Below are 121,896 nucleotides of genomic sequence, written 5' to 3'. Positions count from 1 at the left end.
GCCTTTTACCTTCCCGCTGCAGTGGTACCTATTTATCTACTTGCACTGGCGTGCTTTAGAGCTGATAGGTTGGCAGGAGTTGGGACAGAGCAACGGGAGCTCACCCCGATGCAGGGATTCGAACCACTGACCTTTCTATCAGCAAGCCCAAGAAGCTCAGTGGTTTAGACCACACACTACCCACATCCCTTATATTCTAGTACCAAAAGCCAGATCTTAAGCAGCAGTGCCAAGGCACTTCTCTGACAGGGAAGAAAAAATCCAGAGCCACAGTTTGAGATGCAAATTGGTTTACTTTATCTTTGACATGAAGTGTTTACTTTTGTTCAGTGGTCAAGAAGCTTGAAAGATAACAGATCACCATAAATTCTATGAGGCATAGGTAAGTCCTAGTCAACACCAGCTAAAGACGTCCTGGGCTAAAACTAGATGCTAACCAGCTGTTTGCTGTTAACGTCTAGATTAGTGTTTCCCAGACTTGGGTCTCCAGCTGTTTTCAGACTACAACTCCCATCATCCCCAGCTAGCAGGACCAGTGGTCAGGGGTGATGGGAATTGTAGTCCCAAAACAGCTGGAAGCCCAAGCTTGGGAAACACTGGTCTAGATGCATCCTTTTCTAGATATTAATGCAAGCAGGAGAAGTGACCCTGAACCAGTCCTTAGTCAGGTAGCATCCATTCATTTGTGCCCTGTTGAGATTGGTTTCATGCTTTGCTGGAAAACTGCATTGAGCAGCCTCTGTAGAGGTCAGCTTGGCACCGCCATAGGAGATGGGCCAAACTGTTTCGGAGGTACAGTTTTTGTCACCTGCAAGCTGCTAAGAGAACTGCACTGCTTCACATTTTAGTTAGCAAGTTCTGCAACAACAAGAGGCCTCAACAACATTGAGCACTGCTGAGCTCTGTGTAACTGGGAAAAACTGAAGCATCTTGGCCACGGATTGCAGGTTAGGCTTGATCGTTCAAAGCACTGGATCCAGGCACTTCCATCCTTTGCACATCTACCTCCGATTCCTTCACAGATGGAGCCACCTCTGCTGCTTGGGATTCGGCCAAAGGTTCAGGAGGAGAGGCCTCTTCTGGGGAGAAGGGCCCCACAATCCAGTTCAGAGGAGTGGACTGCATCACGTACTCCAGGACCTCGTCCCCAGCCTGCCAGATTTTGCCCATTGTTTCCTGGCGCTGCATCAAAAGGCCACTCGGAAACTCCTGGAATGACTTGGCACTGGAAAAAGCAGCCTGTAGCTCCTCCATGTAGCTGTAAGCTTGCTGCACCTTTTCTTGGAGGGCTGCAGGGAGACCCCGCATGTTGGCCAGGAGGCTCTGGCAGGCAGCCTGAATCTGCTGGGCAATGTTGCGGGACATGCCTAGAGCCTGGGATTCCATCTGCTGGAGAGAAAGAGGTGTTAGTAATAATAATAGTAGGAGTTGTTATGTACTGAAGTTCTCACCCTGGGCCAGCAGGGGGATACTGTAGATAGTTCAAGTCCACATATGCAAATAAGGGATCGAAAGTGACGTTCAGTGATTGGATAGTTACAGAAAGTTGTTACAATTATGTTGTTCTGGAGCTCTATATAAGCAGGCTGGCTGAACCCTTCAGTTCAGTTCTGTCCTGGCCTGTGAATAAACAAGAGCTGTTTGAAGAATCGCTGTGTCGTCTGATATGTTCACCCACAACTTAACAGTAGTAGCAACAAAACAACGAAGAAGAAGAAGAAGAAGAAGAAGAAGAAGAAGAAGAAGAAGAAGAAGAAGAATTTATACCCCGCCCATCTGGCTAAGTTTCCCCAGCCACCCTGGGTGGCTCCCAACAGAATATTAAAAACACGATAAAACATCAAACATTAAAAACACCCCTAAACAGGGTTGCCTTCAGATGTCTTCTAAACATCAGGCAGTTGTTTATTTCCTTGACATCTGGTGGGAGGGCATTCCACAGGGCAGGTGCCACCACCGAGAAGGTCCTCTGCCTGGTTCCCTGTAACCTCAATCTTGCAAAGAGGGAACTGTCAGAAGGCCCTTGGAGCTGGACCTCAGTGTCCAGGCTGAGTAAGGGGGTGGAGACGCTCCTTCAGGTATATTGGGCTGAGGCCGCTTAGGGCTTTAAAGGTCAGCACCAACACTTTGAATTGTACTCGGAAGCGTACTGGGAGCCAATTTAGGTCTTTCAGGACCAGCGTTATATGGCCACATTCTGGATTAATTGTAGTTAGGACAGGGATGGCAAACTTTCAGCAGATGCACCAGGCAATGGGGTTTGGATATGGCACAGAGCAGAGCTTGGTCAGCTGAGAGCACTGCAATGAAAGTCTTCAGTTCTTGTCGTTTTCTGAACTTCACTTACGTTTTTTCCCATCCACACAAATCATAAAGTAAGCAAAAACTTTAACTTCCATTTAAAACTGGTGCTGATACAGTGGTGCCCCGCAAGACGAATGCCTCGCAAGACGGAAAACTCGCTAGACAAAAGAATTTTCCGTGTTGGAGGTGCTTCGCAAAACGAATTTCCTATGGGCTTGCTTCGCAAGATGACAATGTCTTGCGAGTTCCTGCTGGTTTTTTTCCCTCCCCCCCATTTTTCTAAGCCGCTAAGCCGCTTATCAGCTGATCCGATCAGCAGATAAGCCGCTAAAAGCCGCTAATAGTGCTAATCCGCTAATCCTTCAATGGGCTTGCTTCGCAAGATGAAAAAACCGCTAGACGAAGAGAATCACAGAACGGATTCTTTTCGTGTTGCAAGGCACCACTGTAGTTTGATTATCCTCCGTTCAGACCATATTGTATTTTTGTGTTTTATTTTTGCGGCTCTTGCCCTACCTGTGATTCAGGCACGCTCTCCAAAACCCAAACAATATGAGAATATTGTTATTCATCCTGATCTCCCTTTAGCTAACACATAGCTGTCAACCGTCCCTTATTTGGCGGGACAGTCCCTTATCCCAGCGCTGTGTCCCACTGCTGTCCCTTAAATTTCCCAGGTTTCAAAGTAAGCAGCTCCTCTCCCTCCCTCCCTGCCGGCCAGGGAGGAGGGAGGCTCCAACTGTGTTGCTTGGCTGTGTTGCTCACCCAATAAGGAGTCTAAGAACGACTGGGGGATGGAGCTTGCATGCCTTGTGCCGATCAAATCGGCCGCGTTGCCTGGAGACTCGCCTTTGCTCAGCGCTTCCCAGCGGAGAGGTGACGGTGGTTTTCCTTGCTGCATCCCCTTTGCTGGGTTGCTGCGCTGTGGGAACCACCGCTTGAGGCTTCGTTTGGCTGCTGACTGGGCTTTCTGCCTTTGGCTCGCAGAAGCTGAACATACCTGTGCCTGGAAAAACCCTTATTTTGGCTGCTGATCCCTTACTTTCGAGGCTGCTGGTCCCTTATTTTCAAATCTGTAAGTTGACAGCTATGCTACCATGATTTACTTAGCAGGGGCGCCCCATCCAGGCTATGGTCTGCTGAGCTTTGTCACAAGAGCAAGCCATCCTGTGTCCCCATGGGCCCTTTTCTGGGAAATACTTTGAGGAAGCCAAGAACACAACATACCTCTGCTGTGTTCTCTCCAGTGGAATCGCTCTGTCTCAACTGGTTCTTACTCCACTCCAACCACTTCTGCCGCAGTTCCTCCTGCCCGCCTTGATCTTTCTGGTCTGTGTGTCTGGCAAATGCAATCTAGGAAATTAGCAGCGAGAACATTAAGAACATTTAGAAAAGAGAGATACTTCCAAGCGAAGCAGTAAAAAGCAGAAAGTCTCTCAAATGAAGCTAAATGGGACTGACTCTCCCAAAGACAATCACATCTCACATTTTGGGAGGTACTTTTGCCACACAAATAAAATGAACCAGTCTGCTTAGGCAACAGAACATGGCGTACCTTGCTGATCAGGCAACTGACACCCAGGGTGGATTTGCACACATGGTTTTTAACATTAAGGAGGGGTTAGGGAAGGGATGGCGCTGTGGGTTAAGCCACAGAGCCTAGGACTTGCCGATCAGAAGGTCGGCAGTTCGAATCCCCACAACAGGGTGAGCTCCCGTTGCTCGGTCCCTGCTCCTGCCAACCTAGCAGCTCAAAAGCACGGCAAAGTGCAAGTAGATAAATAGGTACCGCTCCAGCGGGAAGGTAAACAGCGTTTCCGTGCGCTGCTCTGATTCGCCAGAAGCGGCTTAGTCATGCTGGCCACATGACCCGGAAGCTCTACACCGGCTCCCTCGGCCAATAAAGCGAGATGAGCGCCGCAACCCCAGAGTCGGCCACGACTGGACCTAATGGTCAGGGGTCCCTTTACCTTTACCTAGGGAAGGACTGTGGTAATGCAAGTGGACATCAGATGTACCGCATTTAATGTTCTTTATGCATTATTAAAATGTGACACCAGAGGGTGCTGCTGATCTACCAGCAGCGTTTTGACCGGGGGGGGGGGGGGACAAGGTAAGAAAACCGCTTTAATTTACAAGTATGCCCTGTGACGTTTGAGAATGATATATCTAATATCGTTCTAATAATGTTAAACAGGTCAGTGTAGATCAAGCCCCTCTGGAAAGCTCAAGAGCAGGACCTGAAAGTTGCCACCCTTCACCCATTATGTCCCACAACATTGGTGTTCAGGGGCACCACATCTGGACAGACAGACCCACCCCCTTCAGCTTCAATGGTCAGTTAGTGATTTAAGTATATTCAGGGAAGTTTTTAATGTGTGACATTTTAATGTACTTTTAATCTTTGTTGGGAGCTGCCCAGAGTGGCTGGGGAAGCCCAGCCAGATGGACAGGGTACAAATAATAAATTATCATTATTAAACTATTATTATTAAAGTTGCAGTGTCCTCTTTTAAGTTATCAAGGCTGGTGGACATCACATCTGGAATTGACAACCCTGAGCTAAAGGTATGTGCATTGTGCAACTGAACCCAGCACATTTTTCCAAAAAAACTCCAATAACCCCAGAGGGCCAGAGTTGCCTTTGTCAACCTGGGGCTGTTTTGGACTACAACTCCCATCAACCAGCACAACCAGCAGCCTATGTATCATGCAGCCATGCCAGGTGGCTCTGGTGGGAGTTGCGGTCTGCAACAGCAGAGGTTAGAGAAGGTTGACCTAGAGCAAGCACTACCAGAGACTAGAAAAGTGCTTATACCAAGTCCATTGCTTGCTGGAGCTGGGACAGAGTCTCCTGCATCTTCTGCTTGGTTTGGCGCAGCTTGCCCAGAGTGTGCTGGTAGGCTCTCTGGCGCACCCTGTTGGAGAGGGAACCCAGGCGCACATAGTAACTCCGCTGCTGCCTTTGCTTCTCAATGGAAGAAGAGGTCTCTGGCTCCTCCACAGCAGCTGCAAGAGTAGCTGAAAGGAAGGCATTACACACTTTAGAACTTAGCAAGCCCTGGAAATATGCAGAACACCCTAAATATCGTCGGTGCAAATACAGTGGTGCCTCGCAAGACGAAATTAATCCGTTCCGCGAGTCTCTTCGTCTTGCGGTTTTTTCGTCTTGCGAAGCACGGCTATTAGCGGCTTAGCGGCTTTAAGAAAAAGAAAACAAACTTGCAAGAACTCGCAAGACGTTTCGTCTTGCGAAGCAAGCCCATAGGGAAATTCGTCTTGCGGAACGACTCAAAAAACGGAAAACTCTTTCGTCTTGCGTGTTTTTCGTCTTGCAAGGCATTCGTCTTGCGAGATACCACTGTATACATATGCATCCTGGAATTCCTGCATTCCAAGATCCAAGTTCGGGGCAAGTACTTTTGGGTGGGAGAACCCCAGCAGAGATATAAAGTCACAAAATATGCAGCAAGGTAAAGAAATCTAGACTGTTAAAGCTTTAAAATATGTCCTTCAAAGCAAGTTCCAATATGCCTGTTAGAAGCTTCTTTCCAAAGTTTCCCTCTTCCCCCAGCACAGGGACAGACCGCACATTTGGCAAGTTAAAAATGGCTTACTTACAAACTCTCGAAAGGTCAGATTCAGGTGCTTTTGAATAGTTGCACATGCAGCAAAACTTAGTTTACTTACAAAGTGGTAAAAGTTCCTAGATTGTTGGTATAGGAATTCTAGAGTGGCTGGTGAGAGCCATGCGGTATGAGCAGGAGCAACTAGCTCAAACCTCTTCACATACTGAACTTTTCAGATAGACTGAGATTACAAGAATGAGCTTGATTACCCATTTCCTCCTAAGGCAAGGCCTATTGACATTTGCTACCACGCCTCCCTCTGGCTTCCAAAGAGCTCTCCCACCCACGAATTAAGCAAAGCTGGAGAACAGCAGGAAAGTCACAGAACAATACACACATTTGCTCAGTTCTGTTTTAGTGCAGAATGTGGATTGCACGGATGGAGAATTTTAGTTTTCAGATTGTGGGGGACCTTGCAATAGGAATCGGCACAGCAGTGGACATTGTGTGGCTAATTCAGCGTAGTTCTTCTACAACTGTGCTTAAAGGTAAAGGGACCCCTGACCATTAGGTCCCGTTGTGGCCGACTCTGGGGTTGCGGTGCTCATCTCGCTGTATTGGCTGAGGAAGCCGGTGTACAGCTTCTGGGTCATGTGGCCGGCATGACTAAGCCGCTTCTGGCGAACCAGAGCAGCGCACGGAAACGCCGTTTACTTTCCCGCCAGAGTGGTACCTATTTATCTACTTGTACTTTGACATGCTTTCGAACTGCTAGGTGGGCAGGAGCAGGGACCGAGCAACGGGAGCTCACTCCGTCGCGGGGATTCGAACCGCCGACCTTCTGATCAGCAAGCCCTAGGCTCTGTGGTTTAACCCACAGCGCCACCCACGTCCCTTCTACAACTGTGCTCAGAAAAGACTAAATAACACTGATGTACATGCATGAGCACGGCACAGACCACCGGGCACTCGTGCGCAGGTAGAGGCAGCTAACAGACAAGCGTCGACTGACCTAGCTCCTCATCAGACATTGGGAGGTAGTGGTCCACCATCTCCTCAGACTTCCCCATCACAGCCTCAACGGCACTGGAGGCCATCTGGCTTATGCTGGAGCCCATCACAGTGTTCATGCCGCTGGTTAGCGCAGACGTGGTCATCTCAACACTCCCTCGGACAGCTTCTTTAACCAGGTCCAGCATGCCGGGGGAAACGTCCTTTGTTTCGGCAACTGTTTGGCAAACCGCTGCTGCTGGAACTGTCTCCGTAGATGACACCGTCTCCTTTTTATCTGGGCTCCCCTAGGGAGGGAGAGAAGCAATCAGCATTGGGGCAACCTAGCAAAACTTGTTCACGAAAGTAGCTCTTAAAACTTTCAGTATTCGTCTGCTGCCCACAGATAAGCCTTCAATGATGGACCACGTTGCATGCATCCTACATCCGAGCAGGAAGGTATTTGGGGAAAGTGTTACAGGATTCAGTTTTCTGGCAGAGAATACATAGGAGACTTCGAGTAAAAAGGTAAAGGGACCCCTGACCGTTAGGTTCAGTCGTGGCCAACTCTGGGGTTGTGGCGCTCATCTCGCTTTATTGGCCGAGGGAGCTGGTGTACAGCTTCCTGGTCATGTGGCCAGCAGGACTATGCCGCTTCTGGCGGACCAGAGCAGCGCATGGAAACACCGTTTACCTTCCCGCCGGAGTGGTACCTATTTATCTACTTGCACTTTGAAGTGCTTTTGAACTGCTAGGTTGGCAGGAGCAGGGACCAAGCAACGGGAGCTCACCCCGTCGTGGGGATTCGAACCGCCGACCTTCTGATCGGCAAGCCCTAGGCTCAGTGGTTTAGACCACAATGCCACCCGCGTCCTGGTGCACATCTGTAAATAAACATCAGGCACCCAGAGCCCAGTAGAAACAGATGGACATCTACATCAGATTCCTAGAAGCAAGGTGAAGCCTAAAGCCTCTCCACTGAGTCCTGCTTAACTTACAGCTCTTGTCCTCCAGCCTGAGGTTGATTAACAACAACTCCTCCTGACTCAGGGATGGGGAACCTAAGGCACTGCCAGGCACTGCTAAATTCCAGCACACATCAGCCCCAGCCAATATAGCCAATGGACCGGGATTATGGGATCTGTAGCACAGCCAACCTCTGGAGACCCATAGGTTCTTATGCTGGCTGAAGGTCATCACCTAGTGAGAGTCTTCCAGCCTCCAAAGACTATTCATGTTCTTTTGTTAACCTCCTAGCCATCAGGACCACCCCATTATCAGATGGACAAATTCATAATAGGGACCAGGTGAAGTCTGGACAGTGGTTACCTGATCAGCTGGTCCTTGAACTATCAATTCCTTTTCCTCCACTTTGTCCAGATCTCGGCTGTTCTGCACATCTGCTGCTGTATTTTAAAAAAAATAGATAATAAATAGTTGTCGTTGGCACAGTGCAATTTTAGACAGTTGCACCAACAATAGATGCTCTTATTACGTCTTATATGTTATGTACAGTTATTGTTTTATTGTATTTGGACTTAGATCTTTGTGTGAACTGCTTTGAGCATGTTTCCCTGTGGAAAATGTGCTATATATACTGACAATGACATTTGTTTTGTGATGTTTCACTGAGCGTTTAATATTGTTCTGCAACAGAAGGTAAAATTTCATGTGGTCATTAGATTTTTGTAAGCTAATTTCCTCTCCTTTTCTCTCTGTGGAACTTACTACCACCACCATGAACTTATGGGGACACTGGAAAACACTCCACAAAGGGTAGGGATAGGTGAATATATTCATTTTGGGTTTTTTGCAGTTTCACATTTTTTTTTTCAATCTTAAGTTCAATTCCCTACATTTCCACATCAGTTTTTTATCTTATTTTTTAAAAGTTCTCATAAAAAATCCATCAGCATCACTGGGCAAATTTCTCCTATTACTTTTGCCTAACATACACATGGTTGCAAAGCAATTTCTCTATATTTTGGAATTTCGCTCGCACTAATATATGCATTTATATGCATGCTTTACCACAAAATATACACTTTTGGACACACATCTTGGGGGCTTGCAAAATTTGGATATGCCGCAATTTTGAAAGACGGTTGTGTCTCAGTTCAGGTATTGTTTCGGAAAATGCAAAAAATTGTTAGTTTGCCTTTAAATGGGAACAGAATTGAATTTCTCTCCCCATCCCAAAGAGCCGGCCATTTACTCACTCTGGGGCTTGCTGAAAAGAGGCTGCACCCTGCTGACTGTGGCCGAAGCAATTGTCCTCATCCCCGTCTCGGCCGCATCACAGAAAGATTTGAAGACCGGAATGTTCTCTTTGATCGAAGAGTATGTGGTGGAGACCATTTCGCAAGCAGCACTCAGGGAAACCGAGGCCACTCTGCTCACCAGGTTCTAGATGCAAAGGAACGTGTCAGCAACCCAAGGCCAGGGGGCAGTCAACAAAGACTCCATTTGAAACCAACCCCTCTCTTGATATGTGACTGACCAGCGGAATTGGGTGTACATGGGTTTAAGGGAACGAAACTCTGTAGATTAGGAATGAAGAAGCCTTGGTCCTCTAGATGTTGTTGCTAAGGCAGAATCTAGCCAGTTCTTGTCTGACTCATCTGTGTTAAGTATAATTGCTTTAATTCACACAGAAATGAAAGATGTATGTGTATTAATGAAGATTTAAAATGGAAAATGGCTAACATTGGGGTTTCTCCCCAGTTGTTTTCAAAAGGACACTGAACTCCTCAATGGGTTGATGAATATTTGTTGATTGTCTTCTGTTACTCTAAACCAGGCTTCCTCAAACTCGGCCCTCCAGATGTTTTTAGACTACAATTCCCATCATCCCTGACCACTGGTCCTGCTAGCTAGGGATCATGGGAGTTGTAGGCCAAAAACATCTGGAGGGCTGAGTTTGAGGAAGCCTGCTCTAAACTACTGTAACCTTAGATCAGGTGCAAAGGTGTTGAATTGCAAATCTGCCATCTTCAAAGGGTGGTGGCTGATATTGTTTCTCTGATCCCAACAGAGAACGGAAGATGTAAATGAAGCTCTCAAGGAAAACAGCACCAGGGAATTGGATGCTGTTAACGAGAGACCTTTGTTTATAGGTCTGTTTGGATTACAGTGGTACCTTGGTTCCCGAACTTAATCCGTTCCACTTCCGAAATGGTTCAAAACCAAGGCATGGCTTCCGATTGGCTACAGGAACTTCCTGCACTCAAGCTGAAGCTGCATCGGACATCCGGCTTCCGAAAAACGTTCGCAAACCGGAACACTTACTTCCAGGTTTGCAGTGTTCAAGAGCCAAAACATACGAGTCCCAAGGCGTTCAAGAACCAAGGTACGACTATATTCCATATTTTCTAAGATGCTGAGCCTGCGCTGGAAAGCACAAGGTATTGTATGGATATTTGGAAGGGTATCTTTAATGCTTATGTTCTGTTTTTTAAAGAGTTATGCTAGTAAAGATTGGATAATATTTTTATGGGCCTGGACAATGACTCCTTCCAAAAGGAGTCACTTTTATTTTTCCAGCCGCTTCAAACTGCACAATATTAAGATGTGCAACAACTTGTGCTGTGTTGCTGTTGCTACTCCACTCAGCAGACTGAAGGCAAAAGCCTTCCTAAGGCAGAGGGAGGAGTGTCCTATGTACTGCAGAATGACATGTCTGCTTTGGAGCTCAACTCGGAGCATCAATGGTTTCTCCCATCAAATGACCATCACCAAGATCTACTCACCTGCTGATCTTCATTGTTCTTGGAGTCAGAAGCAGCTGCTGCCATGTCTTTGTTTTCTGATGCCATGGCATAAACTAGATTGCTCTGGAAAGAACAAGCAAGACCAACATTACCTATCCTCTCTTAGACCGGGTGTGTCCATACCATATATTGAAAGCACACCATTTCCTCCAAATATTTCCTGAAAACCAGTGCTTTTTTCTAAAAAAAAGATGTTTGGGGCACTCTCATTTTGATTCAAGAAAATCACCATTTTATAGTTCAAATCGGGGGAAATAAATACAGTAAATGAACAAAAGTGCAAAGATTCACAAAATGTTTAGGGGTACGCATACCCCTGCACACCCCCCCAGAAAAAAGCACTGCTGAAAACTATGGTTTCTTAAGGGTGCTGTGAAACTACAGCTCCCAAAATTTAAACGCAGCTTTAAGTGTATTGTGCATAAGCTGTATCGGGTGGGACTCCCGAAGCAATTAAAAGATATACGCCATGCAAAATAATTTCCCATAAAGCAGTACCTATAAAGCATGCAAGAGTTCTAAAAAAGAAAGAAGAACTACAACAGCTCCCTTTGTTTTATTTCCAGAAGAGTTAACTGCCCTTAACTCTCTTTCTCCAAATCTTCTGTAGGAGAAAAGAATTGCTTGGGCTTTGCTGGACGAAGGACCCCACAACTGGCGCACTGTGACTGAGAAGGAAGTCTTCATAGCTCAGTCGGTAGAGCAGGAGACTCTGAATCTCAGGGCTGTGGGTTCAAACCCCACGTTGGGCAAAAGTTTCCTGCATTACAACGCGTTGGACTAGATGACCCTTGTGGTCCTCTCCGATTCTATGATTCCCTACTTTCACAGTTGTAACGGAGAACCCACAATTTAAACTCCAGGCACGTTTAGCCTGGAGAAGAGGAGGTTAAGGGGTGATATGATAGCCATGTTCAAATATATAAAAGGATGTCACATAGAGGAGGGAGAAAGGTTGTTTTCTGCTGCTCCAGAGAAGCGGACACGGAGCAATGGATCCAAACTACAAGAAAGAAGATTCCACCTAAACATTAGGAAGAACTTCCTGACAGTAAGAGCTGTTTGACAGTGGAATTTGCTGCCAAGGAGTGTGGTGGAGTCTCCTTCTTTGGAGGTCTTTAAGCAGAGGCTTGACAACCATATGTCAGGAGTGCTCTGATGGTGTTTCCTGCTTGGCAGGGGGTTGGACTCGGTGGCCCTTGTGGTCTCTTCCAACTCTAGGATTCTAAACTCACCTTTGCTGCTTTTCATAGACAAGGCCTGTGTGGTGCCATTCAAGACAAAAGACACAAAGCTGGGTAGCCTTGTGGTCTTCCCACAACTTTGTTACTTAGTCTGAGTGTGGGGTGTTTGGAACTTCTTACTGCAGGAGTTGGGGAGAGTTTGATTTTGAATGGAAGAATGAATGAATGAATGAATCCTTATTTACGTCAGCCATCGGCCATAGCAATAAAACAAGAATAGAAATAACAAGTCAATTATATAAAATACATTTTAGGGTTTTGAATCAATAGTCCAACAGTGGATCTTATTCTGATTGCCCCAGCTAAAAACCTTGCAACCTTTGCTGTCACCTGCTCATCTTGGTCTGCCAAGAGAAAGGACACTGTGGCAGTGGTTGGGTGACCCAGAATGGACAATAAAAGAGGGGTGATAATCTCATTCCTCAAGTCTTTATAAAGTATGGATTCGGTACTGCCATCTCCATAGGGACATAATCGTTTTTCGTGTGCAATCCGTTGGAATCGTCCCTTATATACAACCGAGGGCAATACATTCAATCTTGCGAGAGTAAAAACACATCTAGGGTTTGGGGTTTTTTTTCCCCCAGCTCAAATTTGTTGAATTTTTATCCCATCTTTAAATTAAAGGCAAGATGGCTTTAATTAAATACCTACTCAAAATATGAGCACAAACACAGTACTTGAAACTTTTTTTCCCCTGCAAAAAAAGTTAGTAAAGCCTAGCTCAGAGATATTTTGGCTTGCAGAGGGTTGGACTAGATGACCCTTGGGGTCCCTTCCGATTCTATGTTGTTGTTTTTTTAAAAATATGCCATATTGCATAAAGCAGAGGCAAACCTAGGATTTGCTGCAGTTCCCCTAAGTGTACACCTGGTGGCACTCAAAGCTTCCTGGCCATGGTAGCGTTATGCATATGCTTGTCACAGACCCTTAAAAAATAAAAAATTCCTTCCAGTAGCACCTTAAAGACCAGCCAAGTTAGTTCTTGGTATGAGCTTTCGTGTGCATGCACACTTCTTCAGATAGCATGCACACGAAAGTTCATACCAAGAACTAACTTAGTTGGTCTTTAAGGTGCTACTGGAAGGAATTTTTTATTTTGACTATGGCAGACCAACACGGCTACCTATCTGTAACTGGAACCCTTAAAAAAGTTAGTACAGTGGTACCTTGGGTTACAGACGCTTCAGGTTACAGACACTTCAGGTTACAGACTCCGCTAACCCAGAAATATTACCTCAGGTTAAGAACTTTGCTTCAGGATGAGAACAGAAATCGTGCAGCGGCAGCGGGAGGTCCCATTAGCTAAAGTGGTGCTTCAGGTTAAGCACAGTTTCAGGTTAAGAACGGACCTCCAGAACGAATTAAGTACTTAACCTGAGGTACCACTGTATAAGCAGCCATATGGGCCTATAAAAAAGGAGAGCAGGCGGGAAGTGGGGAGAGGCTCCAAAACCCACAGCTGAGCAATGCCTTTATTTGGGGTCAACTAAAGCCTTGCAAAATGGCAAGCAAGCAAAATGGGTGGAGTATTGAGCTCCTAGCTAAGTGTGACAAGTGGCGTTTCCTCTCTGCCCAGAGGTCTCAAAAAAGGTTGCCAGCTTTTCAGACGACTCCTGTAGCTGTACTTTATATGAGCAGGGCCGGATTTAGGTTTGATGAGGCCCTAAGCTACTGAAGGCAATGGGGCCCTTTATATGGCCAGCTGTCCTTTCTCAACAACAAATTGTCACTGTTTTTTGTGTTGAATATATAATTTATGGACCTAATAGGTATCTAAAGCCATTTGCACATGCAGAATGTAGGCACCCTATATATAGAAATGAGCAAACCAGTGATAGTTTAGGGAGCAGGCTAGCAGGCGGGGTCCATTACTTACATCATAGGAGCTTACACAGCACAAAACACGGTTGCTGTATGTAGGTTTTATTTTATTTGTTGTTTATCTTATATTCTGGAAATGAACATCCAGGTGTTTTTTTCTTTAATTTTTTGGGGGGCCCCGAACTACAGCTTGTTTAGCTTATATGCAAATCTGGCACTACATATGAGCAGGCTGAAATGCAGGAATTAACAAACAAGGTTTCCATAGCATGGGGAAAACACAGTCACCTGTTAATTGCTGCAGAGGGGATGAATGGAAAGTGGAGAGGCACGGCCTCAAGGCTAAACCAAGTCATTGCCTGCAGTGTTTAATATTGTACACATAAAGGTTGCCACACCCTATATCTTGCTTCCCTAGCCATCCAGCCCCAGGGTGTGGCATTTTAACTTCTATAGAATTAATGCCATTTTAGCAGCCAGCCTTAAACATGTATTCAATTAAAACAACAACAACCTGGTTTTCCCTGCTGCAGAATCACCAAAGCACACAGAGAACTAGCTAAGGACTCCAAAAGACAACATACAAACATGTTAACTTACCACAAAATACCCAAGACCCACCTTCCAAACATTCTCTTGCAGAGCTCTTCTTTATATACCTGTGATGATGTCATCCAAAAGCAGACCACGCTTGAGTGACAGCTCAAGAAAGCAATCAGAAATGCCCCACCACAGCAAATATGGGGTTGTGTAGATCAGTGGCTGTTCTTGAGAAGGAGGGTGGGTTGACTCTGTGATGGGTCATTTTCTACCTGGCAACTGATGACTCAGAAATTTGACACTGTCTCGCACTACACTTTGCATCCATTGGGCACCGATGAAGGGAAAGCTCAGTCCTATGCACTGTTTACTCAGAAGTAACACTGAGTTCAGTGGAACTTACTGCCAAGTAAATGTGCAGCCCAATTCTATGGATTGTTTACTCAGAAGTAAATTCATTGGTGCTTAAAGGTAAAGGGACCCCTGACCATTAGGTCCAGTCATGACCGACTCTGGGGTTGCGGCGCTCATCTCGCTTTATTGGCCGAGGGAGCCAGCGTACAGCTTCTGGGTCATGTGGCCAGCATGACTAAGCCGCTTCTGGCGAACCAGAGCAGCGCACGGAAACGCCGTTTACCTTCCCGCCAGAGTGGTACCTATTTATCTACTTGCACTTTGATATGCTTTCGAACTGCTAGGTTGGCAGGAGCAGGGACCGAGCAACAGGAGCTCACCCCGTCGCGGGGATTCAAACCACCAACCTTATGATTGGCAAGTCCTAGGCTCTGTGGTTTAACCCACAGTGCCACCCGCGTCCACAGCGCCACCCGCGTGCTTACTCATTGGTGCTTACTCCCAAGTAAATATCTCCCATCAAACAAGGAGTTGAAACTGGCAGCAGGAAAAGGGTTAACCACCCCTTCCCACCTGCTTTCTATCTATGCCTGATTGCAGCAACATTAGCTCCCCCCCCCCCACTCTTAAAGGGAGATGGGAAGTTATACAGAACTCCATTTAACTTATAGCTCAGTCCCATACCCTCCAAGTGTCCAATTTTCCAAGGACAGTCCCAGAGTTACAGAAGCCATCCCAGTTTCTGATTTGATCCCGAAATGTCCCAGTTATCCTTTTTCCTCACCTCCACACCTGGGAGAAAAATTAAAAGCGGTGTGTGTACATGTTCAAAAATAGAGTCCTGTTTATACTGAAAATAAAATTCCCGCACCGAATGCAGGAAATGGCGCAACTGGTATATGAAGCCTTTTCTAGGAAGGTTAAAGGCTTGTCTTTGTAAAAAAAAAAAAGTAATAAAAATAAAGCTAAGTGTTTGCGGTACCTGCTGAGGAGCACCAGCAAAAACATACCCCATACTAGAACAACTAAAAGTAAAGGTAAAGGGACCCCTGACCATTAGGTCCAGTTGTGGACGACTCTGGGGTTGCAGCGCTCATCTGGCTTTATTGGCCGAGGGAGCCGGCGTACAGCTTCCGGGTCATGTGGCCAGCATGACTAAGCCACTTCTGGCAGACCAGAGCAACGCACGGAAACGCCATTTACCTTCCCACTAGAGTGGTACCTATTTATCTACTTGCACTTTGACATGCTTTCGAACTACTAGATTGGCAGGAGCAGGTACCGAGCAACGGGAGCTCACACCGTCGCGGGGATTCGAACCGCCAACCTTCTGATCGGCAAGCCCTAGGCTCTGTGGTTTAACCCACAGCGCCACCCGTGTCCCACTAGAACAACTACTGCTCATGAAATAACATCTCTCTCATCTTTGTCACATTTAAACAAGCAGTATTTATTTGCGCGAAAGTATTTTAGTTTTTGCAATGTTCAAATTGTCAATATTTCTGTATCCTCATTTTGAATTACAAAGTTTGACCAGCAAGAAAAGTTGAAACCGGATGATTTCCAGACATATATGGGCATCAGGTTTACTGAGCCGTGGCCTTTCTGATGTCTAGATACAGTAACTATGATCTCATTGGTGTGTGCTGTGACATCACCAGTGTGACCACATGTGAATTTTGAAGATGCAGCTGTAGTACATTTTCCACTGGGGAAGGATGGACATATCAAAGGCCTTTTGTCTACAGTTCCAGCAGTTCGATTCATCTATGCCAAAAATCACCCAGAGACGGGTTTCACTGGAGACCTACCAATGAAATAGCAGAAAAATGCCGGAAACATGATGAAAGACAGCAAATGAGGTACTATTCAGATATCTTCCACATCATACAGGCATAAAAACATCTGGGCTAGCAGTTCTCCAGACCATCTCAAATAACAAGCTCAAGTTCAGGGGATGAATGGTTAGAGCTCAATAGCAGAGTTTTTCCTTGGCAAGCAGAAGGTCCCAGATTTGATCGCTGGAGTCTCTTCAGTTAAGAGGGTCTCAGGTTGCAGAACTGGAAGTAGACCGGCAGCCAATCTTAGTACATAGACTCATCCTGATGGGCCAATGTTCTGATATAGTATTAGGAAGTTGTATATGAGGAATGTGGCAGTGCAGTCTCAGTGAGGTTCATTTCAGTCCCGTTGCATCTGTAGTGGGGGAAATTAGCAACGCATTTGTAGGAGAGGACCCTCATTTTGGCTTCCTGAGTGCTGAAAGGCTGGGGTTATTTAGAAGAGTGTATGACAGCAGCCACCTTGTCCTGGCTTTGTTGGAAACCCTAAAATCTAAAAGAAAACAAGGCATCAGTGCTTAATTTCTAATATGCTGCCTAATATCCTTTCTCCTTCAAGGCACGGACACCAGGTGGAACACGCTTCATTAACGTGGTTGCCACTTCAAAAAACACCCAGTACAGTGGTACCTCGGGTTAAGTACTTAATTCGTTCTGGAGGTCCATACTTAACCTGAAACTGTTCTTAACCTGAAGCACCACTTTAGCTAATGGGGCCTGCTGCTGCTGCTGCGCCGCCGGAGCCCAATTTCTGTTCTCATCCTGAAGCAAAGTTCTTAACCTGAAGCACTATTTCTGGGTTAGCGGAGTCTGTAACCTGAAGCGTATGTAACCCGAGGTACCACTGTATACTGGCTTCACCTGTGGGACGAACCAAGCATCCACACACACACACAAACACACACACACTGCTGTTACACCAGGGGTCAGTAACCTTTTCCAGCTATGGACCAGTCCACCGTCCCTCAGACCATGTGGTGGGCTGGACTATATTTTTTTGGGGGGGGGGATGAACAAATTCCTATGCCCCACAAATAACCCCAGAGATGCAATTTTAAATAAAAAGACACATTCTACTCATGTAAAAACACGCTGATTCCCGGACTGTCTGTGGGCTGGATTGCGAAGGCGATTGGGTCGCATCCAGCCCATGGGCCGTAGGTTGCCTACCCCCAGTTTACACACTTGTGAGAATGCAATATTTCCTAACCTGAACATTTCATAGATGACCCATATCACTGCAGTGCCCATATCTGCCAGTAGAGAGCAAGAAAGACGGTGAAATTTGATCCTAAGGCGCTTGTGGAGTTTTGAGATTTTGCTAGTAAATGTCAGAATTTGCTTACACTTCTTACTGGCATCCTAAAACAATAGCAAGTATTGATAAACGGCAACTATATTCCTAATATTTACTGTAATGTGTATAAATCTGTAGCAGCCCAACTAGAGTCTACCTGTTACTGTTGCGTTGGTGAAATGATGATAGTCAGTGGTTCTCTGCTGTTGTCTCTCTCTCGTTCGGACCACGAGAAGGTGGCAAAAACAGACGAGGGTTGGATTCGTGTGGTGGTGGTCCATAAAGAGCATCCCTATCCATGTCCTGAATCCTGCAGTCGAATCACAATGAGGGAGAAATTCAGTTGATTAATTTAGCTATTAAGCTGATGAAATCATGCAGCCTTCATTGTGGGCTTTCCCTTGCCCTTTGAGTTTGCTCGCTTGCTTCTTTTCTGAAAGCCAGAGATGTTTGAGAACCTTCCAGCCTTATGGCCCGAGAGAGAGAGGGAGAGAGAGAGGGAGAGAGAGAGGGAGAGAGAGAGAGAGAGAGAGAGAGAGAGAGAGAGAGAGAGAGAGAGAGAGGAGCCCAGGCCTTACCCAGGTCAGCTGCTTCATAGCCTTTGGGCATGATTGTCCTGTCTATCCGAGCAATCAGCCAAGCTCCCACGATGACGCTGCACAGCAGACGGAACAGGCAGGCCCCCAGGCCCAGCACCACGTTGTAGAAGAACAAGAAGTAGTTGAAATTGTGGAAAGCTTTCCTGGAAATAAGGACAAATCGCCACAGGAGAGTCACAATAGCAGACGCACTCAAGGAGGCAGCATCAAGCATAAAATGAATCAAACTGCTTCTAGCTTTCAGGCTTCCAGCTAAAGGTACGTGTGGGAATCAAAAGCAAGTCACAAGATTGTACGGATGGGCTCCGGGTCTAGTCATACTCAGAGTAAGCCCATTGGAATTAATGGACATGACTACCTTTAGTCCATTACTTTCAGTTGCTCCGCTCTGAGGGGAGGTTAGCTGGACACAGGGCCAGACTTTGGCCTTTCAAATTTCAGCAGCACCCTGTGCGAGGCCAAAATTGGACACTCCCTTACACCTCACCTTCGGTTCTTCCCAATTCACTACGTCATACTTGTGGCACCATGTTTGCTTTCTAGACCTTCTCTTGTGCAAGCTCCCTTGTGAGGATGGCACTATTATAAAGTATAAGGGACACGGGTGGCGCTGTGGTCTAAAGCAATGAGCCTCTTGGTCGACGGTTCAAATCCCCACTACGGGGTGAGCTCCCAGCTCCTGCCAACCTAGCAGTTCGAAAGCACGCCAGTGCAAGTAGATAAATAGGTACCATTTTGGCGGGAAGGTAAACAGCATTTCTGTGCGCTCTGGTTTCCGTCACAGTGTTCTGTTGCACCAGAAGCGGTTTAGTCATGCTGGCCACATGACCCGGAAAGCTGTCTGTGGACAAACGCTGACTCCCTCAGCCTGAAAGCAAGATGAGCGCCACACTCCGTAGTTGACTTTGACTGGACTTAACCGTCCAGGGGACCTTTACCTTTTTTACCTATTAGAAAGTTTAACCACTAGGTAGCACCAGACTTAACGTCACAGGACTTTCCTGTTACTGTTGTGTTCTTGTTCAAGACAGACAACAATGTCCTTGCGAGAATCCTGACTAGTATGTTCTCCCGGCAAACACTATGGTTACACTTTTCCTCCATCAGACAGAGGCAGCAAACATTTCTTGCCTTGCACAGCTTCGACTGGAACAGATTTTTCTATCATGAACTTGAACAATGGGAAGTAGAAAGGCCCTCCCCTGGTCAAAAAACAAACCCCGTTGGCAACCCAACTTCCTTGCACTGACCTGTTATCAAGAGCCAAAGGCTTTTCCTTGTCAGTCAGCAAAATCTTCGGCTGAAGAAAGAAGGCAGTAGCTGTTGCAATCTGCAGTTGCATGAGCCCTATGACAACGGCAAGTGTGAGGCTGAGGCAGAAAAGGCAGAGAGAAGTGACAGCTTTATGAGATTGTAACACAAATATAAGGAGCTGAATGCTAAGGTAAGGTCAGTTATGCATCAGTACATTTCTTTCCCAGCTATCACTGACAACAGACCGCTAGTAATAATTGAAAGACTGATTTAAAAAACCAGCAAAGTCAAGAAACGCCATGGATCTACAAGGGTTATTAAGGGGAATCTGTGCAGAGCTGCAAATGGCCTCTCCTACAACTGCTGTTGGTCCATAAAGAAGGCTGATCGCTGAAGAATCGATGCTTTTGAATTCTGGTGCTGGAGGAGACTCTTGAGAGTCCCATGGACTGCAAGAAGATCCAACCTCTCCATTCTGAAGGAAATCAGCCCTGAGTACTCACTGGAAGGGCAGATCCTGAAGCTGAGGCTCCAATACTTTGGCCACCTCATGAGAAGAGAAGACTCCCTGGAAAAGACCCTGATGTTGGGAAAGATGGAGGGCACAAGGAGAAGGGGACGACAGAGGACGAGATGGTTGGATAGTGTTCTCGAAGCTACCAGCATGAGTTTGACCAAACTGCGGAAGGCAGTGGAAGACAGGAGTGCCTGGCATGCTCTGGTCCAGGGGGTCACGAAGAGTCAGACATGACTAAACAACTAAACAACAACAACACAACAACTGCTATGCCACACCCACTGGGGTGGCTGGAAAATACCAGAATGAACACATAGGAAATCGGCAATACAGTGGTACCTCGGGTTAAGAACTTTATTCGTTCTGGAGGTCCATTCTTAACCTGAAACTGTTCTTAACCTGAAGCACCACTTTAGCTAATGGGGCCTCCTGCTGCTGCCGCCGCACCACCAGATCACAATTTCTGTTCTCATCCTGAAGCAAAGTTCTTAACCCGAGATACTATTTCTGGGTTAGCGGAGTCTGTAACCTGAAGCATCTGTAACCCGAGGTACCACTGTATTCCCCATAGGAGGGAGAGTCAATTGCAATTCCACTTGTTGTAACTTGCAATCTTTGGGCAAATGCACACCTAGGGTCCTTTGTGTTAAGGACCCTAGGTGTGCATTTCATATGTGGGTGAACATATCAGACGACACAGCGATTCTTCAAACAGCTCTTGTTTATTCACTGGTCAGAACAGAACTGAACTGAAGGGTTTAGCCAGCCTGCTTATATAGAGCTCCACTAGAACGCAACAGTAACCATTTTCTGTAACTATCCAATCACTGAACGTCACTTCCAATCCCTTATTTGCATTTGTGGACCTGAGTGAAAACTATCTACAGTATCCCCCTGCTGGCCCAGAGTGAAAACTTCAGTACATAACACTTTGCACCCCTGGCAAGGAGTTGTGTTGGAGCCCACCCACCCTCTGAAAAAAATCAACTTTGTTCCATGGTGTAAGAAGGATAGGAAACGTCTCCCATGTTTGATCTCACCATGACAGCAGCAGCAGCACATCATCGCGCACATAAGCACCATATACTTCATAGTCTGGCAGCTGATATTTACGCCCTTCTCGGGCCTGTGCCCCCAGAGGGAGCCAGTTTCAGCAACCTCTGTGTTTGGGTAGCAGTAGGAGTCACCCGAAGGACGCGGATGGCGCTGTGGGTTAAACCACAGAGATTAGGACTTGCTGATCAGAATGTCAGTGGTTTGAATCCCCGCAACGGGGTGAGCTCCCGTTGCTCGGTCCCTGCCCCTGCCAACCTAGCAGTTCGAAAGCACGTCAAAGTGCAAGTAGATAAATAGGTACCGCTCTGGCGGGAAGGTAAACGGCGTTTCCGTGTGCTGCTCTGGTTAGCCAGAAGAGGCTTAGTCATGCTGGCCACATGACCCGGAAGCTGTCTGCAAACAAACGCCGGCTCCCTCGGCCAATAAAGCGAGATGAGCACTGCAACCCCAGAGTCGGTCATGACTGGACTTAATGGTCAGGGTCCCTTTACCTATACCTAGGAGTCACCCACCTAGAAGCAGCTCAGCCAGATGGGGAAATGGTAAATGTCTGGATTGCGAGGATCATAAGGTTGAAAACCAAATGTTTCACCCCCAAAAATCAGAGTCATCAGGTTCACAAGCACAGCTTGCAAAGGGCACTTCTAGTTATGTTTTCTTTGATAAAGCACAAGGAGCACCTGAGAACAAAATTACCGTATTTTTCACCCTATAAGACGCAATTTCCCCCCTCCAAAAATGAAGGGGAAATGTGTGTGAGTCCTATGGGGCGAATGCAGGCTTTCGCTGAAGCCTGGAGAGCGAGGGGGGTCGGTGCGCACCGACCCCTCTCGCTCTCCAGGCTTCAGGAAGACATCCGCTAGCTGTGGGAGACCCAGCTCTCCCAGGGCTAGCGGAGAGCTTGCCTGCACCCAGAAGCTTGGGGCGCGCTGAGCTCCGCACGCCCCAAGCTTTGGGATTAGCGCAGCACACCTGGGGGGGGAAATAATTTTTTCGCCCTTTATTTCCCCCCAAAAAAACTAGGTGCGTCCTATGGGCCGGTGCGTCCTATGGGGCGAAAAATACGGTAATGTTTCGTGAATGTAGGAAGCGCTGGGCAAAACTGAGAGATCATCACTCGCCCAGGACTACCCAGGGAATGCCTGCCTGACCAATGTCCTGGCTCACAACCTCCTTCTCAGTCAGTACCCTAGTAGACCGTACAAAAAATGCAGGGCACTTACATCCCAGTTCCCAGACTTTTTAGCATTTCGATCCCCTGACCATGCTTGATGGGCAAAACGAAGCCATACATGAACATCACCCCAAAGAGGCACTGAACTGTGTGGATGATCAGGTACCCTAGAGGGGAAAAGCACAAATGAACAATTAACCAGGGAAGAAAGGGGCAACTGCAATCATCAGTTCACAACAAAGACAGTCACGTACCCCATAATATGTATGCAATTTGCCAACCAGAGTATCTTGCTATTGCGGCCTGTTAATGTTAAAATAAAATAAAAAATGGAGAGACGTTTATATACAATAAACTCTCAAATGTATAATAGAAAATAAGAATATACACATGGCCTGATATATAATAAATCTCCACTAGGACTTCTACTATGGACCATCTTCCTTGCTGAAGCCATTGATACCAAAGCTAAGCAGTGATAAAAGACTAACATTTGGGACCAGTCATAAACATTCTGTCTCATTCTCCCAACATTCCATGTGACCAAGAAACTGACCCCAGCATGCCATTATTTTTTGTATGTATGTATGTGGCACTGTGGGTTAAACCACAGAGCCTAGGACTTGCCGATCAGAAGGTCGGTGGTTCGAATCCCCGCGACGGGGTGAGCTCCCATTGCTCAGTCCCTGCTCCTGCCAACCTAGCAGTTCAAAAGCACGTCAAAGTGCAAGTAGATAAATAGGTACCGCTCCAGTGGGAAGGTAAACGGCGTTTCCGTGTGCTGCTCTGGTTCGCCAGAAGAGGCTTAGTCATGCTGGCCACATGACCCGGAAGCTGTACGCCAGCTCCCTCGGCCAGTAAAGCTAGATGAGCGCCGCAACCCCAGAGTTGGCCACGACTGGACCTAATGGTCAGGGGTCCCTTTACCTTTACCTATGTATGTATGTATGTATGTATGTATGTATGTATGTGTTTGGTTGGTTGGTTGGTTGGTTGGTTGGTTAGTTATGGGATCTGTATTCCAGCCTTCATCATGCAATGGTAACAGAGCAACAAATCAACTACAGAAAATCAACACATCAAAATTGAATTAAAAACCTATTCACATATTCCTTCATTTGCCACAATAGCCATCTTAAAACAGACTAAACTTCAAAAGACTGGGCAAAAACATATTTTTTCCTGGCACCAAATGTTCCTCAGTGCCAGCACCTGCCTAATCTCTACAGGATGAGTGTTTTACAATTAGGGTGCAGCCACTGAGAAGACCCTGTTCTGAATTCTGACCATCCAGCTTTCACTAGGCAATGGTACAGCCAAATGGGACTCACCAGCAGATCTCAATTCATAGGCGGGATAGGACAAGGGGAGGTACTCCATTATATAACTGGGACCCAGACTATTTAGGGCTGTATAAATCAACACTTGCATCTTGAATTGGGCTGAATATGGAATGAGCAGCCAGGGCAGAGCTTTCCAGACAACGTCTGGATTCCCGAGACCCGAGATTCGGGTTTTTGCAAGATAGGTTACTGCTGCGGGTAGACTTGAAGGGGAAGAGAAGTGAGAACTCACCACATTTTGAGAAGATGACAGCCTGACAAACACCAACGGAAGGAATTGCTTCTGGCCAGCCCACAGCCGTTTCATGTGCTTTCTAGGAAAATAGGGTAGTCGAGTTTATTTATATGCTGCCAGAGTCAGCTGTGCCCCAAAATACAAATACAATTTGGACTAGACTTGACTTTGCCAGGACTTGAATTGATTGCCTAGATCCGCTTGGACAAGCTGCTCTTTCTTTTCCTCCACTTCCCCCCGGGATCCCAAAATCCTCGCAGAATAAGATACAAGGCAGGAAGCATCTCCATACCTGTAGCAGGCCAGGATGTGGAACACGTAGCTGACACTGGTGAGGCAGGCAGTGACGGTGGTGAAAAGCCAAACACCTGTGGGACAAAGAACCGTCACCTGTGTGACCTCATCCTCTCTGTGAGGTCGTATCCTCAGTCAACACAACCTCAAAACTGCTCTGCTTTCACAGGCATGGAAGGTACCAAGACGCTTGCAAGCTTCAGAACTGTTTCTCACCACCCTCTTTTTACTTGTGAGTCAGTGTATGGGAAATGCATCCGGAAAACAAAATGTATCAGGAGTTAGTGGTCTGACACAGAGCCCTTCCTGCCTCTGTTCCTTCCCCCTCCCTCGCTCTTGTTAAGTTTTTTGATGGTGTGAGAACAGTCTTTGATGTCCTGAGAAGATTGGGAGGCGGTGAAGCGCCCCACACAGCTGCCTTAATCCGTTTGGGAGGATAGTGCTGGGTACCTTCTTTCATGTTGGACATTGTTTTGAGAAAGTGAGGCATTGGGAGGGGGCGGCTGATGGATTAGCTGCACGTAGCCAGTCTGGAAAGTTAAACAGGTTATCTATAAAATCGGACGGTATGGGCAAAGCTTCTTTGAAGCTCATGCACGGACTGATTGGCCCCAGGGCCGTGCAAACTGAGGCTACCTGGGGGCAGTGCCAGATTTAGGTAAAGATAAAGGGACCCCTGACCATTAGGTCCAGTTGTGGCCGACTCTGGGGCTGCGGCACTCATCTCGCTTTATTGGCCAAGGGAGCCAGCATACAGCTTCCGGGTCATGTGGCCAGCATGACTAAGCCGCTTCTGGCGAACCAGAGCAGCACACAGAAATGCCATTTACCTTCCCGCTGGTGCAGTACCTATTTATCTACTTGCACTTTGACGTGCTTTCGAACTGCTAGGTTGGCAGGAGCAGGGACCGAGTAACGGGAGCTCACCCCGTCATGGGGATTCGAACCGCCAACCTTCTGATCAGCAAGTCCTAGGCTCTGTGGTTTAACCCACAGCGCCACCCACGTCCCTTCAGTAGCTTAGGGCCTCATCAAACCTAAATCCAGCCTTGCCTGGGGGAGTCGCTTTGCTGTTTCATGGGGGCTTGCAAGTGGCAGATTGAAGTGCTTTGCTGTTTCAGAATAAAATCTTTAATCTTCTCACTCATTTGTGCATTTTGTATTGCTTCTGAATCTCCGTTTAAAAGAACCACCTTGCCTTTGGCAAGACAGTTGATTTTCCGAATTGGAGGTGAAACTGAAGACATGCAAGGGAATATGAAAGCAGGCTCCTCTGCCAGGCTCACATACCCTGCGTGTGTCTCTCAGCACATACACATTCCTGGCAGTCATTCATGCTGCTTTCTCAGCAGGAAGGGATTCCTGCCTCCTGACAAACATAGTAGCTCTAAGGGAAGAGTAGCCAGCCTGAGTATCTGAAATATACCCAGAGTCGAGAGTAGATTTCATGCTCTTTATTCAGCTCATAGTGGTGAGGAGGAATGCAAGTTTCCCCAAAATATCTGCTTTATATACATTATTTACACAATGGGCTGCACGTGACTGGCTAATTCCAGAATTCTCCTGTAGGCCAATCAGGTTGTGGATTCACTTCCATCTCTAGCTGGATTGGGTGGCTCCTGCAGACCAATCATAATGCTGCATTGTTCTAGGACCAATCAGACTGCTGCATTCTGAATCCTATTGTTCTAGGACCAATGAGACTGCTGCATTTTGGATCCTATTCAGCTCAGTACATAACAGTATCTCTAGATGTTGCCTCCCTCTCTCTCATCCACAGCTATTAGCCACATCAGCTGGGGCTGAAGGCAGTTGGAGTCCAAGAAACATCTAGACTCTAGGGCCACCTGTGTTCTAAAAGAAAAGTAAAAGTGTTTTGGGGTGGGATGAAGATCTCTCCAGCTACATAATGAGTGATGCCCTTGGAAGAAGCCTCAGCCTGAACCCAACATCAAGAGGACTGAGAGGCAGCAAGAAACATCATAACTAGACACTGGAAAGACCCAACAGGAGTAAACATAGATCACTGTAGCAAAATATAAATATAAATTTGTTTGTTTTGGAACACAAGAAAATCTTTGATTAAAAAAAAACTAATTGGAAAAAAGAGGACTGATAGATCTCCTGACGACAGGAACTTGCCCATTATAATCCAGAATCTGATAAGTGCCCCCAAAAAACCGTCACCCCAAAGAATAGTTTGGGTCCTCCTGATTGGTGTGTGAAGGTGTGTGAAGGTGTTGAATTCCAGATCCGATCCCCACTCCCATCTCACCACTGCAATGGGTTGTTTGCATTTAATCACTCTGAGAGTTTCCATCTAATCGGCATCCCCCATGCTGTCTGTGGAAGAGAGCCCAGTTTAAATTGAAGGTACATTATAGTCCGTGCAACGTCCATATTTGAACAGCAGACATGGGCTGCCTAAGATATGGATGTCAGCATCAGCAGATGTGAAAAGCTGGTGAAACACAACCACCAACATCATTTTGTCGTCAACACACACATACAAAATAAGTCACAGACTGTGCCCATACCTTCTGTGACGTCAATAAAGTCTTTCAAATGCTCAACCTGGGCAACTACTTCTGTGGTATTGCTGGAAACAATGACCACATCAAAGGTGGACTTCAGAGCTTGCAGCGCTTGTGAGACCATCTTGAAGACATAAAACTCATTCACAACAAACTGGAGGAGAGAAATGGATAAAAAGGAACAGTTAACTTGCAGCAGTTATTCCCAGACAATATTTCCTGCTGCTAATCTTCACTAGTGAACTCCTTTAAAGATCTGCAGCCCAAATATGAACAATTAAAGCATCAATGTTCATTAATGTGAGTCATTCTGGACTCACAGCTGTCCATGGAGGCACAGGTCAATTCTGTGTCCAGGGCAGCTGTCAACCAGCTCCATCTGGTACGCAGGCAGAGACCCTACCTGCCCACAGACTGTCTTGCCAGAGTGGTGCATGCTCTGGTTATCTCCCGCTTGGACTACTGCAATACGCTGTACATGGGGCTACATTTGAAGGTGACCCAGAAACTACACTTAATCCAGAATGCAGCAGCTAGACTGGTGACTGGGAGTGGCCACATAACACCAGTCCTGAAAGACCTACATTGGCTCCCAGTACATTTCTGAGCACAGTTCAAAGTGTTGGTGCTGACCTTTAAAGCCTTAAACAGCCTCAGCCCAGTATACCTGAAGGAGTGTCTCCACCCCCATCATTCAGCCCGGACACTGAGGACCAGCTCCGAGAGCCTTCTGGCAGTTCCCTCACTGCAAGAAGTGACGCTACAGGGAACCAGGCAGAGGGCCTTCTCAGTAGTGGTGCCCACCCTGTGGAACACCCTCCCATCATATGTCAAGGAAATAAACAACTATCTGAAGGCAGCCTTGTTTTTAATGTTTGACGTTTTATCATGTTTTTAATATTCAATATTCTGTTGGGAGCACCCAGAGTGGCTGGGGAAACCTAGCCAGATGGGTGGGGTATAAATTATTATTATTATTATTATTATTATTATTATTATTATTATTACTACTACTACTACTACTACTACTACAGATACCCCCATGAACAAAGGGCCGTTCCTGTGAGAAGAGGAAGCTGGATCTTACACACACACACACACACAGAGAGAGAGAGAGAGAGAGAGAGAGAGATTAATACATCTGCCCCATTGGAAAACAATAAATTGAGCTGCTCTTACCTACTCCGGAAAGCCAAGTTGTTACTCCAAAACATCTCTCCACCCACCCAGAAAGAAACAGGGAATATTTTATTCACCATGTAGAGGCAGATGAGGGCAAGCACAGCCATGGTGATCATCCTGCTGGGGAACTGAAAATAAGGGTCCCATTCATACACATTCCGCCGGATCCAGGATTTCTGAGGCTGCCTGTTGGCGGGAAAGAACGTGTAAAGAGCATGAAGTGACAAGGGAAGGTGGGCTGTGTGTGAAAACTGCTAAGCTGCTTCTGGCGAACCAGAGCAGCACACGGAAACGCCGTTTACCTTCCCGCCAGAGTGGTACCTATTTATCTACTTGCACTTTGATGTGTTTTCAAACTGCTAGGTTGGCAGGAGCAGGGACCAAGCAACGGGAGCTCACCCTGTCATGGGGATTCGAACAACCGACCTTCCGATCGGCAAGTCCTAAGCTCTGTGGTTTAACCCACAGTGCCACCCACATCCCTATCCATGTATAAGACGCCCCCTAACTTTTGACATTATTTTTTAGGGGGGGAACCTAGTGGTATACATGGAAAAATACGGTAGGGTTGTGTGTGTGTGTGTGATGGTGAGGGGCACTACAAGAGTGGAATAATGATTGATTGACAGAAAGTCATATAAACCCCATGCAAACAAATCAGGAAACAGGTTCCCAGGAAGAGACCTCGGTCAACAGATGCTATTTTCTCCTGGCCAGGGATGGTGGGTAAGGCATCAGCTAGCCTAGGAAAGGCAAGGGGGAAGACTGAAAATAGGAGCTGTCCCTAGCAGGGGCAGCTGGAGCTTATAAAAACCTCCATGCAGATTCCACTGTTATTATTTTTCTAGACTAAAAAGGCAAATGCCCCTGGGACAGAATGACCCTGCTCACATCAGTGGAGGCTTCCTCATGAGCTGCTGGACATATTGAGCCTGGTGTACTTCCATGATGGAGGCCTTCTCCTCCTGCAGGGAGAAGAAAAGAGATGCTTCGTTATTCCAGCAAGCACATCTTTCAGCTGGAAGAGTCCAAAGGAGAGCACACCTTGAAATTAAGAACACGCTAAAGTGTGTTGCAGGTGGCGCTGTGGTCTAAACCCCTGAGCCTAGGACTTGCCGATCAGAAGGTCAGCGGTTCAAATCCCCGCGACAGGGTGAGCTCCCGTTGCTCAGTCCCTGCTTCTGCCCACCTATCAGTTCAAAAGCACGTCAATGTGCAAGTAGATAAATAGGTACCGCTCCAGCGGGAAGGTAACCGTCGTTTCCATGCGCTGCTCTGGTTCGCCAGAAGCGGCTTAGTCATGCTGGCCACATGACCCAGAAGCTGTACGCTGGCTCCCTCGGCCAATAAAGCGAGATGAGCGCCGCAACCCCAGAGTCGGCCACGACTGGACCTAATGATCAGGGGTCCCTTTACCTTTTTACAGTGTCTGGGTTCTAATCACATCTTTACAAAATTATTGTTTCTTATTTATTAAATTGCTGGCAACTGACTGGCAACTTCTGCGTTCCTGTGGACTATTTCGGCTGAAAAAACCTACTGAAAAATCTCCTGGAAACCTTGTTGCTGAAGAAGCCCAATGGGCGAAACAAGGATGTATCCTGAGAACTAATCTATCATCAGCTGCCTGATTGTTACTATGTAGTTTTGTTTGTTACACTCTCAAGACATAGGACTCTGCACAAGGCAAGTTCGTTTGTTACACTTTTAAGACATAGGATGATGCAGAAGGAAGATGTCAGTATGAAATGGCATTGCAAGTTGTAATCGTTGGACTTGACAATCTTTGGACTTGACTAGCAGCCACGAAATTAAAAGACGCCTGCTTCTTTGGAGAAAAGCAATGACAAACCTAGACAGCATCTTAAAAAGCAGAGACATCACCTTGCCGACAAAGCTATGGTTTTCCCAGTAGTGATGTATGGAAGTGAGAGCTGGACCATAAAGAAGGCTGATCGCAGAAGAATTGATGCTTTTGAATTATGTTGCTGGAGGAGACTCTTGAGAGTCCCATGGACTGCAAGAAGATCAAACCTCTCCATTCTGAAGGAAATCAGCCCTGAGTGCTCACTGGAAGGACAGATCATGAAGCTGAGGCTCCAATAATTTGGCCACCTCATGAGAAGAGAAGACTCCCTGGAAAAGACCCTGATGCTGGGAAAGATGGAGGGCACAAGGAGAAGGGGTCAACAGAGGACGAGATGGTTGGATAGTGTTCTCGAAGCTACCAGCATGAGTTTGACCAAACTGTGGGAGGCAGTGGAAGACAGGAGTGCCTGGCGTGCTCTGGTCCAGGGGGTCACGAAGAGCCGGACATGATTAAATGACTAAACAAATCCTTGGATTTTACGACAATAAAAACATAGTAATATGATATGTTGTTGCCATCAGAAACAGTGCTTTGCAATTTTTTGATATGATGATTAGATTACAATTTTATTATATATAATGTTATGTTACTTTACAGCCAGTTACATGTGTGTTGTGGTATTCATTATTCCAGGGAACACATCTTTCAGCTGAAAGAGTCCAAAAGAGAGCACACCTTGAAATTAAGAACACGCAAAAGTGTCTGGGGACTAATCACATCTTTACAAAATTATTGTTTCTTATTTATTAAATTTGCATACCACCCTATATGCATATAGCATCTGGGGGTGGCTCACAACACAAAGTTACAATGTGTAAAACACAAAATACGTAATTAAAATAATCAAAACAAAATACATGATAAAATACATAATAAAAATAATAAAATGCATAATAAAAATAATAAAATAAAATAATAAAATAAATAAATAATAATGGAAATAATCAACAATCGTAACACACTAATAAACAATACACTCCCACTGAAAGCCCCTAAACAATACTCCAGCTCACAAAGACATACAAAAATCCAATTTAGCATATATCATTTAAAAACAATTGTTTTTGCTATTTATTTTGCATTTTTGCGGCTTTTTGTTGCTGTTTTTTGTGACTGTGTGGAACCCAGTTCAGCTACTGATTGGTTGATTGTGTGACTGCAGTACACTGTTTATTCCTTTCATTTTATGGATCAATGGTCTCATTAGACAGTAAAATTCCAGAGTTCATTATATAAGTGAAAAGGATAAAAAGGGAGAAATTGGAGGGTTCCCTTTGATGCTGAAATACTCACAGTTAGAGGAGGCAGCCGGAGTCGGTCCCGTGACGCTTTCACAAACATATGAACAAATCTGCCTAGCAGGAAAACCTGACAGAGCACGGAGGGCCAGTAAAAAATAATATTTTCATATTCCCCAATGATCTGCACAGAAAAAAAAATGTGGATTAAAAGGGTTATCCGTTGGTGCTGCAAATATTCAGTTGTATGCCCCAAGTAGAGTCCCAAATATTCCCCACTCAGACCTTAAAACCACAATGCCATGGTGGTCTGTTTTCAACGGTGTCCAACAAAGAACTGAGTGTGCTTTAATGTGTTAGGCTACCAGCTCACAGAGCCAATGAGAAGCTACAAGAGTGTCACCATGCCTGGCATTCTGCCCACACTAAGCCTCCCAGTTGGCCAGCGGCGTTGGTTTGTCTGATAAAAAACACTATGATTGTGCAACCTGAATTTGCCAGTATATAACTGAATCCCACCGGGTGGGAAGGTAAGAATCTGTACTCTAGAAGCACCCTCATTCGTGGTATATGATTAAACTCCTGCAAAGGGCTAAAAACAATGTCCCTGATAAGTATTTGTGATGTCAAACATCTTAGTATTACTGCCTAACCCGAGACTCACTTGTCCATGTGGGCACTGCACAATGTTCATGGCTATGATGGCAAACCTGTAAAATAAAATTAAAAAGGAGAGACACGATGGCATTTGTCGGTCTCCCCCAACTGTTGCAAGTAAGTAAGGAATACCTGTTGCCCACTCAAAATGTGTCCAAGAATCGACAGGCGCAGCAGTGGAGAACAAGAAGGCAAAGTTTATTGCTGAGCAATAAAGACCCAGTGGAATCGTTTCCAGAGCCGAAGCCCCTGTGCATTGGGTTTTTATACCTGATTTCAAACAGCATAAAACATGATATATTCGTATGTTGCAGCAAAAATCAAACCAATGAGCGCACACAGGTTTTTCCTCTGACCATGTAAAGAATACTTCTGCTTTTCTTAGATGGTGCGTCAATTGGCCCTTTAACCTAATTTTCAGCAATGAAGAGGAAAAGAAACCTATTTGGCCACTGAAACCTGAAGAACCCCCACCATCTGTTATCGACTTAGAAGATTGCATTATGGCTGACTGCTTTTCCAGTTCCCCAACTGAGCCCCATCTCATGAGCCTGAAAAGTTGTCTGGAGTAGGTTCCCTATAGAAAAATGCCAACACGTCAGATTTATTGCTTCCTTCCAGCACAAAAGCAAGGCAGGGAGAGAAATAAAATCCAAAACTTTTGGATTTTAAGATTTTAGCACTTTTAGCTCTGCTGAAGCCTTAGCGATTCAAACATCATTAGGATACATGGATATATAAAAATCATCACTAGCATATATGGTTATATATGATACATGATCACTAGGATACATGGTTTTATATGGATATATTATTATATCGAGATCATGAAGGTAAAATTCTTCCAGGTGGTCTTGCCACACAACTTTGTGCTTTGTGGATCATAGACTCATAGAATCCTAGAGTTGGAAGAGACCACAAGGGCCATTGAGTCCAACCCCCTGCCAAGCAGGAAACACCATCAGAGCACTCCTGACATATGGTTGTCAAGCCTCTGCTTAAAGACCTCCAAAGGAGGAGACTCCACCACACTCCTTGGCAGCAAATTCCACTGTCAAACAGCTCTTACTGTCAGGAAGTTCTTCCTAATGTTTAGGTGGAATATTCTTTCTTGTAGTTTGGATCCACTGCTCCATGTCCGCTTCTCTGGAGCAGCAGAAAACAACCTTTCTCCCTCCTCTATGTGACATCCTTTTATATATTTGAACATGGCTATCATATCGCCCCTTCACCTCCTCTTCTCCAGGCTAAACATGCCCAGCTCCCTTAGCCGTTCCTCATAAGGCATCGTTAGAGGATTTAGAGGAGATATTAACTGAGACATTTCTCAGGTGTCACAGGAGAAACAAAGGTGTCTGTGGGCACTGCATTGGCAACCCTGGACGCAGGCAGAACATGATATGATGCTTCTCTCATTACCTCCAGCTTCCCCACATGCCCATCGCACCCACAAGTGCCATTCTGGCCAGTTATCTCATGTTGCTCACCAACTTCCTGTGTAAAGGAATCCAAGCGTGGCCCCGGTGATCGAGAATTGTGTGGACAGGCAAGCAAAGAAAGGATAGGAGGAAAGGCCCACTTCCAGGGCCCCAGTGAGAAGAACAAAGGCTGTAAGAAGATGAAAACAGATCATTCGAACCTAATATTAGGAAAGTCCAGTAGGGGTAAACAAATGATGATTATTTTATCATTTATTAAATATGTATACCGCCCTATACCCGCAGGTCTCTGGGCTATTCACACATAAAATCCCAATCTAAAAACACAAAATACATACCGTATTTTTTGCTCTATAAGACTCACTTTTTCCCTCCTAAAAAGTAAGGGGAAATGTGTGTGTGTCTTATGGAGTGAATGCAGGCTGCGCGGCTGTCCCAGAAGCCAGGGGATACACACTGCTTTCGCTGTGCAGTGATCCCTCTTGCTGTTCTGGCTTCTGAGATTCAGAATATTTTTTTTCTTGTTTTTCTCCTCCAAAAACTAGGTGCGTCTTGTGGTCTGGTGCGTCTTATAGAGCGAAAAATACGGTAATAAAAATTAGAACAAGAACAACCTAATAATCCCCCCCACACACACACACACCCTTCCACAATACATTTTTAAAAGGCATTAGATGTCAATCAGCCTGGTTAAAGAGGAACATTTTTGCCTGCTGCCTAAAGGTAATATAATATAAACACAGGCAACTGGGAAACTTTGCAGCGTGTTATCTCTCTGTCTGTATCTGTCACGGCTTTTGGCGGTGGTCAACAAAAGAGGTTTAAAGACTGTCTCGAGGCAAATCTAAAATAAATGTAGTATATACACTGACAACTGGGAAACACTGGCCTGCGAGCGCTCCAATTGGAGAACAGCCTTTACCAAAGGTGTCATGGGCTTTGAAGACTCTCGAATGCAGGAGGAAAGGGAGAAACGTGCTAAGAGGAAGGCATGTTTGGCAAATCCACACCGTGATCAGCTCCTGTCCAGAAACCAATGTCCCCACTGTGGAAGAATGTGTGGATCCAGAATTTGCCTCCACAGTCACTTACGGACTCACTGTTAAGACTGTGTTCACGGAAGACAATCTTACTCGGCTACGAGTGATCGCCAAAGAAGAAGAAAGTTGCATAATGAAGGCACCAGCCAAAGCTCGCTGGGGAGAGCATTCCACAAACAGGGAGCCACTGCAGAAAAGGCCTGTCCTTGTGTTGTCACCCTCTGAAGGAGTTTCATATTAGGGAGGTTCATTGCTTGGTGGTGGAGCACAGATGGAAGCTGTAATCTAGGGTCAGCAACCTAAGGCCCATGGGCCAGAAGCGGCCCACGAAGGTCATTTGACCAGCCCACGAGACACCACTAAACCGAGTGGCCTGCTCACATGCTGCGCTAAACCTGTGAGGCGCAGGGACTCGCTTCTGCGGCGCTGAAAATCGTGTCTGTGCAGACACTGAAAATCGTGGGCAGGCGCGCTCATGCACAATCCGGCCCACAGAGGGATCTCCATGGGACCAATCCAGCCCAGGCAAGATAAAGCTTGCTGACCCCTGCTTTAGTCCAACATATCTGAAGGGCAGCAGCTTGGGGACACACAGCTTCCTCAACCAGGGACTCGATGAAGACCCCTAACTGATTTATGCAGCAGGCTGACATTTCTCAGCAGGGGCCTCTTACCTTTTGCCCATCTGAACTCGCTGGGCAGTGGGAGGTAGTTTTCCGAAAACAGAATCATGACTTTGTTGGCTGTAGCTCCAAAGGCGAAGCCCAGGGACCACCGATTGCTGAACGCCCCCGTAAAATCCAAGGGTCTGTGAACAAAAAGACGTTCATGCTCCATGGGAAAGTAACAGCAACCCGCTAGCATGTGGATGGTCTCTTCAGGGTGGTTAAAATAACAAACAACTATTATTATGGTTATCTTTACTTCAGCTACAATGTATTTCCATTTACAGTCATGCCTCGGTTCTTGAATGCCTTGGCACAGTGGACGCTGGGGTTGCGAACATGATTCGTGTGGGATGCACCTTCACAACCTGCAGCGTTCGCAACCCACAGCGGCGCATCTACACACGCGCGGGTTGTGATTCGGTGCCTCTGCACATGCGCAAAGTGCGATTTAGCGCTTCTGCGCATGCGCGGCTGCTGAAACCCAGAAGTAACCCGTTCCGGTACTTCCAGGTTTCGGCGGTCCGTAAACCGAAAAAACACAACCTGAAGTGTCTGTAACCCAAGGTATGACTGTACTTGCACGTTTTGGCTCTCGAATGCCACAAACCCGGAAGTAAGTGTCCCGGTTTGCAGAGGGCCTTCTCAGTAGTGGCGCCCGCCCTGTGGAACACCCTCCCATCAGATGTCAAAGAAATAAACACCTATCTGACTTTTAGAAGACATCTGAAGGCAGCCCTGTTTAGGGAAGTTTTTAATGTTTGATGTTTTATCGCTTTACAGTGGTACCTCGGGTCAAGTACTTAATTCGTTCCGGAGGTCCGTTCTTAACCTGAAAATGTTCTTAACCTGAAGCACCGCTTTAGCTAATGGGGCCTCCTGCTGCCGCTGTGCCACTGGAGCATGATTTCTGTTATTATCCTGAAGCAAAGTTCTTAACCTGAAGCATTATTTCTGGGTTAGTGGAGTGTGTAACCTGAAGCATATGTAACCTGAAGCGTATGTTACCCGAGGTACCACTGTATTATTATTAATAATAATATTCTGTTGGGAGCCACCCAGAGTGGCTGAGGAAACCCAGGCAGATGGGTGGGGTATAAATAAATATTACTATTATTATTATTATTATTAGCAATACAACTAGTGTTGGTAAAAGAATTAACCAGTGGGAAATAAAGCAATTATACAGGACACACACACACACACACACACACACACACACACCAGTTCTTCTGCCAAGTTTTCTGCACTCCTCTTTCTCCAGCCTAAACCCTTTTGCTGTGAACCAGTGTCCAAAGGTGCTCTGAGGCAATGGTCTCATTGTGACCGGTTTACGGTTACCGCAGCAAAGTGCCTTTCAGGGAGACTCACATGACTATTCCGCATCTCCTGTTGAGAAGAGGCCATTTTTCATCTAGCCGGCTTCTCCTAGCTCTTTTTTCAAGGCAGGACAGCACCACAATGATGGCAATCTACAAAAAGGGGGGAAATGAATGCAGACATGTCAAGGGACAGACTACCATCCGATTGCGAGTTGGCAGTCAGATTCCTCAACTTACCGATGGAAGAAGTGAACAATGCAGGAAGAGTTCCATGTCCACTGAACTTGTGCAGGTTCCATTTTTCAATGGCCTGCTCAGGAAACACAAATGTAGATTTAAAAAATTATCTGAAAGCTAGATGAAGATTCCATTTCCCTTAAAGTTGTTTCATAAGCTCTGGAGCCGGAAAAAATCTCAACAATGGCTAAGCTACATCTGCCATGAACAATGAGCTTATGCTTTTGGAAAGAAATTGCTCGAGGAGCATTTTCAGGGGCAACAAATAGGCAATAGATCTAGCGTATTTTTCGCTCTATAGGATGCACTGGACCATAGGAGGGGGAGAACAGGGGAAAAAAATTCTCCCCCTCTCTGCTCAGCGCCCCTTCAGCGAAGCGGTAGGAGAAACAGAGCCCCTTCCATTTCTCCTCCCACTTCGCTAAAGGGGCGCTGAGCAGGGAGGGAAAATTGTGCAGCGCCTCTCCAGCAAAGCAAAGCCTGGAAAGCAAGAGGGATCGGTGTGCACCAACCTCTCTCGCTCTCCAGGCTTCAGGCAGCTATCCGCAAGCCTTCGGAGCGCAGCGGGAACTCCTGCTGCTTTCCGAAGGCTTGCGGATAGCTGCCTGAAGCCCCTGGAGCGCAGCCTTTGAAGCCTCCGCAGAACAGCAGGGTGCCTTCACCCCGCTGCCCTGCGGAGGCTTTGCGCAGCTAACCCCAAGCTAGAACAGCAAGACGGAGCGCTATGCAGCACTCCCTCTCCCTGTTCTGGCTTTGGGCTTAGTCGCACGGCCTGCATTCACTCTATAGGACACGCACTCATTTCCCCTTAATTTTTGGAGGGGGAAAAGTGCGTCCTATAGAGCGAAAAATACGGTAGATTGTATGTGGACTACATAGAAAAAATGAGAATAGCAGGTGAAGCTACTTGGCTGTCAAAAGATAGGTAATGCACAGATGTCTCCAATCTGCATGGGTGGGTTTGAGTAATACAGCGTGTAATAAACGAAGATCTGCCCCTATTCCCTTATGGGGGACACAAGAGCCCTCATAGAGTCCTTTGTAGGTTCTCCATCGGTCGGAGATAAGAACAGAGACCAACCAGAGAATATTGAGAAGCAAAGCAGCTAGTAAGCCTGATCTTTATTGAACTGTTGAAACAGGGTGCCCCCTTCATACGCAGGAGAAGGAGGAGGACCCAGAACCCAGGTGTGTCTGCCCTTATATAGGCATTTTAAATTGCCCACCTTGGACTCCAAGACCACCCCCAGAAACATCATACCTATATCACAGAAGGGTGGACTACAGCAGAAATCCGAGTGGGTTGTTTACCTCCTAATCTGAGTGGGTTGTTTACCTCCTGTCTGGCAAGTTACCTGTTAATGTTTACTTGATTGGATACCCTGGGGCAGTGTTTCCCAAACGTTTTTGGGCAACGGCACACCTGTTTACCGGAAAAAAATCTCGCGGCACACCACCATTAAAGCCCCGCCCCGTGACGTCAGCGCGCAGCGTCACGCCGGGAGGGACGCACAAAAGTGAAAGTTTTTTCCCTTCCCCTTGCCGGGGTGGGAGGAGGCAGCAGAGCGAGGGACTGAGGGACGGCGGCAGCTGAGGCGGCCACCCCTCGACGCCGTCCCAAAAGCCGCCAAAAAGCCCTAAAAAAAGAGGAGCAGCACAAAAAACACACCACACACGGGGGGCGTGTTCTAATTTGCTTCTAACTCCGGGTTAGAGCGCAGCACGTGGAGGATGGGTGGGGAAAGAGAGAGGAGGCGCACTGATAGAACGCCAGGCACAGGGGCCGCCAGGGAGAGCCAGCGCGCGCCCCACCCCGGACGCTCGCAGCCACCGCCATCCCTCCCTCCCAGGGAAGGCGGGATTAGAGCAAGCGCCCGGGCAGCAAGAAGCGCGCGCGCGCCGGCCCTGCCCTGGATCCCTCAGAACCGCCAGTCTCTGGGAAAGTGGGCGTGGCTTCAGAACTCTCAGGCAGCAGCACCCGCCGCCCGGCAAGGCTTCCCATTGGGAGGCGCGAATGCTTTAGTGGGCGGGGATTGGTGCAAATATAGGCAGGGCGGGCTGAGAGGAGGAGCCGCCGCCGAGGAGCAGCGGCACCAGCAGCGTTTCCTCTCCCCCCTCCCCTCCCGTGTCAACAAGCGGGGCGCCTGCGCCGGGGGTTTGCGCGTCAGGCAGGCAGCCAGACAGGCAGACGGCGAGAGCCCCGCGCTGGGCGGCCGCTGCTCGCCGCCGCCGCCCCGCGTCTCGCCGCCCGACTCGCCCGCCTCCCTCCCACGGCACACCAGCCGGTGTCTCACGGCACACTAGTGTGCCGCGGAACACCGGTTGGGAAACACTGCCCTGGGGAGCCTGGCCAGTCTTTTGTAATGATAAATACTTAGTTCCTGAGCCAGGTCATAGACTCACCCTATTCATACACAGACATACCCTTAAGACAGGATTTGTTAAGGAAAAGACAATGGGGAGGCTTTTCCATTTGACTTTGCAGAGCAAACATTTGGTCAGTTTGGGAGTCAAAAATATTTACAGAGCTGTTTTTCCTGTGCTGCTTCAGACATGTGGTTTATATATTTATGTATGTGTTTGCTTGGTACATTTATTATATATATAAAGGTCTGTATAGTTAAAGCGATGGTTTTCCCAGTAGTGATGTATGGAAGTGAGAGCTGGACCATCAAGAAGGCTGATCGCCGAAGAATTGATGCCTTTGAATTATGGCGCTGGAGGAGACTCTTGAGAGTCCCATGGACTGTAAGAAGATCAAACCTCTCCATTCTGAAGGAAATCAGCCCTGAGTGCTCACTGGAAGGACAGATCCTGAAGCTGAGGCTCCAATACTTTGGCCACCTCATCAGAAGAGAAGACTCTCTGGAAAAGACCCTGATGTTGGGAAAGATGGAGGGCACAAGGAGAAGGGGATGACAGAGGATGAGATCGTGGGACAGTGTTCTCGAAGCTACCAGCATGAGTTTGACCAAACTGCGGGAGGCAGTGGAAGACAGGAGTGCCTGGCGTGCTCTGGTCCAGGGGGTCACGAAGAGCCGGACTAAACGACTAAACAACAACAAATAAGGCCTTAATTTTTTTATTTCAAGGGATTGAGGGACACTGAGGGGTTTTTGTTTTCATTTAACAAGGAGAAATAGCACAGATGGGTACAACACAGCAGCTAACACCGACATGCTGACATAACAGGGCTTTTCCCAACTCCCGTCTCACTGTATTCAAACTTCCACGCCCCCTCAGTGTCTCTCCATCCCTGCTTTACTCAAACCTCTGCTGTTGTTGAAAAACGCTGCTTTTCTCTCAGCTTCTCTCCCTCCTCACTGCAGTTGTGCAACCTGCCTTCTCTTTTCCTCCCCTCCCCTCCCCTGACTTCATGAAAATCCAGGATTGTGATGCAGCACTAAAAATCAGGGGGGGGTGTGTGGAAGAAGCTGTACAATGACAGCTTTGCCTTTTTATGTATATATGAAGAAACATCTTTCCCCTTTCTGCTATAAACAGCCATTCCTAATTCTCTTTCTGTTTCTACTGACAGGAGAAAACAGGAGTTAAACATCTGCAAAGTGCCATTGAGAGACAGGCAAAGGTCAAGATAATGAGACGCTAATCTTATTGACAGTGTTCGGAGGAACCTGGTACTATTTTTTCGTTTTCTCCAGTCAGAACCCTCTTCAAAGCTCTGTAAACCAGCCAGAGCCATTTCAACTTGGTATTATGATGAGCAGCATTGCAGGGCTGGCAAAGAAGGAAGAAATAACGCTCCCAAACATGAATGACGATAATAATAATAATAATAATAATAATAATAATAATAATAATAATAATAATAATTTATTTATTTATATCCCACCCTCCCTGGCCAGAGCCGGGATCAGGACGGCTAACACCAGTAAAATTACAATAAAAAAAAATTAAAATACAGGTTAAAATATAATTTAAAATGCAGCCTCATTTTATTAGTAGCCCATAGATCAAAACCATAAGGGGAGGGAAACATAAGGGTCAGACTGAGTCCAAACCAAAGGCTAGGTGGAACAGCTCTGTCTTGCAGGCCCTGCGGAAAGATGTCAAGTCCCGCAGGGCCCTAGTCTCTTGTGACAGAGCGTTCCACCAAGTCGGGGCCACTACTGAAAAGGCCCTGGCCCTAGTTGAGACCAATCTAACCACCTTGCAACTTGGGACCTCTAAGGACCTTAAGGTCCTCCGCGGGGCATGCAGGCAGTCCCATGTGAAGAATAACCCATCGAAGACCATGCAGCTCCACAGTTACAAAGTAGGAGATTTCAAGGGAAGAAATTGCGTGTCGCCAGCAAACAAGCAAACCACCACCAAAAGCACACAGTACTTTTCCCAACGAACCACACAATTTGATGCTGCCCCGCCCAACAAACCAGGAGACAGATTTGACCATGAAGTGGCGGCGGCCCTTCTTCTGATAGGAAATGCTCTGTGGTGAGGGGGGACGGCAACAAAAAATGGGGGGTCAAATAGAGGGTCAGTTGCTGGATGTAGTAGTAGATAGGTAGCCGTGTTGGTCTGCCATAGTCAAAATAAAAAAATTCCTTCCAGTAGCACCTTAAAGACCAACTAAGTTAGTTCTTGGTATGAGCTTTCGTGTGCATGCACACTTCTTGCTGGATGTATGTGTGTGAAAAATGTCCCTATTTTCATCTGAGGAATGTTGGAGGGTATGCAATCTATTTCTCCCCTGCAAATGCTCTCCAGGAATTAGCCAGACTGGGGGAGAAATAGATGAGTTGGGGGCATTTGTTAGGACGAATCAGTGGATGAGTTTAAACAGTTACCTCCCACTGTTGATTGTAACAGGGAGAGCTGGAGGCAGGTTTGAGAGTCCCTGCTTTTCGAAGCAACGCTCTCCGTCCCTCCTGTCCTCTTCTTATTTAAAGGTAAAGGTAAAGGGACCCCTGACCATTAGGTCCAGTTGTGGCCGACTGGGGTTGCGACGCTCATCTCGCTTTATTGGCTGAGGGAGCCGGTGTACAGCTTCCGGGTCATGTGGCCAGCATGATTAAGCCAGAGCAAACCAGAGCAGCACACGGAAACGGATTTGTAAAAATGTTACATGAAAAAAAGAATACGAGGCACTACACTTCTGTAAAACAAGAAAATCCTGAATACATAAAAAATAAAAAAAAGAAATTCATATAGACATGTGAGCTCAGCTACTCAGCAGCCCCTCTGCCTGAGTGATAATCCCTGGCATCCTGATACCTGAGTGCCAGACAGGTAGCCATTCCAGAAATAACAAACAGAGATGAAAACAAAAGGGCGCTATTAACTTGGCTGGGAAACAGGGAACTATAAATATCCTTTTTGTTACACTTGATGGGTATTTGGTGGAGGGCAAGGAGAACCATGGGGCAGGGTCCAGGATGCTCAGATTACTGCCACCAGACCTCCCCTTTCATGATGTAACCGTGATGTAGTTTGGGGGGGTAACATGGGGATTAGCAGCTAATAAAAGTTTGGGGGCTCTTTTGTTCGGGGCTTCCATCTTGTTCCACCTTGTGGCAGGTGGGAGTCCTATCGCGACAGTCTTCAATAAAGACTAAGCCTACCGGCTGCTGTTTTGCTCTAGTATTCCTGGCTCCTTTTTGTCCAAAGGAGCCCTCAGATTTCTCTGTGAACAGCATTAACAGGCAACCATGAAGCAAAGGATCCTATTCTTATTTGGGAATGCATAGCTCTGTCTTCTCATGAGTTGCGGTTGATTCAATACTGGAGTTATCTAGAACCCAGAATTACTAAGGGCAGGACAATGGACCTCAAGCAGATACTTCCCCGCTCAAACTTACCATGCCTCAGCGGCCATGCTGAGCAATTCTGCACTCAATTCCAGAGGCACATCTAAGCACAACTATTCACGTGCCAGGGATCCGGGTATGTTTCTCTCTGCCTTCCTTCTCTTCCAGCAGGAATTGTGCAGTGCAGTCTTCCCTGGTATTTTCCCTGGGATTCTGAAGGGAAGCCTGTGTCAGTTTGCAACACCCACTGAGCTTGCCATGGACAGAAAGCAAACATCGGGTTAAATATTTACTTCATATGAGCATAAAGAAAATGTTGCATATCCTGCAGCCTGCCTGTTGAGAAGTTTCCTGAATTACTGACACCGTTGCAGCAATTAACAGAAGTGATCATGCAGCCCACTCGAAGAGTGTCAACAAAATGACAATGTACAACAATGAAGGTAATGTCATGATATACAAGGCATGTCATTACATGTCCACAATGTCATGATAGACAAGGCATGTCATGACACACATTATGTGTCTTATGTTGTGACATGCCTTGTGCGTCATGACAGGACATAACAATCATGTCATGACATGCTTTTGTGTGTGTCAAGACATGCTCTGTGTGTCAAGACAAGACAGTTTGAGGGCAGTGCAGAAAGCAATTTATGCTGCACAAAATGGCACCAAATAGCACTCCACATTGGCAATTGGACAAGGTTGGGTTTGGGGGTATCCCTATGGACCCCAGTTTGAGTTTCAAATGCTCAGTTTGGGGGACTGTACAGTTGGGTTTGTTGCACAAAATGGCACAAAACCAGTGCACCACTTTGGCATTGGTTCGGAGTCAATAGAACAAGGTTGGGTTTGGGTCAGATTTTTGCATCAGATTTTTTTTTGGGGGGTGGATCCGGAATTTTGGAGCCACACATTAATGAAGCCTGATAGTCACAAATGCAAAGGAGCCTGGCTAGACATCCGAAATAGGGAAAAGGCCAGGCAGAAGAGAAAAAGGTGCTACAGACATGTGTTTTGGAGTGTTGCCTTCTCTGGATTGGAACAGAGAAATAAATGCTTTTATAGAGATCGCAAAGCAGCAGCATCCATTGCCAAAATCCAGGCTGTTCTCCATATTGCCCTCTTCACATGCAAGAGAAGATCCATTATGTAGGCCCAGTGTTAAGTAGCAAAGTCCAAACGGCTTGCATCATGGTTGCAGCATGATCGTCACACCTCGCTCCTATCCTGTTTTTTTGTTCTTAGCCTGTGTAGGAAGAAAGGTCCACACAAACGTATCCTTTCTGATATGCGGTCGCTAAGCAGCTGCAAAGGACATTTTGGCTGGGTATCAAGGTTACTGATAGTATAAATGAAGCTTTGAAGTTGTTTTAAGTTTTCAGTCTATCTGAGATTTTAATCCATGATACTTTATGCTATAATAGCTTTCTGAAGTGCTTTCAGGTGCAACAATACTTTTTCGTTGTCCCTCTCCACAAACCCCAAAACAAATTGGAGGCACACTTCCCTTTTACACCTAAAATGTCCAGCCCAAATTGCCAAGACAGGTATTCACTGGTGTTGCATCTGCATCCATATATCATAGGATCAGGGTGGTGCTGTGGTCTAATCCACCGAGCCTCTTGGGCTTGCCGATCAGAAGGTCGGCGGTTTGAATCCCCGTGATGGGGTGAGCTTCTGTTGCTCTGTCCCTGCTCCTGCCAACCTAGCAGTTCAAAAGCACACCAGTGCAAGTAGATAAATAGGTACTGGTGTGGCGGGAAGGTAAACGGCGTTCCTGTGTGCTCTGGCTTCCGTCACGGCATTCGGTGCACCAGAAGTGGTTTAGTCATGCTGGCCACATGACCTGGAAAGCTGTCTGTGGTCAAACGCTGGCTCCCTCGGCCCGAAAGCGAGATGACCACCGCAACCCCATAGTCTTTACATTTACCATATATCATGGCTATCAATAACATGTGTGCTGCAGGAAACATGTGTAACACTCCTGTTTCCCCTTCCTCCAAAAGGCTGGGTCGTCCTCTTATATACCTGCTGGGATTGACAAGGCATCTGACCCTCACCTGAATCTCATAGCTCACCAATTAACCAACTCATAGCCAACTCATAGCCAAACCAATTAACAAACTAGAAGGATTACTGTTAATAGCACCAGTTTTCCTATAACTTGATATTGCCGGATAGTTTTGATGAACTGCAAATGCATGTTTAGTTTGCTTTCTGTTGCCACCCTGGAACTTTTCTTTATTAGTGCCACTTTGTTTTGTACGATTCCTTGCAAATGAAGGAAAACAACTTTTCTGAGAGCCAGTGTGGTGTAGTGGTTAAGAGCAGTAGTCACGTAATCTGGGGAACCGGGTTCGTGTCCCCGCTCCTCCACATGCAGCTGCTGGGTGACCTTGGGCTAGTCACACGTCTTTGAAGTCTCACAGCCCCACTCACCTCACAGAGTGTTTGTTGTGGGGGAGGAAGGGAAAGGAGAATGTTAGCCGCTTTGAGACTCCTTAAAGGGAGTGAAAGGCGGGATATCAAATCCAAACTCCTCTTCTTCTTCTTCTTCTTCTTCTTCTTCTTCTTCTTCTTCTTGTATATGTTGATAATATAATTTTGGTTACTGAGGACTAACAAGATTCTACAAAAACAAGGTTGGGTGCAGGCCTGGTCAGGACATAGGCATCTTGACTGTAACAAAGGTGACCTGTGTGCTTGCTTGCTTGATTAACAACTGTTGGGAACTTCAAGGTCCCTGCTCTCCCTTCTTATGGTCTTTATACTGGACCTGGAGACTCCAATAGAGAGCATTCCATGTCAAGAAGAAGGGCAAGTGGGCACTCTATCAAATGACAGGGCAGGAGCTACACGGAACAGGGCCTTTTCACTGGTGGTGCCCATTGTATGCCTCACTCTTCCCAGACCTCTTGGCCTGCATTTTGGAGCTTTATAATTTAGGAAGACTTTGGAAGAACAAGTCTTATCAGTTGCTGACATATGAGCGGATTTTATTTGCTTCTATTCTGTGCTTCTGGTGCACTAGGGTTTACACCAGCGTAAATGAGTTGACCAGGATGAGAGAAGGGAGATGTCAGGGATGATTCGGAGAAGCAATGGACAGAAGAGGTGGAACAGGGGTTCAGAGATGCTGCAACCACTCAGAAGCTCAGGAAGGAAGCTCAGACTCAGGAAGGGAGGGGGCTTTCAAATCAGCACAGACAAGGAGGGAAATGAAACGTAAGGATTAAAGATGTCTCACACAATTCCCACTCCTAGTTTGTTGGCACAGGAATCGTGGGAAGCCACTCCCTGAATCTGACTCAACGGGTTCGGGCGCATAATTATGAAGTGTAACTGTTTTTTGTATATATGTAATAAAGACTGTAAATACTAATGTTGACTGTGCCGGAGTGTTAATGCAAAAGGGAAACGCCACCTTTACAGGATACAGTTTACAAGCTTTCTCCATTACCTGCACAGCAGGGGATGTTCAGTCAACAGTGCAAAGGCTGAGCTGAAGCATTCCCTGCTGGTTACCTGCTTTCAGCAATAGGGGTCACTGTTTGGTAGTACCCAATTGGTTAGCTGTCAGATTCTAGAGCTTCCTATTGGTGGCTCTTAGGTAATTCACAAAATACAGAGTCCATTCATAAAACACAGTATTCATTCATAAAGCAGTAACATAAATCTGCATTGCTACATATTGGGTGTATATTTCAGCGGTTGAACGTACAAGTTTATGGCCATGATGTAGTGTAGTGCTTATGCGACTGTGAATAAAAGGTGGCTGGGCTCATTGTCTCAGGGTTTGGGGGGGGGGAAGAGGTGACAAAACTGATTTCCAATAAGTGCCCCCTTTATTTCCATAAAAAGTCCTTGAGTCTGTACTCTGAATGGTGATACCAGGGACCTAGAGGGTGCAGGGCTTGTCAGTCCAACCCCTGCACAGTCTCATCAGGGCTGACCTTAAGGCAATTGGAGCAACTGGGCCAAATTGGGCCCCACGGGCCGCTCCTAAGGGGGGCCCTGCACTAGAGCAATCTAGATGGATTTTATTTATATCTATAAGATTTTGCAGACTTTGGCTGTGAACTGGGGCCCTACAAAAAAAAAAAATTCAAGTTGCGCCCCACTGCTTCAAATTGGGCCTTACTGGCTAGCCCTGAGTCTCATAGTTGCTGGGCCTGAGTTGCCCTGCCCTTGCATGAAGTCTTGGGTTTGCAATTTTGGGAGAGGGGAGACTACGGCACTGGGGAGCGGGCGGGCTGGCGAGGCCCCCTAGATTTAGAGGCCCAAGTAGTCCTGCCCTCACATGAAGTCTTGGGTTTGCAATTTGGGGAGGAGGAGACTGCCCGCTGGGCACTGGGGAGCGGGAGGGCTGGTGAGGCCCCCTAGATTTAGAGGCCCTAGGCTTCAGCCTACTTAGCCTATACATAAATCCAGCACTAGCTGTGGACCATGAGTTCCCCTACCTTACATAAGAATAATACACTGGTAAAAGTGCATACATGTGATGTGAAGGGTGGGAAACCTCTGCCCCCTATAGGTGTTGTTAGACTCCATTTCCCATCAGCCCCAGCCAGAATGGCTGGTGGTCAGGGCTATGGGAGTTGTAGTCCAACAACATCGAGAACGCAGAATAAGAAAGTCCTAATGGAACATCCCAAATTATTTCCCCACCTGTCAGCAGTAAGCATAGCAACGTGAACTCAAAATCAATTTCAATGGAAGACACAGCAAGAAAAGGCAAGGTTTTCATTATGTAGGCTCAGCTACACCAGTAAGTGTACAGTACAACCAGCTTTGGAAGCAGCTGCTTAATAATAATAATAATAATAATAATAATAATAATAATTTTATTATTTATACCCAGCCCATCTGGCTGGGTTTCCCCAGTCACTCTCGGCAGCTTACAACACATATAAAAACATAGTAAAACGTCAAACATTTTTAAAGAAAACTTTCAGCGAGTAGAACTAATGAAGGAACCTTGAGAACAAATAATCTGAAAGCAGTTTTGGAATCATGCACACACCAGCTCAAGTCACTGGTTTGGAAACTCAGGATTCCAGTTTGGCAACTTGGAAAAAAACAAAAACTCGTTGTTATTAAACCAGTGTCACTGACTCTACCTTGATTTCCCACCTCAAATGTGCTTTCATTCTAGATCCCCTGGTCTGCGCAGCGCAGGGCAGAACAGAGCGAGGAGCTGGGACGGGGAGTAATTGGCACAGGCCTATGATTCTGAGGAGGCCGACTTTGAGTATTTGCTCTGTTCTGTTACTTGTTGGCACTGTGGGTTAAACCACAGAGCCTGGGACTTGCCGATCAGAAGGTTGGCGGTTCGAATCCCCGCAACGGAGTGAGCTCCCGTTCCTCGGTCCCAGCTCCTGCCAACCTAGCAGTTCGAAAGCACATCAAAGTGCAAGTAGATAAATAGGTACCGCTCGGGTGGGAAGGTAAACGGCATTTCCGTGCGCTGCTCTGGTTCTCCAGAAGCGGCTTAGTCATGCTGGCCACATGACCCGGAAGCTGTCTGCGGACAAACGCCGGCTCCCATGGCCTATAGAGCAAGATGAGCGCCGCAACCCCAGAGTTGGTCACGACTGGACCTAATGGTCAGGGGTCGCTTTACCTTTACCTTTTTTATGCACGACACGAGCAGTTTCAAATGGGGTCTACATTTTCTGTCCAGCCTGGGCCCATTACCAGCTTTGCACAGCCCTGGGTCTAGCCAGGGGGGGAAGTGTCAAATAACTGTAGGGACAGCACACACAAAAAGTGTATGCTTGTGTGGTCTTCAAAGAGATTACCTAAATCTTCCTAGAGAATGGCTTGTATATAGTTTATGAACAATTGCAGCAGGCAGGCAAACCAGGCGTTCATGTGGAGGGAAGGCATGACACATAATGTGGTGGAAATACAACAGGTTATCTTTTTAGAAAGCACTATGGAACAAGCTGTCAATAAATGCAACTCTCAGCAAGTATAACTTGCGCCGCTTTTGTTGTTGCATCATCAGGAACGGCATCTCTACAGTCCACGTAGAGTCCACATATTAAACATGCTGATCCCAACGCACCAATTGGTCTGTCGAATGATCGCCTGGAGGGACAGCACAGGGCTGTGGAAAATCCACAGGAATAGATCCTAGTCTTCGCTTCCGGAATTGCAGGAGACTTGGGTTATTCAAAAGCGTGTAAAGCAACAGCCATCTTTTCCTGGCTCTGCCTGATACCCTGGGAGCTAAAAACAAGACTGACAATTAAATTTTCAAACATCAGCAACATGCATGCACCACAACCTCTATACCTTATTTATAAGGCTTCCATTTTGTTTCCAGGTAATAATAATAATAATTTGTACCCCACCCATCTGGCTGGGTTTCCCCAGCCACTCTGGGCAGCTTCCAGAGAGACCAAAAAGACACTAAAATGTCACACATTAAAAACTTCCCTGAACAGGGCCGCCTTAAGATGTATTCTGAATGTCAGGTTGTTGTTTATCGCTTTGACATCTGCTGGGAGGGCGTTCCACAGGGCAGGCGCCACCACCGAGAAGGCCCTCTGCCTGGTTCCCTGTAGCTTTGCAGCTGTAGGTACAACTCTAGGTGCTCACGTTAGTGTTTAAAGCTCAAAGTAACTTAGGCCCCAAATATCTGCAAGACCACCTCCTTCCCTCCAGACCATCGTGGAGGTCAAAATCAGTGGAGGGGACCCTCCTGGTAGTTCCATCACTCTCAGCTGTTTATGGGATGGCAGCCCTAGAGAAGGCATTCACTGTAGCAGCCCCAAAGTTGTAGAATTCCCTTCCCACAGATGCGTGTCTGGCACTTTCATTAAGCCACTCTCATCAGAGGCTGAAAACGCACCTCTTTACCCTGGCCTTTGATACCTGAAATACATATCTTAGAACCAACCCTATTCACTTGAATGCTAATCCTTTTTAAAAATTAGGCTTCTAATTGCCGTAACCCACCCTGGGGGAGACTAATGACTGTTCTGAAAGACCTTTCCTTTTGTTCCTTTCCCTTGGAGCACTCAGAAGTCGCTTTCAAAGAGTCAATTGACTGCAGTAAAATAATTATTTATTTTGCCATGACAAGAATGGTACAGACAAGCTCATGCTCATTGCCTGCCCCCCTTCTCTGGGCTTGCCAGCCTTTTTTATACCCTCTGGGACGGATGATCATTTGATTTCCCAGAAAACACGTGATTTGCGGGAAATGGTATAGAATTTAGCTTTATTTCCAGTCCCTCCTTCCTCCTGTTTCAGCCTCCCTCCCTCTGGGGTTACAATAACATCCATTCAACCTTGCTCTTTATCTCTGCCAGACATTCCTGAGAGAGGCCTATTTTCACTGTAACATCTAAACAACAAGAAAAAGCCTTGTCCTTCTGGCTGGTGTAACAACCTCCCCCCCCCTTAAAGGTAGGGGTTTGGGGATAACACATGAGAGAGGAGGAAATGTTTTTGGGATCATATAGAGAACAACATTTTAATGGCCCTTCAGTACAACCACAAAAGACATTTGAAATTGGTGTCAGGTAGGTCGGACCTAGGGTTGGCTCCTGAAGCAAACCACAAAATGGTGCCTCCCTCCCCATCAGGGAACAAGAGGTGACTGGAGATCTACATCAGGAACAAGGGAAGAATAATTGGGATCTGCTGCCTCATGGATGGGTTGGCCCTGGTTGGACCAACTAGCCAACCTGTCAACCTCAATCACATACAGTACTTATAACATTCAGTGTTTGGACAGCGAATTGTACAGCTGCGAAAGCAGAGACTTTAAAAACAAAACAAAACCCTAGAATGGAATTTGAACAGTGCTGCTGTGAGTGAATGGAGTTTTCAAAGAATATGTAGTGTTGCCAACTGGCCGGGGGTGAGGTTGGAGTGGAACTCACCAGCTCTTATGCACTTAAAGGCAGCTTGCTCAGCAGAAATCAGTAGCGGTAGCTTTTCATGGCACAGACACTGATAATGTCCTCATATCCAACTGCTGTTACAAGGCCCAGGAACAGTGGGCTGATGAAACGTTGGCAATCTAAGAATAAGTGGGGCACATGTCTTTTTTGTTTGTCCTTTGCTAGGTAAAGGTAAAGGGACCCCTGACCATAAGGTCCAGTCGTGGCCGACTCTGGGGTTGTGGTGCTCATCTTGTTTTACTGGCTGAGGAAGCCGGCATACAGCTTCCGGGCCATGTGGCCAGCATGGCTAAGCCGCTTCTGGCGAACCAGAGCAGCACATGGAAACGCTGTTTACCTTCCTGCCAGAGCGGTACCTATTTATCTACTTGCACTTTGAGGTGCTTTTGAACTGCTAGGTTGGCAGGAGCAGGGACCGAGCAATGGGAGCTCACCCCGTTGCGGGGATTCAAACTGCCAATCTTCTGATCAGCAAGTCCTAGGCTCTGTGGTTTAACCCACAGCGCCACCCGTGTCCCATTGGCCCTTGCTAGCCCAGAACAAATTTTGAGTTTCTGAACTTCCTGTTCTTGGGAAGAAGGGATTGGGTTTTTAAGAATTAGAAAACATCCAGGACAGACAGTTTTTAATGTGTACGTTTTTTCAGTTCCTTGGTGGTAGCGATATTTGGAGCCATCCTCACAACTGCAGAGTTACGATTTGCGAAACATATCTTTAGGTACCAGGCAAAAGCATTCCTCATCTCCCAGGCCTTTGGCTAATTAATCAATGGCCTTTTAAACTATGGAGTGTGTGTGTGTGTGTGTGTGTGTGTGTGTGTGTGTGTTATTGTTTTGCTTGTTACTATGTTACATATTTTTAATACAGTCAAACCTTGGTCGTCAAATGTAATCTGTCCCGGAAGGCCGTTCGACTTCCGAAATGTTTGACAACCAAAAACTGAAAGCGGAAGCCTCGATACAATAGGGAAACTCAAAATGGAAGCTGTGTAGCACATTCGACTTCCGAAAATCATTTGAAAACCAGAACATTTACTTCCGGGGTTTTGGCATTCGGGAGCCGAAACATAGAATAACAGAGGCGTTCGGGAACCAAGGTTTGACTGTACTGTAAATCGCCCTGTCATCCTTGGGTGAAGGGCAGTATATCAAAGAAAGAAAGAAAGAAAGAAAGAAAGAAAGAAAGAAAGAAAGAAAGAAAGAAAGAAGGAAACAGCTAGAGACACAAACATACAGTGGTGCCCCGCAAGACGAAATTAATTCGTTCCGCAAGTTTTGTCGTCTAGCGAATTTTTCGTCTTGCGAATCACGAAATCCCATAGGTATGCATTGAAATTCAATTAATGCGTTCCTATGGTCAAAAAAAGTCCAAACAAAGCCAAATTTGGTACAACAACAGTTTATTAACTGCTCTTTAAAGTCAGACATACTGTAAAGAGCAGTTCAAAAATTGAAGGGAAAATAAATTAACTTTATAAACAAAACATGTCTTTGTTTTTAGACAAAGGAAACAAAGTCGCGAGACGTTTTCGGCTTGCGAAGCAAGCCCATAGGGAAATTCGTCTTGCGAGGCAAATCGAAAACGGAAAAACCTTTCGTCTAGCGAGTTTTTTGTCTTGCGAGGCATTCGTCTTGCGAGGTACCACTGTATAAGCTTTGTTAAATAGACTCCCAGCATTTCTGATAGTTTACCTATTTCCCGCATGTCCGTGTTTTCGGTGGGTCCATTGACTTTTTGCCATTGCCTCTGTCTGATTTTGGTATCCAGGATGTGGCAGAAGCAGACAAGGATGGGGTTCGAGTGGTAGTGGTCCATCAAGATCATTGCAACCCAGGACTTGTGTGCTACAGTGAAATAAACACCATTCACCTGTTGATGCCAAACGCACCCTTCCATCCCCACAATGAAGCCACGATGCATTGGAAATGTAGATCGGTTCCGTATTTTGAGAACTTCCCAGTATCCACAGCATCCGTCTCTCGGGGTGCTTACCTTTATCACAGCCTTCAAAGCCCTTTGGCATCACTGGCCTGTCCAATCGTCCAATCAGGAAGGCTCCCAGGACAGTGCTGCGTAACACTCTCATGAGGCAGGAAAACAAGCCCACCACCACCGAGTGGAAGAATAAAAAGTAGCTGAAGTTTACAAAGGCTTTCCTGAAAAGGAAGAGAAGTCTCAGCTGAGCAGTTCCACAGTCGTCACCCCCCCACAGAAAAAAACTGGAGGCAGGACCAGGTGTATTTGCTTTCGAACTACAGCAAACATAGCTCAGACCAAAGCATAAATATTCTCCAAGTCTGAATTTGAAGGCAGATGCGGTTGCACTGAGCTTGCTACAATATTCAGAAATGCTTAGTGATTGTTCCTGCGCGTAGCTTAAGGAAATAAAGGTCATATAGTACTATATAATTAAAGTTGTTGAATTTGAATAACTGTACTTGTTGAACGGTTGAAAAAGCTTTACTGCATTAACCCTGGACAAAAAGAAGGTGTCAGAAAGAGCTTGTTGCTTCCAAGAAAATACAGATATACAAATGCATGTAAATAAGGGGAAATAGACATAAGTGATTTCACCCCATTAATCACCTCTCTTGGAATACAAGAGGGTAGCACTTTGACTTGAATTACACAAGCAGCGCCATTGCTATTCCCTTTGTTTGCAGCAGAGGGAGTCAAAGTAGACATTATTGGACTAGCAACTCCCATCAGCCTCAGTCAGCATAGTCAGTGGTCAGAGATGATGGGAATTGTAGTACAACAGTATCTGAAGAGCACTAAGTTCATTATGCCTGGTTTATTGGTTTTTAATAAGGAATATAGGCAGACCAGAATATGAAAAGACAAGCAGAGACAGGAAACAGGGAGGAGACAGAGAGTCATATATGATTAAAGGTGGGCGCCATTTTGCAACATGGGTTTAAAGGTAAATTCTGGTTCTGAAAAAGACTATGGACTGCGGGTGTCATAGAAGGTTTGTTTAGGGACTCGAAGGAGTTGCAACTTGGAGCTGATTGACATGTTCAGAAGAATCTTGTGGCAGAGGGAACATTTCAGATTGCGGGAAGGGAGAAAGCAAGAGTTTCATCACCATTAAAAAAAATGAATGAAGAAACAGATAATCAGTGGTGGCCTTTTTATAAATATAACATGCTGCAGGGATAGCTCATAGAATTGTAGAGTTGGAAGGGACCCAGGGGTCATCTAGTCCAACCCACTGCAGTGCAGGAATCTCAAAAAAAAAAGCATCCATGATGACCATAAAATCTCTGATTAAAACCCTCCAAGGAAGGAAAGTCCACAACCTCCTGAGGGAGACTTCCCATCTCCCCATCATGCGTGATTTTCCTAGATGCCCTAATGGAATACCTTTATTCAAGGAATTGAAGACCAGGAATAGTCTCACTCCCTGATACCAACCTGTTGTCAAGTGCCAGAGGTCTCTGATCGTCTTTTGGTGAAATCTTCGGCTGAAGAAAGACTCGAGAACCTGCAAACAACTCCAGCCTCCTCAAAAGCATGACGAGGACAAATGAAAGACTGTGAGGCAGAAAAGGAAGATAAAACTATTTTAAGAAAATTATAACCACTGCAAGGAAGTGGAGATAAAGAGTTGTTTTCAGGTAAGTTCTACTCAGACCAACTGACATGAATGTAAAAGGACCCTCTAGACAGTTAAGTCCAGTCAAAGGCGACTCTGGGGTTGCGGCGCTAATCTCGCTTTTCAGGCCGAGGGAGCCAGCGTTTGTCCACAGATAGCTTTCCGGGTCATGTGGCCATCATGACTAAACTGCTTCTGGCGCAATGGGACACCGTGATGAAAACCAGAGCACACAGAACACCATTTACCTTCCCGCCGCAGTGGTACCTATTTATCTACTTGCACTGGCATGCTTTAGAACTGCTAGATTGGCAGGAGCTGGGACAGGGCAACAGGAGCTCACTCCGTCGCAGATTTGAACTGCCGACCTTCTGATTGGCAAGGCCAAGAGGCTCAGTGGTTTAGACCACAGCTCCATCTGCTCCCTACTTGAAATGAATGAACCTAAGACAGTGGTGTACAAACTTTTTTCAAAGAGGGCCAGATTTGATGAAGTGAAGGGCCGTGAGGGCCAACCAAAGAGTCAACGAGGGTTGTTGACCTTTTTTGCTAAGGTTTTTTTAGGATTTTACCCCTGGAAGTAAACTGCCACAGGGGGTGGATTTAACCAACCAGCGGGCTGGATTAGGCCCCTGAGATGGACTTTGGACCTGCCTGACCTAAGATAAAAAGGTAAAGGTACCCCTGCCCATATGGGCCAGTCTTGACAGACTCTAGGGTTGTGCGCCCATCTCACTCAAGAGGCCGGGGGCCAGCGCTGTCCGTAGACACTTCCGGGTCACGTGGCCAGCGTGACAAGCTGCATCTGGTGAGCCAGCACAGCACACGGAAATGCCGTTTACCTTCCCACTAGTAAGCTGTCCCTATTTATCTACTTGCACCCGGGGGTGCTTTCGAACTGCTAGGTTGGCAGGCGCTGGGGCTGAGCAACGGGAGCGCACCCCGCCGCGGGGATTCGAACCGCCGACCTTTCAATCGGCAAGCCCTAGGCGCTGAGGCTTTTACCCACAGCGCCACCCGCGTCCTGACCTAAGATAAGCATGCCCATTAACTTCAATGGGCCTGCTCCATGCCCCCCCCCAAATAATCACAAGACGCAACACATGCCCATCAACTTTAAGGGGACCTGACTCCCTCAAATATTTTATGTGGGGGAGCAAAGGGACCTCAGGCCCTAGGAACTGGCTCCTATGCCACAGAACAATCACTCCAATCCTCAATCTCTCATCAGTGAATTAAAAAAAATAAATCTTTATTTGTTTAGTGGAATCTGTACAGTGCTTAGCTGTTAAAACCTTCAAGTGCTTTATATAAAATACAGTCGTACCTCAGAAGTCGAACGGAATCTGTTCTGGAAGTCCATTCGACTTCCAAAACATTCAAAAACCAAATTGTGGCTTCTGATTGGCTGCAGGAACCCACAGAACCCGCGTCAGACGTTCGGGTTCCAAAGAACGTTCGCAAACCAGAACACTCACTTCCGGGTTTGCGGCATTCAGGCGCCAAAACATTCGACTCACAAGGTGTTCAACTTCCGAGGTATGACTGTAATATATACTATAAAGTAATCATTAACAAAAGAAGTTAGCCCTTTTCTTTTTTTCGTTTACAAATTATAAAAAGCCGTTATTATTTTTAAGAAAAGAGAGCTATTCTTCTGAAAACTGACACTTACATCACGGTTCCCCACTTGTCCAGAAGTTTGGCCCATTCACCATGTACCATGGGCAAAATAATCACATACACAAGAATCATCCCAGCTACAAACTGCATCAGATGCATGATCAGGTAACCTGGATGGAAGATAAAAGTTGTCAACATGGAATTGGGGGAGAGGGATGGTAACACCAGCCCCCTATGAACTTATGCCAAAGGCCCGAGAGACAAGTTATCACATACCCCATATTATGTATGCGATTTGGTAAGCGGTGAATCTTCCCAGTGCTAGCTGTTGATGTAAAGACAAAAAGAAAGGACGATTCGTTTATGCAGGCATGCCACAAACACAATTTGGAAGCAAAAAATATAAATATAACTATTGTGTTTCCAAGCACAATTCCAAGTGTTGGTGCTGACCCTTAAAGCCCTATACCTGAAGGAGTGTCTCCACCCCCATCGTTCAGCCTACACACTGAGGTCCAGCTCTGAGGGCCTTCTGGTGATTCTCTCATTGTGGTAAGTGAGGTTACAGGGAACCAGGCAGAGGGCCTTCTCGTTGGTGGCACCTGCCCTGTGGAATGCCCTCCCATCAGATGTCAAGGAAATAAACAACTATCTGATGATTAGAAGACACCTGAAGGCAGTCCTGTTTAGGGAAGTTTTAAATGACTGATGTTTTAATGTATTTTTAATCTCTGGTTGGAAGCCGCCCAGAGTGGGCGGGGTATAAGTAATAAATTATTATTATTATTATTATTATTATTATTATTATTATTATTATTATTTCAGATGATGATGTGGTTGCTTGAGAGTAAACAGGCAAGACTCCGACCTGTCTTTTCCAGGCTTTATTCTAGGTGCAAACTATTTACAGTGAAGAGCGTCATAAGTTCATGTCTGGCTCAATTGCTAGCAGAATCTGGGAGTGGTTGGTTTTTGTACCTCCCCCAGCATAAAAGTTGCGTCACCCCCAACCTTTTCCGTCCCTCCCTGCGCTGAAGCCTACTGCGCAGAATGGGTGCTGGCAGGGGCATACTTCCCGCCTCTCCGGCTTGCTCAGGGTCGGTGTTGAGGCTCTCCCTAGCATCCCCTGGCCCCTGGTGGGGCTTTCCTCCTCGCAGGAAGAGGAACTGCTTCGCAAGATTTTTGGAAGCTCCCTATAACACAATTGCCTTTCCATCTCTCACCTCTGAGCTGATGGCAGTTCCCTGACATATTATTATTATTATTATTATTATTATTATTATTATTATTATACCTCGCCCATCTGGCTAGGTTTCCCCAGCCACTCTGGGCAGCCTACAGCACATTAAAATTGTAAAACATCAAACATTAAAAGCTTCCCTAAACAGGGCTGCCTTCAGATGTCTTCTAAAAGTCTGGTAATTGTTTTTCTCTTCGACATCTGGTGGGAGGGCCTTTCACAGGTTGGGTGCCACTACTGAGAAGGCCCTCTGCCTGGTTCCCTGTAACCTCACAGTGAGGGAACCACCAGAAGGCCCTCGGAGCTGGACCTCAGTGTCCGGGCTGAACGGGGGTGGAGACGCTCCTTCAGGTATAGGAATGAAAACTCCTATATAGGGGTGGAAATAGGAGGTTAGGAGTAAAAACTCACCACACATTGAGTAGATGGCACAGTTTCCGATTCCGATTCCGTCAGAAAGTAGCACTTTTTGCCTGCCCGCAGTTTCTTTATGTGTTTTCTAGTGAGGAAAGCATTTTTTTTAAATGTTTGAAGGCATTGCTCTAGTAGGTAACATCTGGATCTTTTGAAAGGCAGGTCCCATCATCCCCAGCCAGCATGTCCAATGGCCAGGGGTGATAGGAATTGTAGTCCGACAACATGTGGAAGCAACCAGGTTAGGGAAGGCTACCTTCACACCTCCTCTAACATCTGTATGACACAAGAAGGGGAAAGTCTCGATTTTAGCATCAGTAGCCAGATACCTAAAATCAGGAGCAGCGTGGTGCCCTCCTGATATTGTTAGACTACAATACCCATCATCCCTGACCATTGGACATGCTGGTTTAGACTGATGGGAATTGTAGTCCCACGGCATCTGTAGGGCACCACATTAGCTACTTCTCTACTAAGAATCTATCACACGCGTAGAAGAAGGAAATTTGTGTGTCGCCACCACCAGCCAGAAGTGCCAACTTGCCCCTGCAACCGTGAGTGCCGGAGGCCATGAGAAGAGAAGAGTTTGGATTTGATATCCCGCTTTATCACTACCCTAAGGAGTCTCAAAGAGACTAACATTCTCCTTTCCCTTCCTCCCCCACAACAAACACTCTGTGAGGTGAGTGGGGCTGAGAGGCTTCAGAGAAGTGTGACTGGCCCAAGGTCACCCAGCAGCTGCATGTGGAGGAGCGGAGACGCGAACCCAGTTCACCAGAATACGAGACTACTGCCCTTAACCACTACACCACACTGGCGTGCATGGCCCTGGCACCAAAATTTGTGGGTGCCTAGCCCCTTCATGGGCAATTTTGTGGGTGCTCGGGCACCTAGGATCCCAGGGAGTTGGCATATATGCCACCACCACAAGAGAAGCTCAGTTGCAGACTCCCCAGGAATAATCAGTTCTCTCTTGCCTAGGACAAGTTCACCTTAAAAAAAAGTTATTTATTGTTTCATATAAAAACCCTCCACAGTTTCCATCCAACTTCATCGGCTTATGACAGTACCATGAAGTCCTGCTGCTTTGTCAGGGAAATAGTTGGACCAGTTTCACTGGAAGACCAAATGAAAAAGCATTCTCCATTTGTGGATCTAGCAAGGGTCTTGGCCCACAGGGTTGCAGAAAACACCCGGTTTCACTGAGTGATGAAGCAGCAGTGCCACAGATGACTAACTTCGGTTAGTATTATGTCTCCACTGGCTTTTTCGACAGTTTGCCCAGACCACAGTATAGCAAGCTCACTATTACCCCACACTGTCAACCGTGGTTTGTCGCCGGTGAAAATGCCCATATGAAAACCAGGCTAACCACAGTTATCATCAAACCTGAAAGGGAAGAGGGAATGCCCGTGCGAGTGGGCAAGCCCAGTGGACGTTCCCAAATCCTGATAAGGCAATTGCCAGTATTACTTTTGCCCTAGGATATCCACAGCATATCCATACCTGTAGCAGGCTAACATTAACAGTACGTAAGCAACACTCATGACAGAGGAAGTAACGGTTGTGCAAATCCAAACACCTGTGAAACAAGCAAAAAGACACAATCCATACAATATTCTTTGAACACATTGGAAAATATGAACTGACTTAGCCATGCCAGGAACACTTTCAGTTTGAAAACAAACAATGCAAAACATGTGCTTATCACTGATCTTCTAAACATCTGTACTGTACTGAAACTCTGATGTGCTACAACACCTGCCTTTTAATCATATTGGGATAAACATGTATCCTTGCTTTAAACCTCTTCTTCGTTCTTCGCTTGTGAACTGCTCAGGGTAGATTTGGAAGGGCAAGAACTTAAATGGATACACCACATGAAAACTTTTTACGTTGAGATCTGGCCATGCTAAAGCGCCAGGGTTCGTCAACATCCAGAGAAGAAACCTGAACTTCTGAACATGGAACACCCCTCCCAGAGCAGAGCACCACGATGCTCATGAGCAGAGATGAGAAACTCAGAGCCATGAGCCAAATCATGGCTGAGGTTATTACCCCTCTACTATTGTCCATGCTGGGTCGCTCAGCTACTATGACCTTTTTTTTTTAGCAGATCAAGATGATCAGGCAACAGCAAAAACTGCAAGGTTTTTAGCAGGGTCAATTAGAATAAGATATATTATTTGGTTATTGATTGAAACCTCCAAAATGTACTGTATTTTTTGCTCTATAAGACTCACTTTTCCCCTCCTAAAAAGTAAGGGGAAATGTGTGTGCGTCTTATGGAGCGAATGCAGGCTGCGCAGCTATCTCAGAAGCCAGAACAACAAGAGGGATTGCTGCTTTCGCTGCGCAGCAATCCCTCTTGCTATTCTGGCTTCTGAGATTCAGAATATATTTTTTTCTTGTTTTCCTCCTCCAAAAACTAGGTGCGTCTTGTGGTCTGGTGCGTCTTATAGAGCGAAAAATACGGTATTTTGTATAGTTAAGTTTTTGCCTTTATCTTCAGTCCATTTTGTTTTGTTTTGTTTTGTTTTGTTTTGTTTTGTTGTTATGGCTAGTGGCTGATGCAAATATAGATTCTTTGGATTCATATAATACCCTCTGTCTGTCTAGCCCCAGCAGGTCCTCCTCCAAATAATACAATAGTTAGATTTAGGATGCAAAACTTTCCCCCTACCTTCTACAACGGTATTGAATTCTCCAAAAGACTTGGAAAAGGCCATGGTTTCTTCTAATTCGCCAGGAGAAGATTGAAGCAGGTGGTCTAGCAATGTTTTAAGATTTTTTAGCATGTCGAAAAAAAACTTGGATACAATAAATTCACCTACAACAAACTGGAGGATACACAGAAGATGAAGACAACAACAGTGGCTATCTCCAAAGAAAAATGATAGGATAAAACAACGTATTATGCTTTTCTGAAATAAAAATAATACAGTGGTACCTCGGGTTAAGAACTTAATTCGTTCTGGAGGTCCATTCTTAACCTGAAACTGTTCTTAACCTGAAGCACCACTTTAGCTAATGGGGCCTCCTGCTGCCACTGCTGCACAATTTCTGTTCTCATCCTGAAGCAAAGTTCTTAACCCGAGGTACTATTTCTGGGTTAGCGGAGTCTGTAACCTGAAGTGTCTGTAACCCAAGGTACCACTGTAACTGGTTATTAATATACAGTCATACCTTGCATCCAGAACTCCTTGTGAGTTGAACGTTTTGGCTCCCTAACACAGCAAACCCGGAAGTGAGTGTTCTGGTTTGTGAACATTCTTTGGAAGCCAAACATCCGTCGGGGCTTCCGCAGCTTCCGACTGGCTGCAGGAGCTTCCTGCAGCCAATCAGAAGCCATGCTTTGGTTTCCGAACGTTTTGGAAGTCAAATGGACTTCCAGAACGGATTCCGTTCAACTTCCAAGGTACAACTGTACCTAGAAATGACAAAGGACCAAGAAACTATTCAGAAATCGTTATGTCTCTCTGCTGAATGATATAAAGGAAGATATAGGGTGGTCTTTAACTTGTGCAATTAATGTCACTAGGGACTCAGCTACATTAGTGAAGAAAATAGGGAGGGAAAGGTGTTTTAAATGCATTATAATACTGACACCAGATGGCATCCTTCAACATTTTTTGATGTGTCTAGATCCAGCCTAGGACTGTGATTTAGTGCTTCTCGACTGATTTGAGAAGGAAAGGAAATGGAGCTATTAAAACAATGATTTATTTATTTTGGAAGCACCTACTGCATTTGCTTATAATGTCAAACTATGCTTTAGTGCTACATGGACACATTCCCACAACTTGTTTCAAAACAGGCCAGCTTCAAACTATGGAATTACACAGCTGGTTTGTTTAACAAACCAGAGCCTGTTTCAAGCCAGGATCCCTGGTTGGTACATCACAACAGACTGATATTCTTTGAAAGTGAAGCAAAATACTGCAGAAGTCTTCCACCCATCCAAATGCGAGGAGGACAGGGTGGGAGGAGCATGCAAGCCCAACACTTTGCTCAGAATCACTGCAGCCCAGCCACACAGCACTAAAAACCATGGCTTCTGGTTATGTGCAGATGCAGCCATTGTAAGGAATATAGAATAAGTTGAAGACTAGGCTGGCACCAGGCACACACCCCTGCCCTTAGAATTGACCCACCCTTTTCTTCTCATTGGGACGCAGGTGGCGCTGTGGGTTAAACCACAGAGCCTAGGGCTTGCCAATCAGAAGGTCGGTGGTTTGAATCCCCGCAATGGGGTGAGCTCCCGTTGCTCGGTCCCTGCTCCTGCCAACCTAGCAGTTCGAAAGCATGTCAAGTGCAAGTAGATAAATAGGTACCGCTCCGGCAGGGAGGTAAACGGTGTTTCCGTGCACTGCTCTGGTTCGCCAGAAGCGGCTTAGTCATGCTGGCCACATGACCCGGAAGCTGTACGCCGGCTCCCTCGGCCAATAAAGCGAGATGAGCGCCACAACCCCAGAGTCGGCCACAACTGGACCTAATGGTCAGGGGTCCCTTTACCTTTTACCTTTCTTCTCATATGCAACAATTGAATACAGCACTGTCTTTTCAGTAGTTTCTTGAGGGGGGGTTAGCCCTTCTCTGAATCTGTTTTAATTTTTCTAACTTCACATATATTTTTATTCACAATATCCATCATTTTTATTGTATTCTGTATGTTTTTATGCCAATCAACTTTATTTTTTAAAAAAGACTAGACTGGCACCAAGCACATCGCCGCCGCCACCCTTAGCTTCAGTGCCAGATTTACGTATAAGCTAAACAAGCTATAGCTTAAAAGGACCCCTAACTATTAGGTCTAGTCGTGACTGATTCTGGGGTTGCGGCGCTCATCTCGCCTTACTGGCCGAGGGAGCCAGTGTACAGCTTCCAGGTCATGTGGCCAGCAGGACTAAGCTGCTTCTGGAGAACCAGAGCAGCACACGGAAACACCGTTTACCTTCCCGCTGGAGCAGTACCTATTTATCTACTTGCACTTTGACATGCTTTCGAACTGCTAGGTTGGCAGGAGCAGGGACCGAGCAACGGGAGCTCACCCCATTGCGAGGATTCGAACCGCCGACCTTCTGATCGGCAAGTCCTAGGCTCTGTGGTTTAACCCACAGCACCACCCATGTCCCCCTTAAACAAGCTATAGCTTAGGGCCTCCCAAAAAATTAAAGGGAAAAAAACCTGGATGTACATTTCCAGAATATAAGATAAAAAAAACCAAATAAAATAAAACCCACATACAGCAGCAGTGTTTTGTGTTGTGTAGGCTCCTATTTTTTGTGCAAATGGCTTGAGATACCTATTAGGCCCATAAATTACCATATAGCATATATTCAACACAAAAAAACAGTGACGATTTGTTGTAGACAAAATACAGCTGGACATATAAAGGGCCCCATTACCTTCAGTAGCTTAGGGCCTCATCAAACCTACCGTATTTTTTGCTCTATAAGACTCACTTTTCCCCTCCTAAAAAGTAAGGGGAAATGTGTGTGCATCTTATGGAGCGAATGCAGGCTGCGCAGCTATCCCAGAAGCCAGAACAGCAAGAGGGATTGCTGCTTTCACTGCGCAGCGATCCCTCTTGCTGTTCTGGCTTCTGAGATTCAGAATATTTTTTTTTCTTGTTTTCCTCCTTCAAAAACTAGGTGCGTCTTGTGGTCTGGTGCGTCTTATAGAGCGAAAAATACGGTGAATCCGGCCCTGCAGACATCCATTATTTAATCTGGTCTCCAACACACGGAGACTAGGCTCTAGCACAGCTACTGAAGAATTTAAGAGAAGCAGCTACGCTTTGCCAGCTCAGGGAATGAGGTCATGCAGCTCCTTTACTTACTGTATAAAGGGAGACAAAGAGAAGGACAGCGGTGGCAATCATTCTGCTTGGGAATCGAAAGTAAGGGTCCCATTGATACATCTTCCTCCTAATCCAGGATTTCTGAGTTGGCCTGTCAGTACACAAAATGCAGATGTGGCCAGTGAGGAGGAGCAGAGGTGAACACACACACACACACACCCTGACAACACTGCTGTGTACCAGAAGTGCGAGGGACAAGGTTTGTGCTGGGCAGGGAAATTTGCAGGGTTGCTAGAATGGGTTCACTGGTGTGTTCGGACCAAACTGCCCACCATGGCCCCCTTGTTGGAGTTTGGTAAACTTACTGCAGAAATTAGTAGCCTGGCAAGACTGCTGGTTGGAAGAGTAAGGAAAATGTATGGTTTATTACTCACGGCAAACAAAATGGTTGTATGTACAGTGGTACCTCGGTTTTTGAACGTCTCAGAAGTCAAACGTTTCAGTTTTCAAACGCCAAAAACCCAGAAGTAACTGCTTCAGTTTTCGAATGCTTTTCGGAAGTCGAATGTGCCACGCGGCTTCCGTATTGAGTTTTCCATAAGTAAATGCTTCCAGAAGTAGCCGCTTTGGTTTTCGAACATTTTGGAAGTCGAACGGTATTCCGGAATGGATTACGTTCGAAAACCGAGGGACCACTGTATTTGTTTTCCATGGAGCCAAGAAGAAAACATGCATGCTAGCTCATACTTATATTGAACTTGGAGAAGAAGCAGGAAGCAGTGTACTTTACCAACAAGCAGTTACTAAAAGGACACTCCTCAGTGAGGGGAAAGAGGCTTTCCTTGTTGTCTATCGCCACCCCCCACCCCTGGTTTGCATAACGTATTTCAAGCATTGTAGCTTTACTCCCCAAACCTCTCTCTCTGTCTGTCTGGTACATGATCACTGCCAGGAAGCCAGAGGCACACAGACACCCTGCTGACAAATCCTTACTGCATATACATTGTATGAACTGAGTGATGACTTAGAAAAGGCAAAAGGGTGATCGATAGCCTCCTCTGCCTTGCAGAATGTTCTGAATGCTAGTGGGAGTCCCTTTCCTCTCTTAGTGTCAGGCGGCTTACTCAGCGACTCCCGGCTGGTTGCCAGGAATGTACAAAGACAAGGGAATGTTGGTGTGATGGCCTGGGATTCGGACTCGGAGGCTGAACCTGAGGGATCCCAGCCTGCACAGGAGTCCCTGCCTCCAGAACCAGCTGAGCCGGGGCTGGGGCATGAGCCTGAAGGGTCCTCACCTGTGCTGGATCCTCAGGTGCAGGCACCAGCTGAGTCTTCTCTGGCCCCTGAAGTGATGGAGGACCCATTGCCTGCAGGTGCTCCACTCTCAGCCCCGTCAGGGGAAGCTGAGGTTGCTTCTGGGTCCGGTAACCCTCCAGCCTCTCCTGAGCTGCAGAGGCTCAGGGCAGAGAGGCGGAGGGAACTAAGTTCCCGCAGGAGGAGTGCTCGCCTCCAGGCCAGGAGAGCCAAGGCACCAGAGGATCGGGGCCGCCCTATGCCTCGGGGCAGATAAAAGCCAGCCAGCCCCAGTCCCAGGTTATGGGAGCAACATTGTTGGTTGCTAGCTCCTGCCTGAACCCTGTCCTGCTTTCCTGCCTGAGCTCCTGCCCTGCCCTGGCTTTCTGCTTGCATGCCTGTTCCTGACTTCACCCAACTCCCTGCCCTGTACCAAGCTTCAGCTACTACGGACTGCCTCCACATTGCACCTTTGACCATGGACCAGACTTGGACCTCACCTCTCGGGTAACCCACGGGATCAGCACAGTTTCTTACCATCCTCTTTTTATTCAATATTTAGAGAGAGAGGCTATAGAACCCAGCCTCTTGAATAATGGCATTGTCCCGAGTGACTCTCCATCCCCTGTCTCTCCCACCTCCTCATTGGTCACTTCTATATGTGCTGCTATGTGTCCTCTGCTTTTGAGCTCTTTGCTCTCCTACTTTCAAGGCTCGCCGGGTTCTAGGAGGGGGGGTCTGGAATGCTTTCTAAAGACACTGTGTCAACTGTTGCCCCCTCCCCTATGGCTTCCTCCTCCTCCTGTCCCATTATTTCCCAACTTTCCCCCTCATCTGCCTCTGAGCCGTAACGTCCTTCAAGCCCCTGTTGTAATTCTGAACTGTATTCCTCTCCCTCCTCCCTGGAAGGGTCAGGGTGGGGAAGCCATGGGGGAGGGGGCAACACTCCTCCTCTGCCCAGTCCCTGACACTTAGCAAAAGTTCAAATGCCCAGAGGAAGACTCTCATCCATATGTTTTTTCAGGGTGTGATCTGGGCCTTACTGGTGTCTCCTGTACAGTGGTGCCCCGCAAGACGAATGCCTCGCAAGACGGAAAACTCGCTAGACGAAAGAGTTTTCCGTTTTGGGAGTGCATTGCAAAACAAATTTCCTATGGGCTTGCTTCGCAAGACGAAAAGGTCTTGCGAGTTCCTGTGGGGTTTTTTTCCTCCCCCCCTTTTTCTAAGCCGCTAAACCGCTTATCAGCTGATCCGATAAGCTAATAAGCCGCTAAAAGCCGCTAATAGCGCTAATCCGCTAATCCGTCAATGGGCTTGCTTCGCAAGACGAAAAAAACGCTAGATGAAGAGAATCACAGAACGGATTCTTTTCGTCTTGCGAGGCACCACTGTATAGGTACCGTATTTTTCGCCCTATAGGACGCACTTTTTCCCCTCCAAAAATGAAGGGGAAATGTGTGTGCGTCCTATGGGGCGAATGCAGGCTTTCGCTGAAGCCTGGAGAGCGAGAGGGGTTGGTGCGCACCGACTCCTCTCACTCTCCAGGCTTCAGGAAGCTATGCGCAAGCCGTGGAAGAGCTGCGCGACTTCGCCTGCACCCAGAAGCTTGGGGCGCACTGAGCTCAGCACACCCCAGGCTTCGGGCTTCGCGCAGCTCTCCGCAAGCCATGGGAGAGCTGCACAAAGTCACGCAGCTCTCCCACAGCTTGCGGAGAGCTGCCTGCACCCAGAAGCCTGGGGGCGCTGAGCTCAGCACACCCCAGGGTTCGGGCTTGCGGATAGCAGCCTGTTCTGGGGGCTGGGGTCGGGGGAAGCTCAGGCTTCCCCCACCCCAGCCCTGCGCCTGGGGGGAAAATAATTTTTTTTTCTTTATTCCCCCCCAAAAAAACTAGGTGCGCCCTATGGGGCGAAAAATACGGTAGGTGGCAGATATAAGGGTAGCTGTAAGTCAGCAAACATAAATCTGAGAATGACGGATAGTGAGAGTGGCACGGGGAAACAATAGGTTTGAGCTTGTTTCTCCCAAGCTTTTCCTGCATTGCTTCTTCAGAGCATGTGGAACTGGCCCGTTATTGAAAAGCCATGGCAGCTCCTTCACTCAACTTCTTAATTTTTGAAGGAGTTTGATCACTCCTCCCAGCTGGAGAGAGAGTTTGCTCAGATGGGGATTATCATCAAATCTGGCATGAACATTTGTCTTTAGTTCAAAAGGGGGAATGACCCCAAAACAGAACGATTCCTCACTCCGGTAGCGGTTTCCTCAGCAATTGCTGGACATACAGTATCTGATGCGCTTCCACAAAAGAAGTCTCCTCCTGGGTAGGAAGAAGAAGGAAAGAATTATGTACGATTCCAAAAATTTCATTTAAGAGTTGCGGGATTCTGTAATTACAGATGTGCTATTCTTGGGCTGAATCCGATACAGCAGGTGTGCCAGAGCTCTGGCCCACCAAAGGTTGCCTTGTGGCCATGTTTGTGGCAATGTTTGCTAGGGCTTATGGGTATTGCAATTTAGCAATACCAATTATTATGTATTCAGTGGTCTTTGTTTGCCTGAGCTTGAGTGTGGACTAAGGATTCTGAGCTCCTGTGTTCTGATTCGATGCATGATATCCAATCACAGAACATTTCAGGATTTGGGCCTCTGCCATTGGCCCTTAAACTCTGAGTTATGATTCGCAGCTTGTAAGTTTAGACAGCCAATCATGGTGGGAGTGGCCCAGACCTTCAGAAATGTATACAGTGGTACCTCGGGTTACAAACACCTTGGGTTACAAACACTTCGGGTTACAGACTCCACTAACCCAGAAGTAGTACCTCGGGTTAAGAAGTTTACCTCAGGTTGAGAACAGAAATCGCTTGCTGGCGGTGCGGTGGAAGCAGGAGGCCCCATTAGCTAAAGTGGTACCTCAGGTTAAGAATGGTTTCAGGTTAAGAACGGACCTCCGGAACGAATTAAGTTCGTAACCAGAGGTACCACTGTATAAGCAGTTGCTTTGCCCCTGTTGTCCAGTTCTGTTAGTTCAATAAAAGTTCTTGCTGTTATCACCGTGTTTTGCCTCGTGGGAACCCACCTACACCCCACCAATGGTCCCCATAGTTGTAATACATACATAGGAATGTTTAAGCCTATTTATTTGATGTGTTAATCTGTGTTTACTTTGGAGGGGGGGACCAAACTATGTGAGGACATCCTATGTCCACAGGGCAAGCACATAGGGCGCATCCCACCCGGCTTGTTGTGCAGGAACAGAGCAGGCACTGCAATATGTCTGGGGTGTTTTCTTGCTCAGAGCCCAAGAATCTGGCCCAAAAGAAGCAAAAGCCAGCCAAATGAGGATTCATCAGGATTCCACACTTTGCAAACAAGGAAGCAACAAATGGATCCACCTCTTTATAAGCGATAGCTACAAAATGGTAGCCGTTTTAGTTCACTGTGTAATTAGGAAGGCTGTGGAGAACTAAGAGACCACAGAGGGGTTTACGACTGGAGAGGTAGGGTTGGTGACACAGGATTTCAAGAGCTGACTGACAAGTCTCCCCAAAATATTTGGAACGTTACAGTTTTGCTCCTAAAAAACAGTCCAGATGGGTCCAGCACAGTAATCTTCATCAGAGGCCATTCTCTGTGTGCTTCATTGGAGGGAGGTGCGGAGGGTTGTGACAAGGACCAAGGCCCCCCATCTGAGGAATGTTGCCTGGCGAGTTCCCGCCTCCCTCCTCCGAAATAAATAAAATTCGGGTTAGTGGGTCGAATTAGGCCACAACTTTACAAGGAAGTTGGGGCATGGGTGGAGCAACTCCGGCTTCTTGGGCTGCCAGCTGAGGCAAGCCTGCGAAGGAAAACCCCCAAGTAATTTCAGCTCTTTTTATTTAGCCTCAGAAATGGAAGCCTTTGCCACCAGCTGCTGCCTACTGAGGTGAAGCCCAGGAGCGACGAGACTGTGCGGCGGCGATCGCAGCTTTCGGACAGCAGGTCCAACGTGCAAGGCTAGCAAGGACACCCGAACAGCCACGATCTAATGCCGAAAATCCTCAAGAAATCCAAAGAAAAAGGTTCCAGGGAGAATGCAGAGGATCCGAAAAAACCTGTCTGGCTGCAGCATAGCAAAGAGGGGGTTTCTCGGCCGTGCCGGACCTACCGTATTTTTCGTCCCATAGGACGCTCCGTCCCATAGGACGCCCCTAGTTTTTTGGGGGGGAAATAAAGGGGGGGAATTCCTTTATTTCCCCCCCAAAAGCAGGTCGGGGAAACCGAACCAGGTCGAGGAACAGCGGGATGGCGGCGCTGCGCCTCCCTGCTGTTCCCCGAGCTTGTGGAGCTGGCATGTCTGCCCGGCGCGAGGGGTGCTCTGCTTCAGGGTGTCCCTCACGCTGGGCAGCAGGCTGCTATCCGCAGTGTGGGGAGCTTTGCGGGGAACTCCTGCAAGGCTACCCACGCTGCGGATGTCTGCCGGGCGCGGGGGGCCCTCTGCTTCAGGGCGCCCCTCACGCTGGGCGGCAGGCTGCTATCCGCAGTGTGGGAAGCCTTGCGGGGAACTCCTGCAAGGCTCCCCACGCTGCGGATGTCTGCCCGACGCGAGGGGCGCTCTGCTATCCGCAGCCTAGACATCCCTGCGGGACCTCCCGCAGGGCTGCCTAGGCTGCGGATGTGTTCCCGAAGCGCCGGGCACTCTGCTTTCAGGACGCCCAATGCTCCGGGTGCGCACCAACCCCTCTCGCTCTCCAAGCTTCAGCAAAAGCCTGCATTCGCCCCATAGGACGCACCCAGATTTCCCCTTCATTTTTGGAGGGGAAAAAGTGCGTCCTATAGGGCGAAAAATACGGTAAATGCAGCTGCTAGGCCATGCACGAGTGTGGGGAAGGAGTGTGAAGCCCGCAACCCTACCTCCTCCCTAGCTCGGAAGTGGCTTTTTCTCCAAGGAAGCATGCCTGCGACCATCATTATCCATTTTTAAGATGCTAAGCTAAGATCTTTTTATTCACTCAGGCCTTTGGGGACTAAGCTGGCCTCCATGATGATGCTCATCTATTGGGGTGGGGCTAGGATTTGTCATTACAGTTGTAACTTGGAAGTCGAATAGCCTAGTTCTCGAACGTTTTGGCTCCTGAACGATCAAAACCCGGAAGTGACTATTCTGGTTTTTGAACACTGTTTTGGAAGTCGGACATCCGACGGGGCTTCCATGGTTTCCGATTGGCTGCAGGAGCTTCCTGCAGCCAATTGGAAGCCGTGCTTTGGTTTTCGAACGTTTTGGAAGTCAAACAGACTTCAGGAATGGATTCCATTCGACTTCCAAGGTACGGCTGTATTATTATGATGTTATTGGATGAGCATTTTTGGTATTTTATATTATACATTGTTTTAGTTTTCTTGTTTAGTGTTGTGTTTTTTTAGCTGTTGTGTTCTATCTTGTTAAGTCACTTTTGAGGCCTTCTTTGTAAAAAACAAAAAAAAACTACTAAGAAATGTCAATAATAATACAGTAGTACCTTGGGTTAAGAACTTAATTCGTTCCAGAGGTCCGTTCTTAACCTGAAACTGTTCTTAACCTGAGGCGTGCTTTCGCTAATGGGGCCTCCTGCTGCCGCTAGCACGTGATTTCCATTCTTATCCTGGAGCAAGTTCTTAACCTGGAGCAACCACTTCCTGCTTAACAGAGTTTGTAACCCAAAGTGTCTGTAACCTGAAGTGTCTGTAACCCGAGTTAGGTAAAGGTAAAGGGACCCCTGACCATTAGGTCCAGTCGTGACCGACTCTGGGGTTGCGGCGCTCATCTCGCTTTATTGGCCGAGGGAGCCAGCGTACAGCTTCCGGGTCATGTAAACCGAGTTACCATTGTACTAATAATGCTGAATTTAAACAGAGAATGGTCAAAATAAGCAAATGAAAAATGTAAAGCATTGATAGAGCTGTACTTATTTCATGGAACAGTTAACTGCCATTTTCAGCAATGTACAGAATTCAGAAGGCAGGAGAAATGTTTTTGTTTTCAAAATAATTGCAATAGGAAAATGTGATTATCACAAAATACTCACATTTACGGAGTCACGCCGACAACGGACTATTATGGCTTTCACAAAAATGCGAACAAATTGGCCTAGAAGGAAAAGATAGCACAGCAAGGAAGGCCAGCCCTTTATGAGGTTGTCATATTCACCCAAAAACTAGGCAAAAAAAAAAAGAAGCAGAATTACCAAAGGCAAACATTACACCACCTGTCATATACCCTGAAAGCTCAGCTTAAGTTATTAAGCCTGTCTTGTCCTGAAGGGCAGAATCAAGATCATAACTAAGATCAACGCACTCTGCCATTTGGGTTGACTTCCTAAATACTGGAGCCTGTGTGTGTGTGTGTGTGTGTGTGTGTGTGTGTGTGTGTCGCTTTATTGTTTGAGGGAGCCGACGTTTGTCCGCAGACAGCTTCCAGGTCATGTGGCCAGCATGACTAAGCCGCTTCTGGTGAACCAGAGCAGCACATGGAAATACTGTTTACCTTCCCGCCGGAGCGGTACCTATTTATCTACTTGCACTTTGACGTGCTTTCGAACTGCTAGGTTGGCAGGAGCTGGGACCGAGGAACGGGAGCTCACTCCCTCACAGCGATTCAAACCGCAACGCGGAAACTTAAAGTGGGATAATAATGATTGTCTGCATGCGCACATACAAATATATATACTGAAAAATAATGAGGGGAGGTTGCCCAGAGTTGTTGACCTTTTTCAGGGGGGTGCCAATAATTGTTTAGCTTTTAGGGGGGACTGCATGACATACGCTTCCTATCGCATGTGACTCAGAAGCAACCAATAGTGTCAACGCTCGCTGACAGCATCCAATCAGCATTCACCCTTGACACAGCCACACATCACACGCACTAACACCGCTAACTATCTCCTGCTCATGGCATCAACCAATTCCGAGCACAACCGAGTACGTTTCTGAGCACAATTCAAAGTGTTGGTGCTGACCTTTAAAGCCCTAAATGGCCTCGGTCCAGTATAACTGAAGAAGTGTCTCCACCTCCATCGTTCAGCCCGGACACTGAGATCCAGCGCCGAGGGCCTTCTGACGGTTCCCTCGCTGCAAGAAGTCAAGTTACAGGGAACCAGGCAGAGGGCCTTCTCGGTAGTGGCACCTGCCCTGTGGAACACCCTCCCATCAGATGTCAAAGAGATAAACAACTACCTAACATTCAGAAGACATCTGAAGGCAGCCCTGTTCAGGGTAGTTTTTAATGTGTGACATTTTAGTGTATTTTTGGTCTTTGTTGGAAGCCGCCCAGAGTGGCTGGGGAAACCCAGCCAGATGGGCGGGGTACAAATAAATTATTATTATTATTATTATTATTATTATTATTATTGCCAAAATGGTATTAGGGAGAAAGAAGGAGGAGATAGGAGGGTGCACAGGAAAGCCACAATGCTTGCAGAAGTGTAAGTTGCTATGGAGGACGTTTTAAGGGGGCAACCCACCAGGCCAATACGAACTGCGTATTTTCAGTAGCCATGAGGTCAGGAGGAGCAGAAATGGAATGGCGTGTACTAGAAGAAAGCAGGGCTGGAACCCTGACAAGCAGAACACACTGCAACATTTCGTTGTAGATGCCCCTTGTAGGTCTTGTACAGTGAGCCATGCCCCCTTCTGCCTATTTCACAGCCATGTATCCTATATAAAAAAGGGACGTGGGTGGCGCTGTGGGTTAAACCAGAGCCTAGGACTTGCCGATCAGAAGGTCGGCAGTTCAAATCCCCGCGATGGGGTGAGCTCCCGTTGCTCAGTCCCTGCTCCTGCCAACCTAGCAGTTCGAAAGCACACCAGTGCAAGTAGATAAATAGGTACCGCTCCGGCAGGAAGGTAAACGGCGTTTCCGTGCACTGCTCTGGTTCGCCAGAAGCGGCTTAGTCATGCTGGCCACATGACCTGGAAGCTGTACGCCGGCTCCCTCGGCCAATAAAACGAGATGAGCGCTGCAACCCCAGAGTCGGTCACGACTGGACCTAATGGTCAGGGCTCCCTTTACCTTTATCCTTTCTAAACCAAGTACTTTTGTCAAGTATCTTCAGTCTAGGAATCAACGGTCCCAGGCTTACTGGATTTTGTGCTTCATCTACTGCCAAGAGGGCAGACATGGGCCTTGATTTCTGAATTCTTTTCAGGCAGGGCTGCAGTTCAGCAGCAAAGCCCCATGGCTTGGATGCAAAAGCTCCCTGGTAGCTCCAGAGAAGCCTGAGAAAACTCGGAGGGCCATAAGCATTTCCATTCCTTCTCAGTGACTTCAGGGCAGGGTGTCCTCTGTTGAAAGCCTTCTAAGTCTTGGCCCTGCTTTCTTGTGCCCTGTCCATGGTTCTGAGGACCTGAATCGTGTCTCCATTCTTCTTCCTTCCCAAACGTTTGGAGGCATCTACCGTATTTTTCGCCCTATAGGACGCACCGTCCCATAAGGCGCACCTAGTTTTTTTTTGGGGGGGGGAAATAAAGGGGCGGAATTATTTTTTTCCCCAGGCGCGGGGCTGGGGCGGGGGAGGCCCGAGCTTCCCCCGAGCCCAGCCCCCAAACAGGCAGCTCTCTGCAAGCCGTGGGAGCCCAGCGCTGGCTCCCGCTGCTTGCGGAGAGGTCCACGAAGCCTGGACGCGCTGATCTCAGCGCGCACAGGCTTCGGCATGCAGGCAACTCTCCGCAAGCAGCGGGAGCGCTCCCGCTGCTTGTGGAGAGGTCCGTGAAGCCTGGAGAGCGAGAGGGGTCGGTGCGCACCGACCCCTCTCGCTCTCCAGGCTTCAGCGAAGGCCTGCATTCGCCCCATAGGACGCACACACATTTCCCCTTCATTTTTGGAGGGGAAAAAGTGCGTCCTATAGGGTGAAAAATACGGTAATTCCTGGACTGAAGGAATCATCCATGGCGCTTGTCCTCTCACACACAGTGGTGGTTCTTTCACAGGCCTTAGATTTCTACCACAGCTTTCCTCTGTAGGCCAAAAGGCCATGTACACAGATCGCAGGTGGCTCTGTGGCAGCCTGTGTGCTAGGGCAGAGATGCCCTCACCATACAGCAGTGTCACTAAGCTGCTCTGGGTGAGGGAGTAGCAAGGCGAGGGCTCTACATCTGCCCCAGCAGGACAACTGTTTTGACTCTACTGGTACACCTGTGCAGCCCCAGCCTCACTGCTGTCTTGTCCTGACCAATCCCCATCCAGGCAGTAATAATAATAATAATAATAATACTGTATTTTTTGCTCTATAAGATGCACCCAACCATAGGACGCACGTTGTTTTATTTTTTTTTTATAAAATATTTATTAAAGTTTCACAAATTATATAATCAAACAATACAAAACAAACACAAACAAGAAAAAACAAGTATAATTTCAAACCCTTATTTTCTTAAACTTACTTCACCGACCTCCTCATACCTCCCCTTTCTGCATTCCAATTTCAAATATTTAGTTCAGCAAATCCTCACCCTTAATTTTATCTAATTGTTAACCTTTCTTTTCTTTTAACTTGATCTTTACAGCTGTAATCCACTTACTTTCTAAAGCCACATCATTTTAACACTCAAGGACGCACGTTGTTTTAGAGGGGGAGAAGAAGAAAATAAATTCTCCCCCTCTCTGCACAGCGCCCCTTCAGCAAAGCGGCAGGAGAAACGGAGCCCCTTCCATTTCTCCTCCCACTTCGCCGAAGGGGCACTGCACAGGGAGGGTAAGCTGCGCAGTGCCTCTCCAGCAAAGCGAAGCCAGGAGAGCAAGAGGGGTCGGTGCGAACCGACCCCTCTTGCTCTTCTGGCTTCAGCGAAAGCAACGCGAAGCCTCCGGAGCGCAGCGAGAGCACCCCCTGCGCTCCGGAGGCTTCGCGTTGCTTTCGCTGAAGCCTGCATTCACTCCATAAGACTCACACACATTTCCCCTTACTTTTTAGGAGGGAAAAAGTGTGTCTTTTAGAGCGAAAAATACAGTAATTTATTTATACTCTGCCCATCTGGCTGGGTTTCCCCAGCCACTCTGGGCAGCTTCCAGCAAAATATAAAAAATAATAAAATCTCAAACATTAAAAACTTCCCTAAACAGAGCTGCCTTCGGATGTCTTCTAAAAGTCAGACAGTTGTTTATTTCCTTAACATCTGATGGTAGGATGCCACTACCGAGAAGGCCCTCTGCCTGGTTCCCTGGAGCGTCACTTCTCACAGTGAGGGAACTGCCAGAAGGCCCTTGGAGCTGGAACTCAGTCTGAACAATGGGGGTGGAGATGCTCCTTCAGGTATACTGGGCTTTAAAGGTCAGCACCAACACTTCAGCGATGCTAATTTTGGGATGGAAGCTCCACAGCGTCATGCTGGCCACTGCAGAGGAGGCTCCCCTATTCAGGCTCTGACCCCAGCAGGTAGACAGATAAGAGAGATGAGCACTTACGTTGTTGTCAGGGCACAAGAAATAGTCTACCACCGAGATGAACATCCTTTAAAAAAAACAACACTGGAGTTACAGGGATCCTAAGATGCTGTCTGTAGTCAAAATATATGTACTGTTTGTTCAGCCAAACGTCTGAGGCAAACTCCCATCTACCACAGTCCTCATATTGGATTCGCATGAATCCAGAATACAGAAAGTACCGTATTTTTTGCTCCATAGGAGGGGGGAAACGGGGGGGATTCTCCCCCCTCTGCTCAGCGCCCCTTTAGCGAAGAGGCAGGAGAAACGGAGCCCCTTCCATTTCTCCTCCCGCTTCGCTGAAGGGGCGCTGCGCAGAGAGGGAAAACTGTGCAGCGCCTCTCCAGCGAAGCGAAGCCTAGAGAGCAAGTGGGATCGGTGTGCACCGACCCCTCTCACTCTCCAGGCGGCTATCCGCAAGCCTTCGAAGCACGGCGGGAACTCCTGCTGCACTCGGAAGGCTTGCAGATTGCTGCCTGAAGCCCCCAGAGCACAGCGGGGGTTCCCTGCGCTCCAGGGGCTTCAGGCGGCTTCAGCGAAAGCAACGCAAAGCCTCCGGAGCGCGGGGGGAGCTCTCCCTCTGCGCTTCAGAGGCTTCGCGTTCCTATCGCTGAAGCCAAGGAGCCTACATTCGCTCCATAAGATGCACACACATTTCCCCTTAATTTTTGAAGGGGGAAAAGTGTGTCCTATAGAGCAAAAAATACGGTATGCTGTCTATGTTTTACAAGGAAGGTCTTCACCAGCAACGCGAAAGTCACAAAATTAGGGACTGAGTAAAACTCCCCAGCCAGAACAGACTGGTTGAGGGGGGGGGAGGCAGCGTTACTGACAAAATTAACATACAAAAAGTAAAGTTGTAAGCAGGTGGCAGAGCATGAGACTCTTAATCTCAGGGTTGTGGGTGCAAGCCCCACGTTGGGCAAAAGATTCCCGCATTGCAAGGGGGTTGGACTAGATGACCGCATGGTCCCTTCCAACTCTACAGTTCTATATTCCTATGATTCTATAACCAGCTGAACAAGTTGGTTGCCAGATGAGCTTTGTTTACCCTACCATTCCCGACCATTGAGCCATGGTGGATGCAGTTGATGGGAGCTGAGTCCAATGATGTCTAGAGTGCACCATGATGGCTATCCCTGATCTAGACAATATTAGGAACCCTGGATCATTTAAATCTATTTGCTCTCTTATGATCAAATGGGCACAAGATGTAGGTCACAATATTATGATGGAAGATTGGGAAAAATTATGGAAAACTGACTTAAAATTTATAGATTGTTCCCAATTGAAGGAGAATTACATGAAGATGATGTACAGATGGTACACAACACCAGTGCAGTTAGAGAAAATGTACAAAACTAGTTCAAATATATGTTGGAAGTGTAAGGAAAAGGAGGGGACATTTTATCACATGTGGTGGGATTGTAAGGTAATTTTAAAAAATTGGGAAATGATATACAACGAATTGAAGAAAATGTTCCATTTAACATTTGTTAAAAAACCTGAAGCATATTTATTAGGGATTGTAGGGAAAGATCTGCCAAAAAGCTGAAAAACATCTTCATGTACGCGACAACAGCCGCAAGAGTTCTAATAGCACAAGGATGGAAGACTGAAGAAACCCCAACTAAAGAATCATGACAAGAAAAATTGATGGACTATACAGAACTGGCAAAACTGACATACAAGCTTCGGGGCAAGGATAACTGTGACTTTAAAGATGAATGGGAATCCTTTACAAAGTATTTGAAGACGCAACAAAGCGAACTGGACTCCTTGGCTGGTTTTGAATAAACATTCACAAACTTTTTATTGATAATAATCAGCTAAATTATTAACATGCAGAAAACAGCATTTTTAGAGAAATCAAAGACTGGAACTGAGGGAAGTCAGGGGGTGGGGGCGGGTGGGTTTTGTGGGGGGGGAGGAAAAATGGGGGAGAAACAAGGATGATAAGTTTTTGGATAATATGTTTTGTTTTAATTTTGAATAAACTTATTTTTTAAAAAAAAATCTACTTGCTCTGTAGCAATGTTCATCGCAAGCTTCCACAAATGCCCTTCACGAGGTTCTCTAATGGCAAGTTGTCTCTCACCCAACATCCCCAGCAATAGCGCTCAGACAAGTATATCTGATATAAGGCTCTGCTCACCAAGCTGCAGTGTAAAGGAATCCCAGTATAGCTCCGGTAATCGCGTAACTTGTTGAAAGGCAGGCAAAGAAGGGGTACATAGAGATGCCCACTTCGACGGCATGGATTAGAACCACAAAAACTGCAGAAAGATAGGGTCGTTTTAGAAACCATAGTTACTCCAGATGGAGATCTAGCATTTCTCAGAGCTACTCTCGGTCACGTGGGGGGATACCCTAAGCAATGATAAAAGCTGGACCACTTTCAAGGATGTATTCTCACAGTTGCTAGGTTGGAGGAATATTTAGGATGGCTGTGAATGGGAGTCTGATGCATTTACTGTGTCTTAGGAGTCAGACTTGGCCTTGAGATGCCTGAAATATGAATTAAAAAATTCCTTCCAGTAGCACCTTAAAGACCAACTAAGTTAGTTCTTGGTATGAGCTTTCGTGTGCATGCACACTTCTTCAGATACAGAGTGTATCTGAAGAAGTGTGCATGCACACGAAAGCTCATACCAAGAACTAACTTAGTTGGTCTTTAAGGTGCTACTGGAAGGAATTTTTTTATTTTGACTATGACAGACCAACACGGCTACCTATCTGTAACTGAAATATGAAGACAGTGAAGTATAAGGGAAATATAGCTTTCCCAGTCCCTACATTCCACTTGAATTGTCAGTGGAGCTGAGCTGAGGCAGCATTTGCAGAAGGAAATCAGCAGGTAGGGGAAAGAGTGCTTAACTCTTCCACACAGCCAATTCCACCCCCACCCCCAATTATTTTTTAAGATCCCTAGTCCCAATAAACAGAGCTCTAAACCTGGAAGAGAGATCAGCATGAAAGAAAAATGATCTTGGTGGAAGGAAGAAGTCAGCAAGAAGAATTTGGCATATGCAAGAGAGGTTAAAAACACCTCACCTTACCTCATCTGCCAATCTTCCCTCTTCATTCCACTTATGTTAACAAATGCAAGGCTGAGATCGGAATCCTGAATACAAAACTGAACTCACAGATGAGCCCAAAAGCTCAGGTTCTGGCTAGAATCAGGGCAATGAGCAGATTAGCAGTGGCGTAGCGTGGAGGGTGCCAGGGGGGCCGGCCGCACCGGGCGCAACATCTGGGGGGCGCGCTCGCTGCCTCCGGAGTCGCCGAAGAGCCTCGGGCGCAGGCTGTAGCGGAGCCGCATGTCTCGCGGAACCAACGAGCTGTGCGCGTGTCTGGGCTGAAGGCGCCCGGCAGGCAGCGGCTCTCAGCGCTGGCCGCGGAAGACGCGCCAGGCAGCCCCTCCTCACAGCCCCGCCTCCGCCGGTGCTGCTGCAGCTGCTGGGCCGTTGCATTTTCCTCGCCTCTCTGCCCCCCTCCTCCTCCAGGCAAGCGGCGTCGTTTGGGCGCCAGCGCCAGCGGCAACTCGCAGGTTAGGGGTTGGGGGGGCGCAAATTACTTGCCTTGCCCCGGGTTAGGGGGCGCAAATTACTTGCGTTGCCCCGGGTGCTGACAACTCACGCTACGCCGCTGCAGATTAGTATGGATAAACTGAAAAACGTCAGAGGCTCACGGTATTGTTCTGTCCCCAGGCCTCCCTGTTGCTTCTTTGCCACGTGTTTTACCTTTAGCCCACCTCGGAAATAACGAAATGAAGTGGTCTGAGGTAAACAGGTACATCACTTTATCAGCAATAATTCCAAATGCAAATCCAAGTGACCATCGGTTGCTGAAGGCAAGGATATCAAAGGGTCTGTGTGGTGTGGAAAGAAGAAGAGAAGAAATAATTCTTAGGATTCTGGGAAGCCATTACAGAGCTGAAAGCTTATGTGCTGCAGCTCCCGCTTTCCAAGAGTCATAAAACTTAGGTGTGAAATCAACCAACCATCAACTTCAGCTCAGAGAAAGATAACAACAGGGACTGTTCAGTTCACCATCTTGTGATACAGTGGTACCCCGCAAGACGAACGCCTCGCAAGACGGAAAACCCGCTAGACGAAAGGGTTTTCCGTTTTGGAGGCGCTTCGCAAAACGAATTTCCCTATGGGCTTGCTTCGCAAGACGACAGCCCATAGGGAAATCTCCGGGACAGCGGGGAAGCGCAGCGCGTCTTCCCCACTGTCCTCGGACCTCCTCCCGCCGCCCGGCTTCGGAATGAAGCTCCGATGTCCGGCGGGGGGGGACGCCTCCTCCCGCCGCCCGGCATCGGAACGAAGCTCCGATGCCGGGGGGGGAACGCCTCCTCCCGCCGCCCGGCATCGGAACGAAGCTCCGATGCCGGGCGGGGGGGGCAGGGACACCTTCTCCCGCCGCCCAGCTTCGGATGGCTTTCCTGAAGACTTGGGGTGGGAGGAGGGTTTTCCTTCCCACCGCCAACATTCAGAATGCTGTTCTGAATGTTGGTGGTGGGAAGGAAAAACCCTCCTCCCACGCAAGCCCCGGGAACAGAGGGAAAGCGCTGCGCGCCTTCCCCTCTGTTCCCGTACCTGTCCTGAAGGCTTGCGGTGGGGAGAAAAGCCCTTCTCCACACCGCCAGCCTGGCAAGCGGTTTCCCTAGGAACGCATTAATTGATTTTCAATGCATTCCTATGGGAAACCGTGCTTCGCAAGACGAAAAACTTGCAAGAAGAAAAAACTTGCGGAACGAATTAATTTCGTCTTGCGAGGCACCACTGTAGTTTGGTTGGTCCTAATACATAAAAGTATTGCCTGATTTGGAGAGAGCTTTAAATGTATGTTGTGGTTGTGACCTATGAAAAACTCCATCTCTGCATCATGTGGGCAACCCGATCATGGTCTTAGAGGATCTTTCACAGGAGACCTTGAACCAGGGAGAAAAAAATCTGTGCCCTTGCACCTCAAGTCTGCAACAAGCAGGAATAAAATACAGTGGTACCTCAGGTTAAGTACTTAATTCGTTCTGGAGGTCTGTTCTTAACCTGAAACTGTTCTTAACCTGAAGCACTACTTTAGCTAATGGGGCCTCCCGCTGCTGCTGCGCCGCTGCTGCACGATTTCTGTTCTCATCCTGAAGCAAAGTTCTTAACCCGAGGTACTGTTTCTGGGTTAGCGGAGTCTGTAACCTGAAGCGTATGTAACCTGAAGCGTATGTAACCTGAGGTACCACTGTAGTGCTAACATGGAAGATCTTCCTTGCCCGATACAAGAGGAGACTGCTCTGTTCCGGTGCAAGGACAGTAACTTATCCTTTTTTTTATCCCAGATGTAAATACTTGAATTTATGGCTCCCTCAAGACAGATTCAGAAAGGTGACCTGCTTTCATGAAGGAATGGCATTTGTTGCACTGGCGTATTTGTCTTTTTTAGAAAACACTTGTAGCCACAGGAGGAAAGTTATTCTTCAACTTACGCCATAATCCCACAATGTCCATGTAGAGGAATTTTTTCATCTATACAACATCTTTTTATTCTTTTTTCAAGACAGGACAGCACTATAATGATGAAGACCTGCCGATACAGAAGAACAGTCATGAGGGAGTGAAGGCATCCTTTGATCTTTGAGAAACTAATAAAGAATTACAATTGAGTTATTGTCCCTAAAGACGGACGCTCAACCTATCAGCTCAGTTAACCTGTCAGTTAATTAAACCAAGTCAGGATGTTCCTGATGAATTTTCCCATCCATCTCTTAGAAGTGTGTGATTGTTGGGTCAAGTTAAAAATATTGATTCGTATGCTGCCAGTGGGTTCTTGTTGTTGTCTTGTTGGGCTATGTGTGTAATAAAAGGGAGCCACACCGGGGTGAAGGCGTCCTCTTTTACAGTATTGGCCTGAATATAAGCCTCATTCCCCCCCCCCCCATTAAAGTGTGGCTTAAATTCGCAACCTTACAAAAATTGGCTTTTATGATATCGCTGCTGAAACAGACATACAATAAAATGGAACGGATGTGAGTGGCTGCAGAAATTTAAGGGAGCGGCTTATATTTGGGTATTGACTTTTTTCTCTCCCCCCCCCCCAAAAAAAAAAATTTTTTAAGGTGCGGCTTATATTCTGGTGCGGCTTATATTCAGGCCAATACAGTATTTGTCCCCGTGTTGCTTTCAGTTTGTTAGTTAGCGTTACGGTTTCAAGGGGTTGCTCAAGAGCAAGCAGGCAAATGCCCCCCTGCTCAGCTGCGAAGCCTTGCTTTGGGTGCCAAAATAAACTTTATCTGTCCAGAGCCCCACTCTCCCGTGTCTTGCTCATTCACTGGCAGAATCTGTGAGTGGGCGGTCCTTAAACCTTCCCCAGCAAAGTAGTTTCTCAACGCCCAGTCTGCGCCTCCCCTCTCAGCGCGAAAGCTTACTGCGCAAGGAAGGCGTGGGTAACGGGGGACCTCTCTCCTCCCCGCTTTGCCCAGGCAAGGTGTCCTGGCACCGCCTCACCTCCTCCGAGCCCTGAAGCTCCTCTCCACTGAAGGCGTGGTTACTCTCCTCCGCTGTGGAAGTGCTGCTTCCCACAATCTTTGGGGGCTCTCTGTAATCCATCCGGCTTTTCCCCTCTCCCTCCTGAGCCGATGGCAATTCCCTGACAGTTACGGTAGCTTTTCTAGTAAGGCTGTTTCCCATCCAATTTGGTACCAGTGGTTCATGTTCACTACTGACAGGCCCCTGCACTGTGATGCTTCCAGCAGCTGAGAGTAGGTGGGTTGTAAACTCTTTATACTGCAGAGCTCTCCCTATGTTTTTAGTTCTGGCTCTCTGCAGCAAGCACACTTAAGATCAGCCTCTGCCAAATTCCCCAAATTAAGCAAGGGTATCAATGCCAAAGTACCGGTAATTATGTCTGTGTGTGCCCGTTAGTGTCCAGTGCAGAACCCAAGAGTAATATATGAGATCAGTATTCCATTTTGTGCATTTTTCAGTATTATACACAGCCACTCTCCTTCCTTTTTTCCCTTTTTTTTATTGATTTGTTCCATGAGAAAATAAAAGCAAGCTAGCACACAAATAAACGAGAGAGAATAGCGCACAAAGAAAAGAATAGCGAAGAAAAGAAAAAGAAAGAATACATAAAATTGTAGTTTTTCCATCAACAATTTACATAACCATCCTTTTCGAGACTTCCTTCAGCTTGTCCGTAAATCATTCGTAGTAATAATTAGAGTTACGCATTTCCTAGCTTATATTGTCATTATACATTTCTCTGTCTCCTATTTTCTTTGGACAATAACTCTTAATCTTTCACAGTGCGTCTCTGAATCCCATTAGCGTTGTTTGTCCCTCACTAATATATTCCAGATAGTCTACATACTTTCCCCAATCCTTGGTGAACTTTTGGTCTCTTATATACCTACAGCCACTCTCCTTCCACTCTAATGCCAGCCTCAGTATCAGAGTAGCTCTGTATTTCATCAGTCATAACTCAAGAAAGTACGATAATTGGCCTACTTACTGCTGGAGGAAGAGACAAATGTATAAATGCCTCCGTTTCTACTGAATCCTCACATGAGGAATTTGAGTTGTCCATATCTTCAGAAGAAGTATTTAGGAAACCTGTTTCCCTGTACAAGAAACACAATGGTAAATAGCAGATACGTTAGATGATATACAGAGTTCAGCATCTTAAGCCAGCTTGCAAAACTCTGGTCTTCTATATGCTGGCAATGTCCACAGCCATATGCCCCAAAGTTTGATAGCCAAGATACGTTTTTTAAACATAATAAAAAATAAAATAAAAGTGGAAGCATGCCAATGCTTACAACCAAAAGCATTTAATTTTGGGGGTGTATATGAATAAAAATTTCTCACCTTCAGAGTACCGCCCCCTGCCCCACTATGCTCCTACATGTGTCACTGTTCTAGATATGCCCATATCAGCTCAAAAAAATATATGGAGGGAACCATCCTCTGAGGGATAGGGAATTCTAGTGCTTCTCTGCATGAGGACAGAAGCGACACGTTTAAACCACACAAAGATGAGTCAGAATATTCTGATCACAGCAGAGGTGAAAGCAAAGCAGTGGGCAGTCTCTTCTGTATTTGTTTCCCACAGCAGACACTTAGTTCCCTTGTATGGAAGTGAGAGCTGGACCATAAAGAAGGCTGATCGCAGAAGAATTGATGCTTTTGAATTGTGGTGATGGAGGAGACTCTTGAGAGTCCCATGGACTACAAGAAGATCAAACCTCTCCATTCTTAAGGAAATCAGCCCTGAGTGCTCACTGGAAGGACAGATCCTGAAGCTGAGACTCCAGTACTTTGGCCACCTCATGAGAAGAGAAGACTCCCTGGAAAAGACCCTGATGTTGGGAAAGATGGAGGGCACAAGGAGAAGGGGACGACAGAGGATGAGATGGTTGGACAGTGTTCTCGAAGCTACAAACATGAGTCTGACCGAACTGCGGGAGGCAGTGGGAGACAGGAGGGCCTGGCGTGCTCTGGTCCATGGGGTCATGAAGAGTCGGACACAACTAAATGACTAAACAACAACAAGCATGCTAGCGTTGGCACATGTGTTGGGAATGCTGGAGCAGAGGTAGGGAACTGGCAGCCCGTAGGCTGGCTCAGGCCCACCCAGCTGTGTCAAATCAGCCCTTCAGACACACAACTGCAACACACCCTCCACCACTCCATTAGGCAAACAAGTGAAGAAGTGCTGGACAGAGATTGCCACTTGCCTTCCAGAGTGCTCAGTGTACATTGCAGCACTCGGGAATCACCAGAAGCGGGTTGTGAGACCTTCCACCTACGCCTCCTTCCAAAGATCCCTGGAGCAACTTAAAAGACTTCCCTTGCCTTTCCCATTAGCAAATACGAGGGTCAGGGAAGCTGGCTTAATCAGGAGCCATCACCACAGTGACCCTGGGGCACCCTGAAGCAACCATTCCCAAAGGCACTGCTGCGCCCTCTTTGCCATAGCTCAGCTGTTTCTCAATTGGCTGCAAGGGGGTGATTTTCCCAACTGACTCACTGATCAGGAGCAGGATCATTGAGTGGTGGCAAAGAGGGAACTGCTCCTCCAGGCCCCTGATCAGGTGTGTGTTCCTCCAATATGTTTCTCCAGTGTCAAAGCCATGATTCTTCAACATCTACTTCGTTGGACTGGTCATGTCGCTCAGATGCCTGATTATCGTCTTCCAAAGCAACTATTCTATTCCGAACTTTAAAAATGGAAAGCGTCATGCTGGTGGTCAACAAAAGAGGTTTAAAGACTCTCTCAAGGCAAATCTAAAAAAATCTAGTATAAACACTGACAACTGGGAAACACGGGCCTGCGAGCACTCCAATTGGAGAACAGCCTTTACCAAAGGTGTCATGGGCTTTGAAGATGCTCAAACTCAGGAAGAAAGGGAGAAACATGCTAAGAGGAAGGCACGTTTGGCAAAGCCACACCATAATCAACTCCCACCCGGAAACCTACGTCCCCACTGTGGAAGGACATGTGGATCCAGAATTGGCCTCCACGGTCACTTACAGACTCATCGTTAAAACTATGTTCTTGGAAGACAATCTTATTTGGCTACAAGTGATCACCAAAGAAGAAGAAGTGTGTGTTTTTCAGCACTCTTGCAAGTGTCGGCTGACTCCCACGCGAACACAGCACCAAAAGACTCACATCCCAATTTTCTTCAGCAGAATGTTGGAGGGTATGCAGTTTTCTTGAAAAGGCAAAGTCACATGGCCTGCTAAAGGTGCTCTGGCAGCGGGGAGCCATTAGGGGAAAGAAATTCCTGGTCCCTGCTTGTCATAGTCAAGATCTTCAGGCCTGGTGGTAGATGGTATCTCTGCTGCTCCTCCCTATGGGGTTGAGAGCCCGCAACTGCTCTTCATCCTACAAGATGGACTCATAAGCACCCAACCTGGACTCCCATGCCATGACCCAGGAAATGCCTGCTCCTGACATCTTCCAGACCATGATAAATGTTGAGAATTCAGCCAGGACATAAATGAAGTTATATGCAAACGAGGGCAGGGCTTGTGTACTTTTCATAGACACGTAGACGACATGCCAGTATGCACAGACTTGTCATGACACAGTGACATAAAACAACAGCTGCTGAAATTCCCTGTGTCTCATATCTGGATCTAACAACCTCAGCTCCATGTAGAAACCCTTTTGCAGAATTAAGACTTAATGTCATGCTCTCTGCCTTTTCAGATGGCCGTTATAAGAAATTACCCTTGGAACGGTGTCTTGTCTTTACGTATTTTGCAAAACTGTCACAGATGATATTGACCATTATATTACTCAATGTCCATTTTATAAAGATCCCCATGAAAAACATTTGTCCCAACTTTAGTTGCAATAAGAAATCTGTTATACCTGGTGAGTTTGTATGCTTCCTGCTGTTTGATAATGAAAAAGAAGAAGAAGAAGAAGAGTTTGGATTTGATATCCCGCCTTTCACTCCCTTTAAGGAGTCTCAAAGCGGCTAACATTCTCCTTTCCCTTCCTCCCCCACAACAAACACTCTGTGAGGTGAGTGGGGCTGAGAGACTTCAAAGAAGTATGACTGGCCCAAGGTCACCCAGCAGCTGCATGTGGAGGAGCGGAGACTCAAACCTGGTTCCCCAGATTACGAGACTACCGCTCTTAACCACTACACCACACTGGCTCCTTTGCATATTTATCTGCACTGCCAATAAGTCAAGAGCTAAATTTGTGGCTCAGTTCTGAATGGTCTATGCAGAACAGGCAAAACTGACATACAAGCTACGGGACAAGGATAACCGTGACTTTAAAGATGAATGGGAACCCTTTACAAAGTATTTGAAGACACAACAAAGCGAACTGGACGCCTTGGCTGGTTTTGAATAAACATTCACAAACTTTTTATTGATAATTATTACTTAAATAGTTTGAGGATCTATACAACTATGTAACATGCAGAAAACAGCATTTTTAGAGAACTCAAAGACTGGAACTGAGGGAAGTCGGGGGGTGGGGGGAAAAGGGGGAAAATAAGGATGATATGTTTCTGGATAATATGTTTTCTTTTAATTTTGAATAAAAAAGTAATTTAAAAAAAGTTCTGAATGGTCCTTTTTGCTTTCTGTTTGACGCAGGTATATATAGCTACACAAATAAATTATTACTTTCCTACCTGTCCATCCACCTGTGCATACAATAGCCTTATTCTCCTTTGCATGTGGCCACTTGCAAATGCTGCCTAAAAATGCTGTAATGTGTGAACCGGTTGAAGCTGATGCAACTTATGCTTCTCCATTCCCCACCTGATGAATTCTACCAAGATGAGCTGCTTCTCCTCATCTCATAGAATCATAGTGTTGGAAGGGATCTTGGAGATCATCTATTCCAACCCCTTCGTTAATGTAGGATCCACGATGGGTCTGCAATGACGGTATCTCTGACAAACAGTGACCCAGCCTCTGCCTTTAAAACTCTAGTGAAGAGCTCATCACCTCCCCAGGCAGTCTGCTTCGCTGTAAGGAACGTTCTCCCAATGTTTTCATACGCCTCACCATTCTGGTTCCTCTCCTCTCAGCGGCTGGACTGAGGAGGAATGATGGGAGCCGCTGCCGCCCCTTCTCCTGAACCTTCCCAAGGGCAGGGGGCCAGTATTGACTTAGAACAATGGTTTGCAGAGGGGCATAGTCCAGAGGGGGAAAGCTGGGAAATACTGGGGGAGGAACAGCTAGAAGAGGAAACACCAGGAGAGAGACAGCTGGCAGATTCAGTGTGCTTGTACAGCGTTCCTGACCCCCCTTCGCCTAAGACTAGACGGGCTTTGAAAGTGATAGAACAGAGAGCTCAGCAGAAACAAGTTCAGATTACCCGACGTAGGAGTGACGTAGATAAATGGGGACGGAGGGGGTGAGCCTTTACTGGGAGCAACGCCATTTCTAAAGAGATATGCATTCGTTAGGAGCCATTGTGGTGTAGTGGTTAAGAGCAGTGGACTCGTAATCTGGTGAACCGGGTTCGCGTCTCCGCTCCTCCACATGCAGCTGCTGGGTAACCTTGGGCCAGTCACACTTCTCTGAAGTCTCTCAGCCCCACTCACCTCACAGAGCGTTTGTTGTGGGGGAGGAAGGGAAAGGAGAATGTTAGCCGCTTTGAGACTCCTTTCGGTAGTGATAAAGCGGGATATCAAATCCAAACTCTTCTCTTCTTCTTCTTTTGTCTCTCGCTGTGATTATTAAAGAAACTAACTGGTATGAATGCTCCTTTTGTTTGATCTGCTTAATTACTGCCACCGAGGGAGGGATCCCCTTTCCGAAAGCCTGACATCTCCTCTAGACATTGATCAATGTTGTCCTTAAAATGTGCCTCCCAGGTGCCGTAGTACATATGCAGCTTGACAAGCAGCCAAAGACTGCATTAGCATTGTTAGCACACTGTTGGCTCATGTTCAGATTGTGATCCACTAATTCACCATTTCATATCTGCTGCTGCCAAGCCCTATTTTCCCCATCTTAGACTTATGCTTGTGCTTCTGAGTGTGTGTGTGTGTGTGTGTGTGTGTGTGTGTGTGTGTGTCAAAATCCAAGACTTTGCTTTTCTCTGTGTTGAATCCCACCTATGAGGCAACTATGAGGTTGTGGCACTCATCTCTCTTTCAGGCCAAGGGAGCCGGCGTTTGTCCACAGACAGCTTTCCGGGTCATGTGGCCAGCAGGACTAAAATGCACGGAACATCGTGACGGAAACCAGAGAAGTGTATGGAAACGCCATTTTACCTTCCCACCGCAGTGGTACCTATTTATCTACTTGCACTAGTGTGCTTTCGGACTGCTAGGTTGACAGGAGCTGGGACAGAGCAATGGGAGCTCACCCCATCGCAGGGGTTCAAACCACCGACCTTTTGATCGGCAAGCCCAAAAGGCTCCGTGGTTTAGACCACAGCACCACACATGAAAGCTTTTTTATTTCTGAGCCACCTAACAGTAACATTGACCAGCCCGCATTTTTACCATGTTGTCAACAAGGATATCGTGGGAGATCTCATCACGTGCTTTGCTGAAATTAGATGCTATGCCTTGTTTGCTAACCCTGGGTGGTGATGACTGATAATCACCACTCATGCCAACCCACTGTGTAGAAGCAAACACTAGCTTAGAAAAGGTTGTCTCTGTGGCCCTGTGTGTCTTTCTGCACCTTCCTGATGGCTTGGCTTCCTTTATTTTCAGATTTGAACGCTCTCGGCTCTTAGTGTCTCAGTCAATACTGTATCAGACAGGACAGACTGCAAAAACAAGTGGACTCAGCTGTTCATCCTCCTGGCGTCCTGCCCGTTTGAAATCAAATAAGAACGCTTTGAAATCCAGGGCTGGGGATTATATATATCTACATTAAATATATATATAAAGCAAACTCCATTGTTGCAGTGTTGTTATTCCATGTCAGAGTGTCTCTATGGGGACCAACACGGATGTCCTCAAAGAGATCTGGCAGTGCCTCATATACTTCTAGGCCAGTGGTTCCCAAAATGAGAAGTACTGAGCCCTGGGCGGGGGCAGTGGGATTGCCTAGTGGGGGGTGCTTAGAGGCAGGAGGGCAGTGAGGTGCTGGAGGCATAAGTGTGATGGCCTGGGATTCAGACTCGGAGGCTGAACCTGAGGAATCCCAGCCTGCACAGGAGTCCCCGCCTCCAGAACCAGCTGAGCCGGGGCTGGGGCCTGAGCCTGAAGGGTCCTCACCTGCGCTGGATCCTCAGGTGCAGGCACCAGCTGAGTCTGCTCTGGCTCCTGAGGTGATGGAGGACACATTGCCTGCAGGTGCTCCACTCTCAGCCCCGTCAGAGGAAGCTGAGGTTGCCTCTGGGTCCGGTAACCCTCCAGCCTCTCCTGAGCTGCAGAGGCTCAGGGCAGAGAGGCGGAGGGAACTAAGTTCCCGCAGGAGGAGTGCTTGCCTCCAGGCCAGGAGAGGCGAGTCACCTGTGGACCAGGGCCGCCCTATGCCTCGGGGCAGATAAAAGCCAGCCAGCCCAGTCCCAGGTTGCGGGAGCAACGTTGTTGGTAGCCTGTTCCTGCCTGCACCCTGTCCTGATCTCCTGCCAGAGTTCCTGACCTCGCCCGACTCCCTGCCTTGGACCCCACTTCAGCTTTGATGGACAGCCTCCATACCGCACCCTTGAACTCGGACTGGACTCGGACCTCGCTGCATGGTTAACCCTCGGGACCAGCACAATAAGTGACTGATAAGCTGGCACCACCAGATCAAGTTCATCGGTTTTCATAGAAACAGAGAATGGTAGAGTTTAAAGGGACCACAGGGGTCATCCAGTCCAATCCCCTGCAATGCAGGAATCTTTTGCCTGGTGCTGGAACTCGAACCCACAACCCTGAGATTGGCAGTCTCTTTTTGTGTGTGTGTGTGCCAAAACCCGGAAGTCTCATTGTTGACTGATAGTTTTAATGGGATTTTGAATGAACGTGCAATTAATTGTTGCTGTTTTGAATTTTATCTCTCTTCCTTAGTGGGTCATGTTCTGAACAATGCTTATTACGGGCTAGAGGGCAGTGGGGATGAGTTTTTGGAACCAAGGAGATGGGGACCTGAAAAAGTTTGGGAAAGCGTGTTCTCCCTAACAGAGAGCACGTGTTGCGGTGGGGGCCAGCAGGCTACCCCACTGTTGCTGGGTGGATACGTTTGGATGGCCACAGGCAGTGAGTGGATAATTTGAGTCTCTGGGGAGATTTTGATGTTGCCAATTGGAAGGAGGGGTCAAAGGTTTTAAATACTGGACACGTAGCCTTGGGCGTCCTCTTGGGCTGCGTGCACCGGATCACCTGCCCACCCTCCCTGAAAAGGGGGGGGGTTGTTGTCCTCTGACCTTGCTATGCTTTGGGGGCAGGGGCCTGGTAGGAATTTTATCCATTTGGCTGATTGGCTGGTGCCATTTGGTTTTTGCCTACTGCGTAGCAACTCGTCACAACTTGTAAGGTTGGCGGTTAGGCATTGGTTCAAATTGGTTGGTGGAGGGGTAAGTGCCTACCCCTCCAATGGTGGTGCTGCAAGGGAATTCCGTTAAAGGAATCCAGGGGCTTGCCATTCTTTTCGTCCTTGTCCCTGGCATCGGACTTGGGCAATGCAAGCCCCCAGGAGCATGAGGGTGAGAAGTGAGGGACTGAGGCCCAGCTTCATTTTCTCCCCAAAAATTGTTTCCCTCACTGGCTTCCGCTGGAATCCGGAAGTCAGTTCTGTCCCTGGGGCAAGGACAGATAGTCGTAACCAATGCCTAAGCAACCACTCACGTGTGTGCATTTAAATAAAGTTGTGGCCAAAATCATGCCAAAAACCTGAAACAAAAATTGATGAAGAAGGACACTGACAAACTGGAACGTGTCCAGAGGAGGGCAACCAAAATGGTCAAAGGCCTGGAAACAATGCCTTATGAGGAACGGCTAAGGGAGCTGGGCATGTTTAGCCTGGAGAAGAGGAGGTTAAGGGGTGATATGATAGCCATGTTCAAAAATATAAAAGGATGTCACATAGAGGAGGGAGAAAGGTTGTTTTCTGCTGCTCCAGAGAAGCGGACACGGAGCAATGGATCCAAACTACAAGAAAGAAGATTCTGCCTAAACATTAGGAAGAACTTCCTGACAGTAAGAGCTGTTCGACAGTGGGATTTGCTGCCAAGGAGTGTGGTGGAGTCTCCTACTTTGGAGGTCTTTAAGCAGAGGCTTGACAACCATATGTCAGGAGTGCTCTGATGGTGTTTCCTGCTTGGCAGGGGGTTGGACTCAATGGCCCTTGTGGTCTCTTCCAACTCTATGATTCTATGATTCTATGATTCTAAGTGTGAGTTTATTTGGGATGGCTTGCAAACCTTGACACACAACCTCTGTTCTAGATTCTCAGGCATACTGAGTGGGCTATTTTGGCGCTCACTTCAGGAACATGGAGGGTGAAACCAGCGCTGATATTTGGTCCTGTGTGGTGGCTTTTCCTCTCAGGTAGCTGCTGTAGCAGGAGGCGACTGGAGACAGATGGAGGAAGTCTGCCAAATGAGGAAGTCTACACGACTGGCATGACCCCAGTCAGAACTGACTTTCCTTCTTCTTCCTGCTATTGTTAATGGGAGGAAATCTCTCACTGGCACTGCGCTGTGTTGCGGTAAGAAAACCCACCAAGAACTGTTATCAATCCAGAACTGGAATCAGGCATTCACTACTGTCATTGTACGCAATATAAAATGAAAAACTTGCAACTTTGGGGAGCAACCCAATGCACGTATTTAGTGCAAAAGGGACTTTATTTTGAATTAGTATGAGATTCTTATGTAGCTAGAAATACTGTTTATAAGAGGCAGGAACCAGACTCAACTAATTTTCTTAAAAGAACACGCAGGGGAGCTTATCCCACCATCGCTCACTTTTTGTTCTATTTTGCAAATTGCATCACAATGGAGAACCGTAACAAAACACACAGTTTCAGATCTCTAATGCATAATTGTTAAAATACATGACTGGAAACAATTGACGAGCATTAAAATCAAGCCAAAAGTAAAAACAACTATCTAATACAGCTCCTTCCAAAATCCAGGGTGGGTGGTGGGAGGTTGTGAATTCTCAAAAGTTATGAAAGTTAGGAATGAAAACTATATCATGTCTAAATCTATTAGATTTATTTTCCACGAATCGTGCGTTAATTTTTCCATGAAACTGAGATGTCAAACCTGCTTGTGCCAATTTTCAATAAAAGAAAAACAGAGGACCTTTTGCTGCCTGCAGCCAAGAGGAAACTAATGAGATTTCCAAGAAGGAGTTTGGGGGCAGGGAAGAGCAAAAGGAGCTGCTTACAGGATGATCTGGTTACATACCGTATTTTTCGCTCTATACGACGCACCGGACCATAGGACGCACCTTGTTTTAGAGGGGGAGAACAGCGGGGGAAAATTCTCCCCCTCTCTGCTCAGCGCCCCTTTAGCGAAGCGGCAGGAGAAACGGAGCCCCTTCCATTTCTCCTCCCGCTTCGCTGAAGGGGCGCTGCGCAGAGAGGGAAAACCATGCAGCGCCTCTCCAGCGAAGCGAAGCCTGGAGAGCAAGAGGGGTCAGTGTGACCAGCCCCTCTTACTCTCCAGGCTTCAGGCGGCTATCCGCAAGCCTTCAGAGCGCGGCGGGAACTCCCACTGTGCTCCGAAGGCATGTGGATAGCTGCCTGAAGCCCCCAGAGGCTTCAGGCAGCTTCAGCGAAAGCAACGCGAAGCCTCCGGAGCGCGGAGGGAGCGCTCCCTCTGCGCTTCAGAGGCTTTGCATTGCTATCGCTGAAGCCAAGGAGCCTGCATTCGCTCCGTAGGACGCACACATATTTCCCCTTAATTTTTGGGAGGGAAAAAGTGCGTCCTATAGAGCAAAAAATACGGTATTTTAGAAATATGATCAAAGCTAGAGGAACGGGGCAAAACCACCACATGTGGAGGTAGGATCCTCATTCTGAGCATCCCTTACAGCGCTCAGGTGATAGGGATGGGTTACGTTTTACTGGAGTGAGTGCTAGTGGTAAATTAGTTTAAGACAGGCTTTGCTCACTGAGGCTGAGATTGTCTTTGTGGTGCAGCGGTCCAATGGGAGCCCCAGGTTTAATCAGAAAAGCTTTCTCCCAGACCTGTCTCAGAAAAAAAACCCTCTGAAGACCTGGAAACCACATTTCATATTCAACAGTATCAAATGCAGTTGTGAGACCAGCCCCTTCCTGCAGGTACGGACTGTATCTCTGGCACTCATTTTCTAAGGTTGTTGATGGTCTAGGGAAGCCCACCGTACAGTGGTACCTCAGGTTACATACACTTCAGGTTACAGACTCCACTAACCCAGAAATAGTGCTTCAGGTTAAGAACTTTGCTTCAGGATGAGAACAAAAATTGTGCTCCGGCGGTGCGGCGGCAGCAGGAGGCCCCATTAGCTAAAGTGGTGCTTCAGGTTAAGAACAGTTTCAGGTTAAGTACGGACCTCCGGAACGAATTAAGTACTTAACCCGAGGTACCACTGTATAAGCTATTTGCTTTTTTTTAATAAAAAAAAAACACCTATAGGTCTGCAGCACTGTTAGTCGATAAAATGACTTTTCTTCTTTAAGTTTTCAAGGTTCTTAATTTGGCTCAAGGTTGTCATCTGAACTGGCCAGATGTTTAACTGAGAATCAGTCACAATCAGTCCATCCTTTGGAAAATAAGACTTTAGAACCGTCTTGCTCCAAAATGGCAACTAGACATTTGTGGCGGTTCAAGTACTACTTGGATGGCTGTATCCAGCGGGTGATGCTTGGGGAGTACGTTTTGGCCCCATGGAGCCTTCTGTGTGGGGTTCCTCAAGGCTTAATTGAGGTTTTCAATGTTTTTGAGTCCACGGCTCCCTTAACCAAGTACATTCTTTCTGTGGCACCCCTGTGGGGCTCAGGAGCACAGTTATGTCACCCCTTGCCAACAGAGCTGGCAGCCTCTCACCCTTTTTCAAACACCCTCCCTTGTGGAGTGTTCCCTCAGCCTCCTCTCCCCTCTCCTTGGGAGTCCTCTGGGCAGCTGCTGCCGCCATCCCTGGTCTCTGTGCTGCCCCCCACGCCAAAGAGAGGCGCCTCCTCACACTGCCCTGTAGGGGCCTGCGGAGACGATGTCCCCACCAGCCTTAGTGGCCCAACAGAGACCGGCCAAAGGTGAACATGAGGCCAGCAACTTACCTTGGGAGGCAGCAGGTGCGGCAGCAGGCACCGCCGGGCTTGCATGGCAGAAAGCCTCCCCTTCAGCACTGAGCACTCAACTCCCAGGCAGGCCTTGCACACAGCAAGCATCTGCCTTACTGGCTGTCTGGCCTCCCTATTGTCTGTCCTTTCCCAACAGCAAGGGCTGGAGGAGGAGGAGGAGTTTGGATCTGATATCCCGCTTTATCACTACCCAAAGGAGTCTCAAAGCGGCTACCAATCTCCTTTCCCTTCCTCCCCCACAACAAACACTCTGTGAGGTGAGTGAGGCTGAGAGACATCAGAGAAGTGTGACTAGCCCAAGGTCACCCAGCAGCTGCATGTGGGGGAGCGGAGACGCGAACCCGGTTCACCAGATTACGAGTCTACCGCTCTTAACCACTACACCACACTGGCTGGCTGGCTGGGCTTCCCCACCCACTTGCTTGCTTACTCCAAAGTCACCTCAGCTCCTGGCAACCAGCACCCCATGGCCAGCCCCAGAGGTACCACTTGCCTGGGGAGCTTATGGCCAGGGCTGCTGCAACAAACAGGCACGCAAGCCTTTGAGAGGCAGAGACGCGAGACGGCATCAAAGGATGGAGAAAAGGATGAGGGACAGAGGTCAGGGTTGCCTGCAGCACCCCTGACCATCACTCAAGGCACCCCAGGGTGCCATGGCACACTGGTCGAAAACCCCCATAACATCTACATAAAACTGCTGAGTGGGGTTTTGGAGTGCGTTATCAGCATGGACAGTGTTCTCGAAGCTACCAGCATGAGTTTGACTGCGGGAGGCAGCAGAAGACAGGAGTGCCTGGTGTGCTCTGGTCCATGGGGTCACGAAGAGTCGGACACAACTAAACGACTAAACAACAACAATCAGCAATATACTGAAGACACACAGCTCTTCTTCTGCAAGTGATGGCAGTGGTAGACCGTTGTCTTCCCTCAATAACTTTGACTAGATGAGAGTCAACAAACTGAAGCTCAATCTGTTAGGCATTGAAGTTCTCTGCTATGTCCACCCACTAGTGGCAACTCAGGATGTGAACGGGATCCGTTCCAGAGCTCCGTTCGCATCCCGAACAGAACGTAAGATGCGACAGCACATCTGCGAGTGTGTGGGTCGTGTTTTGCCACTTCCGCGCATGCGCGTGACGTTTTGACTGTCTGCACATGTGCGAGCAGCGAAACCTGGAAGTAACACACTCCATTACTTCCGGGTCACTGCGGAGCGCAACCTGAAAGCGCTCAACCCGAAGCGTATTTATCCCGAGGTATGACTGTACAGTGGTACCTCGGGTTAAGAACTTAATTCATTCCGGAGGTCCGTTCTTAACCTGAAACTGTTCTTAACCTGAGGTACCACTTTAGCTAATGGGGCTTTCCGCTGCCGCCGCACGATTTCTGTTCTCATCCTGCAGCAAAGTTCTTAACCTGAGGTACTATTTCTGGGTTAGTGGAGTCTGTAACCTGAAGCATATGTAACCTGAAGCGTATGTAACCCGAGGTACCACTATACTTAATACAATCCAGATAGGACTATGGCACAATTAGTGAGTGATTCCCTAGATTAGATGGATGGGAGTTTGCCTGCTCTTGATGGAGTTACACTCACTCTGAAGGAGCGGGTCTGTAGCTTGGCGGTACTTCTAGATCAGCGGTTCTCAACCTGTGGGTCCCAGATGTTGTTGGTCTACAACTCTCATCATCCCTGAGCTCTGGCCATGCTAGCTAGGGGTGATGGGAGTTGTAGTTCAACAACATCTGGGGACCCACAGGTTGAGAAAGGCTGTTCTAGATCCTTTGCTGTCACTTGAGACTCAAGTGCCCTCAATGATATCAGTTCCTTCCATCAGCTTTGCCTGATGGCCCAGTTGTGTCCCTATCTGGACAGGGGTAGCCTAACTTCTGTTGTCTATGCTCTGGTAATCTCTAGGTTACATTACATGTTGTACATAGGCTTGCCTCTGAAGATGATGCAGAATTTGACGGCCAGGTTGCTCACCAGGGCAAGATGGTTTGAGCATATTACACCGATCCTGGCCAAACTCCACTGACTGCCAATTAGCTTCTGGGCCCAATTCTAAATGCGGGTTTTGACCTATGAAGCCTTAAATAGCTCAGAACCACAATACCTCAAGGACCGCCTCTCTCCATATGAACCGACTCAGACTCTACAATAATCATCTGAGGCCCTTCTTCATCTGTCTCCTCCATGAGTGGTCCAGAGGGTGGAAACATGAGAACGGGCCTTTTTTGCAGTGGCTCCCTACTTGTGGAATGTTCTCCCCAGGGTGGTTCATCTAGTGCCTTCATGATTACGGCCTCGGCTCAGTATACCTGAAGGAGCGTCCCCACCCCCATCGTCCAGCCCGGACACTGAGGTCCAGCTCTGAGGGCCTTCTGGCGGTTCCCTCACTGTGAGAAGCGAGGTTATAGGGAACCAGGCAGAGAGTCTTCTCAGTTCCACCCTGTGGAACGCCCTCCCGCCAGATGTCAAGGAAATAAACAACTATCTGACTTTTAGAAGACATCTGAAGGCAACCCTGCTTAGGGATGTGTAAAGGGAATTGAGGGTTGCCCGTGCGTAAGTTACCGCCACTCTCGGTGAGGTTGCCTGGATAAACCTTTCCCTAGCTGGACAGTCCTGATTACGCGTCTGTCTCAGTCACTGGCAGAATCCGTCAGTGGGCATTTCCTGAACTTCTTCCAACATAAAAGTTCCTTGACGGATAGTCTCCGCCTAGCCTCCCTGCGCGGAAGTCTTCTGCGCAGGGTGGGTGTGGGCAGTGGAGGACCAATGCTCTCCCCGCTGGTCTCTGGCAAAGAGTCCTGGAGCCATCCCTCCGAAGTCCGCCTCCACCCGCCTTTCTCCCTGGTGTAACGCTGATTTCCTTCCCTGGTCACTGAGTCCCCTTCTTTCCTGCTGGGACCTTCTCCGGCACTTCCACCACTCCTGACTGCAATGGCAGTTCCCTGACAGGATGTTTTTAACATTTGGTTGTATTTTTAATATTCTGTTGGGAGCCACCCAGAGTGGCTGGGGAAATCCAGGCAGATGGGCGAGGAATAAATAAATAAATAGGCACGGGGGGGGGGGGGATTCCTCTTCAAAAAAAGCCTTTTGCTGATCAACTGTCTATGTCCATTTAAATGTGCTTGTGAGAGAGGAGGCTATTGGTTTGTTCTTGTTTTTATTATGTACTTTGTGGTGTAAACTGCCCTGAGATTTTCAGATGAAGGGCAGTATACAAATTTAACAAATAATAATAAGAACATTAAAATAGTGATGGTTCCCAAAGAACAACAAATCATGGCAGACTGTTAACTGTATTTATTTTTAGCTCCAAACAGTTGCGGATAAAAAAAAGGATAGATTGTCTAACACAGGATGCAGGGGGAGGGGAAACCCAATCAGTTGTTACTAAGAAGTTTGCCAGTTGCAACATATGGTTGAATTTATAAATGAAAATGCTGACAAACAGGTACTATTAATTCTTCAACATCAACTTCGCTGGACTGGTCATGTTGCTCGGATACCTGATTATCGTCTTCCGAAGCAACTACTCTATTAGGTAAGGTAAAGGGGCCCCTGACCATTAGGTCCAGTCGTGACCGACTCTGGGGTTGCGGCACTCATCTCGCTTTATTGGCTGAGGGAACTGGTGTACGGCTTCCGGGTCATGTGGCCAGCATGACTAAGCCGCTTCTGGCGAACCAGAGCAGTGCACGGAAACACCGTTTACCTTCCCGCTGGAGCGGTACCTATTTATCTACTTGCACTTTAACATCCTTTTGAACTGCTAGGTTGGCAGGAGCAGGGACCGAGCAACAGGAGCTCACCCCATTGCGGGGATTCAAACCGCCAACCTTCTGATCGGCAAGTCCTAGGCTCTGTGGTTTAACCCACAGCGCCACCCGCATCCCAACTACTCTATTACGAACTTTAAAAATGGAAAGCATCATGCTGGTGGTTAACAAAAGAGGTGTAAAGACTTTCTCAAGGTAAATCTTTTAAAGTGTAGTACAGTGGTACCCCGCAAGACGAACGCCTCGCAAGACGGAAAACCCGCAAGACGAAAGGGTTTTCTGTTTTGGAGGCACTTCGCAAGACGAATTTCCCTATGGGCTTGCTTCGCAAGACGAAAGCCCATAGGGAAATCTCCGGGGACCTGTTTTAAATTGCTGGCGGTCGGGAACAAAGACTTTTGCCCACAGCCGGCCTTCAGAAGAGGTCCTGGACCTCTTCTGAAGGCCGGCGGGGGGCAAAAGTCTTTGCTCCCCCCCCGCCTGCCTTCCCGGGACAGCGGAGACTTCTCTGCTGCCCCGGGCGATCTTAAAATGCTGGCGGGCGGGAGCGAAGCGTTCGCTGCCGACCCACAGCATTTTAAAATCTCCCCGGGACAGCGGAGGCTTCGCTCCCGCCCGCCAGCATTTTAAAATCGCCCCGGGACATCAGGGGCTTTTAAAATGCTGGCGGTCGGCAGCAAAGCCCTCCTGTCCCCGGAGCTTGCGGGGCGGGAGGTGGGAAGAAGGGCTTTTCTTCCCACCGCCAGCCTTCAGAACAGCCTTCTGAAGGCTGGCAGTGGGAAGAAAAGCCCTTGTTCCCCCCCCCCCAGCCTTCAGAAGAGGTCGGGGGACAGACTGTCCCCGGACCTGGTCTGAAGGCGGTTTCCCTAGGAACGCATTAATTGATTTTCAATGCATTCCTATGGGAAACCGTGCTTCGCAAGACGAAAAACTCGCCAGAAGAAAAAACTTGTGGAACGAATTAATTTCGTCTTGTGAGGCACCACTGTATAAACACTGACAACTGGGGAACCCTGGCCTGCGAGCGCTCCAATTGGAGAACAGCCTTTACCAAAGGTGTCATGGGCTTTGAAGAAGCTCAAACTCAGGATGGAAAGGAGAAACATGCTAAGAGGAAGGCACGCTTGGCAAACCCTCACCGTGATCAACTCCTGCCCAGAAACCTATGTACCCAATGTGGAAGGATGTGCGGATCCAGAATTGGCCTCCAAGGTCACTTACGGACTCACTGTGAAGACCGTGTTCATGGAAGACAATCTTACTCGGCTACGAGTGATTGCCGAAGAAGAAGAAGAAGAAGAAGAAGAAGAAGAAGAAGCTTAGAACAAAACATAATGGACTCAACCCACTACCAGTATGACCTTTAAAACATACTGTATTTTTTGCTCTATAAGACTCGCTTTTTCCCTCCTAAAAAGTAAGGGGAAATGTGTGTGCGTCTTATGGAGCGAATGCAGGCTGCGCAGTTATCACAGAAGCCAGAACAGCAAGAGGGATTGCTCCTTTCACTGCGCAGCAATCCCTCTTGCTGTTCTGGCTTCTGAGATTCAGAATATTTTTTTTCTTGTTTTCCTCCTCCAAAAACTAGGTGCGTCTTGTGGTTTGGTGCGTCTTATAGAGCGAAAAATACGGTAGTTTTCATTCGCTGGACAGAATCGAAAACAGATTGGCATCAGATTTCTCCTGCCTTAAGTTTGAGAAAAAGGAGCTAAAAATCTTAGCCCCATGAGTTTCCATGCTCCTCTCCTGCTTATTTCTGCCTCTCCTTCCTCTTGATTCTTCTGTGTTCAACTTCAGACTGAAAATTCTTGGCGCTATAGAACAGGGGCCCCTTGTCCTTGCCTTGGAAAGCACTTGTTGACTGGTGGAATTACAGAAGTAACTACACAGAATTAGGCTGTTAAGATGTTTCCTTTCTGGCCAAATGACAAAAGTTCCTTACCTTTCCCTTACCTCTTCCCTATATATCCCCGTGTCAAACAGAAGGAGCGCGAGAGAGAAATATGTTTTCCATACATCCAGTGGTGTAGCGTGGGTTGTCAGCACCCGGGGCAAGGCAAGTAATTTGCGCCCCCTAACCCGTGGTTTTGCGCCCCCTAACCCTAACCCTAACCCCCAGATGTTGCGCCTGGTGCGGTCGGCCCCCCCTGCACCCCCCACGCTACGCCACTGCATACATCCCCATATATGTGTGCACGTTTCTATAAATAGATTTCGTTCGGGGAAAGAAAAGCAATTGGGGAAGGGCAATGTCATTTGCAAACACAGCTAGCAGGGGAGAACGGAGGCTCATTTCCACCCGGGGCAAAAACCCAGTTTGGCCAAAAAAAAACAACCCCCACGGACATTTGGGTACACACAAAGGCTGGGAGCCTCAATGATGCCCTTCCGGAGGCTTCACTGGGGCAAAAAAAAACCGCTGGCTAGCCCCCAACCCACCCTGGCTCTGAGAAAAGGGTGAACGCTCTCCGTGGCACCCCATCCTTTGTTATTTCCATCAAAGATTAAGTTTCAAAGAGATTCAAAACAAGCCAAGAATAAAAACAAAATCCTGACAAGTAACCAGAGCCTTCTCACGGGTTTCACCCCAGCACCACCAAGAACAGCGATGCACTACCCGTTTTTCCTGGGAGTAAACTCCGCTGGCCTTAGTGGGGCTTACTTTTGAGTAAGACACGTGCAGGGTCGCGCCTAAACAGCAACCGGTTCGCGGTGGGGTTTGGAAGGCGACACGTAGGGGTGTCAAATTGAATCAAAATTGGGAGCGGGGGCAGGGGCAGGGAAACCCCGCCCTGCATAATCGATTACAGGATGTTGTGGACACTCAGCCTTTGAATGGCAATGCCCATCAACTTTTATGGGGGCGGCGAAGACCCTCCACGGCCCCTCGGAGTTGGCTCCTATGCCACACACACCATTTGAAAGGCAATGCCCAGCAACTTGGGCGGGGGGGGGGGGGGAGCTCATATATTTGATTGGAGAGGCTGAAGTGACCTCGGCCCCTCGGAGTTGGCTCCTATGGCAACACGTGCCTTGCCGTCTTCACGTACTTTAGCAGCAACACGTGTCTTGCCTTCATCCCAGTGTTTCGCCTGGCGCGCGTCAGATTTTTACGCTTTCTTGCAGGATCCTGGGAACGCAGCGCCAGGCAAAGAAGCGGCACCGAGGCAGCTGGCATCCCCACACACAAACACCCCAGTTTCCGCCATCCTGCCTGCACAAATCCCCTGCCCCACAGCTCGGCTGCTCGGACTTACCAGAAGTCCTCCATGGCTCTGCTTGGAGATCACCAAACGGGAAGATGATGGAGCCGCCCTCTCCCTCTGTTTGGGAGAGAAGAGGGATGGTCTTGTCTAGCCGAGGAGCGCGCACTGCCGGGTCTGGCGCGCTACTCTCCTCTCGGCTCCTCCCGATTCATTTCCATTTTTCGCAGGGAGGGTCACGTCGGGGCAGAGGGAGGAGGAAGGGCGGGCGCGGGCATATTTGGGGCGAGACACTGCCTTCTCCTCACATGCGCTGGCAGGGCTTGTTGTTTATAAAGCGCTTCTATGCCCCGGGGGCAAAATCAGGGCGAGGCTCTCCCGGAATAAGCGAGCACAAAGCCCCCTGGAGGCCAGACAACGGTCGCCATCGCTCACATCTTCGGTTTCTTCTCAACCTCAGTTTGCCAGAATTTGAAAAGATCCCGTAGAAACAGACGTTTTCTAGGGTATGCGCACTGCTGGTGCCTGGCTATTTTGCGCCTTCGACTAATTGCTTGCACACCACACACTCGCATTGCTAACAGTCTTTGAGTACAGTGCTTTTTTTCAAATACAAAAGAATATGTTTGGCACACAAATGGTTTTGAACGATCCTGTGAATTGTCTCAGCCTCTTAAAAGTTTTGATTTCAAGTACACCAGAATCTCACTTTGCATGCCTTTTCCTTTGCAAATTCTGTCTCAGATTCCTCCAGGCATAGTTGGCATCTTCCATTGATATTGTTGCCAAGCCAACTGGGCTCTTTTGCAACGCTGTTGAGCCTATATTTTTACAAGTCTGAGCTTTGAGAAACTGTGTTCATTGCCCACTGTGTGTGGTTTCCGGGTAAGTGTGAGAAGGATCCTTAGAGCAACAGAAACATTGGGCACATTATCCATGAGTTTTTTTGTTGCGGTGGTATGAAGAGTACTCCTTGTCGTGGAATAGATTTGGGAAGTGCTCAAGCTATTCCTATAATTTCACAACACAGATTTTCAGCGTCAGTACTGTATATCTTTCTTTCCACTGTGCATCAATGATTTCCCCAAATTCTTGAAGGCCTTATGTACATCTTCGATAGATTTTTGTTCTTGTTGATACTGTATAAATCATACAGGAAGCTAAATCAACATAATATACAGTCATAGTCATATTGTGTATCTGAAGAAGTGTGCATGCACACGAAAGCTCATACCAAGAACTAACTTAGTTGGTCTTTAAGGTGCTACTGGAAGGAATTTTTTTATTTAGTCATATTGAACAAATGAGAAACATCAGATGTGCAGTCCTGAATAACCGAGTTGTTTCTGGCTGAGTTTCAGTTTTATAACACCTGCTACAAGTTTTGGTAGGTATGTTCCAATTACATATGTCTCCATGTGCACCCATTGCTTTGCTTCTTTACAATGAGGCCGAGGGGGAGGCCCCTTCAGTACAGTGGTACCTCGGGTTACATATGCTTCAGGTTACAGACTCTGCTAACCCAGAAATAGTGCTTCAGGTTAAGAACTTTGCTTCAGGATGAGAACAGAAATCGTGCTCCGGCGGCGCAGCAGCAGCTGGAGGCCCCATTAGCTAAAGTGGTACCTCTGGTTTAGAACAGTTTCTGGTTAAGAACGGACCTCCGGAACGAATTAAGTTCTTAACCCGAGGTACCACTGTATCTGCTTCCTCTTCTCCAGGGTGCCAGTAAGAGTCTCAAACTTGACCTGTTGCTCCAAGGGAGTCTTTAAATCCTTCCAAGCTTGGTGCAGCGAGTCCATTAGAGAGCCTCAGATAGCTTCTGTTACTCTCTGTCTGAGTTCCTTCAGGTCTGGTTGGGATGGTACTGCCTGCTCGCTCGCTTTGTGAGGTCGTAGTGGTTTTATTTATTTCTGCCTTCTCCTTGCTCATCGCCATTTTGGCTTTCTTGACTGTGTGCTATGTCGTTCGTGGGCTGAGTGTTGCTGGTTTGTTTCATATCGCGTCTCAGGTTCCCCTTTCGTTCCCCTCATGGCGGGGTGTTTTAGTGTAGTTCTCTGTTAAAAGGTCATTATTTAGATTGTGTTGCTTGGCGGCTTTCTCAGTGTGGCCATTATCTGAGCCTGAAAGTCCCTGGTATATATATACAGTGGTACCTCAGGTTACATACGCTTCAGGTTACAGACTCCGCTAACCCAGAAATAGTGCTTCAGGTTAAGAACTTTGCTTCAGGATGAGAACAGAAATTGTGCTCCAGCGGTGCGGCAGCAGCAGGAGGCCCCATTAGCTAAAGTGGTGCTTCAGGTTAAGAACAGTTTCAGGTTAAGAACGGACCTCCGGAACGAATTAAGTACTTAACCCGAGGTACCAGTGTGTGTGTGTGTGTGTGTGTGTGTGTGTGTGTGTGTGTTCAGATTGAAATTTTACAGTCACATAACCAACACACAACATACCGTAAAAACAAGATTCCATGGAATATCTTCCCTCCTCCCCTTTGTGGATCCTCTTGTTAATCATTTCCTCCTGCATCTTTCATAATAATCCAAATCTTTTATCTCTCCATTGTATCCAAAATTCACCATTAAACTACAAGTGATGTTCCAATCCTACTAACAGTTTCAACTGTTTACAATGATCTTTAAGATGTTATAAAATTTCCCCATTCCTTATTAAAATTTAGGTCTTCCTGATTTCTGATTCTTCTGGTCATTTTAGCCATTTCGCCATAATCCATCAACATTCTTCTCCGATCAAGACTTAATCTTCTTCCCTGTTTTAGTAGTAGATAGGTAGCCGTTTTAGACCTTGTTTTCCCTGTTTTAGACCTTGTTAAAGGTCCCTGTGGATTCCTGTCAACATTGGGTCTAAATTTAAATGATTGTATTGTTTGTATTTTTGGAATCTGCATATGAAACTGTTTCTAATTGTTTTTACACTTTCTGTGCTTTGTGGCTGTAACTGTTTTATTTATTTTACAATTGTGTATTTTGCTGTTGTAACCCACCCCGGGATGTTATGGTAAAGAGTGGACAAGAAATCTAATAAACAAACAAACAAACAAATCTTTCATTCAAAGACTCTTCTCTGTTATTTCCAATGGCAATTCATTTTGCCCACATAATAGCACAGACAGGCCAGCCAACGGACTGAGTCAGAGGCAAAAAGTGATTTTAAAGCGTAATAGAGTATGAATTAGCCACTGGAGATTCTGTACTCCTAAGGTGGTTACCCTGCTACCCCACAACCAGCAGAACAACCTTTCTTTTCTTCCTTTCAATAGGACAGAACAAAAAAGCAGAACACACCCAGCAGGAAGGTTTGTATAAATGTCACGGAAATGTCATCTAATGTAAAGAAGCAGCTAGAGTTACACTGGACCAGAAAAGTCAAGAGGAATGCTGGAGAGCAACACACTTGTGGTGCCTGCAGAAATAGAGTGAAGCCACTCTTCAGAAATAGACAAATTTACAACTGCGTAAGAGTGTTAAACCAGATTAGGAAGTTTGGGTTCAGCTCCCCACTCTGCAAAAGGCACCCATTGTAGCCACTGGTATGTTTTCTAGCATAGAAATAAAATACAATGGCTATTGTTATTACAGTGGTACCTCAGGTTACATACGCTTCAGGTTACATACGCTTCAGGTTACAGACTCCGCTAACCCAGAAATAGTGCTTCAGGTTAAGAACTTTACTTCAGGATAAGAACAGAAATTGTGCTCCGGTGGCGCGGCGGCAGCAGGAGGCCCCATTAGCTAAAGTGGTGCTTCAGGTTAAGAACAGACCTCCGGAACAAATTAAGTGGCTAAGAACTTAATTTGTTCCAGAGGTCCGTTCTTAGCCTGAAACTGTTCTTAACCTGAAGCACCACTTTAGCTAATGGGGCCTCCTGCTGCCGCCATGCCATAATCTCGGTTCTCATCCTGAGGTAAGGTTCTTAACCCGAGGTACTATTTCTGGGTTAGCAGAGCCAGAAACCTGAAGTGTCTGTAACCTGAAGCATCTGTAACCCGAGGTACCACTATATTCTGATTTCCCCCCAGAATTGGGACTCAAGGCGGCTCACAAAAAATTAAGCAAACATTGGCCATCCGAGCTCCCCACACACCAGAACCAAGTTGGATCATGGTCTGTCTCCTCTCTCTGTAGGAGACAGAGGCCCCACTCCAGCCCCAAAGGCCCGACCCCTGTACAGCTTGCTTCCCCACAGGGTGCCTGTCATGGGGGCGCCTGGGGGCACCCTCTTGTGCCCTCTCAGAATCCAGTGTCATAGGCCCTGGAGAGCGTTGTTCACCCTCCACGCCCCACCCCTGCTTACTAACATACACCCACTTATGGGTGACAAAAACCCACACTATGCCACTGCCTACACAAACCCCAAAAATCATGGGAACTGTAGTTTAAGGGTGCTGGGAATTGTAGCCCTTTGCGGGTAAACTGTAGCTCCCATAACTATGGGAGGTGGGTCACCATTTCCCTAGTTTATATTAATGCCTCAATGAGCAGTCAATTAAAAATGGGGGACTTGATTTAACGTACACTTGTGTTGCTGTGCCGCTTGTGTTATTTCAGGGAACACCTTGCTTTTAATTTCCAGATTGCTTTTTATTAAAAATAACGCTTTCCCTAGGTGGCCTGCTCTCTCCTTCACAAAAATCTAGGAGGGGTATTTTTTCTGCTGTTGTTGTTCCTTTGTTGTTAGTTTTGGCTACAGGCTTTATTTCTGCAGCTGGTAAACTCATTCGCATCAAGGTGGTCCAGCTCTCACTTCCATACATCACTACTAAGAAAACCAGAGCTTTAACTATACGACCTTTGTTGGCAAGGTGATGTTTCTGCTAAATTATTATTATTATTATTATTATTATTATTATTATTATTATTATTATTATTATTATTTTAAGATGCTGTCTAGGTTCTGTCCCTGTTATACCTAATTGCAAATTCAAATGTATACCTATCGTGTTTTATGACTTCCTTGATATTGTATGTGGGCTGGAACTGGCCTGTGACTGAAATAATAAATTCATATACCTAGATCCCTTTAACAGGATACCCTTAACGTGAAGGGGCAGGCAGAGGCAACAATCTCCCTTCCCATAAACAAGGCTTACCCAATGCCTAACCTTACATAGTTGTGAAGGCTACAAGGCAGGCAAAAACTAAATGGCTGGTGCCAATTTGCCAAGTGGAAAAATTCCTACCTGGCCCCAACAACATGGCGGCCGATATTAGTCCCTAGCAAGGCATAAAAAGAGGGTGGGTGGGCTGGGAGATCTGGCAAGGAGGCAAAAGGAGGCCACCCTCCAGCTGTACCGCTGTTTAAACGGCTAGCGGCCACACCCACACAGCCTAAGCAATAGAGATGTCATGGACTGGTTGGAAGGAGAGGAACGGTGGGAGGCCCCAACTGGGGAACTCCCCAAGGGAAGGAGGCTCAGAGCCTGGTGATTGGTGGTGGTGATGAGTGGTCATAGGGAAAAGAGGGAGAAGACTGGGAAAAGGTGTCAGAAGCTGAAGAGGTAACAGGGCTTGGTGAGTAGGGAGAGTCTGTGCAAGAGAGATGTCCAGAAGCAGAAGTGGAAGCAGGAGAGTGGGATGAAGGAGGCCAAGAGCAGAGATGAGTCAGGCTGGGGAAGAAGCAAGGATGTTTCTATTGGTAAAACCTATTTGGTGTTTCACAACTTTCTGACTAGTTGCAGGACCTTAGCCAGACCAAGCAGAGTACATGCAGAATCCACGGAAGCAATTGGCGACTTGGCGACTTGGCTGCAGACAGGATAGACGAAGCAGGAACCAGGAACTTGTAGTTAGGTGTTTATTATATACAGTGGACTATTTACAGGAACAGAACACGGATCTTTTGCTAGCTCTCTCTGATACGACTCACGACTCCTACACTGACACAGAACTCTGAACCTACGAACTCTGAACTAACACATTCCAGTTAGTAGGCCATTAATTATCACTCCCTTGAGAGAGCTTGACCAATCAGGGAGCTGTCTCCATGTCTCTGTTACCACCAGGCAGACTTACAGATTGCCTTCTGGCTGTCCGACAAACCCTAATTGACTCTGTGTGAGTAGCTGCACGTACACAGTTTCCCAACAGTTTCTCCCTCTTGCTGTGACTAGCTCCCCACCCCCTTGGTCTCCCAGGACCAGGAGAGGCATGAAGCAAGTGGAGCAAAGGCAAGCACGTCGGCATAGTCTCAGATTGCTTGGAGGAAATCCTGGAGAGGAGGAGACTTAGGCAGCTGTGGGAAGGTGGGGACCTTCAGTATTCACAACTGCCTCATAGGGGCAAGACCCACCGGAGAAGAGTTGCTGTACTCATCAGGCCTTGCAATTTTTCTAATAAAGAGTTAACTTCACCCACTCCGTGTGATTTACTGCTGCCTCACTTCTGACACCAGGTACACCTTCTCAAAATAAAAATGTAGCCAACTGTAATCCCTAATTCTGCCCTCTTCCTGTTACAACCAGCTCTTAAACCTGCCCTATAGGATGATGTATGGAAGTGAGAGCTGGACCATCAAGAAGGCTGATCGCCGAAGAATGGATGCTTTGGAATTCTGGTGCTGGAGGAGACTCTTGAGAGTCCCATGGACTGCAAGAAGATCAAACCGATCCATTCTGATGGAAATCAGCCCTGAGTGCTCACTGGAAGGACAGATCCTGAAGCTGAGACTCCAATACTTTGGCCACCTCATGAGAAGAGAAGACTCCCTGGAAAAGACCCTGATGTTGGGAAAGATGGAGGGCACAAGGAGAAGGGGACGACAGAGAATGAGATGGTTGGACAGTGTTCTCGAAGCTCCCAGCATGAGTTTGACCAAACTGTGGGAGGCAGTGGAAGACATGCTCTGGTCCATGGGGTCACGAAGAGTCAGACATGACTAAACGACTAAACAACAACAATAGAATGGGACAAAGAGGGTGACTTACCATAAAATTTTTGTCTTTCTGTCTACATTTCATCTTGAATGGTGAAGGTCTGGTTTAGGCATCTCTGGTTTCTCTTAAGCCAGTAACAAGAGGGGCGGGTGATTTACGGCACAGTCCCAGAGAAATTATGTTCAGCTGCCCAGGTGGAATGAAGTCCCCCTCCATTTACCTGCAGGGCAGTATAATGCACGGCCGAATGGGTATTTACCTGATTCTATAGCATGAAAAAGAAATAATGGAAGGTTTTAAATGTCACTTAGCCCATGACCACAAGATTCTCTTGCATCGAAAAAGAAAAGAAATAGATGACTCTGTTCAGCTGGAAAGAGACATTAGTTTTAGACAGAGTTGAATGTAGTTTAAGAGAGATATTATTCATCATCACAGTGTACACATATCATTTTAGTCCTGCCCAAACAAACAAAAAACCTGGAAAAATGGTTTTCCAGAGTCAAAATGAACTAAGATTATGATGGTTTCAGGTTAGGATTAATGCCTACAGTTATGTGAGCAGCTCAGAGTGTTTCCTTTTACATTTGCACAAAACTCTGCATAGAACTGAATATTTATCTGAAATCTTCATTCAAACAAGTGAGCTGGAAGGATAACATTAGTCCTTCAAACCCGTTATCAAAATCCAACTTTTCCCTCAAAGTCTTTGGCTCAGACCTGAATTTCTCAAATAGTTGGGTTAGGCCAGGGTGGACAGAAGGCACATCTGGATTCACTGAGAGATTGCTGGGTGATTTAACAGTAAGCATTCCTAATTCCCAATCCTTTAATAACAGGAGCAACAGAAAAACACCACCACCTCCCTGACTCTTAATTGAACTGCTGAACGGAAGTTAGTTGAGTGCCTTCTTTCTGGTCAGAAATGATTGTTCATCTTAGTAGTCTGACCCCTGTAGTTGATGCTTTGGGGTCCTCAGGGCTGGATTACTACAATGCGCTCTTTGTGGGGCTGCCCTTGGACGTGGTTTGGAAGTTCCTGTAGGAGGAGGAGGAGGAGGAGGAGGAGGAGGAGGAGGAGGAGGAGAAGAAGAAGAAGAAGAAGAAGAAGAAGAAGAAGAAGAAGAAGAAGAAGAAGAAGAAGAAGAAGAAGAAGAATTATTATTTATTTGTACCCCGCCCATCTGGCTGGGTTTCCCCAGCCACTCTGGGCAGCTTCCACAAAGACCAAAAATACACTAATATGTCATACATTAAAAACTTCCCTGAACAGGGCTGCCTTCAGATGTCTTCTGAATGTCATGTAGTTGTTTATCTCTTTGACATCTGATGGGAGGGCGTTCCACAGGGCGGGTGCCACAGCCAAGAAGGCCCTCTGCCTGGTTCCCTGTAGCTTTGCTTCTCGCAGTGAGGGAACTGCCAGAAGGCCCTTGGCGCTGGACCTCAGTGTCCAGGCAGAACGAATGGAGTAGCCAGAGTGCTGATTGGGGTACATGGCCGACAATAGAAAACCACTGTTAAAACATCTGCACTGGCTGCCCATCTGCATGAAGTTTGCTCCTGAAAAGATGTTTGTTTGTCCTTAAGCCAGCCTCTCTCTGTCTCTGCCCTAGCAGTGTTATTGTATTTTAAAAAATGGGGGGGGGGGTTATGTTTCCATAGACTACTTGCACAGGAGATAAGTAATTCAACTGCTTTAAGAATACTCTCACCATTTTGTAAGCTGTTTTGCCTAACTTTCTGATGTTGCAAAATTCTGATTCAAAAATAAATGGTGCCCCTCTAAGAGTCCAGGGTTTCACATTGTTTTCCTACTAAACTAAGCTAAGCAGTAGACATACATCTCCCAGAATTAGAGGGGGGGGCGACAAACATCTCTCTTATTATTTCTTGACAAAGGAAGGGCACGCTAGACAAAAGTTCCCAAATATACACATCTAGCTGGCAGGTTGGCTGCAGGGGGTGGGCTGGCAGTATGTAGCAGTAAAATTGCTGAGCATATTTTGATTTCCTCCTTCCGTCCATCTCTTCCTTTTATATGGGCCAAGCCACTTTTAAAAAATTACAACATGGAAACTAGTGCCCATAACTACAGTGTATGCCACAATCCTGAATTCCATATCTTAGTTATGTACTGTGGGAAGAAATACCGTATTTTTTGCACCATAACACTCACTTTTTTCCTCCTAGAAAGTAAGGGGAAATGTCTGTGCGTGTTATGGAGCGGATGCCTGCAGGGGGGATCTGCTGCAGTCGTGAGCAGAGGATCCATGGTTCCCCTTCCTTCCCTCCTCCGTGGTTACAAAGCATGGATCCACATGGATCCTCAGGATTTTTGCATTGGGCTACTCCAAACTCATTGTCAGATCACATGTCTGTGGCCACAGCATGAACCACAAAAATCATATATCCACTATTTCGTTTAGAATATTTTTTTTTCTTGTTTTCCTCCTCTAAAAACTACGTGCGTGTTATGGTCTGGTGCGTGTTATAGAGCGAAAAATACGGTATTTCCTTTTCTCCACTCTGAAGCTATTCTCAATGGCGATGCCGCCCCTTCAACAAAACCATTTTAAATTTCCCCAAGTCCTTTCCATCAGGCTGAGGGGATCAGTCTGCTGTCTGAGTGCTAGACAGAGGACAGGGCTCCTGTACCTTTAATAGTGCACAAGAGGGAATTTCGGCACTGCAATTTGCATGACAAGCTACACCTGCTGAAATGGCATCTTCTGCACAACTCTTAAAGGGGAATGAGCCATATCCTCTTTCTAGCACAGTGTTCCCCAAACTTTGGTCTCCAGTTGTTGTTGGACTACAACTCCCATCATCCCTAGATGGACCAGTGGTCAGGGATGATGGGTATTGTAGTCCCAACAGCAGGAGACCCAAGTTTGGGAAACCCTGTTTTAGCACCTGTCTACCCTAAATGCAGGTGGCGCTGTGGGTTAAACCACAGAGCCTAGGGCTTGCCAACCAGAAGGTTGGCAGTTCGAATCCCCGTGACGGGGTGAGCTCCCGTTGCTCAGTCCCTGCTCCTGCCAACCTAGCAGTTCGAAAGCACGTCAAGTGCAAGTAGATAAATAGGTACCGCTCCGGTGGGAAGGTAAACGGCGTTTCTATGCGCTGCTCTGGTTCGCCAGAAGTGGTTTAGTCATGCTGGCCACATGACCCGGAAGCTGTACGCTGGCTCCCTTGGCCAGTAAAGTGAGATGAGCACTGCAAGCCCAGAGTCGTCAACAACTGGACCTAATGTTCAGGGGTCTCTTTACCTTTACCTTTACCCTAAATGAAGATGAAATAAGACTGGCTGCTAACCTGGTGTAAGCATATCACACCAGACAAGAGTTTGGCTCCTGCATTCTGAATCAAAAGCAGTCGCATGTAAATACCAAAGGAGCAGAAACGACTATTTATTCACTTGATGACAGCAGCGCGGATACTTCTGGCCCAGAGATGGAACGAAGATAAAGTCCCGACCAGAGACGAATGGCTGATGAAGATGATGGACTACACCAAAATGGCGAAAATGACCGGGAAAATCAGAAACCAGGAAGAGAGAAACTTTAATAAGGAATGGGAGAAATTTACAAATTACAGTGGTACCTCAGGTTAAGTACTTAATTCATTCCAGAGGTCCATTCTTAACCTGAAACTGTTCTTAACCTGAAGCACCACTTTAGCTAATGGGGCCTCCTGCTGCCGCCGCACCGCTGGAGCACGATTTCTGTTCTCATCCTGAAGCAAAGTTCTTAACCTGAGGTACTATTTCTGGGTTAGCGGAGTCTGTAACCTGAAGCGTATGTAACCTGTCATGGACCTAATGGTAAGGAGTCCCTTTACCTTTTATGCAGGTACAAGATGAAGGGATGGGATGTGGGTGGCTCAGGTTTTTTTATTTCAGCCCCACCATCCTTTGTGTTACACCTCAGAGAACTCAGAAGCTTGTTACACTTATCTGACACTCTTGATAGGTCCCAACAACCATCCATTGATTTTATGCATATTGAGGTTACTGCACAAAAACAACACAATAGCAGTGATGTCTGACAATGATTTCCTGTGCTGCAGATCAGCCTTACTGTTGAAAGGAAGTGTGACTATGGCGCCCCTGTCAGGATCCATTCTGCAAATACAATAAGTAACTCCACCTAACTCCTGCCCAAGGAGGCTGTGAAAACACAAAGAGAGAAAACTACCAGCCAAAGATTTCTCAGTTTACAGCATGATCCTATACAGTGGTACCTCAGGTTAAGTACTTAATTCATTCCGGAGGTCCGTTCTTAACCTGAAACTGTTCTTAACCTGAAGCACCACTTTAGCTAATGGGGCCTCCTGCTGCCGCTGCGCTGCCGGAGCACGATTTCTGTTCTCATCCTGAAGCAAAGTTCTTAACCCAAGGTACTATTTCTGGGTTAGCGGAGTCTGTAACCTGAAGCTTTGTAACCTGAAGCGTATGTAACCCGAGGTACCACTGTATTGAAATACTGCCCCTCAATGAGGCCAAACTTAGATTCACAAAACGTTTAGGGGTATGTGTACCCCTGCATCCCCCCAGAAAAAAAGGACTGGCCTTGGTACTCGGACATTTTGGCTCCCAAATGCCACAAACCCGGAAGTGATTGTTCCGGTTTGCGAACATTCTTTGGAACCCGAACGTCCGACATGGCTTCTGCAGCTTCCGATTGGCTGCTGGAGCTTCCTGCAGCCAATCAAAAGCCGAGCTTTGGTTTGCGAATGTTTTGGAAGTCGAACGGACTTCCGGAACAGATTCCCTTTGTCTTCCAAGGTACAACTGTACATGATTCAATACAGGGAATAGCTCAGTTGGTAGAGCATGAGACTTTTATTCTAAGGCCCTGGGTTCGAATCCCAAATTGGGCCAAAGATTCCTGCATCACAGAGGGTTGGAATAGATGACCCTCATGGTCCCTTCCACTCTATGATTGTATGTTTAATCAGAAGTAAATCCCTCTGAGTTCAATGAGCCTTGCTCCTCAGTAAGTAGGTACAGGAGCCTTCTCCACAGAGCACTACAGATTGTTTCTGGTTGCATTTCTAAATGTTCTGTCAGGGATGGCCCGCCTTTTAACAATCTCTCCACTGGTATATAAGACCACAGTGGATTTGAAAGGTTTGTACTGCAAGTGACCTTAGAGGCTGAAGTAAGTAGGAGTCTGATTTTAGGTAGCTTAAAGCTGTTGGACTTTGAAATTTTGTCTTGCCTGGAATGTGCTTTATTGTGGTTGCTCGGCTCCATTTATTACCCTTTTAAACAAACTTTGTTTTAGACTTTGAGGGTGTCTGCTTAAGGAGTAGCTGTTCTTTCTGGGTGGAAACATGTAACATGGTAGCTGGGTGGAGCCCCCATATTTAGTGGCAGTATAAAAGGTAAAGGGACCCCTGACCATTAGGTCCAGTCGTGACCGACTCTGGGGTTGCGGCACTCATCTCGCTTTATTGGCCAAGGGAGCCTGCGTACAGCTTCCAGGTCATGTGGCCAGCATGACTAAGCCACTTCTGGCGAACCAGAGCAGCGCACGGAAACACCGTTTACCTTCCCGCTGGAGTGGTACCTATTTATCTACTTGCACTTGACATACTTTCGAACTGCTAGGTTGGCAGGAGCAGGGACCGAGCAACGGGAGCGCACTCCGTCGTGGGGATTCGAACCGCCGACCTTCTGATCGGCAAGTCCTAGGCTCTGTGGTTTAACCCACAGTGCCCTGGAGACAAATGAGGGGAGGGCTGTTGGCTTTTCTGCCCCGGCTTTGCATGAATGAAAATGAACTGTTGGTCCAGGTGAATGCAAGTTTTGCATGGCAGGGGTTGCGTCCTGACTTTTTGTCTTATGCAAGGAGAAACACTCTGCAAACTCTTGATTGTAGTACTTTCAGTGGCAACACTGCAGAGACTGTTCCCAAATATTTTGTCTCAGTGATGTTAGATGGAAAAACCTTTGACAACCCATTATAGTAAGCCTCTAACCAAATAAACATGCCGCTATAGACACCAAATCCACATCATTCTATATCCAGAGGTGGGTTCCTGTATCTCTGCATGACTCAGCAAGCTGTTAACTATCTGTAAGGCTCACCTGAAGGCCTAGCCCCCACCCCGGCCATCTGATAGGACTATTTGTGTTTTCTCCCCTCCTCTTGAGGAGTTTGCTATTACCCTACAGAAATATCTGGGATTACCCAATTCTTTTTCCTTCATTCAGTCAGCTGACTCGGCAACTGCAGAAACCCAGGTGGTCCCTCTCATCTGTCATCTACTTCAAAATGTGAGTTGTCATATTTTAGGACTTGGCTAGTTAATTCTAGGTTTTGCTTTGCAACAGCAGTTTTCCATTTTTGAATTTCTCTTGATCACTAAATATACAGTGGTACCTGGGTTCTCAAACGCCTTGGTACTCAAACCACTTGGAACCCAAATACTGCAAACCTGGAAGTAAGTGTTCTGGTTTGCAAACTTTTTTTCAGAAGCCGAATGTGCTCTATTTTGAGGGTTATGTTTCCGTTTTGAGGGCCGCACTTCCATTTTGAGTGTTACGCTGAGGTCTGTCTGGTTTTGCTATTTATTTTGCGTTTCTGTTTTTGCGGCTCTTTTTCGTTTTGTTTTTGTGACTGTGTTGAACCCAGTCCAGCTACTGATGGATTGATTGTGTGACTGCAGTACATTCTTTATTGCTTTCATTTTATGGATCAATGGTCTCGTTAGTAAAATTCATGTTAAATTGCTGTTTTAGGCGTTGTTTTTTAAAAGTCTGGAACGGATTAATCCATTTTGCATTACTTTCTATGGGAAAGCGTGCCTTGGTTTTGTAATGCTTTGGTTTTGTAACGGACTTCCAGAACGGATTAAGTTTGAGAACCCAAGGTACCACTGTACTTCATTGGGATATTTACCTATAAGCCTGGGATTGGCTTTTTGCAGTCCCCATCTGTCTCACTTGGTGCAGATGCTAACCTGGCTTTCTTTAAGGCCTCTTGTTCTCCAGAAGTAAAACTGTCAGCCTGAACCTTCTGCATATTCAGACAAAGGATTAAAATTTCAGGTGGTAGCAGCACTTCTTTGGAGTAAGCAATGGAGGGCATCTTGCAGCCTGCCTTACCTCAGAGGTTGTTGTAAACAAAAATTACCCTTTTCCCTTATGGGGTATCCAAGAGCCCATATAGAGTCCTTACATAGGTTCCCTATTGGTAGGAGAGAATAACAGAGACCAACCAGAGAATATTGAGAAGCAAAGCAGCTAGTAAGCTTTGATCTTTATTGATCTGTTGCAACAGGGTGCTCCCCTCACCCGTAGGAAAGGAGGAGGAACCCAGAAAAATGGCGTGCAAGGCCTTATAAAGACTTTTGAAATTGCCACCCTGTAGATCAAGACCACCCCCAGAAACATCATACATACATCACAGAAGGGCTGTAACCTAAGACCACCCCTCAGATACATCACACCTACATCACAAAAAGGCGGTCTAGAACATAATTTTGAATCTTGTTTCTCCTGTTTGCCAGGTTATCTGATTGTCTTTCCTGATAGTCTGTCACCCATTAAAATGCTGATTACTCAATTCCTGAGACAATGGGAAGGCTCCCTGACCCCCTTGCAGGGAAAACATTTGGTCAGTTTAGGAATCAAAATGGTTCCAGTTCGGTCTTCCTGTGCTGATCTATGTACGTGCTTGGTTGGTACGCTTATGAACATTACCATATATCTAAGACCTCAAAATTCCTATCACAAGGTGGAGGGTGCTGAAACCCATATGTCATGGGTAAAAGCCTCCTCTGATTAGATTGTAATGTTTCCTGTCCTAAGCTTGTAGTGCAGGAATATTGCATCTCTCCCAACTAATTCTTTCTGTGACTGAGCTAGGAGAAGGAAGCGTCCGATCCAAACTTCTGCTATCAACTTCCTGGATGGCCTTTGGGCAAATGTGTGTCTGCTTTGGCTCCAATCTGTAATGACTGCTCCCCACATCAAATGGGGGGGCACCTTGGATCCCAGCCCCCCGGATCCCAATGTGGCTCCCAGTAGTTCTGGCTGGCTTCGCCCTCCCCGGGCTGGATACCTGGAGGTCTCCGCCTACCCCAGCCAATCGCCCAATCCTGCCTGGGGAGGCGTTGCCAGGGGATTGGCCAGTAGGGGGAGGGGCAGCCCTGCCCACACAACAGAAGGTGAATCTTACCTGCAAAGCATCAGTTGGCTTCCTGCAGCCAATCAAAAGCCGTGCTTTGGTTTTCGAACGTTTTGGAAGTCGGGCGGATTCTGTTTGACTTCCAAGGTACGACTATATTAGAAGATCCCCAGATAAAAATCCCCTAACCATTATAGCCTTCTGGCCTCATGACCTTTATAAAAAAGCAATTAATAAGAGCTACATTTGTTCTGAAAAGGCAATAAAAAAGCAACATTATTTTTCTCAGGTCTCCAGCTGTTGTTGGACTACAACTCTCATCATCCCTATCTAACAGGACCAGTGGTCAGGGATGATGGGAATTGTGGTCCAAAACAGCTGGAAACCTTGGGTATGCCAGAAAGGGAAGGAGTAGACCTGTTAGCTTCATTTAGAGTAAAGATAACAACAACAACAACAACAACAACAACAACAACAACAACAACAACAACAACAACAACAACAACAACATAATAATAATAATTTATTATTTATACCCCGCCCACCTGGCTGGGCTTCCCCAGCCACTCTGGGTGGCTTCCAAAAAAATATTAAAATACTGTAATACATCAAACATTAAAAGCTTCCCTAAACAGGGCTGCCTTCATATGTCTTCTAAAAGTCTGGTGGTTGTTGTTCTCTTTGACATCTGGTGGGAGGGCATCCCACAGGGAGGGCGCCACTACTGAGAAGGCCCTCTGCCTGGTTCCCTGTAACTTGGCTTCTCGCAGTGAGGGAACCGCCAGAAGATAACTTAACACACCTGTAGTAACCTTTACCTTTATTTTGTTTGACCTCTTGGGTACACTGTGTGGTGGTTAAAAGGGTCATCATGGGGAAGGCTGTGTTCAGGAGGGATTGTGAGAGAGCAGTGTGGGGATGCTGGAAGGAATCTATGTAGAAAACTTGCATTGACTCTTAATGCTCCCTGCAAAACAGACCACCTTAAGTGGCAGTTCTCAAGTAGGTTTCTGAGTACTTTCTCCACTGTGTGCAATGCGAATGGACCTTCTTCTGATAGCTGGCGCTTCTCTTTAGCTTTCTGCAGTGACATTTCATCTTCGCCATGTCTAATAATGAAGGAATTGGAAAAGCTGAGAGCCATGAGGTCACCGAAAAGGGACAACAGGTAAGGTGGTCCTTGCTGCACCATTTAAGCTTTAGACTCAAACAGCAAGTTAATAATAATAAGAAGAAGAATAAGAATAAGAATAATAATTTATTTATGCCCCGTCCATCTGGCTGGGCTTCCCCAGCCACTCTGGGCAGCTTCCAACAAAATATTAAAATACAGTAATGCATCAAACATTAAAAGTTAGTCTAACTACTTCCTCCCCAAAGAGTGACACTACACAAGGAAGGATTTTCTGGTGTTTTGTATTCTTACTTGACAGTAACTGCAGGCAGCTGTACTCCAAATCTGACTAGAGCTACAATGCCTTTTTAAAAACAAAAACATGGAGGCTTCCATGCCTCTGTTATGAACTCTTAAAGGAGCCCAGCCCAGGTCATTCTGCAGAGCAAAATATTCCGCCTACAGTAGAAGCTGCCTAGTATACCGTATTTTTCGCTCTATAGGACGCACCGGACCACAAGACGCACCTAGTTTTTAGAGGGGGAAATCAATAAAAAAAATCTTCTCTCAGAGCTTCTCGGGGCTGCGGGGGAAGCCCAGGTCCCCCCCCCCCCAGCCCCAAAGAGCAAAGAAGCCAAGACAGCGAGCGGGATCTATCCCGCTGGCTGTCTTGGCCTCTGCCATAGCTTCTGCAACCTCTCCAGCAGGGAGCTAAACTCTCCAGCGTGGCTAAAGAAGCCAAGGCAGCGAGCGCGATCCAACCCGCCCGCTGCCTTGGCTTCCTCTTTAGCCTTGCACAGCCTCGCCATCCTTTAAGGAGCGTGTGGCTCCTGTGGGCTTTTCTATGAGGAGGGAGAAGGAACTGACTGGCTGTGTCAGTCCCTTCTCCCTCCTGGGAAAAAGCCCACAAGAGCCGCGTGAAGCTTGTGTGCAGCTCTTGGGGGCTTTTCCTGCCTGCCTCCCCCCTGCATTCGCTCCATAAGACGCACAGACTTTTCCCCTTAGTTTTTAAGAGGGGGAAAGTGCGTCCTATGGAGCGAAAAATACGGTAATTACGCTGACAGTCAAAACACAGAAGTGGTGAGAGGAAGATAGAGTTCTAAGCTTTACGATTCACTCACACTAAGCTAGACGTGCTCAAGGCACACACGAGACTCGGACCTTCACTACCGCTGGCCTTTGTGAAGATGCTTTTTGACAATAACTCTTACAGTCCCAAGAAAGCAGCAGTTTAGCATCTTCTCTAGGGTCTAAGAAGGTGGTGACTCAATGCAGTATCTCTTCCCAGTGTGTCATACAAAGGCTAACTGATCTGCCCCTGGTCAGCATTACCTGCGAGATCCTTTCCACTACTTATAACTCTGCAAAGGAGTCCCATCCAGCTATCCATGCAGTCTGTGGTATGGCAGAAGTTGGACTAAAGAAGATTGCCTCCTCGGCAGTGAGCAGTGCACAGCCCGTCCTGAATAAACTTGAACCTCAGAGTAAGTAAATCCTGGCTTGATAGTTTCTACTCATAGGAATGTTTTGGCTCCCTCTCTCATTTAGGTGTGGATGTCCCAAGGCTCCTCAGTACCGGCAATGTAAGCTAGAAATCCATTCTAATCTCCCCATCCTTCGATGTGTGATAAAAGGGTGGGCTATTATACAATGTTTATATATACCACAAATACAAAATATGATTATATACATTTTAATTAGGGATGCGGGTGGCGCTGTGGGTTAAACCACAGAGCATAGGACTTGCCGATCAGAAGGTCGGCGGTTCGAATCCCTCTGACGGGGTGAGCTCCCATTGCTCGGTCCCTGCTTCTGCCCACCTAGCAGTTTGAAAGCACGTCAAAGTGCAAGTAGATAAATAGGTACCACTCTGGCGGGAAGGTAAACGGCATTTCCGTGTGCTGCTCTGGTTCACCAGAAGCGGCTTAGTCATGCTGGCCACATGACCCAGAAGATGTACGTCGGCTCCCTCGGCCAATAAAGCGAGATGAGCACCGCAACCCCAGAGTTGGCCACGACTGGACCTAATGGTCAGGTGTCCCTTTACCTTTACCTTACATTTTAATTACGATATTGCAGTGCAAATACAATATTGAAAACCAAATACGTCCCATTAAAAGGCTGAAGTAAAACTAACCTGTGCTTTGATTGCACTCGGTCATCATTTTAGTTTTAGGTAAAGGTAAAGGACCCCTGGACGGTTAAGTCCAGTCAAAGGTGATGATGGGGTTGTGGCGCTCAAATCGCTTTTCAGGCTGAGGGAGCCGGTGTTTGTCCACAGCTTTCCGGGTCATGTTGCCAGCACGACTAAACCGCTTCTGGCACAACAGAACACCGTGACGGAAACCACAGTGCACGGAAACGCCGTTTATCTTCCCACTGCAGTGGTATCTATTTATCTACTTGTGCCTGTATGCTTTTGAACTGCTAGGTTGGCAGGAGCTGAGACAGAGCAACAGAAGCTCACCCTGACACGGGGATTCGAACCACCGGCCTTCCAATCGGCAAGCCCAAGAGGCTCAGTGGTTTAAACCACAGTGCCACCCGTGTCCCTTTTAGCTTTGAAAGCTGAGTTGAAAATGCACCAAGTCAACTTCTAAGTTGCAACCTGGTTTTCAAGTAAGTTTTGATTTTGAAGGAAGCGATGAGGCAGCCAGCGAAAGGCTAAATGGCTTCTTCTCTTTCAACAGTCGTTTCAGCAAATACCTACGCCTGCCAGGGACTTGACAAACTGCAAGAGACTCTGCCTGTTGTGCAGCAGACTATTGAAAAGGTAATGCCTCTACCTCTGCTTCTTCTGTGTAGACAGTCACACCCCCCCCCCATCATAGCTGTCAACTTACAGATTTGAAAATAAGGGACCAGCAGCCTCGAAAATAAGGGATCAGCAGCCAAAATAAGGGATTTTCAGAGCACAGCTATGTTCAACTTCTGAGCCCCTCTCAGCCAAAGGCAGAAAGCCCAGCCAGCAGCCAAACGAAGCCTCAAGTGGTGGTTCCCACAGCGTAGCAACCCGGCGAAGGGGATGCAGCAAGGAAAACCACCGTCACCTCTCCGCTGGGAAGCACTGAGCAAAGGCGAGTCCCCAGGCAACACGGCCAGGCACAAGGCATGCAAGCTCCACTCCCCAGTTGTTCTTAGACTTCTTATTGGGTGAGCATTGCAGCCAAGCAACACAGTTGGAGCCTCCCTCCTCCCTGGCCGGCAGGGAGGGAGGGAGAGGAGCTGCTTCCTTTGAAACTCGGGAAATTTAAGGGACATCATCAGTAAGGAACAGCAGTGGGACACGGCGCTGGGATAAGGAACTTTCCCGCCAAATAAGGGACGGTTGACAGCTATGCCCCCAATCCCCGGCATCCTTTCTGTTACACATTTGTGATTATTTGTGCCCTGATGCTATTGGGGTGATCATGCACATTCCCACTTTCGTTACAGTTTGTTCCTGCCAAAATTATAGCGGTGGTCACACTGCTTCATTTCCAAGCAGTGCATATCCTGTAACTTCCTGCTGAAATCCCAGAACTTTTTGTTTTTTAACCACAAATGTTCTGGTTTTTATATATACAGTGGACACTCGGGTTGCAAACGTGATCCGTGCGGGATGCACGATCGCAACCCGCAGCTCTGCATCTGAGCACGCGCAGGTTGCGAGTTGGCGCTTCTGCGCATGCGCAAAGTACGATTTAGCGCTTCTGCGCATGTGCAACCGCCGAAACCCGGAAGTAACCCGTTCTGGTTTCGGCAGTCCATAACCCGAAAAAACGCAACCTGAAGCGTCTGTAACCCGAGGTATGACTGTACAGTGGTACCTCGGGTTACATACGCTTCAGGTTACGTACGCTTCAGGTTACAGACTCCGCTAACCCAGAAATAGTACCTCGGATTAAGAACTTTGCTCCAGGATGAGAACAGAAATCATGTGGCGGCAACAGGAGGGCCCCATTAGCTAAAGTGGTGCTTCAGGTTAAGAACAGTTTCAGGTTAAGAACGGACCTCCAGAACAAATTAAGTACTTAACCCGAGGTACCACTGTATATATTTATTGTCCTGCTTGCAGTGTGCTATAACTCCCCCAGGCAGCAATAACGTGGTAGCGTTGGGGACGCATCACAGAACAGCTAATAAAGCAGAATAAATCCATCAGTCGTGAACTGTTGTGGGTGTATTCGACAACATGATCTTGACACAACAAAACTCTGGTCTGAAGGAGCCCAACAGGCCAATGCTCTGACTCTGCATGAGACAGCTTTCAACTTGGGTCACATTTCAATGTACCATCTATCACAATTAAACTGCCAAGATAATATCAGGAGTTTTACATGTAGAAACTTGACAGGATTCACTTGTTGTGCCCTGTGGCACAATTTCTCATATTTCTTTTGATTGTTCCTAACAATCGCCTATCTATCAGTGCTGAAAGGGGGGCGGAATAAACATCTTCCCCTCAGGGTTGCGTGTGTGTAGAATTACTGCCATCCATTGATTGTTGTTGTTGTTGAGTCGTTTAGTCGTGTCCGACTCTTCGTGACCCCCTGGACCAGAGCACGCCAGGCACTCCTGTCTTCCACTGCCTCCCGCAGTTTGGTCAGACTCATGCTGGTAGCTTTGAGAACACTATCCAACCATCTCGTCCTCTATCGTCCCTTCTCCTTGTGCCATCCATCTTTCCCAACATCAAGGTCTTTTCCAAGGAGTCTTCTCTTTTCATGAGGTGGCCAAAGTATTGGAGCCTCAGCTTCAGGATCTGTCCTTCCAGTGAACACTCAGGGCTGATTTCCTTCAGAATGGATAGGTTTGATCTTCTTGCAGTCCATGGGACTCTCAAGAGTCTCCTCCAGCACCATAATTCCAGCACCCCATCCATTGATGGGGTGAATCAAATTGGAGTCGATGACTAGGAAACTAGAGATCCTTCCAGATCTACTTGGGAGGGGCTCTACTCTGGTTCTTGGCTTGGAGTTTCACTTCTCTTCTTTCTTGATGTGAGAATATCATTTAAAAATTCCTTCTGCAGGTAGTACTGAATGCCAGAGGCCTTGTCCTGGGTGCCAAGGATACAGTGTCAGGTCTAGCAGGTGGGGTCAAAGAGGCTGCCCAGGAGAGGATGAAGATGGCCGTGTCTGCAGTGGTGGTTGGCATGAACACCGTGATGGAGGGCAATATGAAGCAGATGGTGACAAGTGGTATTGACCACATGATAGAGGCATCTGTGGAGATGATAGAATATTACCTGCCAGTAACAGATGAAGAACTAGGTGAGACCATTGCAGCTGCTTATGTGGGGGAGAATGTATTTAGAACCAGGCAGAGGGCCTTCTCGGCAGTGGCACCCGCCCTGTGGAACGCCCTCCCACCAGATGTCAAGGAAATAAACTTCTAAAACTCTGACTTTTAGAAGACATCTGAAGGCAGCCCTGCTTAGGGAAGCTTTTAATGTTTGATGTTTTATTGTGTTTTTAATATCCTGTTGGATTATTATTTATTAAGGTATGGGCCAAATACTTATTATCCATCTCACTGTCTGAAATCTGGTCTACTGAAGTTATTTAAA

The 121,896-nt window shown here is 47.1% G+C and overlaps 4 protein-coding genes across 9 annotated transcripts in view; 1 reads left to right on the top strand and 3 right to left on the bottom strand.

Annotated features, from left to right (window-relative positions):
- Nucleotides 1-325: 325 nt before the first annotated feature.
- LOC310696388 (perilipin-3-like) lies at nt 326-14,981 on the bottom strand. The gene is made up of 8 exons (XM_083481864.1): nt 14,302-14,981; nt 10,613-10,696; nt 9,083-9,269; nt 8,193-8,269; nt 6,886-7,171; nt 5,123-5,325; nt 3,532-3,657; nt 326-1,389 (listed from the first exon to the last, which is right to left on the bottom strand). The coding sequence occupies exons 2-8, from the start codon at nt 10,676-10,678 to the stop codon at nt 949-951; spliced, it is 1,386 nt and encodes a 461-aa protein (XP_083337990.1). The 5' UTR covers nt 10,679-10,696; nt 14,302-14,981; the 3' UTR covers nt 326-948.
- Nucleotides 14,982-16,020: 1,039 nt separating this feature from the next.
- Nucleotides 16,021-42,405, bottom strand: LOC310696361 (stimulated by retinoic acid gene 6 protein-like). 3 transcript variants are annotated; one of them, XM_083481807.1, is made up of 18 exons: nt 42,209-42,405; nt 36,390-36,462; nt 36,202-36,302; nt 34,840-34,973; nt 33,174-33,294; nt 31,694-31,739; nt 31,085-31,213; nt 28,813-28,886; nt 27,996-28,107; nt 26,743-26,893; nt 24,204-24,279; nt 23,909-23,990; nt 22,588-22,636; nt 22,383-22,500; nt 19,583-19,702; nt 18,312-18,475; nt 17,891-18,043; nt 16,021-16,655 (listed from the first exon to the last, which is right to left on the bottom strand). In XM_083481807.1, the coding sequence occupies exons 1-18, from the start codon at nt 42,223-42,225 to the stop codon at nt 16,561-16,563; spliced, it is 1,815 nt and encodes a 604-aa protein (XP_083337933.1). In that variant the 5' UTR covers nt 42,226-42,405; the 3' UTR covers nt 16,021-16,560. The 3 variants fall into 3 exon arrangements, with proteins under 3 accessions (XP_083337933.1, XP_083337932.1, XP_083337934.1); XM_083481806.1 differs by having other exon boundaries at nt 16,021-16,929; nt 42,209-42,399; XM_083481808.1 differs by lacking the exon at nt 42,209-42,405 and adding an exon at nt 39,661-39,675 and having other exon boundaries at nt 16,021-16,929.
- A 4,585-nt stretch (nt 42,406-46,990) lies between these two features.
- LOC310696355 (stimulated by retinoic acid gene 6 protein-like) lies at nt 46,991-100,681 on the bottom strand. 4 transcript variants are annotated; one of them, XM_083481792.1, is made up of 18 exons: nt 100,255-100,677; nt 81,996-82,104; nt 79,969-80,066; nt 78,224-78,351; nt 76,636-76,756; nt 74,463-74,508; nt 70,093-70,221; nt 66,298-66,368; nt 62,800-62,911; nt 59,641-59,797; nt 58,464-58,539; nt 56,955-57,042; nt 55,580-55,628; nt 55,356-55,473; nt 53,500-53,619; nt 52,075-52,238; nt 51,774-51,926; nt 46,991-48,409 (listed from the first exon to the last, which is right to left on the bottom strand). In XM_083481792.1, the coding sequence occupies exons 1-18, from the start codon at nt 100,266-100,268 to the stop codon at nt 48,210-48,212; spliced, it is 1,953 nt and encodes a 650-aa protein (XP_083337918.1). In that variant the 5' UTR covers nt 100,269-100,677; the 3' UTR covers nt 46,991-48,209. The 4 variants fall into 4 exon arrangements, with proteins under 4 accessions (XP_083337918.1, XP_083337919.1, XP_083337920.1 ...); XM_083481793.1 differs by having other exon boundaries at nt 46,991-48,397; nt 100,255-100,669; XM_083481791.1 differs by lacking the exon at nt 46,991-48,409 and adding an exon at nt 50,568-51,297 and having other exon boundaries at nt 51,725-51,926; nt 100,255-100,681.
- A 15,640-nt stretch (nt 100,682-116,321) lies between these two features.
- LOC310696494 (perilipin-3-like) overlaps nt 116,322-121,896 on the top strand; it is a 13,514-nt gene continuing 7,939 nt past the window's right edge. The window contains exons 1-4 of the mRNA XM_083482076.1: nt 116,322-116,399; nt 117,634-117,829; nt 119,036-119,118; nt 121,360-121,600. Of these exons, the coding sequence (XP_083338202.1) occupies nt 116,337-116,399; nt 117,634-117,829; nt 119,036-119,118; nt 121,360-121,600 (583 nt within the window). The 5' untranslated portion in view covers nt 116,322-116,336. The remainder of the gene's footprint in view (nt 116,400-117,633; nt 117,830-119,035; nt 119,119-121,359; nt 121,601-121,896) is intronic.

The sequence above is a fragment of the Podarcis liolepis genome (assembly GCF_965112155.1).
Source record: "Podarcis liolepis genome assembly, chromosome: 17".
Lineage (NCBI taxonomy): Eukaryota > Metazoa > Chordata > Lepidosauria > Squamata > Lacertidae > Podarcis > Podarcis liolepis.
This window is presented reverse-complemented; position numbering and strand designations above follow the sequence as displayed.

Excerpts from the sequence above, each read along its gene's own strand:
- LOC310696361 (XM_083481807.1), bottom strand. Across the intron at positions 34,974-36,201 it reads AGGAGATGCGGAATAGTCAT|ACCCTTGGATTTTACGGGGG; the intron begins GTGAGTCTCCCT and ends TTTTGTTCACAG. Across the intron at positions 22,501-22,587 it reads AATTGCATACATATTATGGG|GGTACCTGATCATCCACACA; the intron begins GTACGTGACTGT and ends TTTCCCCTCTAG.
- LOC310696388 (XM_083481864.1), bottom strand. The coding sequence starts at position 10,678 with ATGGCATCAGAAAACAAAGACATGGCAGCAGCTGCTTCTGACTCCAAG. Across the intron at positions 9,270-10,612 it reads AGAACAATGAAGATCAGCAG|AACCTGGTGAGCAGAGTGGC; the intron begins GTGAGTAGATCT and ends CTTTGCATCTAG. Across the intron at positions 1,390-3,531 it reads CTGGAGAGAACACAGCAGAG|CAGATGGAATCCCAGGCTCT; the intron begins GTATGTTGTGTT and ends CTTTCTCTCCAG.
- LOC310696355 (XM_083481791.1), bottom strand. Across the intron at positions 58,540-59,640 it reads ATTCAATACCGTTGTAGAAG|GTGTTTGGATTTGCACAACC; the intron begins GTAGGGGGAAAG and ends CTTGTTTCACAG. Across the intron at positions 55,474-55,579 it reads AATCGCATACATAATATGGG|GTTACCTGATCATGCATCTG; the intron begins GTATGTGATAAC and ends TCTTCCATCCAG.